The sequence below is a fragment of the Camelus bactrianus genome, chromosome 5 (genome assembly GCF_048773025.1).
Source record: "Camelus bactrianus isolate YW-2024 breed Bactrian camel chromosome 5, ASM4877302v1, whole genome shotgun sequence".
NCBI lineage: Eukaryota > Metazoa > Chordata > Mammalia > Artiodactyla > Camelidae > Camelus > Camelus bactrianus.
Genome location: NC_133543.1, coordinates 12,980,733 through 13,124,911, shown reverse-complemented (window position 1 = coordinate 13,124,911; position 144,179 = coordinate 12,980,733). Strand labels below are relative to the sequence as shown.

Sequence of the window (144,179 nt, the reverse complement as noted above, 5' to 3'; positions counted from 1 at the left end):
AGACCAATAGTTAAAACCTTCCCACAGAGAGCCCACCGGAGCTAAACCAAGTATCCAAGAGATACACAACCCTAATTTTATTCAGACTCTTCCAGAGAAAAGGCAGGAGGCTCCCTTTATGAGGCTGGTGTCAACTGGACACCAGAATCCAAGCACAACTTATAAAGCTGAGAACGTGATATTCAACTAGCACAACCACAAGACCGAGAGCCCCAGTGATGCACTGCTTTGAGTCCCCCGTGTACACTCCCTGTTTCTCTGTGCTTCTGTCCCACAATTGGCTCCAAGCCTTTCTTCACATCAGGTCCCTTCCTCAGACTCCCCATCACTACGTACTCCTTCTTCATAGTACAGGGTAGTGGTGTCCCCTCCCCAGTGTGACATCAGCCTGCTCCAAACTCCTCCCGGGACACTGGGGAGCTTAGCCCCTGGCACTCACCACCTCCCTCAGTCTTTGCCATATCCACGCAGGTGGGGACTGGGGCACCAGCAGGCTGGGGGCACTCAGAGTGGGACCAACCAGAGCTTATGGGGCCTTCCTGGAATAAAACCTCCACCCCATGTCCTCTGCCTGCCTCTTGTCCATAGGAGAACTTTAGTCTCCTAGGCCCACCCAAGTTCCAAAAAGTATCTTTAATCAGAAAAGTGAGAAAATGCAGAAAAAATGGAAAACGGTTGAGCAAGACAAGATAATAATAGTTTGGCCACTAAACAAAGTCAAGGACTTTTAGTTCCTCCTCAAGGGATATAGATAATATTCTGAGCCTTGTCCTTTGAGCTGTCCTGAAACCCCCACCAGGTAGAAGAAGTTAACAGTATTCTGTGCACAAGCACATAGACCCCAGACCAGCTGGAACCAGAAGGTTGATGACGTTGACTCCCAGCAAACTCACCACCATCCAGTCAGAAGAACGTCCACGAGCTGATCACACACTCCCCACATCTCCCCACCCTCACCCTGCCTTTAAAAACCTTCCCCTGAAAGCCTTTTAAGCACCAGCTGCCTGGACTCCTTGCTTGGCCCCTGCAATAGATGCTTCACTTTCCTTCACCAAAACCTGGTGTCAGTAGATTGGCTTTACTGGGCACAGTCAATTGGACCCAAGTCTGGTCTGGTAACAAGAGGTCTAGGTGAGGGGCTGCAGTTCCTGACATGTGACCAAGAAATGTCGTCTCTTCCCACTCGATGTTGACATAGGCCTCAGCCAGCCGGGCTTAAATGAAAACCTGGGCTTTGCTCCAGCAAAGGTGAGTAAGACCTCACCTCAGACTGGTCAATCAAAGCACTCATCACGGCCAAATATGGTTCCACCAAGTCCTGTGTACTTGGAAGCCCTGCCATCACCTTCCCAAAGTGCCACGGGGCAGGGACCAATACTCTGTTTGCTCCAAAGTAGCACCAAGTTAGCAAATGAGGCAAAGCAAGCAAAAAGCAGTCGATTACAGTGGTCACGGCTGCTGGTTATAGAACCCAACCCCAGCTCTCTGCATTATCCTCCAAGACATGGCAATAGAAGAAAACACGCTAACAAAACCCACGGCAATAATTATCATAAAGGGGCCCGAGCAAGCTTTGACTTAATGTGCTAAGGGGCACTAGGCTCTCAATAAGCATTGTATCTTTAATTCTCCCAGCAGTAGAAGGAGGTACATATAATTAGCCTCACTGGAGAAGTGAAAGTCCAGAGACTCTGGAAGTAAATAACAAAATAAAACAAACACAAAGTCTTCCCAAGGTGGCAGAGCTCTAAGTGCAAACCCTGGCATTAGGAAAGATTGTTTTCAGCAGTTAATTCACATTCAAGGAAATGGCAGGACTGATCCTCCCTAAGGAGTCCCGTGTGTCTGCGGCAGTGTATCAGTCAGATTGGCTACTGTAACAAAAACCCAGAGACCAGGAACGTAGATAGATGGCATTTATTCATCTATCTATAAGTCATCTGGAGACTGGGATGTCTGAGAGCAGGGTGCCAGCAGGGTCAGTGAATGGTGGGGACCAGCTTCTTGGATGGGAGACGTTGCCTTCCTGCTGTATCCTCTTACTGTGTGGGCAGAGAGGGAGCCAGAGAGGAAGCCAGAGAGGGTGAGAGAGGACCAGAGTGTCTCACAAGGGCGTTCATCCCATCATGAGGGTCTTCCTCTCATGACCTTGAAGGAGTGTTGGGGACATGTCACCCCAAAAGATGCCACTTTGGAAAACACTTGAAAAATAGCAAATGCGGGGAGAGGCTTTCAGAAACACAGCTGTCATAGACACCCTCCCCGGGAGTTTCATCAACCAGAAGAACTGACTCCTCGCAGGAGAGGAGGCCAGACAGACTTTATCACACACCTCCCATCCATCCTCTTAAAGCCCCGTTCTTCTTTCCTGAAACCCATCTATTCCCCGCTAAGTGGCTTCCTCTACTTCCCCTTGCCCTATTAAAATGGCATATAAGCTCTTAAATCTCACCGCTATTTTGAGTATTCACTTTTTTTTCTTGCAATACTCCCAGCACACAGGATTAATTAACAATGTATACATTTGTTGTTGCAACATGGGTGGACCATACTAAGTGAAGTACATCAGACAGAGAAAGACAATATCATATGTTATCACTTGTATGTGAAAACTAAAAAATAATACAAATGAATCTATATATGAGACAGAAACACAGACATAGAAGACAAACTTATGGTTACCAAAGGGGAGTGGGAGGGGAGATAGATAAATTAGAAGTAAGGGATTAGTGCATATAAATTACTATACATAAAACTGATAAGCAACAGGGACCTACTGTACAGCACAGGGAACTATATTCAATATCTTGTAATAACCTATAATGGAAAATAATCTGAAAATACATATATATACTGAATCACTTTGCTGTACACCTGAAACTAACACAATATTGTAAATCAACTATATTTCAATTTTTTAAAAAACCCCAAAATAAAAAATCAACCTTAAAAAAGAAATACATGTGTATACCTTTTCTCTTATTAATCTGTCCATTGTAAGTTGATTTCATATGCAACTATCAAGCCTAGGAGGACAGAGGGAAAATTGTTCTTCCCCTAAAACTCACCTATTACCCTAATGACCTCCCCTTGGCCCCTTTTCCAAATACTATTTCATAGAGCATCACAGGGTCAACCAATGCATTTTGGGAGGACAGAACATTCAGATCATGAGAGGCAGGGCCCCTCTATTTCTCACCTTCAGGGATAGCTCAGACCCCTCTCCCCGCCCAGATGCCCTCCCTTCAAGGACATGCCCCGCCCACCTCCTCTGTGATTTACATGGGACCCTCCACCATAGGAGACAAGTACCAAAAATATCTGGATTTCTGGATTCTCTTGAAGTGTTAGAACAACCAGCGACACTGGGCGTTGGTCCCTCCTGATGGGCCAGAAGCAAGCAGTGGCTACCCAGTGAAGGTGGCACGTTCTCGTCTGACCCCAGCCTCTCTCCTCCCATCACTTCCCTACCTGACACCTCGTGTCACCTGCCACTTATCCCTGACTCTGCACTGTTTCTTGTGGAAGGTAAAAAGCCAGGCCAGGAGGTCCCCGCATGTCCCCCCCACCCCCGCACAGTAGCAGTTGGCTTTACATATACCTCAAGGGCATTGCAGAAAGGAAAGTGAAGCCCAGGCAGGTGTGTGGTGCAGGAAAGGGCCCTCCAGCTCCTCAGCCACAGTGGCAGTACTGGGGTTGGAATCCGGGCAGCGGAGGCGACAGTGGGAACAGGGTGGTGGTGAGGTGGTGGTCTCGGGGTGGGGATGGATGCTGCTGCTGATGATGACAGGGTGGTGACTTGCCAGGCTTGGAGTTGGGACGGGGTATTGATGATGGGGTAGCCGTGGTGGTGGTGGCAGTCTTGGGGCTGGGATGGGTACTGAGAGTGGTGATGGTGGTGTTTGGTGGCACAGAAGAGGCAGTGGGGACCGGGATGGGAGCAATAAAGGTGATGAGCATCACACTTGGACTGTATGCATCTAACCTGAGGTCTTTGAGCTGACAGAGCACCTGGGTGGTTCTCCCCCACAGATTTCTACCTACATCACTACCCAGTTGGGATGACCCTAGAGGTACCCCTAATTCCAAGGCCCTTGGTGAGCCCTTCAACCTCTTAGGACATTTGAAATGACTCAGGATGTATTGGTCAAGGAACACACAGAATTTAGGTTTGAAAAACCCATCACTTTCTGGAGGTGCTGGCAAGTCTGCAGCATCACAGATCCAGGCACCAACCCCCCTCCCTCTGGCCTCACAGATCCGTCAGCCCCACCTCCCCTCAAGCTTCCTTCCACCACGCCGAGTGGAGAGTCAGCCAAGGGTCGAAACTGCTTACTGTGCGTTGTTCCAAGGCAGCTGACCGACAGTATAAATAGCTCGGCTAGCGCTGGTGACAGCCGGCCGGAAGGAGCAAGCAGGGGCTGTTGGCAATCTGGTGGTGGGATCTCAAGCCTGAGAATGTCACCCCAAGTGCCCTGCGAGCAGAAAACGCCCAGATAAATAATGGGGCCACAGGCTGAGCTGCAGATGGGGACAAACATGGTCAGCTGAGGGGCTTTAAGGGGCCTGTTGGAGCTGGTTAGACTCAGTAAGTATGAAGCAGATCAAATCAAATCAAATTAAGTCAACCACCTTAAAAAGCGGGAAGAGGCTTGGGAAAGTGAGTGACCAGGTTTTGGCTATTTTTGATATACAATCATTTACTGAATTTATTCATTTGTTCTTCTTGAATTTATTCTTATATTTATTCATTTGTTCTTCCTGCCTACCTTTCATTCCTATGGACTTTTTTTTTTCTTATTTTATTTGCTCAGTAAGTGTAACACTTGGTTAGATGTTCTAGGAAACGAATACAGGACCAAGTAAGAGGCGACTCACCTGACTTCAAACTGTGATGTAGCAATGTCCACCCAGGGGTACAGTTTGTGAAAGTGGCAGGAAGGGGGTCAGGGGACTGGGATGAAGTCACCAGGGAGGCTCCCTCGGGGTGAGAGCATCAGACTTCCCAGCTGAAGGAAGGCTAAGAGTGTTGGAATCAGCGAGGTGGACACAAGTGCGCAGAGTGTGTCAGGGGCGAACAGCAGAGGCTCAGCAAGGACCTGGAGAGCAGCAGGGGGCGCTCTGCGCAGAGACAAGGGGATGCAGGGGGAGTCCAACACCCCGAGTCCTGAGCCCACACTCTGCCCACCCAGCCCAGACCCCTGGCTGCTGACATGCAGAATGGAGGAGGTAGGATCTGAGGATCTTGTGCACCTAAATCACTCAGAGACAATTTCACAATCGTCATGCAGACTCCAGAATCAGAATCCCTGAAGTGGGCTTTGGCGGGTCAGCTTTGGGGCAGACATCTCCACGGGTGATTATGAAGACATCCGTGATTAAGAAGCACGGCCCTGAAGGAACATGGAAAAGCCAGAAAGGAAGGAGATTAGATGGACGGAGAAAGTCGCAGGATGTCATCTTGGTGCTCATCACCGTTGACTTAGCCAGTCACCTGGGCGCACACCTGACTGTGCAGTATTTCAGCCTCAGCAGGGACCGCCATCATGCCTTCCAAATGCGCTGTCTGAGCCTGGTTTCTTGCAGAGCTGTAACTTCCAACCGAGAGCTGCTATGGGAAGCCTGTGGGCTGGCCATCGGCGCCCTCTCCCCACCTCTGAAGGCCCCCGTTTCTGCGCCCCCAGGGCCCGCACCCACCACCAACATGGCCACAGCTGCCTCCCTCTCTCTTCCCCGCAGTCCAGTCTGCAGGGCTGCCGTATCTCCCAGTCATCATATCTCTGCCGCCTGGGTCAGACTTGGATCTCCTCCCTTCCCACCCTGCCCCTACCCCACCCAAAAATCCTCTTCGGTGACTTGAGCTAAGGGGAAGCCCACTCCAGGCTTAGTTATGCCTCCCGAGGGAGCCCCGCCCATGACAGAGCCTCCAGGGATCTTGGGGTGAGTGGTATTCAAGTTCTAGTCCTGTCTCCCCTGTGACCTTCTGAGACAGGGGTGAAGGGGGCAGGGCACAGCCACTCAAGGAATGACAGCAACCAAAATGGTAGGAGATTCATCTCCTAGTTGGCCTTGAGGATTAAGAGGTTTGACTTCTAGTAGAGCTTGAGCTTCATTATATGCTCATTGTAACAATGCGATCAAATAACATGCCCGCAGGTGTCATGACAGCCTCAAGGCTAACCTCAAAAGGCAAAGAATGGGCGGTGGCCCAGTTCCTGGGAATCGCAGCCCCTTCCCCAGGGAAGTTGGATTGATCCCACCTGTAGGCGTGTGAAGCTACTGAGACTATAAAAAGTGACAACACCATGCCTAATGGCCCTTTGCGCTTTTCGCTCCCTCCCCTTTGGAGACGGCCCACACTCTGTCTATGGAGTGTGCACCTACTTTTACTTTAATCTGAGCACCCAATTCTCACACCTCTTTCCTTGCCTTTCTCTTGCCTTACACTCTATGCAGTGTGTGTCTCTAAATAAATCTACCTTTATTCAACGGTGGCTTGCAGTTGAATTCTTTCCTGCACAAAGCCAAGGACCCATGCTTGGCAGGGCACATCCCAGGGGCTCAATCGAAGGGACACAGCCCTTCTCATACCCAAATCTGTTCTCCTGCATCACTTCAATGTCTTCATCAGTTAAATGGGCTGGTTGCACACTGAGAACTCCCGGGTCCCCCACTCCAAGATCCCATGAGCAATGCGGAAAAAAAAAAAAATACAGTCTTGGAGCTGCCAATATCTTCTCAGTTGGCTTTTGGCCACTGGGCCTGTCCAAGCAGAGGCAGACTCTCCAGGGGACCTTTTAGCTATGCACATGAAGCCTAAATCCTCTTCTAAAAAAAGAAATTGAGGGGGTGGGAGTAAAGCTCAGTGGTAGAGTGTGGTGGAGTGTGTGCTTAGCACTTGTTGAGTTCTGGGTTCAATCCCCAGTTTAAAAAAGGGGGTGGGTGAGAGAATTAAAAAAAAAAGAAAGAATTAGGGAGAAAAAAAAGACTAAAAGACTGAGCCAACAAGAGATACACTGCCCAGTGGTGCAAGACGCAGTTTGTCCAGGGGTCAGGGACATCTCTGGGGACAACCAGGAGATAGATGTCTGAGAGGAGCCAGGGCTAGAGGTCAGGACAGGGTGGCTTGGCTTTTTCTTCCTGCCGGCCTGACAATGTACTGGGGCCCTGGAGGCTCAGGGAGGGAGGGATCTCAGGGCGGAGGGGACAATCTATGGCAGAAAAACAGGTGACAGAGGAGAAGACCCCGGGAAAGGGCCTCTGGATTATAGAAATAGTAGTGCCTGTTTATTGGTTGTTTGAATGATTGATTTGGAAAAACAAAAAAAGGAATATATGCACATAGCTAAAATTTTTAAGTGCAAAAATTCAAAAAGTTTAAAGTAAAATGCAAGCCTCCCTTTCACACTGGTCCCACAGAAGGCCACGTGGTGCCCGTGATCCTCCTCCTTAGATGATCTGCGCGTGCGTGCCCCTGAGACTCAGCGTGCCCCTCCCAGCTTCTGCCGGGAACCTCGCAGGCCACGCCCAAGCCTCAGAGAAGCCTTGAAAAGAGTCCCATCATGAGTTTACAAACTGCTGTGTACAGACTAGATAAAACAACAAGGTCCTACTGTATAGCACAGGGAACTGTAGTCAACGGCTTGTAATAATGAAAAAGAACACATAATATATCAATGAATCACTACGCTGTACACCAGAAATTAACACAACTTTGTAAAGCAACTAAACTTCAATTAAAAATATATTTTTTAATGCCCCATAGTGGCATATGCCATGTTTAGGGAGGAGAGGGGAGGGGAGCGGCAGGGCGGTGGTCAAAGTGACCAGTGGACAACACAGATGACCAGCAGACAAGGCTGAAGCTCCAGAACAGGACGAGAGGTGACCAGGGCAGACCTGCGGAGCACGGGCGCCCTCGGGGGATTCTCAGCACCACTGGGCAGAGCAACTGCCAGTCTAACACCTGCCTGTCCTCAAGGCTCCATAAGGAGGGGGCTCCGTGGGTGCTGGGCCGGCTGCTAAAGACTGCCCCACCACCACCACCACCACCACAAATGCTCACAGAAAGCTCCAACAATAGTGAAAAAATCCGGAGCGAGGATACATGTGCTGCCCGGGCTGATCTCCTGGACCGGTCCAGGGAGAGCCAGAGGAAGAGCAGCTCCGCCCTGAGAAATTCAGAACCACGTGGAGAGACTAGGGGTGGGGGCTGGAGAGAGAAAGGCGAAGGGCTTTCGGTGGACAGGTGGTGACAGGAAACCGTTAGTCCTTATTGGCAGGTCTGGTGTAGGGGTGAGGTGCGCACCATCGGGATTGGGGACAGAACTCCACTTTTCCAAAGCTGGGAGCCCTTAGTTCTTCCTGCAGGCTCCGCGCTGCCACTTGAGAACTTCACCTGGCGGCTGATTAAGCCCGTGATTCACTCGAGGTCCCGGGAAACTACCCCCAGTGCCCTCTTTCTTCCTCCCGGGGAATCGGCAGCCTTCTTTGTCTCAGAGGACCGGACACTCAGGGGTCGAGCATCTCCTGGAGAGCCGCCAAGTCCGGCTCTGACGCAGGACGCTGACTTCTCGGCATCCCTATTTTTATAAAAGTATGCTCTCTTCTTGTTGCCAGAATTCCCTTATGAATCCCAAGGGGGAGATGCAGAAATGAAGCCTGCAGGGTTGCAGGTGTGGAGATGGGGCTGGGGGCCTGTCTGGTGACCCCACCCCACCTTGTGGTCCATGGGCACAGCCCACTGACTCCAGAAGCAAAGAATGGTACCCCCTTCACACACGTGCACACACACCCTCCCAGACTACCTGCAGAGCCCTGCAGCCTGCAAAGGCTGTGGTCTTCCTTCAGCTGCAGGGAAGGGTGGCTGAGGGAAAGATGGGAAAATCCTGGGTCTCAGAGGATGTCTGGAGCCAGCACACAAACTCTGTGACCACTTTCGGTCGTGGTTCTGCTACGACGTATTGTACAAGGCCTTCTCCTTAAAGCCCTTTTCAGCTGGGGCTTCTTTGCTCTCAGCCCAAAGCCTCCTGATGGTTTTGTTAATGTGTGCCTTCAGATCCACCCTCCTGGCCTCTGTTCCCGAATCCCCTGCTGGAGGGACCCCCAGGGGGATGGCCTTCTCCTCTGCTCCTCCAGGGAGGGAGGAGGAGGGCAGGCCTGGACAATGGCTCCAGTTGACCAGTCTCCCAGCCCTTTTAGAAATTTGAGGCATTTCTGACCAGGTGTTAACACATCAAGCCCTTCACACTTTAGTAAAAGTGAGCATTGCCTTTTCTCTCTTTTGATGTCCAAGGGCAGAAACTGCAGTCAAGCTCCTAGTTGCTCAGAGGAAGCCTGGGTTGGGCGAGGCTAGGCAGCTTGCATGGGCCATTAGGGTCCACAGGGAACCCCCTCCAAGTCTTTCCATCCTCTGGGCTCAGGTCTGCAGCAGTGCCAGGTCAGGTTTCCTACTTTGTACCCTGAGGGCAAAAAGGATGCCACTGAGTGTGAGGTGTCACAACGCCAAAGGGCTCTGATGGAGAAAGATGCAGCCAAGGCATGTACTTGCTTAACAAAGTGCTGACTGAAGAGCCCCAAGCAAACTTTTTTCGGCTTTATTGCATATGCCACATACTCAAGTGAATTCAGTAAACTCTCTTTTAAAAAGTAAGGCACATGAGCAGTCTTCTGTGGAAGTTCCATATTACTTAAAATTCCTGTTGGCTAATAAAGTGAAACTCCATCCTCACCCATGAGGCCTCCAGCAGCCACGGTGCACAGGCGAGGGTGGTTCAGACTGACGATGGGCTGGATGTGATCCAGAGGGAAGGGCCAGGTATGGGGTCTCTGGTCAGCACCCATCAGCAGACTGCACTGCGGTTTTCCAAGGAGCTGTTCAGAGAAAGATGAGTGGCATCTCCGGGCTCAGTGGGAACGATGTTGATAGTGATGGGGGCTCCTTGCCCGCCAGCCTTGGGCTAAATCTCTGATAACTGCTTACAACAGTCTCGCCAAGCGGTACTGTCCCCATCTTACAGGTGAAAATTGGAAAAGATGGAGCTTAAGCAGCTCAGCCAGAGCCAGGCAGCTGCTCAGGGAGAGCCAGGACTCGAATCTCATTGCAGGGCTGTGAGGCCACATCTGAGTCTGAGCTCCACCACTACCTAGCCTGAGCAGACTCTGGTCTCCACTGGGAATTCAGACCCTGAGAAGAATGGGTAGGAATCCCACCTGGAGGACCTGGGCATTCTCCACTATCGATGCACCATGAGGAGGTTCCCATGGGCTAACGTTCCTAAACAGTGAGTGGCAGATGTTAAATGGGTCATTTGTCTGAATTGCCTGGGTACATAAAAACCAGCACCCAAGTGATGGGAAGACAGGCCACCACACTGCAGCTGGTCCCAGTAAACATCTGAGAACCAATCATATGAGTCTGTGTGCCTCTCTCCCACTTCATAAAAAAGTTGGAAGTAAAAACAGGGATTTAGCGAGGAGATCTTTGGGGAGAGCACGGTGAGCCTGGGGAGACAGGGAGAATGCTGAGTGTTCATTTTGTGGTGTCATAGATCGGACCAGATATTTTTAATTACTGATGACAGACTTTGTGACTTAAGCGACCAGAGGATTTTCTGTTGCCTGCAAGTGGTCAGAAAGGGAATGAGCTCCAGGGGAATGCTGACCATATCTCAGCAGGATTAAGGAGCAACTGGAGACAGTACTAGAGGGGCTTTCAAGTTCTCCTGGGATCGGATTTTTGGTGTAAATACTGTGTAGAGACAACCCAAGTGCCCTGGTTCCAGCTCCGGCCAGCAGGGATGTGGCGCTCCCTCTAGGTCCCAGCTGGACTCCCCACAATGTTCATTTCCCCTCCTCCTCCCTCCAGGGAGGGGCCGTGGGGTCAGGGTGTGCTGGGTAACGTCCATCACCCAGCCCAGCCCAGCAGCCATGACGAGGGGCCTCTGGGAGCAGTGGGTGTTGTGTGGATACTGAGATGGTAACATTAAGCTATAATATTAAACAGTATTGAAATATCTGACTTTGAAGGAAGAAATTATGTCTCGAGTCTGGGAAAGTCCCCAGGAATGGAGAAAAATGTCAAATCAGTCAACTTGGGACAAACCGTGGCAGCATCAAATGAACAGGCACCAACATATGGGGAGGTAAACCACAGATCTTTTCAAGTTCCTGGAGAGCTTCCCAGCAGGAGATTCACTCGGCCTTTCAAGTTGAGAGAGATGGACAGCCACCTGGGAGTTTATCACCAGTCCCCAGCAATGTGGGTCATGAAAGCTTGCAAGAGGGACCTTTTTTTTTTATTTAATGAAACTTTTTATTTTAAGATAATTATAGATTTACATGTAGCTTTATAAATAATAGGGAGAGATCTATGTACACTTTACCCAATTTGTTATAAGGTAACATTTTAGAAAACCACAGTACGGTATCTTAATTGGGACATCAACACTGATATAACCCATGGGTCTTACTTAGATTTCCCCAGTTCTACTTGTACTTGTGTGTGTGTGCGAGTGTGTGCGCAAGTGTGTGTACATGGGCATTTAGCTCTATACAATGTATAAAAGAAAAAAGGAGAAATGAAGACATTCCCAGATAAACAACAACAAAATAGTAGTTAAATACCAGGAGACCCTCCCTGCAAGAAATGCTAGAAGGGGTTCTTCAGGTTGAAGCAAAAGGACACTAGACTGAAAACTCTACAAATGAGAATCTCTCAGTGCAATCCCAACTCCAGGCTGCCCTGGTTCCCCAGGAAGGGCCAGGTCACCAGACAGTCTGCTGAGAAAGGCCACAGTCAGTCATCCTTTTAGGGGGTCAAGGATACCCCTCACCTTCCCATCCCCAATGCCCGGGAGCAGCACGTCACCATGGCGGTAACTCAGAAGGACGATCCCCGGTCACAAGGACGTGTGCGATTCTGCTGGGGACGCTACAAGGCAGGGTGGTGTGGGGATATTTCCATCAATAGAAGTAAAAGAGAAAGAAAAGATGTTTTGAATCATAAAGAAATATGGTTTTAATTATTTGGCTTCTACTTGGCCATATTGGACCTTATAGAAGGTACAAGGTTTTGTTGATGACTGGTGAATCAACCCAATTTCCTCACTGCTTAAAGTGGAATTGTGGCAAGACCCTCAGTCATCCAGTGGTCTTGGTAAAAGCTTTTTACCAGCTCCAAAATCAGCCTAGTGGGCATGTGCAGGCCACATGAACTATTGGAAGGAACATGGAAGGGTTTTGGAGCCAGAACGGTCTGGTGTTGAATCCTGTCACTGCCACGACAGGCTGTGGGTCCCAGAAAATGTCATACAACTGCCCCAGGGCTGCTTCCTCGTGATGAGATCAGGGTTAACAATGCTCAACACCATCAGGTTGTTGAAAGGGGTTAAATGAAGTTGTGTAGACAGTGAGCCTGGCAGAGCACCTAGCACATGGCGCATGTGTGATGAATGATCGCTGTTGGGAATGTAAATGCTCCTTGCAGGTGGTGCCCCAGGAGGGGAGAAGGGCTTCAAGCCCAGATGCCAGGCTAGCAAGTGCCCCAAAACCCAAGCACCTGAGCTGTGAAGGCTCTGAAGTTCCTATTTTACACCAAGTCCGAGGACACTTCTATTTCTTCCATCCACAGTTCACAACTGTTGTGTAGAAGGCATGGTGATGGTGGAGGTGGTGATTGTGGGAGAGATCTGCCACTCATAGATTTTCATACAGCAGTAGGCAACTTTAGCTGAAGGTCCCAAGTTGACTGAGTTTACATTTTTCTCCATGCCTGGGGATTTTCCCAGACTCAAGACATAACTTCTTCTTTCAAAGTCAAGTACTTTAATACAGTTCAGTATTATAGCTTAATGCTGCCATCTGAGGTTGAGCGACAACTCGTCCACCACATTCACACTTTAAATCTGGAGAGAGGGAGGAGAAATATTATTTTGTTATATTATCTCAATTTCTCACCCAGGGGAAAATTAAATAATGAGCAGCATCCAGTTTTAGGAATAAATCTCTTTTATGAAAGACAAGCACAGGACATCCAGCTTTTCCAGTAACTGGTTCCCCCCGCCTGGCTTCCACTGCGGTAGAGGAAGACCACTCATCTGGGAGTCAGGAGGCCGGCAATTTAACTTGCAGTGAGCCCCTGGGAAGCTGCTTCCCCTTTCCTGACCTTGCTTTTCTCATCTCTACTCTGTGGAAGTTAAATTAGATCCTTTAAAAACTCCCTTGCAGTTCTAAAACCCTCTGATTCTTCTCATCTGCTGTTATAAATCCTAACTCTGTTACTCACTACATTAGTAATTTAACCCCTGTGTGTCCCAGACAACAGTGTGTGCATTTCTACAAAATGATATTAAATGAATGAATGAATGAATGAATGAACGAATGAATGAATTTTGATAGGGACTTCATTGAACCTATAGACCATTTCGAAGAGAATTTACATCATATTATTGAGTCTTCTGACCCATGCCCAACATTTTTCTCTCCATTTATTTAAATCTTCTTTAATTTCCCTTAGCAATGTTTCACAGTTTCCAGGTACACAGGTCTAACTTTTTTTTAGTCAAATTTATCTCAAAGTATTAAATTTTTGTTATTCAAAGATATTCTAATTTCTGATTGTTCATTGGTAATATAAAGAAATGCAATTGATTTTTGTATATTGATTTTATATACTGCAAACTTGTTTAACTGACTTATTAGTTCTAGTACTCATTTGAATTTTCTTTAGAATTTTTTAGATAGATATGTTTCTTCAAATAAAGTCATTTTATTTCTTCCTTTCCAATCTCAATGCCATTTATTTCATTTTCTTGCTTTATTGCATTAGATAGAACTGAATAGATCTGAGAAGTTTCTTTCTCCTCTGGCAAGAATTCCCTTCCCAAGTGGAGCCCTGGGGATATCTCCCCTAACAGGAGTTAAACGGAGTCCTTCAAGTTTATGAGAATTTTATTAAGAGCTTCCTGCATAAGTGAAATGGTGACTCATGGTTACAGGGAAAATAAAGCAAGACCACCCAGGCCAACTCAAGTCTTGTAAAGACCCTAACTCGGGGCATGGAGATTCATTCAAAGAGCCAGGAGGGTCCAAGTTGACCCAGTCTGTAAAAATGCCAGAATGGGTTCTTTAATTCAGAATTCTATTAAGACAACAATGAACTGACTGTGAATAATTAAACCCACACATTAAGAGAGAAAAAAACACAGAATTTACTCTATGCAATTCATTCCTAGTGCTTTTCCAAGCTGGGGTTCAGCTACATGGCTTTCCACAGAACAAATAAACTCTGCATGCCCAGATTAGGAGGCAGCCCAGACCCACATGGCTGTCCCTTCTGCGCCTATGGCCTCAAGAGCCCCTCTTTTGATATCTCTTTGATACACAACCCACAGCTGATCCCTCACCTCTGCAAGTCAAAGCCTGGCGACATAACCCATCCCTGGAGCAGGATGTAGCAGCAATACCTGGAGACCTAGGACTTCTCCAAGCTTCCTGGAATGCAGACTGACTCAGAATTTTGCAGCTGCCGGTAGATCCTGGGGTCCTGGGGTGCATATCCACTCCAACCCCAGTGGGGTTCCTCAGGCTATGAGGGGACATTCCCCCATTCAGGGCATCACCCAGCCCCTCCTTCCAAACCCAAAATGGCCTGGGGTTCCAATGTAACAGATGTATGGCCCCAGAGCCGTTTTACAGGTCGCATGCTTTCCCCTGTCATGGCTGGATCCTCCCCAACCTCTGTGCTCCAGCCCTGCTAACCACTGCTTTGTGCATTGGGACAGATGGGAGCGGATAACAGGGTGGTAGGGGAGGGTGTGCTTCCAGGTAATAATACAATGTTGGCTTTTCCATTTAGCCTTGATTCTTCTGTGGATAGTTCCCTTGGCAGGAACCAGAAGATGAGTAAGTAGAGAGAAACAATAGCACACTTAATTCCCCAACAAAAGATTCACTCCCTTTCCAGCAGAGAATCCTCTGCTCTGATAAAAACTCAGCTGATTCAATTAGACTATCTCACACACACACACACACACACACACACACACACACACACACACAAAATGAGGAGCTTCAGTGGATTGTAAAATCAGACTTTGCCAAAGACCTGACAAGGACACGCACGGTTGCTGGTGAAGAGTGCTGGTTCATACAAGAGTGTGTTGGTTCATACAGGAGTGTGTTGGCCCCCAGTGTGCCCTGAGTGGTCATCTCTTGAGCATCTACTTTGTACTTTACTACCCTCATCACAAGTCACAGAGCTTCCCTACCTTTTGCCTAAGCCCTTGCTCCAAAGGCCACTCTTATGGATCAGTGGATTTCATGGAGGCCGCTCTCCCCCAGCAGGCACCTCACCTGCTGCACCTCTGCTCTTTCTGACGCTGGTCCTGTGAGGCCGCAGCTCCCTGTCTCTCCAAACCGAGGGTTCACTCTTTGGCAGCCCATTGGCACCATCCACTTTCTCTACTTCCATCAGAATAGGAAGGAGATTTTAAATCCCGAATGGTCACTAGAGTCACTTCCTAGTTATATGAAACGCAGATCTCTTTAGGCTTCCTAAAGGGGAGCTCTCCTGGCTGAACGTGGTAGAGAATCACTCTCAAAGTCTTTCATGCTTACTATATATTCATCTCCGTTGAAACTGCCAAAGCCCATTGGATGAAAACATTTATATCCACTGTCTTTGTTCCTCCTCCATTGGAAATGCACAGCAGTTATCTCCTTGTCTAATTCATTAAAAGGTAAGAACTTACGGGGAAAAGGCTCAGTGGTAGAGCATATGCTTAGCATGCACAAGGCCCTGGGTTCAATCCCCAGTGCCTCCATTAAGAAAACAAATAAATAAACCTAATTACCTCCCCCCACAAAAAAATAAATAAATAAAAGGTAGGAACTTAAACAAGTTGCCTAGCATCAGTCTCAGTGTCTCCATCTTTAAAATGGGGATAATACCACCAAACTGAGGAGGCTGATGTGGGTTAATCACGCAAGGAGAGTGGCCATCACAGTGGCCAGCAGGCAGTGAGTGCTCAGAATCCTAGCATTGTTGTTACTGTTTTGGCTGCCTCACAACCCAAGAGACCCAAGAGGAAGTGCAGAGGCATAGGCAGAAACTCTGACTCAGTACCATTTCCTCCGGGCCACACTGACATCCAACTTCCTCCATCAGTGGTTCCACACATGGGGGTTACTGACCCATAAGAGTGTTCTGGAACTTTGTAGGGTACCTGGGGCGATTAACATGATAGGTGGTCCTTCTGCAGTACAGAGAAGGGTCCCAACCCACTTTTGAACACGCTACAGGACATTCGTAAAGGTGGTAGACCTGTTTCTTACTTGAACTTGACATCATTTTACATATAAACACAAAGTATATTTTCCCAGTTTTACATACACTGAATTGTCAAATGCAACAATCATGTGAATCAAGGGGAGAACTGCTTCTTTACCAAGAATGGTTCTTCTTTCGGGAAGGAAAGGGCAATATCCTTCAAGGAGTCTGAGTCGTCTCAGAACGCCTGGGTACATTGCACTTGTGGCTGTCACAGTGGCCCCAGAAATAAGTGCACCCCATGGATATGTCTTCTTCTGTAGCCTTCAAAATGTCCAATGTAAAGAAAATTCTTCCACAAAGTCATTTCTTTTCCCTTCATCAACATGTATTCATTTTAAGTAGGTGCAAACATCTGATAACTTCATTATATTTTCTAATAGAATCAGTCCTGATCACTTACATATTACAATACATAGCTTTTTGTTATAGAGTGCCTTCCCTTTATTTCTCCCTTTCACTATAGTTATTATGGTCAGGGCTTTATTGACTCTTTTTTTAAAAAAAAAAAAATCATGTGCACAGGTAATTCACCCTGTCTCTGAGTTCCATTTCAGTAAGGTAAAGGGAGTGTCACATGCTTTTTGGTGAAGAGGGATTGGATCTGACAGTGGTGAGAAGCACTGCTGTGTATTTATTACTAATCCATTCAAGTATTCTGCTCGGTTAGAAAGCGCCTTTAATAAAAGCAGGTTGGAATTAGATTGTGATGGGGGATAAACTAACTGGAGGCTGAGGGGATAAAATGAACTAGACACACATAAAATATTCAGCTGGATGACAACAACCGAGTCAGCGTAAGCCAGGGTCTCAGCACAGGTGACTGATGAGATCACATTTCCATCAGCCAGATGTCAGGGTGTCAGCTCTCAAGCAAAGAGGGATGGTTTAGCCAGATTTCTGGTTTCTCATTATGGCTGAAAATCGAACCATCTTCAGGAGGGGTTAACTATCATTTTAGTCTCACAAGGAAAGAAGAATATTCATCCAAATTAGCATTACTCATAGAGCAGTTGTCTCAATGAACACAATTCTTCATTCTTGGTATTATAATTGATGCCCAAGAAGGAATGAAATAGTGAATGGCCAAATGAATGAATGTGTGATCAGGCAGATACTGCAGATGGCCAGGGCAAGAGTGAATGGTCACTGAAGGTCAGTAAGCACCTCTCTCAGGGGACTCACAGCCACCGCAGCTGGGCAGAGTTGGAGTGCACCTGCCTGGACACTGGCTCTGAGCCCATCCCCTCTCACCTGTAGCTCCATTCCCAACAGGTCACAAATCCCTACACAGGTGAGACAGGTGAGTTGTTTCAAAGGGAGACGGCATCCAGGTGAAGGGCTTTCCCATGCCAGGGCCCTTCTGCCATCACTGGCTGCCAGTAACAGCCCCAGGGGCATCTGGACAGCCTTCCGGCTGGCAGGGACAAACTAGCCCTCTGTCTCTCAAGACGTCCTCTCCTGGGTCTCATTGCCCTAGTTAATTTATGGAATAGGTATGCCTGAATGTCTACTCTTCAGCCAGGTGCTAGAAGTAGGTGATGAGCAAAGCAGACTTGGTGCCCACACCAGGGAGAGGACAGACATTGGAGGAAGAAGTAAGCACATGAATAGTGTGCAGTTATAATAGGACATGAATGCTATCAAGGGCAAGATGGGGGTCATCAAGAAAGATTTCCATGGAGACCAATGCCCAAGCTGAGAGTTGAAGGTCAGGAAGGAATTACCTGGGGGAAAAGGAAGGGGGGCAGATGGTAGAGGCACATCTGGGGAGCAGAGCAGCATACGCAAAGGGCCTGTGGCAGGACAGCACCAGAATCACCTGTCCCATAAGACAGCATGGAGAAATGAGAAACACTGGAGGAGCAAGGTGGAGCTGGGGCAAAATGGATGCAGACCATATGAACCTTGTAGTCGGGGCAGGAGACTTTGTTTTAAGCATGATAAAAAGCCACTCAAAGAAGTTGTACTGGGGGGAAGGGTAGGAGTGGGGGCAGGGGACATTGACAGCTTCACATTTTGAAGCAATCATGCTGGCCACAGACTGGAGAAGATGGATAAAGGGCCAAACAGAAAGCTGGGGGGATCAACTACATAGCCATGGCCACAGCAGGCCAGCACCCAGAGCCTGAGATTGCAGCAGTGCAGAGAAGTGGATGGGCTCCAGATATTTAGGTGGGAAAACAAGCAGGAATTCCAGCTTGAAAAGCAAGTCCTCACGAAAATACAAAGAACTAAAGCATCTTGCACACTTCCTCTCAAACCCAGTGGCTCTTAGAGTCCAACCTAAAGTTAATACTGCTCCTTGTACACCCCTCACACCTGAACAGCCAGCCCCCAGCCAAGTAATTCTGGTGGGGAAGGGGCAGTCACTGCTTATGGAAAGTTCTGAATGCAGGAAACATCTTCCTCACTGTGAGCAGGACTCTCTCCCCATCTCTTGGGCCTCCTACTTTTTTCAGACGCTGAGGGTAACTGATATTTACATTCTCCCCTCTCGCCCCCACTTACCGACCCCAGGGAGCCTTTGGGGTCCCCTTACTGATGGATGATGGCCTCCGGCAGACCACTTCACGTGCCCCAGCCCCAGCCTCCTCCTACGAGGACCTGGAGAAGCAATTGGCACCCAGCAGGTTGGGAGATCGCAGGAGCTGGCACGTGACGCTCTCAGGGAACGGAAACCACCGCCCTTCCCCTGAGCATCACTCACCTGGCTGGATTGCCGGACCTGGGGTGTATGTCACCCCTACCCTTAACGATCATCTTCAAAGTCTTCAAGAAAAGGGGTAAATTCCCCAGAGGTTCTGGAATGCTCCTCCCCTGGCCCCAGGACAACGCTTAGAAACAGCAGCGGGTACACGGAAGCCAGGAGACCCCAGGAAAGTCAAAGCAGGGGCTGAGGAAGGGCAGCCTGGGCGGAGACCTGGCGCGGGGGGTGGGGGGGGAAGGGGGCGTGGCCGGCGGGGGCGGAGGCCTGGAGGCTGCCGGCCTGCACCAGCCGCTCTAGTCGGTGGGAGAGCCTGGGAGAAAGATGCCCAGCAGGGAAGTGACCACCTCACTCCCAGGTCAGACTGTCAGGTGGGGAGGGGCTGTGGTGGGCGATGTGTGCGAGGAAGGGGAGGGGCGAGCTCGGCTGTGGGCGGGGCTGTGGGTGGGGCTTGGGAGGGCTGTGGGACGAGGTGGAGAGGGAGGATATGCCATGGGTCCGGGCTGCACTGGTGCCCTGCACACCCACCAGCTCCCTGATCTCAGGGCTCCTCCCCGAGTCTCCTGGGGGCGGAGCCCGCAAGATAGAGCCCACATCCTTTCCTGATGAGCCCAACTGCAGGTGGGGGTTCTATTCAACTCTGCTTAAGCTGTTTGTCCAGACTTAGAAGTCAAAGAACCAATGCCCCTCAGATGAGCCAGCAAACTCGGTGTCCCCTTCCCCACAGGCGGCTCACCTGCCCTTCAGAAGAAACCACGCTTGCTCCAAGGGCCCTGGGGAAGGGGCAGCTTCGGGCTGGGCTGAAAGCCTCCAGCTTGTCTGTCTCCAATCTGCCTCCTCCCTAGCAGGGGCGAGGCCTTATGAGATGGGCAACAGGGAAAGCCGAGGCTTAGCACACATGCTGGGCCCCCGGACGGGTGTCCTGGCACAATGCAGCACACACAGTGCTCCAGCAAAGCCGAGCTCCTTCTCAGCCCTCAGACAATCTCAGGGTTCTGGACCCGGGACCCAGCCACCCAGCCACCCAGCCACTTAGAATTCCCCGTTAACACATCTGTCTCCCTTCCTGAGCCAAGCTCCCCTGGGCCAGGGGATGGTTTCTGTTGGCTAAATCCATTCTAATTCTTGCTCCTTTGCCAGGGGGGAGGCGGATAATTAGGTTTATTTGTTTATTTGATGGAGGTTCTGGGGATTGAACCCAGGACTTCATGCATGCTAAGCATGCGCTCTACCACTGAGCTATACCCTTCCCCCCATTCTAATTCTGAGTTCATTTTGTATTTCTGTAGCATTCCCAGTAGCACCTCCCCCAGCAACACCTTGCAAATGCTCTTTGGCGTGGACAGAGTCAAGTTCCTGTTTAGCCGAGCGTTTGCATCTGTGTCAACTCTGAGCAACTGTGGCAACTATGGGAGGCTCCTACCTATCTGACCTCACACACTTTTCTTGGCTCTGGGGTCCCAAAATGTCCTGTGATTACCCTCGGGCAAAGCCAAACTGCTTAATTTCCACATCTCAATATTATGCTTTCTTGACACATTCAAGGGACAGCAGTGGGCCCTGTAAAGGGCTCTTCTTTTCATACTAGGGCGACCGAGCTTATTCCTGACAAACGTAATAAACCTGCCTATGCCTGCCACCTTGCCCCTGAGCTAACTATTAGGCTAAAAATAAATAGGTAACAGATAGCAGTTTTTATAGAATGTTAAGATCTGAGATGTCACTCATTCATTCACTCACTCACTCACTCATTAAACAAATGTAAGCCATCTATTAGTAATGCTTATATGAGTAATACGAAGACCAGTCAATCTTGCATCCTGGGGTCCAATAGCTTGTAGTCCGTCTGGCAAGAGAAAGCATGTAAACAAAATAAATACAATAGAGAGTGAGACAGAGGTGAAGGGTGTAAGATGAAACTCAGGTGTTTGAGAAAAGACTGGTCCTGAGACAGGAAGGTAGGGGGCAGGGCACAGCCATTCAAGGAACGACACAGCAGTTAGCACCAAGATGGCAGAAGAGTCAACTCCCAGTAGACCTTGAGGCTCAAGATAGCGGGATATTTGACTGCCAGTGACCTTGAGCTTCATTATACGCTCAGTGTAATATATTACCATGGTAAATGACACTCCCACAGGCACCATGACAGTTTCAATGCTGACCATAAAAGGTCAAAAAGTAGGCGGTGGAATAATTCTCCTATTTGTTAGTATAGGAAGTTATTGAGCCCATAAAATTTAAAACCCACACCTCGTGGCCACTCTCTGCTCTGAGTGAGACGGCCTGCACTCTGCCTATGGAGTGTGTTCTTTCTGAATAAATCTACCTTCACTTAACTGTGGCTCACTCTTGAGTTCTTTTCTGCACAAAGCAAAGGACCCTCACTTGGTGGTATGTGTCCCAGGGACTCAACTGAGACCTGGGACCAGGTCATCCTTTCGTCCCACATTTCCCTGTATCATCTCTACTTGAAACGATCAGTTTGCTGAAGAACTTTGGAAAGAGAGCCAGCTGCCTGACTGACAGTCCGATGTGAAAGGGAAGAGAAAGAGACGTTGATTTTAATGGATGAGGAATTGGAGAAAGAAACTTAAGACATCCGAAGAGGCACCTTGCCCACTGCCCTCCCCTAAGAGCGAAGGCAGTGGCTCTCCTTTGGGGCATTACTCTCACCCCCACAGCTCAGTCCATCTTCTAGAGGATGTGGACAAGGGCAGGACCAGGATGGAGATGGAAGGTGTAGTCTGAACACAGACCCCCACCCCCTCAATATTTTAAAAGCCCAGAAAAAAATCCTCTGCCTTTTTATTTAACTCTGAAATAAGAATATCAAATTGACCCCACCAAAGCCTCAAGATAATGGATTCCTGCAACCCTGACATAACTATTAAATCTTGAAACAACTTCTGTATAAGATAGATGCATTTCATGAGTTTAATTTTTGGGCAAATACCTAAATAAAACCACATGTGTTTTTTGTGAAATGACATTCAATATATAACCTTAAAAGTAATGACAGATCACTAAATCTCTAAAAACAAAGAAACAAATAAATATGTGTGCCACATGACCAGTCCCCAATGAGAACAGACAGATAAATAAATCAGTAGACTAACAAAAGTCGTAGAAAACGCATGCACTGAATTTTTTTTTTCTTCTAGTTAGATATGGCTGGTTAAAAATCATTTGCATTGTTAATATTCTTGTTTCTGCACTAAGTTTATGCCTCTCACCACTGTGGGGTCTCTTTGCTCACCTGCATACTGGGAGGAAGGTGAGTACCTCAACTTTTTGTTTACTTGCCTTGTCTTGCTGAATAACTCACTGCTTGATGTAGGAATTTCCAGGGCTGCAGTGCAGAGCTGGGAGCTGGGGGAAGTGGTGAAGCCCAGAAGTGCCAACTTTTTACCTTTAATTATAGTTCCTGCCCAGCGCTGATCTGGCATCCTACAAGAATACAAACAGCCTTGCAAGCCTCAGAGCTGGCTTCCCCCTTCCCCCCAACTCTTCACACGCCTGCCAGCCTCACGTAGTATGACATGCCTTATAAATCAGAACAATTTACGGGGAATCATGTTGACAGACAGGAAAGGCTGTCAAAAGCAACAACAACAGCAAAATCGAGCAGGGTATGCAGAACGAAAAGGGTTTGAAGTGAAATTTGGGAAAGCGCCTTTTACGTCTCTGTTAAATGCACGAGCAGGCACACAAATGTCCGCATCTCTCACCTCGACAGGTCAGTAAGAGAGCGGTCAGATGTCTCTTTCAGACCCTTGGGCACCAGAGTTTAAAATCAAACTTCCACTGGATAAGCATTCACGGTGAACTGGCTAAGATAAGCTGTCCTGAGGATGAGAAAGTGAGTCACACGCAGCCCTCTCCTCCAGACCTTCACAGCCCATTGGGAAAGAGACAGGTAAACAGGCAAGCACCAAACACCTGGAAGTGTAGGGACAGAGGAATGTAGGGGAGGTCGAGGTCAGAGGGGAGTCACGGAGAGTGGTGAGCAGAGGGGATGGCAGCCTGGCTGGGAGAGAGGGGAGGGCACATCCACTGCAGTGTTGCCGGAGCCCAGAGTTCAAGGCAGGAAGAGAAGAGAAGAGAGCTGAGGCTGAAAAGCCAGAGTGGAGACCGGATCATGGACACAGCCTTTGATACCAAACCAGTGACCGCAGTGGACACTGGAGCCAAAGCAGTGATCAGAAGAGTCTGAATCACAGAGACTTATGATCCTGGTGTCCCCAGAAAAGAAGAAGCTGGGTAGCCAGCCAGATTCTGACCTGATCTGTGTAAGCATAAGAACTCTAGGTCTCATGATCAAAGTCTGACTTGAATGACCCAAACAGAACTTCCCCCTAATCAACCAATTCACAGACAAGCCAGGTAACAAATCCAGAATCCCTTGAATGATGGGGAGACTGGGTGCCCTTGAGGAAGGATTCCTTCATGCTGCCCTAAATTTACACTGTTCTTGATACAGGAAAAATGGGGTGTGAGAAGATGGTCATGTCCCTGGTCTCGGTGAATCCCTGGGATGCACCCCACCAAGTGTGGGTCCTTGGCTTTGCAGGAAAGAATTCAAGAGTGAGTCACAGTTGAGTGAAAGTAAATTTATTCAGAAGGTGCACACTCCATAGAGTGTGGGCCATCTCTGAAAGCGAGAGAGAGAGAGAGAGAGAGAGAGAGAGAGAGAGAGAGAACGCGCCTCAGGGTGCAGGGTGGTTAGTTTTTATGGGCTTGGTAACTTCATATGCTAACAAGTGGGAGGGTTATTCCAACTACTTTGGGGAAGGGGCTGGGAGTCCCAGGAACTGGGCCCCCACTCACTTTTTGACCTTTTATGGGCAGGCTTGAAACTGTCCTGGCACCTGTGGGAGCGCCACTGAGCAGCGAATTTATTACAGTGAGCATATATTGAGGCTCAAGGCCTCCTGGAAATCAAATCTCCCACTATCTTGAACCTCAAGGTCAACCAGGAGTTGAATCTTCCGCCATCTTGGTGCTAATGGCTGTGTCATCCTTTTAATGGCTATGCCCTGCCCCCTTCCCTCCTGGCATAGTCTCTCTCCCAGCCTCCCCCACAGGAACCTATGGCTATTTACCAGGGTGACTGTGAACTGGGGAAAGTAAAATAATCACATTTAGGGGGTTGACTGAACATTGGTTCTTACCTAACACTAGCTCCGGGAGACCCAAAATGTCACTGTGGTTCACCAGTCAAGGTGGCCACTAGTGGAGGTCAAGTGAGCAATGGGGTTTTAGCTCAGGTCCATCTCACAGCGAATTCCTACCCAGCAAATGACCATTGCTCATGGTCACCCGTGCAGATGCTGGGACCAGAGGGCCCCTTTAATGACAGATTAATACAGTGAAATTGAAATGCTTGTGCTTCTGGGAGTTTGCCCTATTCTACATGGCACTCCCTGCATGGTTGATTTAATGCTGGGGCTGGAAGGCCTTCGGCATGATGTATTAATTTATTGGCATTTAGATTTATGGGCTTTGAGACACGCTAAGCGAATATAATTAAAATTAGCCAACCTGACCCTTTCTGTCCTCAAGCCTGTGAGACAGTTGAGAGAATTTATATTTCTCTACTATCACGGGAGGGCTTTGGAATCAACCCAGTTTCGGGGCGATGGCTTTGCTTCATTCGGTCAGGCGGGAAGAAGGGAAGAGCATATATTAGCCACATTTTAAAGCCCTTACTCAAGTTCAGAGGCACTTTGCTGGCTCACTCCACAGCTCTGATAATGTAGTTGTCTTTTAAAAATTGCCAGAGAGGCAGTGACAAAAAAAAAAAGAAAGAAAGAAAGAAAGAAAGAAAGAAAGAAAGAAAGAAAGAAAGAAAGAAAGAAAGAAAGAAAGAAAGAAAAAGAAAAAAGAAGGATTAATCAAAATACAGCCAAAGCTTCCAGTTGAATTGGCTGATAGAAACTGTATCACAGAACTGCCCTGCCCAGGAGCTAACAACATAAGCAAAGACTAACGAAGGTATAAATTAAAGGTACTACTCCCCACAAAAAAATTTCTCTGGAGGACAGGGGTATAGCTCAATGGTAGAGTGCATGCCTAGCATGCATGAGGTCCTGGGTTCAATCCCTGGTACCTCCACGAAAAATAATAAATAATTTTTAAAGGAAAAAAAGTTAAAAAAAGAAAGTTTCTCCAACAGCAACCAAAGGAGGAGTGGGGAGAAACCTAGTGCACTGCATGCCTGATCAAGAAGACGAGGTAAGAGACAGAGGGGCTGGGGTGCGCACTGCACCCACCTTGTCCCACCCTGAGCACCCATCAGGAGGCTGCAGACCCCGAGGACTCTCCCCAGTGCCCTCAAACCCAGAACAAAGCAAAGTGACATAACACGATTGGGAGGTCTATTTTCTTACTGAAGAGAAGTAGCCGCTGTCTCCTGGGGAGGTATGGTGAACGTAGAGGTGGATTCTCCCCGTGGAAAATGAAAACACCTTCAGGGAGGAAAGATGTGAAGTCACTCACGTCACAGGACTGAGGGATTCACTCCAGCATCCTCAGCAGTGGAACGTGAGCGTGGACCCAGATCTCGGAGAGACTGCACTCCAGTCCCCCTCACCCATCTGTCATGCCCTCCGGCTACAGCAACACAATAAAACTCTGAATATATGGGGGCTCGGAGGGGAATGTAAACGGGCCCTGCAGAACAGAGAACAGGCAGTACAGTGTTGAGCAGAGTAGGTGGAAAGTCTGACATCACTGTCTGAGCTGAAGCCAAGTGGAAAAGATTCAATTACATGAGCAAATGTTCTGTACATGCACACCAGTGATAAAAATGAGGGAAAAGGGCATATATCTGGAGGGAACTCTGATGCAAAAAGATACATGCACCCCAATGTTCATAGCAGCACTATTTACAATAGCCAAGACATGCAAGCAACCTAAATGTCCATCAGCAGATGACTGGATAAAGAAGTTGTGGTATATTTATAAAGTGGAATACTACTCTGCTGTAAAAAAGAATAAAATAATATCAATTGCAGCAACATGGATGGACCTAGAGATCATCATTCTAAGTGAAGTAAGCCAGAAAGAGAAAGAAAAATACCATGTGATATCACTCATATGTGGAATCTTAAAAAAAAAAAAGGACACTATGAACTCATCTACAAAACAGAAACAGACTCTGACTCTCAGACTTAAACAATCATGGTTACCAGGGAAAGGGGTTGAGAGGGGATAAATTTGGGAGTTTGATATTTACAAATGTTAGCCACTGTATATAAAAATATATTTTTTAAAGTTTCTTTTGTATAGCAGAGGGAACCATGCTCAGTATCTTGTAATAACTTTTAATGGAAAAATATTTGAAAATGAATATATGTATGTATATGCAAGACTGAGACATGTGCTGCACACCAGAAATTGATATGTTGTAATTGACTATACTTCAATTTAAAAAAGTAATAATAAGGGAAGAGGCACAGAGGGCAAGAAGAAAGAACCCACCTAGAAGAAAACACAACTCAGCCAAGTTACAATAAGTGCTCCACAACTGCTTCAAACCAAAGGACAACGTAAAAGATGCTAAGGCGCTTAACAGCAGGACCCAGACAGGGTGATCACACAGGATGAAATTAAAAGGATAAACGAGGAGTTTGTGATCTGCAGATATACACTACTATATATAAAACAGATGAACAACAAGGACCCACTGTACAGCACAGGGAACTGTATCCAATAGCTTGTAATAACCTAAGATGGAAAAGAATATGAAAAGAAATATAAATATGTATAACTGAACCACTTTGCTGTACACCAAAAACTAACACAACATTGTAAATCAACTAGACTTCAATTTAAAAAAAAAGGAGTGTGCAGACATACGGAAGCAAGTTAATAATATAACATCATCATAAAACTAATAATACATTAGAAACAGCAAGAAACAGAAATGACTGAAAGTAATTGTTCATCTGCAGGAAAAGCTGGAGAAGATATTTATTCAACAATACATACAGCACTGCTATGTGCCAGAACTGTTCTAAGCACTTTACTAATACCAACTGTTAATCCTCATAGTAATCTGATGGGGTTATTATTATCTCTGTTTTACAAAGGAGGAAAATAAGGCACAGAGAAGTTGATATCTTGTCCAAGGTAACACAGCTAATACATGGCTGTCTGGCTCCAGAATGAACAACTTCACTGTGACAAGTAATCATAACAAAAAACAAAAATTTATAAAAATAATCACCACTGCCATCTGCATATGGCTTGCTCTGGGCTGAGCATTGTTTTAAGAGCTCTACCTACCTATATGAAGATTTTTAATTCTGGTAACTTCCCTGTGAGATAGGCATGTCACCCTGACTTTATAATAAGGAAGCTGGGCCTCTGTGAGGTGAAGTGACTGGATAATGAAAGCAGAAGAAGAGAAAGAAAACAGAGAAATAATCATGAGGGAAAACAGACAAAAACCATCAAAACATGGACTGGATAACAACTCCCCAAAGTCTTTGAAACTGAGGAGGAAAATACTCTGTAGACCAAAAAAGAGGGGGGAGGGGGAGGTTAGCTAAGTGAACCATGACCTCCAAGGGCCACAGAGACCCCATGGGCATCTGGGATGCAGCTCCGAACACGTGGAAGGTATCTTTGGCCAGGGTGTTGAGGGGGTGTAGGTGAGATCAAATTTGGTCACAAATTTGAGTGTGCAAAAAAGCATATGTTTTCTAATCTTTTCTATAATTGAATACAATTTCTATCTCAAGCCTCCATTCTGTGGATTCCAGAAAAATTAATCAGATGCGTTTTAAGCCTATGAGGCTTTTTCCCCCCAGTCCGTTCAAGGTGTTCCTCCTCCGTGTCTCACCAGGGCCGCGGCAGAGCTCTGAAGGGCTATGAATCCCATCCAGACAGATCAGCTGCCGCCCTCTGCCCATCTCTGCTCTCCGCTCTGCATCGAGAGGGTGCTTTCCCAGCCCAGCTCCAGGACTGTCCCCTCTTCCCCAGAGAGTTCCCTCTCTCAGGCCCCTCCTGCCCCCATCTGGAACATTCCAGGTTTTCCCAGGCCTTCTCAGCCTAGGCCCATCTCACAGCCAGGTCTACCGCATGTATCAGGCTGGTGGGGGGCGGCTTGGAGGGACATTACTTCCCAAGCCTCGAGCCCCAGCCCAGCCGCAGGAAGAGAACTAAAGCCTTCCCAACCCTGCGATGCCACATTCACCAGAAGTGAGCCCCAAGGAGCGCAGCCAAGTTCCTTTCCATCCACCTACTGCAGCTTCCTGTCCTCCAGGGGGTGAGTGGGTCCCACATGCTTCAGCTTCAGGGTCTAGGGTGGGATGAGAGTAGTGTTCTAAATTTCACTGCAGCGGGGTTAAAAAATGGTGAACGAAAACCACACCAGTTAGTGTGTCAAGATATCGCCAGCCCTTTCGGAACATCGCTGCCTGCAGACAGCCATAGGCAGGCACACACAGGCAGAGACGCATCTCCGTGCTCAGAGGGACAGGCTGCGGTTTCTGGAAACTCTCCCCACACCGCTGCCCAGATGCTCCGCTCTGCAGGACCTGTGACGTCTCACCATCCTGGCTGACGTGGGCCCTCCATGCAGGTCTGGAGTCCCTGCTGCAGAGGCTTCAGAGAGAGGCTAGGCGCTGCTACCCAGCCCTGCACCAGGCATCGGGGATCCTGCCCCCCTGCCTGACATCTGCGTGGATACCCAAGGAGCCCTGGGCAGCCAGGCGGTGAGCAGCCCCCGGAGGCAGGACCTGAGAACCAGAAGCTTCCACACAGATGGAGCCAGCTGGAGACTGAAATCAACCAGCCGTGTGCGCCATGTGACATTAAGAGATGGCAGGGCCCGGGCATTCCACGGCAGTCCTGCCATGTTGGTTGCGTGGGAATCGCCCACCTTTCCTGGCATCATCTCTGCAAGGAGAAGGAGTGTTCTATGGAAAATTCAATGAAAACATTTCCCTGCACAGCAGTTGTTACACCGGTCTGACTCTCCCTCTCTCTGCTGGATCTCAGTAAGTAGTGTCTTTCCCTTCTAAATGAGGGTGGAAGCCGTCCTGTGGTAGCAGGGGCTCCTGCCTGGAAGTGAAGCCCCCGCCCCAGGAGCCAGCAGCCTCAGAGATGCATGGGGAGGAGGGGAAGCTGGTCCTGGAGACCCCAGGGCCTTTCGCCCAGGGCAGCAGCACAGAGTAGCATTCAGGGACAAAGCAGACTCAAACACGGGCTCAGATCTGGTCCAGCTAAGAATTTGCTCTGTCTTCTCCGGGAGCTATGCTTGGTGAAGCCTTGGCCACCCTCTGACCACATCCTCCTCGCTGGGCCAGCAGCAATCAAGCAGAGAATCAGGACAGTCCAGCTCAGGAGCTACAAAGGAGGCAACTGGGGCCTCCCTGGCCGTCCCTCTCTTCCGTGGCCCTTCTGTTCCAAGAAGGAGGAGGACATAAAGGGCCTGGTCAGTCTTTTCTTAACACTCATCAGAGCTTGGCACGTGGAGTCCTGAGACACGCCCACACTGACTCTCTGATGTCTGGCTCTGCACCCTCCATGCCCTCCGGGGGCCAGGAGAGCCTGGCTCATCCCCATCCTCTGCATCCTAATTCTACCAAACCTCTAAGGCTGGGGAATTTGAAAAGCATGAATACTTCCAGAACAATCCTTATTCTAGGCTGAGAACTCAGATATTTCCCAAAAATGAATGAAACAAATTTCCTTGGAAAAATTCCTCAACGGCCATTTCAGAGCCATCGGCCTGTCACAAGCAGGCATCTGTCAGGAGTGGCCTCTCCGGGGTGGGGGAGGCTCATGGTTCAACAGCCCCACATGGCACGTCTCCTCCCCTACAGTCAAGAGGAGACACGTTCCCAGGGCCGGGTGCCAGGAGGCTGCATGACCCATTTTACATTGAATCCCAGCACAGATATCCTGAGATGTTAGCCCCATTTTGCAGGTGGAGAACTAAGTTCAAAGAGTAAACAGATTGGCCCAAGGTCCCCAGGCGAGGAAGGAGGGAGGAAGGACCAGGAGGCTGGTCAACCGGTCCCCCAAGCCCGTGAGCTCTGTAGGTGCCCCCACCCAGCCTGTGGCCTCTCCCCATCTAAGACACACCCTTTGGGGGTCAGGTCAGGGACGAATGTCCCGTGGGCGTTACCCTGCTCTGCCCTCACAGCATCCACCTGTGGTGCGAAGGGCGACTGAGCTATGTCTCAGTTAAGTGACAAGTCTAGAGACACTCAGGCGCCCCTCCCCCACCTCTGGGGTTGTGAGGAGGAACAGGACGAAACAGAACCACACTCTTAGCAGTTGCCCTGACACAGGTCACCATGAAGTCCCCTCCCCCTAGCTGTGGCCCTGCTGTGAGCAACTTTCCAAACCTGCCCAGGAGAACCTGTGCCTGCTCACAGGCCCCAGGGCACGCTGTGCTCCGTGTGTGTGAGGAGGGGCTCCCCTCTTCCCCATCACAGGCGCATCTCCCTCCCGCACGTCTGAGGTGCCCTCCATCAAACAGCAGTCAGCCCTCGTGGGCCCTCCCCACCCATGCTCCTCTCCTGTTCATCTCCCAGAACCCTGCCATCTGCCCCTCACTCCTCCACCCCTGCCCTCGCCAGGTGTTCCCCAAACTCCTAAAGCCCACATCCTACACAGCCACAGATTCTGGACGCCCTCACTGTCCTGAATCAGGCCCTCAGCTGCCAGTAAAACCACTAGACTAACAGGCTTCAACATGACAGGATAAGCCCTCTGTCACATAAATGACATCCCAGCGGAAGGCTGTCCAAAGCTGTGTGGAGGACAGTCTCCTACCTTTCTGCACGGCTCTCCTTTGCATATGGTCTTGGAGCCAAATGGCCCAAGATAGTTGCCGGAGCTCCAGACACCATATCCGAGTTCCAGGTGGCAGCAAGAAAGCAAAGGGAGGAGGCCAAAGGCTTTCTCGGAAGCCCATCTAGTAACTTCTGTTTACATCTTCTTGGCCACTCCTACAAAGTGGTGGAAGCTGGGGAAAATGGCTTTTCATTTGAGACTGTTGGGTGGTTAACTGTTGGGTACCCTCCTTCTCTCCCCTGGTTCTACCAGTACGTTTTCCTCTGGCTCTGCCAATTTTGCCTCCTCTCTCAATGCTGGGGTTCGTTCACAGACCTACTTCTCTCTGCTCAGCCTTTCCTGAGGCCATCCCGTGCACACTAATTTCCAGCTCTCTTCTCTCTCGTGTTCCTCCTCGAGCTTCTGATGACAGCCCAGGCCCCTTGGTCTCTGCATGCCTCTGACCACTGGCCATTAGGGGTCGCCATTCCATGGCTTGTTCTTCTCCGTGTCTTCATGAACTCCTCTAAATCTGGTTCCCTTTGTGGTACCTACCTTGGGGGCCGCTGAATCCTGGCAAACAGAGCCCTCTGATTGATTTTCTAGCAGGGCATACCTGTGACAAATCTGTCACTTTCTGCTACTTCCTATCCTCGTTTTTTGTCCATTATACATCAGGGTCAAGGGGGCTGGAGGGCTGGTAGTGGTAGAGTGGGGACCAGCGCCCCCAAGTTAGTGTGCCCTCCACAGTCATACTCACTGGCTTGGGGTGGAGACCACCTGAGGTCAGGGATGGTGAGTTCACCTGTGCCTCTTCCAGAGTGCTGGGCTGTGCAGGAGCAGGAAGGGAGAAAGCAGAGAGATGGTAGGGTTCACCCAGGAATGGGGCTTTTACCAGACTTGCTGGAGGAAGACAGAGATGAGGGAGCTCAAGGTATAGGGAAGCAGGCACTGGAAGGATGGACTGAGGGCTCTAAGCTGGATTGGGAGGCAGAAAGGGGCACTGCCCCTGGGGAGGATGCGGAGAGGGACTGGATGGAGATTGCCAAGCTGCTGAGGGACCGGGATGGGGGTGGGGAAGGAGCCTTGGGCAGAGCGGAGGGAGGAAGAGGAGGGTATCTCAATGATTTCAGGATCCAGAGATGCAGGGCACAGGGGCTGATCTGGACCCCCAGGGATGGTCCCCAGAGAAAGTCAAGGAAGCTGGGGCCAGCACGAATCAGTGTATCAGGCAGGTCATAAATGTGAAGTGGACGCCGATAAGCACGTGGAAAGCAGATCCTGAGACAGGTTCATGACTCAGGTGTCAACGAACAGAGGTGACTACAGTGACAGGAGGGCAGTGGTTGGTGAACCAAGGACATCAGAGAAGCAGAGCTCTGACCAGAGTGGGAGTCCCCAACCCCTGCATCCATCCTGTCTCCGTGGGAGGTGAGGAAATCAGAAGGCCCATGGCAGGAGGGGAGGGGCTTTTCCATGCTGGGGAACCAAGGTGGACAGGCTGCGCCTGCGTGGTGGTTGCTGGCAGCCAGGAGACACGGGGCGGGGCTCCAGCAGGGAGGTGGAGGAGCCACCCCACAGGGCCAGGTGGATGCCACCAGGTTGGGCTGCAGGGTCTCACAAAAAAGATGAGGCTCAGAGAAGAGCAGGATTGGGTTCAACTGTCGGTGAGCTGAGCCTAGCGGCCACCTGGATTCAACAGCACCCGCGCGAGGCACACACTCCAGGGCCACCTGGCCCAGCTCCATCCCGACCCCAAGCCTGGTTTCCAGGAAACAAGTCCAAGGGCTGTGCCGCTTTTAATCCCCAAGTCGGATCCCCTGCAGTTTCACTTGACTCTGGACAAAGCCACCGGGAGCAGAAAGGGCAGCACCTCCAGACCCCGGTCACAGCCGGGTAGCCGGGCAAAAGGCCAGGCACAGCGCCTCCCCAGCCCTGCCGCCCAGCTTTGCCCAGCCCCCGGCCTGCACGTGCCGCCGACCCTCCCCCGCCCGGGCAGCTGCCCCCCCCCCCCGCCGCCCTCCCCGCCGCACCCCGCGCGGCTCAGGGTTTCCCAGGAGGGGCGGGCCCGCGCCCACTCAAGACAGCGGTCACCGCTCCGGGTACTGTTCCCCGGAATCCGGCCCCGGCCCTGACCTGGCGCCGAATCTCCACCTGCGCCCCAGCCGAGTTCTGGCCGCAAGGCTGGGAGGGTTCGGCCCATCGGCGCTTTCCCGCCGTGCTGCCTCGGACACATCTCCCGACCTCTCTGGTTCTCGGGCGCCCCCACTGTTCGCGAAGCCGGGAGAGCGCTGTATCCTGGAGAGGAAGCGCAGCGGCTCTGCGCCCCGGGGCCAGGCGGAGTGGGAGGTGAGGGCCGGGGAATGCGGGAGAGCCCTGAAGGCCGCACCACCTGGGTCTGCCTCCCGCGCCGCCCGCTCCGCGGTCTCCGAGCCGCTGAGGTTTCCCTCATCCCTTGCCCTTTCCAGAGGGTTCCCCCGGGGTTCGGTGCCACATGGCTCGGCAACGCTCCTGGCCGCGCCCGCTCTGGGGGCCCCCACCCCAAGGCCACCCCGCCCTGCGCAGAAGCCCTGACCTCTCCTTCCCCCTCTCCGGCTCATCCCTTCACTCGCTAGGTAACCCTGGGCCAGCCAAGACCGTTCTCCGGGCCTCTGTGTCCCCATTAGTGCATCGAGGAGAAGAACCCGGATGCATAGGAGCCCTTGGGCCCGGAAAGCTCCAGGTTTTTTCTTTCCAGCGCGGCATAGCTGGGACACGGCCGCGGAGAATCGCGTGCTATGCGCGCCCTCTAGTGCCCGCCTGCCCCAGCGGCGCGGTCCTGGTCGCAAGGCCCCGGGGCCCCTTCGTGAACAGATGAAAGAAAGTCAATAGGGAAAAGAATAAATAAACCTCAGAAGGCGTAGGTAATGGGTGAGCGATAATAGCGCGTGAGGGAGTGAATGAATGCAGAGCAAAATGAATGCACGCACGGAGTAAGCGAGCGGTGGAGACGAGTCAATTAGTGGCCAGTTTGTGGCTATTTTCAAACATTTCACTTGGAATAAAAAGTCAGACTGTTTATCCTGCCCACAGGCCTGGCGAACGACTTGGAACCCGCACACCTTCACGGTGTCTTTCGTGCCTCAAACACACCAAGTGTTTCCCCTGCTCAGCACTTCTACACTCGCCTTTCCCTCTGCAGGAGCCTGTTCCCTAGCTCTCCTGTGGCTGCCACTCCTCCTCTTTGGGGTTTGGCCCTCCCCCAGCCCTGGAAGTCCTGCTGCTTCATTCTCTTCCTGCGTGCTCCCTAGGAGCAACGCAGGAAAGAAAGAGACCTCCAGGGTCTCTTTCTCCCTATGATGCCAGGATGCAGCTGATGGGTAAGTCCCCAGGGTCTGAGCTCAGGACAAATGAGGGCGGTTTGCTGGTGACCCGACTTGGCACAGAAGCTCCCAGAGATGAGGTCCCCTTCATGGCCCCACCTACCTGCCCTGGAGCCCACACCAGCCCTCTGGTCCCCGGACAAGGAGGAGGGATGGGGAAAACCAGGGGCAGGGGATTCAAGCCTGGGGAGTCCAACCTGGGGTCCCTCCCGGCTTGCAGCCTTGCCCGCTTCAATCCTGGTGGGGCAGGGCTGGGAGCTAGGGGAGGCGTGGGTTATTAAATGCCAGCCCCTTCCTCCTGCTAGCCTTGCCCCCCCACCCCCAGGCTGGACCTCACCTGGGACAGAGGTTCAAGGAGATGTGTTAATTAGCTCTGATGAGCATCACTGGGCAGCAGCACAGGACTACTTCATTCAGCCTCCAGTGATAACAGCTCAGCCTCCTCCCTCCCCAAGTCCCCACAGTCTACTCCCCGCTCTCTTGATTCCAGGGAGCCTGGCAGATTTCAGTGCCGCCCAATTAAAGGGGCCCCAACAGATATAAATAGTGTTTGATTCCAGGAGGGCTCCTTGCCTATGACCTCCGTAGCATTTCCGCTGATCAAAGCAGGGTGAGGAGGACCCAAGCTCGTTTTCTCTTCCCCGTCTGTGCAGTCAGATCTGTTTTTATCTCTGCTGTCCTGCAAGCACCACCAGTCACCTTAATTTTCCGGTTAGTTTGCCCTTTCTGAATTTGTGCACCGGAGGGTGGATGTGAGGAAACTCTCCCCGCTTCATTTAACCAGGAGTGGCAGTGCCTTGGGTGGGCAGCCCCGGGCGGGTGAAGCAGGCAAGCTGGCTGGGAGGTGGGAGACCGGGGTCCCCTCCCATGGTCAGTCTCTCGGGATCTGATCTCACCAATCCCAGGGAGGCCCAAGAGTAGATTCTCACCATCCAGGAGTCGGAGGCAGCATGGGACCATCACTGCTTCTACAAAACTGCTGCTGCCCCTCCATCCAGTCCTTCATTTCTCCCTGAACATCGTGCCGAGAAGGAATTTTTTAAGGATGAGATGTCTACAACTGGACTGGAACTCACCTGATCTCAAAGACTTTCCAGAATGTTCGTCTGTGTTTCCTCTGCCACTGTGCTGCCTAGAACAGTCCCCATAACATGTCACTGGATCACTCCTTCTTAGCAAATGTTTTATTTATTTCATTTATTTCCTACTGAAGTATAGCTGATTTACAATGTTGTGTTAGTTTCAGGTGTACAGTAAAGTGATCCAGTTACATATGCATATTCTCTTTCAGATTCTTTTTAATTATAGGTTATTATGAGATATTAAATACAGTTCCCTGTGCTCTACAGTAGGTCTGATTGTTTATTTTATATATAGTAATGTGTATATGTTAATCCCAAACTCCTAATTTATCCCTCCCCTCCCCACCTCTTTCCCCTTTGGTAACCACAGTTTGTTTTCTATGTCTGTAAATCTGCTTCTGTTTTGTAACTAAGTTTATTTGTGTCCTTTTTTTTAGATTCCTTGTATAAGTGATATTATATGGCATTTGTCTTTCTCTGTCTGACTTACGTCACGTGGTATGATAATCTCTAGGTCAACCCATGTGGCTACAAATGGCATTATTTTATTCTTTTTTATGGCTGAGTAGTAGTCCATTGTATAAATATACCAAAGCTTCTTTATCCAGTCATCTGTTGATGGCCATTTAGGTTGCTTCATGACTTGGCTATTGTAAATAGTGCTGCTGTGAACACTGGGGTGCATGTAGTTTTTTGAATTAAAGCAAATGCTTCTTCATGTCTTCTTACAACATCAACTTAGAGAACCCATTGAGCCCCAAGACCCCACGGCGGGTCTGCTCCCGTCACATACAGTGACCCTGAAGGTGAGATAGTCTCCCCTCCCTGCTGCTATGCAAGCTCAGCATCCCTAAGTCCCCTTCTGGCTCCTTGCTTCAAAGTCTCCTCCTCCTTGGCATCCACGGTCTCCCATAATACTGATATTTTTTTCAAGCAGGCAGTCGGCATGGCAGCCTCACACTGAGAGCCGTCTCCCTTGTGGTTCAGTTCTTTTAGCCTCAGCTGGACTCCTTGCGTGGAGATCTGGGCAGTTTTCCCACAGAATTTGTCCCCCACCACCAGGCTTTCTCCCCTCTGAGATTTCTCCCTGCACTTCCCTGCAGCTGTGGTTGTCCCATGTCTGTCCCCTTGTGCTGCAGCCAGTGAGACTCAGGATGTGCTGTCTCTGCTTTCACATCCCCTGATGGTGGTCACTCCTCTGACAAGCTCCAGCTGGCCTCCTCCCACCACAGAGCCCACCCACCTTTGCTCACTCTCCAGCAGAGGGAAGGGGATCAGTGCATTTGCAAACACAAGAGCAACTTTGCAACAATTTGTTACCCTATAAATGAGTTTATGGAAACTAGCTCTGCCCCTCGGACTCTTGAACTTTTGCTATAAAACCCCCTGCCTTCTCTCCCCAGCAGGCTCTCAGTCTTAGAGACATTAGCCCACTGTGACCTCTTTGCCTGGCAAATAAATGAAGCTGCCTTTTCTGCTTTATCCAAAACTCAGTCCTCAAATCTTAATTTGGTAATCTGGGCACGGAGGCTGAGTCTGTAACAAGAACGTTTCCTGTCTTCTCCATCCTGAATTCCCCTCAGGGCGCACTCATGGGGTTGCGGGGAAGCGGGGGCTACAGTGACTGGTGGCCTGATCCCTACAGAACTAGATTCTTTGTTTCCTGGAATGTCAGGTAACAGTCCCTGTCCACAGCCTGCACACATCAACTGGTCAGCACATGTTGGTTACAGCAACTCCCCAGGTAACTGGTTCTCAGGAATAATGACAGGTGACATACTTCCTTCTTCCCACATGCCACCCCCATGTCTAAAATAAAAACCAAGCACTTTCCCTATTGTTTTATTTTAAAGGTAATGAACAGAAACTCTATGGTAGCACCTACACCACCCCCAAAACATCTCAATCTGGGAGATCCGCAGTGACTTCAGTCTGCACAAACCTTTCCCCCGGTCCCCAATCTGTAGGAGCTTTGGGATACCCCATCCAACCCCACTGTCCACACCCTGTGGCAGGCCCTGTGTCTGGGAGGCAGCCAAGACGTCTTCCCCAGCCACAGCCCATGAATTCTGGTCACCTCCTGGGCAGAAACCCCACAGTGGAGTGAAGACCCTGAGTCCCATCCCCTGCCTCTGGGCAGCCCAAGGCTGCAGGATGGCTGTGACCCTGCCCAGCCTTCCCTGCACACCAGGCAGACCCGTCTTTGGAACCCTCTGGGACCTGGGACTGGGGGTAAGGGATCAGAGGTACTTCCCTTCTTTTTGGCCAACAAAACTCACTTCTTTTCATAGCAGACACAGAGATGCACCACTCAGACCCTCTTCCAGAAAAGACTTAGCACCAGAAGGGTCCACTCGCAGCCCCAACACTAATTAATGCCTTCAGGTCTGCTCAGCCTTCAAGGCAAAGTCATTCTCTAATCTTGGCTGTCCCCCTCCCCACCCTCCACTGCCTGCAGAGGTATGAAAGCCCGGCATTTCCCCAACACAGGATTCAGGAAAGGCAGAGCCCTGAAGAGACAGACCAGACCCGGGCTCTAGAACCCTCCTCCAGCCCCTCCCATGGGTGGGCGGAGACAAGGTCAGACCCCACTGTAGTCTGGAGGCTCCACCACCCAGTCTTCGCTGGTCTTTTCTTTCCACCAGTGCTACTCCTGGAGAACTCTACTGTGCTCCCTGCTCCATCCGTCTGGCACATCCATCCTGAGACTTCTGTACGCAGCGGCGCACTGTGCCCCTCCCCGCCCTTCTCAAGCCCGCTGCCTCCCGGCCTTGCACAAGCCGCCAGCTGGTCCTCTGCACCTGGGTCCCAGCAGATGGATGCCCAGCCCTCCCTGGCCTCAGCGCTTCGTAACACCTGGGCATTGAAAGGGCCTCATTGTCACCACCTCCGTCAAGCTAAATTGGTGCCTCTGTCTCCAGGCCCTGGAACCCAGCCAGACACAACATTAGGCTCTCCACAAACGCTTGCTGAATAAATGAATGAACAAGTCCTGCAGAGGAAGGGGAGAGAGAACCCGCGGAAGGCACACACCCCGACACCCTCACAGAGCCCTCTCAGGAGGGACTTGGCCTTAAATCGCGATGAGACAGGGCAGAGGACGCGGCAGAAGTGACAGGTTTTAATTTGTAAGTGTTTCCATCCTCATTTCCCGCTTCTGCTCCGCTGACAGGCTCTCCGCATTTAAATCAGCTTTGTCCTTTCTGCCCAAGGAGAACCACAGAAATCCAAGGGCAAGCTGGTGATCGACATGGAAGGCCTGGATGGGGAAAGGTGGATGTGGGTGATTAGAGAGGAGCAACCGGCCACACTGGGGACCGGAGCAGCCCAGACACATGCCTTTCTCAGCGGCAGTAAGGGCCACGAGTTAGGGAGCAGGACCTCACACACAGGGCTTCCGTAAGGACACTCATTTTGTCCATTTTGGGGACTGAAAACTGAGACACGAGGAAGTTGAATCACTTGCATGAGGCCGTACAGCTAATGTGGGCTGGAGGCTGGATTCACACCAGACTGAGCAGCCTCGGCGCTCGAGGTCCGCGAGGACAGGGAGGGAGTGATGGGAGGTTTGCTAAGGCCAGGATCCCCAAAAGCCCCTCACCTGCTGAGAGCCATCTCCAAACCCAGCATCAGCTCAGCTAGACAACTTGCAGGAGCCCCTGCTGCGCCAGGCGGTGGTTTGCGGAGGAGCCGGGGGGCAGCGGCTACCTCTGCCCAAGTCCCCACCCCGGCGGAGGACGATGGCTGGGCGGTCCAGGGCAGGCACCATGCAGGCTTGTTCTGCAGAAACCGCGATAGGGAGTGCTCTGGGGAGGCGTGGAGAGGAGGCTGGCCTTCCTGCAGGGATGGTCTGGAAGAGCTGGTTTTGAAGGATGTGGAGTGTCTGTCCATGTACCATGAGGGTGGGGGCCTCCTCAGCAGAGGGAAGGTGTGTGCAGTTCCACAGGTCCACAGAAGTGGGGGGTTAGGCATTGGAGCTGCCAGTGAGTGGGGAGGAAGGGGCTAGTGGACTATAGGAGGCTCCAAGGTTGAGCTCTGGGCAAGTGGTGTGTCACATGGCGGGGAGCATGACTTCCAGATGAGGCTGTGGTGCTCACCATTCCCCCTCCACCCCGGGGCGATGACACGCCAATGGAAGGTCCTTGCAGCCGCCCTCCCCCCACTCACTCCCTTTCCTCCTGGCCCCAGGAGTCCAGTGTGGCTGAGGGGTTCCGAGCTGGAGAATCTGAAATCCCGCCGTGGGTAGCAGCCTCCCACCACCTACAGCCAACCACATCTAGAAACTAAGAGCAGATTGCAAACAGCGTGTTAAATGGCATCTATCTTGTGCACGGCCCTTTTGCTAGCACCTAGCACATAGCAGGGACTCAGCTAATGATGGATGGATGGGTGGATGGATAGATGGATAGACGGATGGATAAAAAAAAGCGTCAGCCCTGTTCTACTCTAAGGGCAGCACTAACCCACACAGCTCATCAGCTGACACCCCAACACACATGCTCACCGGCACACACTCACTTGACACACTCACACGCCCCTCTACTCACAGATTCATGCACACATAAAGGAATGCATACACACACACACACACACACACACACACACACTGCCACACCAGCCTGGAGAGGAGGATCCAGCCATAGATGCCAATCCACAGGCAGCGGACAGGGTGGGGACAGTTCTGCAAGTTAGTGCAGGTCACCTCTACTGGCCCTGAAATTGATTTAGTGGGTCGTGACCAGTTCTTTGAGAAGGAAAAAAAGAAGAAGAAGAAACAATAGGAACTATCTAGAAATATGAGAGTAAGTGCTGGCTGGTGAAACTTTGTTTTAAAACGTTTACGCGCACACCTGTCCTGGCTGGCTGAGGGACACGGTGATGTTGTCTGGTATTTAAGCTAGGTTTCAGTGAGAGCCCTCTGACCGTGGTCTCTTGGCTCGGATGCGGCCCCTCAGGAGTGGAGACGGCCACGTGCCCATCCCTGTGCATGGACTGTACATCTCTTCAGCTGCAGGGGGTCATCACCTCTGTCTTCAGATGCTCCCAGTCTAGTGTAAAAATGCCAAAAGAGGTGAGGGACGGGGCTGCAATACAGAGTGTTTAGAGCTACTGTAAACACACACACGAGGCTTCTGGGCTGTGCTGAGGATATTCTAGGGTTCGAGGGCAGTTTCAGTATGGATTTAAAATATTAAAATATTGGATTTGACTGGAAAAAAAGGAGATGTGGGACACCTGGGAGGGGCAGGGGGGAGAGGGGGGAGGCACTCCAGGCAGAGGGAGTGGTGTGGTCCAGGTGGGGAAGTTTAAGAGACTCTGCTTTCTGGGAGCAGAGGGGTGAGTTTGTGTTCCCTGAGCATAAAGCCCATCGAGTGTGGCATCGAGACAGCGGTTGGAAATATCAGTGGGTCAGGGCTTGGTGCACACACACTGCAGGCCCCGGCTTAGCCACATCTGTCCAGTGCCAAGTGATGCTGGGGGGTCGGGGGGCAAAGGGAGAGATGTGCAGTGGTCCACAGCTCTCAGGATGGTCTCCAGCCCACACACCCCCTCCCCTCCACTCCCTACATCCTGCTTTGGAGCTCTCTCCCTTGTTTTACCACATCTGCGTGATCTAAGGAAACACTGAACATTCCAGAGCCCTGGCAAGTCCTGCAACCCCCACCCCAGACATCACTTCCAGCTGTCAACCTTGGGGAAGCAAGGGGAGAATGACTCCCACCATCTGGGCCCCACTCATAGCTCAGAGCTCGATCTCTCAGGACGCCAATGCCAGCCACTCATCGTGACGTCCTGGACCAGTGCAAGCCAGCGATTTCCAGGTTCCCGCGGAAGGAGTTCTTTGCACTTCAGAGAAACAATCCTGCTGCGTTCACCTCCACTCTGTGCTACTGCATCTCTGTTTCTGCAAGAGAAACTGTAGGGAAGAACTCATACATTGGCTCCCACAGAGCAAGAATAATGCAGCCAGGTCTCAGGGGGCACTGGCCAGTTGAAGGCTGTCCTCTGGGGTGCTGCTTTGACACCTCCTGCCTCCTGACACTCATGACAGGGAGGCAGCCCCTTCATGGCCTTGGACCTGCCCACGACCGGGTCCTTCATCTGCTGCCCAAGTGGTTTTCCTTAAAAAGACAGTTTCCTTCCTGTACTAGTCAGGGTTTTTCTGGGAGAGCAGGGCTGTAGGTAGGTAGGTAGGTAGATACATAGATACATGGATACATGGACGGATGGGTGGATAGATAGATAGATAGATAGATAGATAGATAGATAGATAGATAGATAGATAGACAGACAGACAGACAGACAGACAGACAGACAGACAGACGGACAGATAGACAGATAGACAGATAGATAGATAGATAGATAGATAGATAGATAGATAGATAGATAGAGAATTTGTTATAAAGAGTCTGCTCATGTGCTTCTGGAGGCTGAGAGATCCCAAGATCTGTAGTCCAAAGGGTTAAGAAAAAGGATGCTATACATTCCAGTCTGAGTTCAAGTGCAGCGGCAAAGGAAGACCAAGTCCCGGCTGGAAGGCAGGCTGAGGAGGGGGCGCCCTCCTGCTCAGCCTCTGTTTATTCAGGCCTTCAATGGACTGAGTGAGACCTACTCATGTTGGGCAGGACCATCCACTTTACCGTCTACAGATTCCAATCTCATCCAGAAGCACCTTCACAGACACACTCAGAAATTCACCAAATACCTGGGCCCCTGGGGCTCGGACAGGTTTGCACGTAAACTTCACTCCCTAGCACGTGCTTCCCACTGCAGCTCAGGGGGACATGAGAGGCCTCTTTCTTCTGAAACAGACATCGTGGCCTCTGTCCTCCTATAATCCTCATAACCCGTGAGCAAGGCAGGCTGGTCACATTTTACAGAAGGGGAAACTGAGGCCCGGAGAGCTCCTGGCACTTTTCACAGCACAGGTCGGGAGCTGTGAATCCAGGGCCCACCCACAGGGCTCACGCCAGACCCAGAGGCGGTGGGAGGGCCCAGATACACACAAGGTTGCCAATGGTCCTGCTTTCTGCCAAAATCCCTTCTACAGGCTGATAATCTCAGAAGAATGGACAGACCCTCCGGAGATCCTCCAATGATGCCAGGAAGATTCATCGATGTTAAGAGGAACGTAGCAGCCTGTAAAATGCCCTGAGTGTCATCACCTTTTCTGCTCCATCCAGTTTTTCTATAAAACCTCAAGACCCCAGTCCCAAGACAGATTCACAGTCTCTAAGGCATGAGCCTGCCAGGCAAGGCAAGAAAGCTGTTCTTTTTGGATTCTCCCAAAACCCTGCCTCCAAGTCTCAATCCGTTTTTCAGGTACAGGGACTGGCTCCGCAGTAGCACTGGAACAGGCGGATGAGCTAGCTCCTGGAGATTTTGTTGAACAAAGGAGATATCTAGAAGGCCCTGGGAAGAAACAGGCTTACAAGACATTCTCCACCAAAACAAGCCCTGTTGTGTCAAACCTATCAGGATGACATGGAGTTCTGGCAGGCCCACCGGGACCCTCGCACCAGCCCCACCACACAGCCCCATCTGCTCCCGGAGGGAAGCACGACCCCGCTCTGCTCCCACACGTCTGGGAACACAGAGACCTTCTGGTGTCACACTGTCATCACCGAAACCCCAGTGCCCCTCACATGGCTGCAGGGGCCAGGACCAAGGGAGGCTGGAACACACACCTCTCTCAAGGAAAGGAGAAAATAAATGCCATAGCAAAAGGAGGAGAGCAGTGCTCTCATTTGTCTGTGAAGTCTCATGTACAGAGAATTTTACCAGCCATGAAATTAGCCCTTCACGCTGTCTGATGCCAGCAGCCTGGTGAGGGCTGGGAGCACTGCCTCAGTGCCTCCTGTGAGCCACAGGGGACCCCAGTCCCCAGCCCAGACTCCCCTAATGCCCATGGGTGATTTAAAATGCACCCTGATTCACAGCAGCCAGTACCCTGGGCCTGGCCCCACACAGCCTTCAGGGTACATGGCAGAGCAAGGATCCCCCAGCCCTGTCCCTGAGGTCTACTGACCCCACTCAGCGGACAGAATGGAAACCAACTTCTGCAGTTTGAGCACCTGAACGAAGACCCTCTCTCCTTGCAAGGACTCAGCATTGTACAGTCAGACCTTTGGGCATTTGACTTTGGGGACTTGGGGATGACAGCATGAGGCAGGAAGAAGCGCATGGGCTTTGCAGAAAAATCTGGGTTGAAGCCTTGGCCACCCTACCCAAAAAATGTGCCCCTGGATAAACTCTTTTACCTGAGTTCTGCACCTCTTCTGTAGGAGTCTCAAAACCTGCCCTGCAGGTGGAGGAGAGGTTCAGGGGCTGTCCCACCTGGGCACTAGGCACATGCTGGGCTTGTCCCAGGGGTCACCTAAGCCTTGGGAGGGCAGGGGATGTGACTGACCCAGGGCTGCCCTGTTACTGAAAGGACTCGTGTGCACACACGCACTTTAGCACCCCGACCCGTGGACACACATTTCCCAGAGGCTCTGCACGGCTGGACTATTTCTTTCCATCTGCCTCCCTCTGAGATGAATTCCGGCAGCATCCACAGAGTCTGACCCAGGTATTTCAGGATGAATGAGCCTCAGAAATGTTTTCCTCCACTCCTGCCCTCACCTAGCCCATGTGTTATTCAGGTGATTGCCCCTTTAAGGAGGAAAGAAACAGATTCACTCCCATTCCCTTGGTCTGTCTCTCTCTCCTCTTCCCTCCCTTCTTTCTTCCTTGTTTTGGTGGCCCTCAGCCGGGGTAGGAATGGGGTGATCAGAGACTCCTCACATGCAGGGACCTCTCTGCTGTAGCCAGTGAGACTCCAGTGCAGGAGATGGCCCATTCCACATGTGGGGGCTGGGCTCCAGCCCCCTAGGTGCCCCAGGATCCTTGAACCACTGCATTCCCGTCTCACAGGACATGCATCCCACCCAGCCCAGCTGGCCCTGAGCCCTACCTGGCTTAAGGCTGCAGAGTCAAAACTTATCTCCATTAAGTGGTAATGGCAGAAAATAAGACTTAACCACAGGCACCGCAGGTCCGTTGGGACTTCTGATCCGACAGGGCATCTCAGCCTGGTCGGCAGGGCCCCTGGGCTCTCAGCACTGCCTCTCAGGAACCAGGGAACATTCCTTTGGCCCTCTGTTTCCGCTCAACCCAGGGACCTCACCCCTGCTGGTGGCCTCTGAGATGATCCCAGCTCACCACAACCTTTCACCCACCCAGGAGTCCCCCAGCCTAATCCCTGTCTCGTGGGTGGGGTCTGTGACATTGCCACTGGGAGCAGGGGACTGAGCACAAGTCAGTGAGGCTGCCGTCCACAACCTCCCTGGAGGGCTGCAGCCTGGTCAGCAGATGCTCTGAGGGTAACCAGAGGCCCGTGGCGGTGGAAACACTGCACACACACCCTGCTCTGGGTCACCCCAGACACATCTGGGTTTCCAACCACCTTGCTCTTCTCGGTGTCCACCTCTGCAAGGCGGTGACCCCAGCGGCCACACGGCCCCATTCGTCAGTGGTGCTCGTGCTCTGAGAAATCCCCACAGTGCTAATTACCAGGCAGAGCACTGATATTCCATAATTAAATTAATTCAATATGGTCCATAAAATAAAACTAGCATGACCGCTCACCGAGCTCCCCACACAAGGTCGCAATCAGCTCATGTCAGGAGTATTTATTCCCTCCAAATCCCTGGCACTTTCCAGCAACTGGGACCGTTAGTTCCTATAATTTAGGTCTTTTTTCTTTCCTTCCTAGAAAAATAAATTACCTAAACAAATTGAATAGAATAAACAGCTTGAATTGCAAATTATAAAGTTGCCGAGTCCAGCAGTATAGGAGGCTGTTATTCACAATCTGTCACTTCAAGATAAGTTAATAAAGAAATACAGAAGAGAATCCATTTTTGGTCATCATTAGCATATACAGTACAAAAAGCTACAGGGTATTCAATTAATTCTAAACCATAATTATGGAGCAGAAGTCTTGTATATAAATCAAATTCCTTTCTTTCTTTTTCTTGCCTTCTATATAATAAGAACCAGGAGGGTGAGTGGCCGCTGCCCAGCCACAGGGCTCAGGGGCCCCAAGAACTTATGTGGGAGCTTCAACCCTGGAGGTGTTTCATAAACTTCTCCCATCCAGAAAATCGTAATTACTATCTATGCAATCATTTCCCTTTTTTTTTTTTTTCAGGTGCCATCTGTCAGGAGGCACTGGCCACCTCAGCCTCGTGTAACTTGTGCAGTCACTAATTAATCCCAGAGGACAGCTACACGGAAATACATTCTTTTAAAACGATGGAAGGAAACCAGCCACTGTGAGATACTACATAAGGAAGGCAATTCCCTGAGTCACTGTTGAAAAGCGAAATGAGGGAGGAAATGATTTGCAAAATGCAAACTCAAACTTGGTCCTTCACATTAAGAGCTGGAAACCGCAGTCCTGGAGCAGAAAGTTTTAAAATGTGGTCTTGGGATTGCTGGGCTCTGGGGACGTTTCTCAGGGTTGCATGGGGTATTTTTACAGAGCTCACTTCTGGACATTTTTAGAAAATCTCAATTTTCTGTCCCTCAAGTCGGTCTCTTTTTCCTTCTGCTCCCAAGTCCTACGTTCCTCTTCTCTCTGAGTGTACCACCAGATAGCAAGGACACCTCCACTCCATCAAGCTGCTCTGTTTGCCTTTAAATATATGATTTCCAGGTCGTGAGTGCATGGAAGAGTCTCCAAGTCACTTGTTCCCTTTTCTGAGGACATGACTGTTTGGGACGTTCCTGTCTCAAAGCAGGGGGGGCGGGCACCTTGTTCTGACTGCCTGACAGCAGCCTCTGGGCACAGCTCTCTTCCCCAGCTGCCTTTCCCACCAGCTCAGCAGACATGTGATTGAGGCTGACCAATCAGCGTAATTGCCATGGGGGGGGGCGGAGCTGACAGGTAGCCAATCAGAATCTCATGGGCAGGTCTCCATGGGTGATGGATGGAAGAGTCACAGGTACCCAGAGCCCATTAGGGCTGGGGCTGTGGGGACCATCTGTGCCACCTGCTTGAGAAAATTATACCCAGAGGAAGGCCAAGCCACCAAGTGTGGCGAGCCCCCTGGTGACACCCTCTGAGCCTCTGGACTTGGCCGCTCCTGAGCTCTCTTGCCCTGGACTTCCAGTTGTAGGATCCAATACATTCCTTTTTTCTTTAAATTGATATGAAACTGACATATAACATTCTGTTAGTTTCAGATATACATCATGATTCAACATTTGTATATGTTGTGAAACAATCACCACAATAAGTTTAGTGAACATCTATCACCACACATAGTGACAAATTCTTTCCTTGTGATGAGAACTTTTAAAGTCCACTCTCTTAGCCACCTTCAAATATACAGGACAGTATTACTAACTCTAGTCACCAGGCTGTAATTTACATCCCCACAGCTTACTAATTTCATAACTGGAAGTTCAATACTTCCTTTTTATTGGTAAGACCATTTGAGGGGATTTCGGTCCATTGCAAATTAAGCTGTCCTCCCTGGACAGAGCACTTGGCCTGGACCCCTCACTGCCTCTCCTCTGCACTGCTGGCTTCCTGCTGCCTCTCCCTGCCCAGGTACCACCCAGAGCCTGGCAGGAAAATGCACCTTTAATGAAAATTCTGGCTCCTCCCCCACACGGAGCCCTCATCTAATTCAGGAGCAGGGCCATGGGCTAAGGGAGAGTGGGGGTTCGTCTCTACACTCCCCACTGCAGTCCACAGAAGGGTCTTCCACGGCTCCCCAGGGTCCAGGAGACACCCAGTCCCCCCATTTATTAATACAGCAGATGGTGCTGAAATGCTGGGCACACAGGTCACGTCAGAAAACAGAACAAGCGGTTCCCTGCCCTATGCTGGAGCCCCCTCTTTGCCGGTTCCTCCTCCTCTCACCCCAAGACCCCCCTTTCACCCTTAGTTGTGCACACACATACGTACACGTGTGCACACACTCACCTCCATCCGTGTACACACGTGTCCATACAGATGCACCCGCACCCAGCAGCTCAACGTTCAGTCACGCCTCCGTTCCTCCACCAAGTCCCTCTTCTCCACTTCCTCCTCCACCATCCCCTCACGCATTCTGAAATCTTTGTGACTCAGCTCAGCTGTCCCCTCCCCACACGCCTTGTTCTGTTGGCGGAGCCCGTCCCTCGGATCCCACCACCTTGTGGTCCCCACTTCACCCTCTGGCCCATGGAGAAAAGCCTCCCTTCACTGGGAGGCCGTGGACACTCTGTTCGCAGCACGGTACAAGCCCCAGCCATGCACTGGTGAGCCTGGCAAACCTCCCTGAATAAGTCCTTGAATCTCCACAGGTGTCAGCTGAGCCCCTCAAGTTCTTTGTTGTGCATCATAAACCTAAGAAACTCATTGTTTCAAGAAGTTTCCCAGATTGGAAGAAGCAGGCAGAGCCTCAGGAACGTTCTAGAAGCTCCCATCCTTGGCCAGTTCCCGGTGAGTATCAGGTATCTGGCAGCAGGTCTACAGCTTCTGAGACCAGTGCCCTTCCACCAGCCTGCAGGGGCCAGGACCTCTGCTGGGCCCTCATCAGGAGGCAATGGAGCCAAGACCACGTCCTTCGGGGTGTCCAGAGGAGGCACTCCTGCATCCCTCTGCCTTCTGCCCTTCAGGGTCCTCGTCAGAGCCTGGAGCCCCTGTCTGGAGGCCATGGGACATGGCCTGGGGACAGCAACCCTGAAATAACAAAGCGACAGCTCTTCAGATGCTCCGGGGCTGTGCCATCACCCCCCATGCACAGATGTAGTCGGCCTGGTGTCCAGGGTGTCGGTGACAACCGGCTCAAGGCCGACATCCCCTGATTCCGAGAACAGGGTCTTTAATGCCTGCTCACACCCCTTGGCCCTAAGGCATTTACTGAGTACCTGCACTGTACTCGGAACTGTCCATGTCATCCTTCCACAACCGTATCATCAAAGTGGGGAAAATGAGGGTCAGAGGACCTCCATGACCTGCTGGATGAGGGGCATTCAGAACCATGAGCCTTGTCTGCCTGATATAGGGGTTTCCTAAGAGCGGGGGCTTGTGGGAGCCAAACCACGGGGCTGGGCAAGGGAGGGGGCTTCTATGACCCCCCCCCCAAGAGCTCTCCATCCAGCCTGAGAGTGGTGGCCACCATGTCCATCACATATCGGAAACCCAGAAAAGAGCACTTCACATCACATCAAAATAGGGCTCAGGCAACTTCTTCATCGAGAGATCCTGGGTTAGTTATCCCAATGTGTGAGTCACTGGTGTGGCAGTCACTGGTGTGGGAGCCATTTGTGTGGGAGTCACTGGTGTGGGAGTCACCCGGTATGTACCACTGTGGTGTGAGTTCATCCCATGGGATAGATGGGTTTCACACACCAGTCAGCAGAGTGGGCCCATAAACCACAGGCCAAATCACAACGTTGCTCTAAGGAGCATCATTAAAGGCTCCACCCTTTCCTACAGCCTTGAGTCCTGCCCCTCTACCTGTCACATCATGGCTGGGAAGCTGTCTTTTGGTGGATGGTTGCTGGGGCCTTTGGGGGAATCTGGCCCTCAGGGAAGGAAAAGTGTTGGACCTGCGAGCCAGGCTTGGCCCAGACAGTGGTCCTCTGTCCATCAGGACCCCTGGACTGCCTCCTATGGACAAAGCAAGCCAGCACCCACCAACCACACCTTCCACTCAGACCCAACTCCTCCAGTCTCTTCCCTCTGAGACCTTGTCCCTCTCTCTACCTCCTCTGTGGAGTTCTTCCTGCACCGTCTCATTCATCTTTGTGTTCCCAGGGCCTTGGAACAGGCTTCAAGAAACCCAATCATTAATTCACTTAGCCCTTCATTCATTTATTCAAGGGTCATGTGTAGACCATGTGCGGCGAGTGACAACCCAGAGGTCCCTCCAGGTCTGGGCCTCAGACACAAAGTGCTGGCTCCTGCAGGGCCATCAGTGCATCGAGTCCAGACACGGTTCCTGCAGATCCAAGACCCATGAACCCAAAATGAAAGCAGCCCTCCCTCCCCCGCTGCACAGACACACAATAGAGGAGCGGGGATTGAAGCAACCAAAACACACGCTCCCATCAGGAAAGGGGGAGAGGGGAGACGCACTGGTCCGTTGGGGTTCTAGACTAAGGGGAACCCCCACCCGGGAAGGATGCTGTTCCTTAGTTAGGTCCTAACTCTGATCTGCAGGTGGGGGTGCTGGGGACCCAGGGCTCTGCCCTTTGGGGAGACCCTCCTTTTCTGCTGTTCTCATTGGCTGCATCCAAAGAGGCCACTAGACTTGTGTCCCTTTTCCAGGGCTAAGCATTGCATTCTACCTCCTTTCTGTAGAAGGTTTGGGGTCCAAAGGTCATTTTCAGTTTCAGTTTCAAGCCATTTGGGTCCACACTTTGGTTTCTTTGGCAGCACATCTGTCTCAAACCCAACAACATAGTCATCTTCTTACTGATTTAATTCTAATCAACTCTACATGCCGTTGTCTCACCAGAGTTCTTGAGAAATGCCTTTCCCCCACCTCTCTTTAATTTCATGTATCTAGATGCTTGGTTTCTTTTCCGTGTGCTATTTTGGCCAACGAAAAGGTTTTACTGGTCATCATCTTAATCTATTGAGATGTTTTAAACAACGAATGGGAAGAGCAAACCCTTATTTTGGTCCTTCCTGTGAGTTTACGTTTTAACTGCCTTTTTTGGCTCGAGCATTTCTCAGTGTTGATTTTTTGCTGTTTGGAACTGGGAAGTGGTTGTCTTATCAGCTGTACATCCTCAGATTTCTTGCCTCTGTTTCTCTTTTATTTTCAGCCAACAGCAGCCAACACGCCCTGTTAACATTCTGCTTCACAAACCATTCCCTTTAAGCTAGGAATGTGTCATGCCTTGGGTAATCATCTGTTTTTGAGATACCACAGGTGGTGCTGGCACCACCTATTTCACCAGCACAGGGTACGGACCACCCTCCTTCCAGGCTCCCATACAGGCTGCGGTGAAAACTCATGGAGGACTAGATTGAATGAGTGGAGAGGACAAACCAAGAGTCCTGGTTCAGCCAAAATCACCTTGAGATGCCTGATAAATAGACACTATGCATTTGGAATTCGGGGAAAGGGTTAATGATAAAGATATTAGCCAGGGAGCTTCTTTATGTCCTGAGAAGCATGAATAAACAAGGTGAATGATTCATTTGTTCTGAAGGAATTTTTTTTTTTTTAAATTTCGAATCTCCTAAATGGGGCAGTTTTCAAATTAAACACAACACTGGAGGCTTTGTACTCTTAGCAACCCCTTCCCCATAGCTCCCCACCCACCACCCCTCAGCCACAGGAACCACTGCCTTCACCATCACCGCTACAAAGAGGAACTGCAGCATCTCTCAGGAGCCCTTGGAGAAGATAAAAGCGCGTGAGCCACCAGCTGCCCAAGATGATCTAAGTCCTTTTCAGGTCTAACAATCTCTGACCACATAACTAAAACTTAAATGCACCATGTTTCTTTTGTTATAGATCCTCTGAAATATTCAAGAAGGTTAATAATTAAGGCTAATCTCGAACCAGTTCAAAGCTCCAGCTCTAATGATCAGAGCTCCTTGACTGCTTCTGAGATTTCCCCATCATGCAGAGATTCCTCATCGTCAGTCCTCCTGTCACCCCTGAGCAGGTGGACTCTGAAAAGATGTTCTGAGCTGCCTCCTTTTATGACATCTACAGAGACAGTTGTGCAAGCTCATGGAAGTTTTGCTCAACTGTCTTCACTCTTTTAGGCTCAGGTAAACAATCAGTTTGAAGTGCTTGGGGTCTTTTTTTTTCTTCATGGACATAAATAAGTATGTCATCCATGTGCACCTTAGCAACATGGCATTTAAATACTTCACTGCCCGGGTAAAGACATTTGATGCCTGTGTCCCGGCTTGAATTAAGTATTTATTATGCATCTTTTCCCAAGGCCCGTTTGAAATCTTGGCATTTATCACCATGTTCAAAGAACGACATCCAATCCCTAGAAATGACTGGAGTCTTAGTTCTAGGCCTCGGCTGATCAAGGGTGACCTACAAGCATCATAAAATTGAAAAGAAAAATGAGGCTGCCACTTGGGTTATCTGTATGCCAACAGAGGACTACTTCATGGGACACTAAGTGTCAGGAGGGACGCTAGGTCCCATTGCCCAGGATAAGCTTCTCAACTAAAAATGCAGTCCCTGGTGAAAGGGTGGCTATTAGGAAAAGTCACAAAAATATTGTGGGGAAAATAGACATTCATCTTGACAGGTGCATCGCTGGTGGCACACGGCTGATGTATGTTCTGAGATGGAAGTTTTGACTTTTGTCCAGTGAGAAACTGGATTATTTGGTCTTCAAGCAGATAGTTCTGGTGCCCAGGAGGAGGCATGAGGCTCGGAGAATGTCCGGGGGAGAAATATGCTCTTTGCATAAGTAATAGCCCAGGTGGAATCCAAGCATCTTTTAGTCCTTTGTTTAATTTGAATTTTCTTGAAATTCTCTTGAGCCCCACTGCCTCCACCTTTTCTTTCCGGGTGCAGGGTGAGGCGTGGTATTCCTCCCACCTCTTCAACCTGGCTTTCTCAATTGCCTTCCCTCACCTCCTTGTCCACCCCTTCCCCTCCCCCACACCACCCTACCCTACCCTGACCCCTGTCCTGACATGTCTCTCTCCACGCTTTCCCTGGGCCATTGTATCCCCACGCACAACTTCACTGCCACATCAAACAGTTCTTACCTTTGCAAGGAACTTCCAAAATTTGATGAAAGCTGTGTCTTCTGTCCAAAAACAAAAAACAAACAAAAAAAAAAAACACACTTGCACACATTTATGAAGTTTTGCATTCAATTCAGAGGAGGCACTGACTCTGGAAGAACACCCCCAGCCCCACCCACCTGTAGGCCAGTGACTGTCAGCTCCCTGACCCGCACCCAGTTCCCTGTCCCGTGAATTCTTACTTTAAGCCACTTGTAAGGACATTGAGGGCTACTGTTCTCCATGGAACCACTGTAAGAACCCAGTGAACATCTGTTAAATGGTGAAAGGGCAATTTTAACTTGTAAAAATGCATGTAATGGTTTTCAAATACAGAGAAAATTCGCAAAAGTGCATATAAAGTATGACCACAGTATCGGAAGAATATGCTTGGGAAAAAAATTGGAAGGAAACACATCATAATGTTACCAAGTAGGTTTTTTCCTGGGGGACGGGGTGGAATCATGGGAGATTTTTATTTTCTTCTTCAACCTTTGCTTTATTTTACAAATATTTTTGGAAAGTCCCAGTAGCCATGTACTGTAATCTGATTTTCTCTCATATTTTGCCATGCACCACTGTGTCTCCCCGACCTCCTCACACGCAACATATGTTAATACTCTAAACTCCAAAACTTGAGTTTCCAAGCACCATGAAGTCAACCTCTACCCTGCCTTATTGGGGAATCCAGGCACATTGAACCAGGTGGTTAAGCTGAGGTGGGGGCAGAGAGAGGTGGGAGGGACGGAGGCAGTGATGGAAAAGGAGGGTTAGGGTTAGCTTCTCCCAGGAGTTTTGGGCTTCCCCAAGGGCAGAGACCCACCCTCCATTTGGCTGCAGTATTCCCAGAGAGTCAGGATCCTAAGAAATGCAGCTTTTCAAACAGTGGTGGACAAGGCATTGCCCAAACACTCACACTGGGCAACCCTAAGCCCTGGACTATGGAATGGAAGAGTGTCACAAACTACAGAGTCAGCAGAGGAAAGCCAGATTCTCTGGCCCCAGCAAGGTAGGGATGCTCATAGGAGCTCCCAGCCAGGAGCAGGGACCTCCAGCAATGACTGAGAGCACATGTTTCCAACAGCCTGATTTAGTCCAATTTAGAAAAATAAAGCAAAATGATGGTTTCCATATCCAACAGGCTAGAGCAGATTCCTCCCTGCCACAATCATGGAACTGATACAGGAAACAAATGTGGGGCGAGAGAATGGCCGTGCCCCAGGGCCCAGGTGAGTCCCTGGGATGCCCCGCCACGTGAGGGTCCTTGGCTTTCCTCAGGGAAGATTTCAAGAGCAAGCCACAGTTGAGTAAAAGTAGATTTATTCTGAGAGATACATACGCCATAGACAGAGTGCAGGCTGTTTCAGAAGGCCAGAGAAAGGCCACAAGGCATGGAGGTGGGTGCTCAGTTTAAAGTAAAAGTAGACACACTCTCCATAGACAGAGTGTGGTCGGTCCCACGCAGAAGGGAGAGCAACTGCGAGCTGTGGGTTTGTCAGTTTTTATGGGCTCAGTAGCTTCATATGCTAACAAGCGGGAGGATTATTCCAACTACTTTGGGGAAGGGGCTGGGATTCCCAGGAATCGGGCCAGCACCCATTCTGACCTTTCGTGGTCAGCCTTGAAACGGCCCTGGCACCTGTGGGAGCACCATTTACCATGTTAATACATTACAATGAGAGTATAATGAAGCTCAAGGTCACTGGCAGTCAAATCTCCTGCCATCTTGGGCCTCAAGGTCTACTGGGAGTTGAATCTTCCACCATCTTGGTGTTAATTGCTGTGTCATTCCTTGAATGGCCATGGCCTGCCCGCTGCCCTCCTGTCTCAGAACTGGACACAATTTGATGTTTGAGTTGGTGGCTGTTTTCTGCTACTGCATCTGATGGAATCAGCCTTTGGAATCTTAGCTGCAAGAGAGACATAGACAGTACCTGGGGCCAGAAGGTGGCAGTCCTCTGGCTTTTTTCAGAGCTTTCCTCTGTGGAATCTGAGAGGGGCAGAAAGTCAGGTCCCATCCATGCTCTGGGCTCCCTCAGTTTGACAGGCAAGATTCCACTTTTGTGTTTCATTTAATACAGTTCCCTGTGAGTCCATTCACCACAAAACTGTATGGCTTTAAAATGTAGGGAGAACGCCAGTCCTGGCCTCCCAACTCATTGGAGTCCAGAGGGAAAAGTTATTCCCTGCCCTGAGAAATACAGCAGAGCCCAGACTAGAGTCCAGGACTCCTGGCTCAATCCAGGGCTCTCTCCACCTTTGTTATTTCTCTCATGAGGAACACAAGGTATAAGAGTGCCCATCCTGGTGATGGGACCGCCTTGGCTGTTTCTGAAATCCTGTGGTTCTAAACACGCACATCTCTCCAGGCTCAGGAACAAGCACGGAAAGTCTGGCAAAGAAGTGTATTCTGGCAGATTTCCACAAACCCAACAACATCAGAGAAAGGGAAAGCTCAGTATTTGTGACAGCATGATTAGAAAAGACACATTCGCCCCTTCACAAATACCCAAGCCTAGCCCACAGGTTTCACGCAGGCTAGCAAAGCCAGCCCCTTCCAGTGATGCATGATGGGGCCGGTGGTGGATCCATTGACTGGCCCTTCAGCCTCCATTTCTGCCCCTCCAATTCACCAAGGTGGAGACTAAAATGACCCTCCTTGGGAACCCCAGGAGCTAGGGCTCCACCAACCAGACGCACTACGTAGGACTTCGGTTTAAAGCTGGAGACGACGAGCAGAGAGGCAGAGCATGAGGCCTCCATTCAGCTGGGACACTGGAGCCAGCAGCTGTAGTGACCACTTCTTAATTCACCACATGGTTTCCTGATTGGGTAACTTTCTACAGCAACAGTGGTGGGTTCCCGTGTTACCTCTGCAGAAGTAGCCACAGCCTTCTCCATCGTGGCAGAGTGGTTCTGGGGGCTTGGGGATGTTTCCTGGGAAGCTGACCTAGATTCTCCTTCTACAAGATCTCTGAAGTGTTTTGTAAGCATCTCTGTCCCTGCATAAAAACCATTTCTGCTTCAGCCAGTGAGGTGGATTCTGTCATCTGCAACTTAACCATTATTGAACTTTGGCATCTTTGCCAACCTAAGTGAAAAATAATAATAATACTGCTCATTACTTTTAATTTAATTTTCTCTTACATGAAATTGAAAGCCTTCTTCTGTGTTTGAGAGGTATTTGCATTTTCTTCTCAGCAAATGATCCATTTTTTTAAAGAGGTATGACCCTCTTCATCACACTTACACTCTTTATTTCTTCCATTAGCTTTATAGTTTTACTTTTTACATTTAGATCTTTAGTGCAACTGGATTCTCTATTCCCATATGAGTTAAGATGTAAGTAGCCAGTTTCCCCAATATTTTCTATTTGTTGATTTATATGCATCTTTCATTGAATATCATGTCTGCATGAGTTTGTCCCTGAGCCATCTCTACTCTGTCCCATTGGCCTATTGGCCAGTTTTTACACTAGGATCACACTGTTTTATTGTAACATTGCAATCGTCTTCATAAATGTAGGATAAATCCCCCTCCTTGCTCTTACCTAAAGCTCTCTTAGTTATTTATGAATATGTATTCTTCTCTATAAATTTAAGAATAATTGTGTTGAAGCCCTCAGCCTATCAAGGTAGAGTTTTTATTGTGGTTATGTGAATTGACAGATTAATAGAGAGAATAGTAACACCTTTATGAACTTAATTTATTCAATCATGAGTATTTATTCAAATATTTTATGTCCTTTAATTACGTTTTATATTACCTTCTATTGATGTTTTGTGTAGTTTCTGTCAGTTTCTAGACAATTCATAGTCTTTATAACTATTGTGAATATCTTATTTTATATTGTATTTTAGGTGGTTATTGATGTTGAAGGTAAATGCTATTGATTTTTACAAATTGACCTTGTATTTAGCAACCCTGATGACTGTTCATATTAGATCCAATTATTTTCTGTTGATTTTGTTGTGTTTCCTACGTAGAAAATCATCTTTAACTAGAGTTTTATCCCATCCTTCTAATTCTTATAACTTGTTCCTTTTCTTATCTGATAGCATTTTTCCAGAACCTTCAATACCATGTAAAATCTGGCAGCAAGAGAGGTTACTGTTCATTTCTTCTTGATTCTAAAGGAAATATATCTAAAAGTTCCTGCATTAAGTATGACATCTGACATAGGTTTTTAGTTTTTAAGTTCTATCAAGTTAAGGAAGTCTCTTTCCTTGTGCTATAACTTGTTGAAATGTTTTTCATTGTTAAATGGTTGTCAACATACCAGAACAGCTAAATTAAAACAGATGAGGACATCAAGTGTTGCCCTTGTCAGGGGGAAAGTTAGTGACTGGAAAGGGGTGGAGGGGTGACATTTAGGGTTGTGGGTGCTGGTTGCATGTATGTGTTCAGTTTATGAAACTAATTGATCTATACGGTTATGATCTGTATACATTTCTGTACGTGTATTATTCATTAACACATTTTTTAAATTAGAAAATAATGTGTTGAGTTTTATCAATTTTTTCCTGCCTATATTGATATACTTACATCAAGAGATTTTTTTTTTAATGTGGGACCATCCTTACACTCTTGAGATAAACCTTCCTTGAGCATGTTGAATGACCTTGTTAATGCATGTTGAATTTGATCAAATTAATATTTCTGTTTATTCTAAAAGGTGAAATGAGCCTACAATTAATGCAGTTTGGGAGTTGCGGTTAAACTGCAAGCTGGGTGACTTGCCTTTTCTACTTTCTGGAATAACCAGAACAAGATAAGAAACATCTCCTCATTGATAGCTCAGTAGAACTTACAAAATAGATAGATTTGGGTCTTTTGTGGGGAAGGGAGCAGTATTTAATTATCCTATTTATTTAGTGTCTATTGGAATGCTAAAGTTTTCTATATCTTCAGTCCTCAATTATAGCATTTTATAAATTTCTTTAAATGTGTCCATTTTGTCAGAGTGTTCAAGTTTAGCAGAGTTTCTTCTTGTAATTTCATGGCTTTCTTTTTTTCTGTTTAAAACTCTTACCCATCTGGAATTCATTTTGTGGTGAAGTGATCTTATGGTTCCAGCTTTCCTTTTTTCCCACATGGCTACCGAGTCATCCCCACATTATTTATTCAATAATACATCATTTCCTCAGGGAAGCTGATTGATGTCAGAGGGAGAGTGGTGAGTGGCAGCTCCATTGTTCACTGGTAACGTCAATGGAGTAAGAGGCTCTGGGATAGACAGTGACGACGTGAGCCCCTTTGCCATGTCCCCCACAGAGAAGACAGAACAAAAGGAGAAACAGACAACTATCCATCCGGATTAGCATGCCCAGACAGACCCCTGCTGGCCCGACTCCGATGGAGGGGACCCACTGGGGAGCTAGTCAGGTAGAATCAATCACACAGCCGGAAGCTCAAGTGAGGCATGTATTGTAGTACTTAGGAAACAGGCTGTTAGAACAACAAAGACAGTATTCCTCTGTTTTCTCCCTCTGCATTTCATTCTGCAATATCATAACAAATGAGCAGGAGATTTCCCCAAAGTCAGAAAGTGCCTGTGACTTATTTTGCAAGGAACCTGGCTTTCAGCTCTGTTGGAGAAAATCCCCAAGGTTCCAGATAGATGTGAGCTCGCATTTGACAGCAGCGGGGAAACAAGAGGCCCCATCTCGGGGGGGGGGGGGGGGGGGGCGCTCCCTGCAGGAGTCTCAGTTATGCCTCTCCCCACCAACCCTGGGCTCTGGCAGAGTAGGACGTACAGTGATAGGAATCCCAAACATGAATGACCTCCATTGTCTTTAGAATATTCACAGTGAGGTGTGGGAGAACAGAAAAGATTATTCACTCTTCAAAGAACTGCTCCCACCCCACCCCATGTATATATTGCTGTAAGGAAGCACTTAGCTAGAAAATGTACTCCATCCACGGTTCATTGGGAGGAAAGGAGAGAGAAGACAGACCCTCAGAATGGGATGAATATTCTTCCTTTCATTCTGATTGGGCCATTTGGTCTACCTGACCACTCCTGGTGCACCTGTAGCAGTCCTCAAGGAATCCCATGCTTTGATTCACTTAAACCTGGCTTCCTAAGCCAATCAGGGGCAAGGAGGATGGGACTGCTCATATCCTGGTCTTGTCCTGGGTGCTGGTTGCATGCATAGACCAAGGAAGATTAGGTTCCAGAGCCTAACTGGGCATGTACTGGGAAGAAGAAACGATGGAGTACATGCTGGAAAGCAACTGACCAGGTTCATGACAGATTTTTTCTTTACTTTTTAATTGTTTAAATCATGGGAAACTATATATAACCTAAAACTTGTCATTTTAACCATTTTCAAGTGCACAGTTCAGTAACATTAATTACATTCACAATGTTGTGCAATCATCACTATATATTTCCAAAACATTTTCGTCATCCCAAACAGAAACTCTGTAACCATGAAGAAATAACTTCCCATTCTCCCTTACCTCCAGCCCTCAGTGACCTCTAATCTACTTATTGGCACTGTGAGTTTGTCTATTCAAGATATTTTATATCAGTGGAATTATACAATTGTCCTTTTTTGTCTGGCTTATTTCGCTTAGCATAATGTTTTCAAGATTCATTCCTTTTATGGCTGAAAAATATTCCATTGTATGTGTATACCACATTTAGCTTATCCATTCATCTGCTAATAAACACTTGGGTTGTTCCCACATGCTATCATGAATAATTCTGCAATGAACATTGATATACAAAAATTTGTACAAGTTCTGTTTTCAGTTCTTTGGGGGTATGTACCTAAGAGCAGACTTGTTGAGTCATAGAGTAATTCTATGTTTAGCTTTTTGAAGAACTGCCAAACTGTTTTCCACAGTGGCTGCACCATCTTACTTTCCCACAGCAATTTATATAAAAGTTCCGGTTTTTCCATATCTTCACCAACACTTGTTGTTTACCTTTAAAAACAGTTATAGCCATCCAAGTGGGTATGAAGTGGTAACTTACTGTGGTTTTGATTTGCATTTCCCCAATTACTAATGATGTTGAGCAGCTTTCCATGTGCTTGTGGACCACTTATATATCTTCTTTCAAGACATGTCCATGAAAATCATTCACTCATTTTCTCTCAATTGTTTTTACAAACAACTAGGGTTATTCTTTTGTTGGTGAGCAAATTCTACATAGTAAACTCTTGTCAGATGTATTATTCTTAAATATTTTCTCCCATTCTGTAAGTGTCATTTCACTTTCTTGGTAATATCCTTTGATGAACAAAACGTTATTTCTTCTAATATTCTCTCTGTTCCTTTCTCTCTGTCTTTTCCTTCTGGGACTACCATAACATGTATATTGATCTTCCTGATGGTGACCTACATATCCTTAAGCTCTGTACACATGTCTTCATTTATTTTTTTCTTTTTGCTCCCCTTAGCTGATGATTTCAATCTTCCTGTCTTCAAATTCACTGATACTTCCTTCTGCCTGCTGAAATCTGCTGTTGAACCATTTTAGTTTGTTTTTATTTTCAGTAATTGTACTTTTCATCTCCAGAATTTCTGTTCGTTTTTTTAATAATTTGTATCTCTTTATTGATGTTCTCATTTTTTCTTCATTTCCTGATTTCCTTTAGTTCTTTGTCTATGCTTTACTTTTACTCTTCGAGCAAATTTAAGACAGTTGTTTTAAAGTCTTTATATAGTAAGTTCAATGTCTAGTCTTCCTCAGGGATGGTTTCTTTCTACTTATTCCTTCGATGGATCATTTGTTCCTGTTTCTTTGTATGCCTTATGGTTTTTTTTTTGTTAAACACTAGACATTTGAGTATTATAATATGATAACTCTGAAAATGAAATCCTCTCTTTACCACAGAGTTTGCTGGGCTTCCTTGATTGCTGAAAGCTGTAGTAGTCTGTTTAGTGAATTTTCCAAACAATTTTTTCATAGACTGTATTATCTGTCTTGTGTGGTCTGTGAAGTCTCTGTTTCTTAGCTTGTAGTCAGCTAGTGTTTTGACAGATGTTTTCTTGAACGCCAGGAGAATTTTTAAGTTGCCTTTTTCTTGATTCAGCATTTACTTACTTGTGAGCATTTAATCATTTTTTCTAGAATTCCAGCAAAATTGGTTCTGTGAGTTTTTACTTATTTTTTAATGTTGAAATAGGGGAACAAGAACTTGGAGCTGCCTATTCCACCATTTTTCTGATGTCCAATTCAGCAGAATTCTTTTGAAGATCAACTCTAGAGTGACTTTTGAATAAAGTCATGGTATATCTAAGAGCAAGCAAGTACTGAAGAACCAGTTTAATTGCACTCAAATTGAGGGCAGTAGGAGCACTGGGAATTGTTCGATTTGCTTTGTGCAAGACACCCTCCCAACTGACGGACTCAATCTTTGCTTCCAAAAGTTTGGAGGGAAGTGAGGATGTGCAGAAGGCCCTGGGAGTTCCTGGCAATGTAGGCAATATCCAGAATGTTAGTCTTTAACGTGTTTCATCATCACCATTCATTGTCATGTAGTTATCACATCACTCCTGAAGCTGTCACTGACCCAACAATCCCATTCCTCTGATGCAAGAATCAGAGCAGGTAACACAAAGGCAGGGTAGTTGGGACCCAAGTTTAGAAGCAGATAGCGCTGTGGTCAAATACTGCCTTTTCACTTACTAGCTCTGTGATCCTGATTAGAGCACCAAGCTCTCCGTTTTCAGTTTTCACATTAAAAAAGTGGAAGTAATTATTCACAGTAACTCACTGGGCTGTTGTGAAGACAAATGAGCAGCAGTCAGTGTCTAACATGTCATAAACCTGCCACAGAAGTTAGTGTGATGGCATTGCCCCTCTGCAGGGCCCTGGGCTCAATCTCCAAACCTGATAACAAGCTGTCTTCTCACTCTTGTGGGTGCAGATGGCACTGTTCTCTGCTCTACATATCCCTGGCCTCTCCAAGCAGATCCCAGTATTACCCAGTCCAGACCCAGGACTTCATTCCTGGTGGATGTTTCTGGGTCCAGGACTCTTGCAGCCCCTCAATAGATCTGTACTCCAATAGACCAGCCCTCTATCTCCCAGGGGGCCCTTCCCCAGCATCCCCACCCTGTTTCTCCTCTTCTAGGCTGTGGCGTGTTCAACCAATCATTGCTTACCAATTCTTGGCTCTTTTTCCTCTATTACCCAAGAGGGCACAGTCAGGGATAGAGTGGGAGCAGGATGGAATTTTAAAACAATAATCAATTTTTCCCTCCAGTATGTTTCCTTGTCCTCCTAAACCCTCCGATTTCCCTCCTGGAGAACTCAGCCCATTTCTGGATTTTGAGTTTCCAAAATCTATAGTCCCAGAAAAGAAAGCGCTTAGGGCATATACAATAGATTTGGGAGCATCCAAGAGGACTTGGATCAGGGTTTACCATTCCTTACCCCTCAAACCAGCAAAGTGTCTCCAGGAGGAAGGCTTGGGAGCTGATATGTTTGAAGTCCCTGAGGAAGAAAGCCTGCTCCCTCCTGGGACAATCTGTCCCCTTTCTTAGGCATAACCCCAGGGTAAGGTCAAGGTCCCAGGGAAGAAGGGCGTGTGGTATGTTTAAGGTAGCAGAGGAGACTTCAAATGATCCTGGAAACCACAAGGAATTGACTCAGCCCTGAGTCACTAGTCAGTGACTGGTCAGAGTGGACTGACCACTGAGGACCAGGTGGGACCAGAGGCATCTCAATAAGACCTGTTTCAGGCAGATAACACTGAGAACTTTTAACTCCCAAGCTTATAACCCCAAAACGTAGGTCTAAACCCAGGGGAAAATGAAGGAAGACCAATTTGACTGAAATCGTGTATGTACATTCTCAGCAAAATGGAAACATAAAATAAAAATTAAGTTATAGGAAGAATGTGGCATTTCTTTCTTTCCTGAACGGCTATATCATCCTCTACAGAAAGGCTTGAGCCTGTGGCTTATTTTTTCCACATTAGAAACAGCTACATGGCCGGCTGGCAAGGAGTGGGAGTAGCTTCTAGTATCAAAAGAACTATTTGAAGGGTCAACCCGACAGGAGTGTCCCTACTCTCACTCTGATTCTGCCTGCAGATCTCCTGCAGAGCCCTTACTGGCCAAATCCAACTGGCAGCAGAGGGTAGGAGGGACTGGAGGAGGCGGTGCATACAGGTCAGCTTCCTGGGACTGAAAGCATGGTGAGGAAAGGTAGAGAATGCATCTGGAGAGCCAAGAGGAGATGTCCAGAATCCCATGTGGCACTGCCCTCATTGGTATGAACTACCAGAGAGAGTGCTCTCTTGCTGGCCTCACCGTGGGGCTGGAGGAGGAGCCAAGCATAGGAGGAGTGGCGAAGCTGGAGCCACTGTGGTCAATAAAGTCGACACCACAAGATCATTTGAGAATCCCTTCTTCAAGGAGGAGAAATAAAGGACGGAGCTGGGAATGGACGAAAACCTTGGACACTGCATGGTGGATCACACCAGAGAAGTGAGGTTGGCTACAGCAGCAGGTGAGAAACTGAAGCAAGGAGAGAGGTGGGAATAACAAGAAGATAACTCCAAAAAGTTTGGGCTTCCCATCGGGTTAACCTGCTCCGTGTGGATAGGTTTGAACAGGTGCTAGACATAATGCAGATCTTTCTCTTCACCACGGCAGCTCCACCCATAGCAAGGAACTGGAGAACTGCATTGTGGGAATATCTTCAGGGACTTCACAGGATCCAGCCATATGTGCAGATTGGATCAGAGTCAGAGAGCTGCTTTGCTTAGAGGAATGAGTTGAGTTGAGTTGCAATTGACTGGTCGACGTGTTATTATGCCATTTAATTAAATGTTGTTTATCTCTAATTGGCAACTTTATTTTCAGAGCTAATACTTTTCTTCACATCTCAAACATTTTCTTAGGCCATTGTAAAGCTCAGATAGGGATAGTGAAGGGAAGCCCCTGGGGGACAGCTGTGTAGGTGGCCAGCAGCCACCCATCCAGATGGATGCTTGAGGCTGGGGAGCTCCAAGAGAAAAGTTGCCAAGAACTAACAGAGCACCTAACTGCCAGACCAGATTGAGAGAGATTTGCAGATAGCTCACAGATATGGGAAGAATTTGTCACAAATACATAGAAAATTAATAAAATTTTAAGTCAATAATTGACTCTTAGAAAAGTTAAGCATTGCACAAGCAATGAAATGTAAGTTACAGAACATCAGTCGCGTCAGCTATGAACAACATTTTCATAATCATTGTAGTGTAAACACTGAATTCTGATTTAACCAACAAATATGATGTAACTTTATTGAGATGGTGGGAGAGGGGAAATGGGTGTTTGAGTCCTCAAAGCTTCCCTTACAGTGGGAAATAGGTAGATCCCAGGTAAGTCAAATAAAGACCTGCGGGGTTAAGTGCATTATTGAGAGCCACGGAGATAAACATCAGAAGAACCTCGAGAGCTGAGTCTGCCAGGCACAGGCTGACATCCAGCTTGTGAATAACAAGAGGTGGAGAGGGGTATCCCTGTGGCGGTCCCCAAGCCTGGCTGTTTGGGGGAAGCCACAGGACAGCGATCCCTGGACACCAGCAGGTTTTTTCCAGCAGCCCCCTCCTTGGCTTGTTTCCTAGAATATTCACTGGAGTTGCTTATCTTTATGACAGACTCATCCTTTTCCTGGATTTTGACGAAGTTAACGGGAAGATCTTGGTGGGAACCAGAGTGTTATGCACCTTCCCTCACACCCCCATCCCCTGCCCCCACCTCCCGTGAGAGCTAAGGAGACACGGTGCTCAGAGACCCTGACCCACACAGTGCTGCCATCTCCAGTTCAGTCCTCCACTGTCACCACAGTGGGTGCTGAGGTCCCCCACACCCCTCAGGGCCTGTGTGCAGAGGGGTGTCTTCTCTGAAGGGAGGTTCACAGCCAGGATGCTCTTAGGGTATGGCCAAGAGTTCCACCTCCCTGAGGTGCTCCCCTCCCTGGAGCAAGCCCACATTGCACCCAGTGACTTGGGGTACAGAGGCTCCCTTTCCTCAATTCGGGGTGTTTCTGAAGGGCCAGCCTAGCTTTGGAGCAGCCAGGGGTCTGCTGAGGCCTCTGTTGGGACTGAACGCAGCCGAACTCCCCTCTCTGTCAAGCCACACTCTCCTCCACCCATGCTGGTCCTGAGCACACCGGCCTCGCACAGAGCCATCTCCGTCTGCTTCCAGGGAGCCTGACCAAAGGAGGTGCCTTCAGGTCACCTGCATTCCACTTGCCAGAAAGGAGAAAGGGCGCGGAGAAGCAGCGGGGAGGTCTGGGCTGCTGAGTTCTGGAAGTCACACCCTGGATTCCATTGCTTAGGACCCAATTGCTCGGCCACACCTCACATCTACAGAGCTGGGCAAATAGAGTCTAGCCATGTCTCCTGGAAACTGGTGAGAGTGGTTAGTTCTCTGCCACACTTCCCTCCCTCTCCTCGCACTCGTGTGCGTGCATACACACATACAGAGATCCTGGGGGAAACACATCTGCAGCACCTGAAGGACTAAAGTTTGAGGCAACTCAGCCCACTTCTAGGTGGTAGAAGAGACGCTCTGTCAGTGCCGACACCCCTGGACTCTCCTAATAAGAACCTCTCCGATTAAAAACCCTTGTCATCAGTCCATTCAATTAAATCGCTGATGCTTCCTCTGCCTTCAGAAGAAATTTGTTTTTCAGAAAGAGCCAAGTGAACTCTGAAAGCTCTAGAAAAGGATTAATAGAGAGTGTCCTCTCAGCCATAAATTCCAGTGTTTCAAAGAGTCAAAGGGAACCACGTGACCTGGTCATTTCTGCCAAAAGCCTGTAGAGTCCCTCGCCGAACAGGAAAAGGAAGGAGGGCTTTACCAATAGCCACCTGATGTCTCAGGGTGCAGGGTCAGCCCCGGCTGCAGACCTGCTGCGAAACAGGGGACCAAGGGCACTTTGACAACAGCAAGTCAATCTTCATGGAATTGGGGGCCCAGCAAGTTTTATCTTACAGTAATAAAATTGTTTCATTTTCTAACTAAAAGCATTTCTCAAAATATAAGAGAGCTGGAAATCTTCCATGGAGATGCTCCAAGCCCTGGGAGTGGTCTACAGTAGGAAGAGAAGGTGGGTAAATCTGGGTGCCCTGGGCATCCCCTCTGCTGTCCAGGGACAGTCCACAACCTGTCAGCCAAGAGAACTCAGTTCCATTGAATGAGAAGTGTCCACTCCACCCGCTAGTGCTGGGAGGCGAGCGTGGCTGCTGAGCCTCTGGGCAGTAGGTCCCAGTGAGCATGCTCCCCATCCCGTTTCAGGATCCAGTGCATGCAGGTGGCAAAGTGGTTTCAGAAGACTGGAGCCGGGGCCCCGCCCACCACTCCTCTGGGACCCATGTCCCAGCACCACTCTGGGTGGCAGAGCCAAGGAGAGCGTCTTTCCCCCAGTCTCACTTTGCTCCTGGCCCACAACCTCGTTCATCTGCCCTGGCCCCACAGCGCTGGGGGCACGGGGCTCCTGTGCTGGCATGTCCTGCCCAGCTCTCTCTCCCATTCTTGCCGCCTCTCTCTGCCCAGCTCTTCCTGGACACTGACCAGCCACATAGGCCTCCTGGTGGTGCACCATGACCCCTGATAGGAGGGAGAAAGCTCATCCTTTCAACAGCCTGACATTGAGGGTAGCTTTTCCTCTTCCTGCTGATTTCATTTGACATTTTTTCCTATTTTCTTACATTTCTTCTCCTCTCTTTCCTCTCGCGGACTCTCCACTTTTTGCCCTTCCCTTCTTGTCACATAGACACATGACTGCGTGCATGTTTCTATTTTTTCCTCCCTTTCGCCCACACTTAAAGAAGGGAAGTGAGGATAAATCCTCTTCTGGGAGTCAAAAGATTCAACAAAGAAGCGGCCCCTCCCCACCCCCACCTGCAGATGAGAAAAGATGCTGGAGAAGCTACCCACAGGAGCCAAGAGTCCACCGCAGTCCTGGGTCTCTAACACCATCATTTCAACTGTTCAAACGTGAATAATAATTATATTATATAATATATAATAAAAATATTAATAATAATAAAATCTCAACATTTCACATGGGGCTCTTGTTTTAAATGAGATAATGAGCCAATGCACTTTGGAGCGTCTAAAGCTCTACGTTGATGGCTTGTTATCTTTTTCAGGTTACAGATTCTTTTGAGATTCTGAAACATTTATGAAATATTCATTCCAGAAAAAGAGAACAAATATGCACACTTTCCAATGTAGTTTCAGAAGTCCAGCCCACGGACCCTGAGGTAGACCCTGCCTGCTCCACGGGCTTTCTCTCCCACAGAGTTACTGCTTTCTGGGTGCCTCCTCTGTCCCAGGGCCTGGCAGGCTCCAGTGGGTGGACTGACTTTATCAATGCAATCTCGTTTGATCCTGGTGACAACCCTATCAGAGTGGTATTACCTTGCCCATTGTAGAGATAAAGAAGCCAAGGCTCAGAGAGGTTAAGGGACTTGAGCACGATGACACGGCTAGTGAGTTGTGGAGCCAAGACTAGAACCAGGTCTCCTGATTCCAAGACCAGTGTGTTTTTCACGTCACTCACCTGGATTTCCCTTTCTCTTCACTGCCTCTTTGCAAATCCTATGCATCCACTGAGGTACAGCTCCGGGCTCCCTCTTCTAAGAAGCCTTAGTTATACGTCATCTTACGTGAATTGTCTTCACATGGCCGTGTCCTGTTTCACCAGAATGATGGAAAGACCCTCCACTCACAGGTCTATCAGATCATCGGTGCCTCAGCATCGGGTGCTGGGTGAGCTTCTGCCTGTCCGGGAAGGGTCAACCAGAGACTCTCCTCCTTATGGCTTTACCATCACCAGCTGGGGCACAAGGTCCACAGTTCCCAGAAATCAGTGGAAGCAGCAGCCACACCACCAGACCCTCGAAGCTGGAGAGCAGAGCCCCCAATACGATCTAGGGTCTAACCTTGGCATCAGGTGCAGAACTTCCCTGCTTCCCCAGTGTATCCCAGGGCCTTGAGCTGCATGCTTATACACACTGTGCATCCGTATTGTCACAGTTGAAACAGAGTAGGACCCTGTGGGGTCCTCCCAGGTACAAATCCTTTCCGTGTCCCCCATTTCTTGTTGGTAGGAAACAAGCTTCATTCAGCCTCCTTGACCTTCCCTGAGCTCCAAAGGGCAGATTCAAACAGTTGCTAATCAGGGAAGGGAGGGAATGCAGAGACTAGGGAGGAAGAGTCTAGAAATAATAGTGCAGCTTTGGGGCAGGTCCTGGTCCCTGCTGAAGCGCAATACATAACAACATCTTTGAGTTCTTCTGCAGGAACTAAGGCCCTCACCCAGGTGGAGGATGGCAACTTTAGGCTGAGCACAGGACTCCCGGAGCCCTGCCTGCTTGCCTCCCCACCAGCCAATCAGCATCCCCCACCCTAAATTTTTGCCTATAAACAATTTTTTCCAAAAACCATGAGGAAGTTCAGGTTTTTCAAGCTAAGCCACCTATTCTCCTTGCTCAGCCCTGCAATAAACCTTTCTCTGCTCCAAACGCCCATGTTTTGGTTTGTTTGGCCTCACTATGAACTGAGCACATGAACTTTTGTTTGGTAATACAGTGACCGTGGCTATCCCACCCAAGACGCCTCACCTGAAGGGAACCAACAGTGACACACAGTCACCCTCGGGTGTGTTCAGCAAACGTCTACAAATGTCAACCACCGTTACAGAGCACCTGCTCAGGGCCGGGCTCATGCATGCTCTCACAGTGCTGTCAGAACAAACGGAGAGAGATGAGTTTCCATCTGACAGTTTAGCCCTGGAGAGCTGCCAAGTGTCATGGTCAGGCCCCAGAGCCCGTGCCGACCCTGACCTCCCTGCCCTGTTCACTGATCCGGTGAGTATCCAGGCGCTCTCTTTAACCCGTGATGGCTGCCTCTGTGAGTCTCCTCCAGCATCATCACTGTTTGCTCTAGGCAGAGACCAGGGACCGCGTGTGCACAGCAGGGGCCCAGAGGGGCTTCCCCAGCTGGCCAGGCGCAAGCGCACACCACAACGGAGCAAGGAGACTTTCTCCTGGTGATGCTGATTATAACAGTGATGCAGCCTCCCTCTCCAACCTCCTACCACACAACCCAGCCCTCTGGCAGGATGGTCTTGTCCTCTGTCAGCCACCCAGAGACAGCCTGGCAGGCAGTCTTGCAAACTTCCCTTGCAAACTCCTTGCAGACCAGGACTGCGTCCTCCCTACCTCTTACCCCACAGCACCTGTCTCCAGCCATATAAACACTTCAAAGTTCTTACTGCGAGGATCAGAGGAGAAAGGAACTGCAAATCTGCAGCACAATGCTTGTCCCTGTGCGGAGCACCTCCTCTGCTGGGCTGCCTTCACTCCACGGGGAGGCTGAGCAGCCCTCACTGAGCAGGCAAGCTCAGGTGGGCCGACTTCCCTCACACCTTCTCCGGATGCTGCAGGTCGGGGTGCAGCAGCTCTTCCCAGTGATGCCCTGCAGCCCTTTCTAACCTTCCCCAGGGACCTGAGGCTGATGAGCTCTGAGGGAGGGTGACAGGGACCTGCTTAATTATCCCAGGCAGGGCAAGCCCAGCAGGTCCCAGCTCCCCACCAGAGTTGGGGGAGGCCAGCCTGGGTTTGTTAATAAGGACAAAATCTCAGGCCCAGTGGGAGCCATGCTGGCAGAGTTCACACCACTAGAGCATAGTGTCCAAAATACACTCTTCCCTGGAAACTGAATTAGCGTCTTAACTCTTTTTTACTACTCTCATAGGTCTCTATCTTCCCTCCTCCACTCTCCTTCTCCACCTAAACCACTCAGGCACACCTCCTGAGTGACAGCTGGCTTCCAGGTGTTATCCTAAAAAGACTTGTTTTCTTTAAGTTCCTAAATATGTTGATCAAAAAAGACACCAAGCCAATGTGAGGGGGCTCCCAACAGCCAAAGACAGGGTGATCAGAGCATCAAAAAGAGGAAAACTCTGGAATGGATTAAAATACATTAACCACATAAAATCAAAGAGTTTAAAAACATCCATAACTGAATGTAAGGTAGATGAGAATTTTCTGTACTGTCTTTGCAACTCTTCTGTAACTCTAAAACTATTCTGGAGTCATTTATTAAAAAGAGAGAAAGCAGGCATGGAAGGCCACATATGGTGATGATTCTGTTTGCATGAAATGGACAGAAAGCAGAGCTGCGGTTGCCTGGGGCCAGCAGGAGAGGGGAGAAAGGAATAACATCTTAATGAGAGTGGGGTTTCCATGTAAGATGCGAAAGAATCTCTGGAACTAAACAGTGATGATGCCTTCATAACATGGGGAATGTATTAAATGTCACTGAATGTTAGACTATAAAATGAGAAATTCTATGTTATGCATATTTACCATAATGAAAAAAGAAAAAAGTTTGAATGCATGAATACATAGCAAAATGTAAAAATATGTATGAGAATGGTAGCATTTCATTTCAAGATGGTAGATATTGGATTGTGAAGGAAAACAGAAAACAGGATGATGCCATGGTACCTAAGCTATACATATGCATTCATTCATTTACTCATTCATTCATTCATTTACTCATTCATACATGCAAGTAATGTTTACTGAATGTCTGTTCTGTGCCAGTTGCTATTCTAGGGGACGGGATATGTGTGTGAAAAACAGACAGAACTAACCTTCTGTTGTACCTATAAATCTATTTTGTGTGCCCCTGAACCAACATGACTGTATATTAATCACCAAGTGTGTATCTTCAAGGCTGGTACCTGTGTAGTTTCATGCGTCTATTGAAGGCACTGTGGTAAGTAATCTTACAAGATTGTCCTACTTAATCATCGTCAACTTTGCAAAGTAGATTTTAATTCTGCTCCACAGATAAGTCATGAAGTCTTTCAGGGGTTGTACCACTTGTGCAAAGTCACAGAGCTGACAGGCACTGGAGCTTGATTCGGACCCAGAGAATCTGACGTAACTTCCATGTGAAATGGGAATGATGTATCAATAGCATCTCCTGAACTTGCCACTCTCCTCAGGAACAGGAGAGGCACTTTTGACTTTGTGTAAACTTCCCCGCGTGCACTTTGACAGGAATTCCTAGCACAGCTATGAGGAAGTCCTGATATAAGAAGGTTTTCAGCAGGATATGTTTGGGATGTCTAGGTTGCTTACTATTAATAAACCTGGGGTTATGGATTTATGGGATACACTGGCCGAAGAATGGGATATAGTTGTATCAGCTCTCAACCTAAGTGAATAATGAAGTAGAACCATCAAACATCCAAAATCTAAGTGGCTTTCTTTACACTAACTTGTACTTCACACATCATTAGATCTCATCTGTTACTCTGAACCATGTCCCAGTTCAGAAAAAGGGATGTGTTTTTTGAAACTGCATTTGATGGCTCCGATCCCTGGAAGAGACCAGTGCTGTTATGCTGAGTCTGTGCCCACTGCTTCCTTGTAGTTTCTCCCTAATAATTAGTGAGTTTGGGTTAAGATTTTTTTAATTAAGATTTTCTTTAATCTGAGTTCAAAAGGCAGCAAGAGAAAAACAAAGAGTTATTTATAAGAGAACCCCCATAAGGCTATCAGCTGATTTCTCTACAGAAATGTTGCAGGAAAGAAGGGAGTGGCAAGATATATTCAAAGTCCTGCAGGGAAAAAACCTGCAACCTAGGATACCTGCCCAGCAAGATTATCACTTAGAATAGAAGGAGAAACTAAGAATTTCTCAAACAAACAAAAACTGAAAGAATACAGAAATACCAAACTCATCCTAAAAGAAACATTGAAAGTTCTCTAAATAGAAAAGAAGAAGGAATCTATAGCAAAGAGAAAATCACATTTAAAAATGTAATAACTACGATGAACAGCAAAAGAATAAACATGATATAAAGGAGGACATCAGAATCATAAAATGTGGGAGACGTGAGCAAGAAAATGTAGATTTTTTTCTTTCACTTTAGAATGTGTTTGAGCCTATACGATTACCAGTCCAAAGCAAGTAAATATAGTAATGGGTTAACATACTTGAAAAACAGGGTAACCACAAATCAAAAACATACAATAGAGTTACAGAAACCAAAAAGAAAAGAACTCAAACATAATATAAAAGAAAATCATCAAACCACAAAAGGAAAAACAAAAAGAAAAATAGAGGAATAAAGAAGAAATACAAAATCAACTAGAAAACAAAGTTTAAAATTGCAATAAACACACACCTATCAATAATTACCATAAATGTCAATGGGCTAAATGCTCCAATCAAAAGACAAAGAGGCAGAGACTGGATCATAAAACAAGAGCCTACAATATGCTGCCTACAAGAGACCCACTTTAGGGTGAAGAACACACACAGATTGAGAGTGAGGGGATGGAAAAAGATATTTCATGCAAATGGAAATGACAAGAAAGTGGGGGTAGCAATATTCTCATATCAGATAAAATCTGAGTTTATCGTGATATTTACAAAAGCAAGCAAATAAACCTCATTGATCCCTGTAGGAGGCAGCTAGGAAATCAACTCATTTTTCTAAAAATTGGTAAAGGGCAACAACTGAGCTTTTTTTCTGCCCTTCCTGTACAAACTGCATCTCAGAGTAGCTAATATTTCATAAGGGAAATCTCTCTTTATTGAAGAACTCCAGCTAGTAAATGCAAAAGGATTGGGACAATTTTGCAATTCCTAATGAAATAATGGGTCTAGGTAATGACTCTGAATGGGTGCTGACTTCATTAAGTAAAGATGTGATAAGGAACAGCCAGGCTGATAACACAAATCCACCATCAGAAGAGACAGGACAGTCGGACACCATATGCCACCAGATCAGTCCAATAGGAAGTCCCCAGGACCCATCCCACCCTGCAAAGAGAGCAAACCTGAGCCCAGGGGAGCCCCTGGGTCTGACTGTGTGTTTACAATAAAACTGGGAGACAGAATAGCATCTCAGAGAACACCAGGCTGGAGGAATGAGCTAAATCATGACTATGGAAGTCCTACAGGACAAACAATCACATTTCTTACACAAAAGGAAAAGGAGCAGGGGAGATTAAAAGAGACAGAAGAGTTACATCAACCAAATGCAGCAGGTGGCCCTTGTTTGGATTCTGACTCAAATTAATCAGCAATAAAAAGACACTTTTGAGCCAATCTGGGAAATCTGAACACATTCTGATATTAAAGAATAATTATTGTAACTGATTGTACTTCAATAAAAAAAGAATAATTATTTATCTTGAGCGTTTCATTTTGGTATTGTGGCTATGCTTAAAATATCAGGTAAAAAAACCTGTGGAGACAGTTATTGCTGAAATAATATGATGCAGAATTTGCATGAAAATACTCCAAGAGAGAATGGGTGAAATGAGATTTATCGTGTGTAGTGGATACATGAGGCTCACCATTCTCTTTATTCTCGGTGTGCCTGACATTTTCCATAATAAAAGATTAAAGTCACTTTTAAATGCAGAAATAGTGATCAAAGAAATAGCAAAATAAGATAAACAACCAGGTCCTACTGCAGAGCACAGGGAATTATATTCAATATCTTGTAGTAACCTATAATGATAAAGAATATGAAAAAGAATGTATATATGTATACCTGAGCCACTATGCTGTACCCTAGAAACTAACACAACATTTGTAAATCAACTATATTTCAAAAAATAAAATTAAAATACTATTGTTGATAAATTGGGTTAAATAAGATAGATAGATAGATAGATAGATAGATAGATAGATAGATAGATAGATAGATAGATATATCTTTAAGGAAATAAAATATGCTGGTCATTGTCCTTTGCATCTGAGAACACCTCAGCAGCTCTCACCCCCTCTGACAGCCCCATGATTAGCTCCAGCCTCTACAGCACGAGGAGGGTCAGGTGGGCTGGTCACCTCTGGGGGCCCCTCACCTGATGGAACAGAGTGGACTCCTCTTATATTCCCTGTGGTGACCACTACCTTGCAGGTCCTCAGTAGGGGCATTTGAAGTGATGATCTGGATCCACTGACCAGTATGTGAAGTCGGATAGCTTTTGTTTATAAGCTGACATGGTGTGGGACAGATGAGATTAAAGTCTGAGGTGGATGGTGTGGAGTGGCTAGGACGGGGTGTGTTGGACTGGGCTGGCTGGGAAAACATGGGTGGAATAGGATGATCTGGATGGCATGGGTTGGAAAGGAATGAAATGAGAATTTAGGTTTTGCTTATCAAAGTGGGAAAAAGATGAAGTGGCAATAAAGTAATAGAAATCTTAGGAGACGTGACTATTCATAGGAACGATTAACTCAAAAGAGATTATTAAGAAGTGATTGGACATATAATACTGGATATAATACTGTAAGTCACCTATACTTCAAGTACAACTTCTCAATAACCATAACAAGAAATAAGCTATTTGTCTGTGCTCCCCAACCCCCATTAAGGGCAAACAGATTTCTGAGCTGTGGGTTCACATGAGAGAGCAGCTTTGATTATCTTACCCCTTGAACTCTCAGTACGGAAACTTCCCTCTCCCCGGTGCAAGAAGAAGCTGGCTGGTGTCTTGAGCTGGGGTGGGGGACACAGGGGAAGCAAGCCCCCGAGAGGGCATGTGAGTGCCTAATGTGTTTTTTAGCGCTGAGGCAGATTGAAAATGGCTACAAATTCTTTGACACGTCTTCTGCCCTGAGATGGGGTGTTTGTTTGTCCCCTGGAGTTGGTGCATCCTGTGTCTGCTGTCAACAACAGAATGTGTCCAGGTGATGCTGGGCCAGTTTTCAAGCCCGGATTTTGAGACTGGCAACTGCAGCTTCTCATCTCCTGGACCTTTTGGAGCCCTGAGTAGCTGTGTAGGAAGTCCTGCTACCTGGACAGGGGGACCACCTGGATGGCCTATGTAACTCCACAGCAAGGAGGATGGACCCAGCTAAGCCCAGCCAGTCCCCCATCCTATACCCCATGCCCTACACCCTAGTAGGCACCAGGCATGGAAGTGAAGACTTCCTGCGACCTTCAGCTGCCAGCTGAATACCTCCAATCATTGCCTCATGGAGCAGAAGGATTGCCCTGCTGAGCCCTGTCCAAACTCCTGACCCCCAGATCATGAGCATAATGAAATGAGTGTGGCTTTAAGCCCCTAAGTTGTGGCAGTTTCTAGTGCACACTAGATCATTGGAACAAGTGGTGTTCTTTAAGCACGTGACACAGAGGTGGTACTTCCCCACTCCCATCCTTGGGTGGCAGGGCTGTGTGCACAGAGCCTGACTTGTTTCCCGCTTGGCTCCAGCTTGTGACCAGTTGGCCTGGGGAGGGGGAGGCAGGGGCAGGGAGCAGGGCCAGGACAACAGCCCTCCTGGGCCCACCTGGCTACTGAACCATGGTCCTGAGCCCTGATGTGAGAAGCCACAGATGTCAGACAGTTGCTTGTTTGCCAGGAGACTGCGAGAAAAAGGAAAACCTCAAAGAAAGGAAAATTGCCAGAGGAAAGGACTCTGGGCCTGGAGACTGAGCCCCTCAGGGGGGCCCCAATGCCTTGGATCTCTGGGCAGGGTCCCTCCTTCCAGATAGCAACAGTGGTTGCCAACAAGGAGCTCCCACTGCCAGGCAACACTGCACAAGCACCAATGGGAGACCTACCCTCTCAGCCCCCAAAGACAGGGGTTCTTATGTCCACTTTATAAGGTTGAAGGGGCCATGGGCCTTCTTCTTTTGTGCAGCACAGCAAGGGAGTGAAACACACAGGCACTGATATGAAAGCCCTCTCTACCGCTTACTGCACTGCCCCAAACCTCATTGCTAAGACAGGGACAAAAACACTAAGCTTTAGGCCCAATGTGAGGATGACACGTTGTGATTTAGGAAAAGTTCCAGACAGCGTGGCTCTGGGTAAATGCTGGTCCTCTCAGACAAAATCCCTCAGCACTTCCAGGTAGGATTTCACAGTTTAGAGAGAAGCAAACTGTTCCATGCATTGTTTTGATTTTGTTTCGAATCCAATAACACCTCAAGGGATTAGGATTTGTAAAACTCGGGTGGCTTTAAAGCCATCCTGACCCCCTGGCCCGTGAACCTGGCAGAGACCACTGCAGAACTCAGGCTGCCAGGGCTTGCAGAAGGGGAGAGTCAGCAGGATTCCAGACTCAGAGGGAGCTGGTGTTGCACTCCTGGCCCTATCAGTTATTAACTCCGAGACTAGGGCAACTCCCTGCACCTCTCTGGGCCTCAGTTTCCCTACCTGTCAAGTGATGCTAAGATAAGCAGGTGGGAATCATCCTTATCACGGTCATCATCCCTCTTCTGCAAAAAGGACCCACCAGGCTTCGGAGATGCAGGGAGCGATGTCCAGGGCCCCAACAGAAGCAAAGTCATTGGCAGCTGCTGTCTCTCTTAGCTCCAGAAACGGCCACCCTGCAGGCCTGATTCAGCAGGGAGCCAATGAGGGGATAGAGGTACATACTTCCATGCGTGCTAGAGATGCCTTTCTCGGGAGCACAGGATTTCCAGAGGGTACTGCAAGCCGCTCTCGTGTGTGTCAACTGAAAGGGCCAGGGGGTAGTCACAGCAGTGAGACTGGGCAGCCAGGGGGAGTGTCTGCTGGAGGCGATGCTGGGACTGCAGCCCCTTTAACACAGGTCACACTCAGGACCGCTGCCTACTCTCCCTGAGGACAAAACTCTTCCAGGTGGAAAGAGGCCAGGTGGTCCTAGGAACCAGCTGGTTCACTGAGGCCTAGGGGGCTGGCAGGAACTGGGAGAGAAAGACCGAAACAGGGCAGGGCTGGATTGGATCCTTGTCCTCTAAGAGAGAGGCCCCTGTTCAACTCCCAGCCATCTGGGAGCAAGCAAAAAGGGACATGTCATTTATAAAACAAGCTGCATTCTGTAGGGACGGTGATGAGTTGAGGATGGAGGAAGCCAAGGAGCTGGTGGTTCTGTGTGATGGAGTTAGTGGAGGGGGCTGGGGAAGGTGGACGCTGATGGGAAGAGGGAGAGCAGGAGATGGCCAGATTCTGCAAGGCAATGTGACAATGGGAGAAGCTCCTGTGATTTGAGATGGACTGGGACCACCAAAGGTGGTGAGGAACAGAAGTGACCAGTAAGGACCTTTAGGTAATTCACTGAGTCTGACTCTTCATGTCAACCTTCCATGAGGTCTACTTCACTCCAAAACGTATTGGGGCAGTGGGTCCTCTGGGCACTCAGAGAGGGGCAGCTTTTCTTATCCAATGGTGTCATGCAGAGGAGGTCTATAATGCAGGAGACCCCATCAGAGGGAACCAAGGTAGAGTAAGACCCAGGGAAATCACGGAAGTCCTGGGGAGTCACCCTAGTTCATGGAGTTGAGAGGTTGAGGCAATTCTATGTGATCACAAGGTGGAGAGACCCCAGCTGACACCTGGGGGCTGGACACGCCATTGCATCATTCACTGTAGGGGGACATGGGTGATAGAGAAAGTGGATATTACCCTCAAACGGACATGTACTCACATTTTGAGATGGTCTTTTATGGGAATGAGAGAAGTTGAGGCCACACTAGGACATGATGGCCAAACCCCTGGCTAAAGGGCTTCTTATCAGTGATGATGTCATCTCTTCCCTGGAGGACACTGACACTGCCAGGAGGCCCCCACACCCAGGGAGAAGGAGCCCTGGGACTTTGGGGTGAAGTGGGTGGACATTGTCTCTCATCCTCATGACATCATATGGGGACATTGTATCTCCAATTTATAGATGCAGAAACAGGTTCAGAGACACTAAGGAATTCACCAGAGCTAGTATTGGCGCACAGGTCTATCAGATCCCAGAGCTCCTAGTCTTGCTCTGCTTACGGAGACCCTCCAGTGTCATAACCACCACCCCCACTTGTGCAATAATGATCCCCAACAGCACCACCACCAGCACTTCTACCAGCATTAGAACCAACCACCTCCACCACCGTGACCGTTACCACCAGCGCTACCACGATCACCGCTAGTGACGCCATCATCACTATCACCTCCACCACCACCAGCAACACAAACCAACGCACACCTCACCAGCACTAAAGCCGCCACCACCTGCCCCGACTCCAACACCGCTGCCCCTCCACCACGACAACCACCACCACCACCACCACCACCAATAACACAAACAGCAGGAGCATTTCTAGCATCCAAAAGACCAAGACAAGCCTCAAACAGCCACACCACTGTGAAGGGTGGTGGCAAGGCTGAGGGAGCCTTAGAGAAACTGAAAGGTGAGAGAAGACGAGGCACTCAAGACAAAGAGATGAGAGTAAATTCTAGCCTCAGACTGACACCTCAGTGTCGGGAGTGTCCAAAGCCCATCCAAGTCCAACCAGAAGTCAGGCTGAGGGATGCAATTCCCTGTGACCCAGGTGGGGGTAGCCCTAGAGTTGCCTGTGGGACATCCTGGGCTTACTCGCTCCTCCAATCACTCCTACCAGCACTTTTAGCTCTCCTAGCCCCTCGCCCACCTCCCTCCCAGGCCTGAACCCACCCACCCCAGGCCCTGTGGAGCCCAGCTGGTTTTCAACCAAGTTGGTTGGGCCCCACACCTGCCTCATGTCACACCAAGACCCAGGCAGGGATTCCAGAGACCCAGGATCTTACCTGCATAGTTCTGCTCTGCACTGTGGGGGACAGTAATCACAAGGCAGGGAAGTGAGTGCAGCCCCACACACAGAGCCAGGAGATGCCTGAGGACAGGCTAGAAAGTAAGTTCCAGCGGGGAGAGTGAGCATGTCTCTAACCATCTAAAGACACCGAGGGGGAAGGTATAGCTCAGTGATAGAGGGCGGGCTTAGCATGCGAGAGGTCCTGGGTTCAACCCCTAGTACCTCCACTAAAAAAAAAAAAAAAAAAAAAAAAAAAAAACCCTCATTGAGCTACTGATGCTGCAGGAGAAGGAGGCTGTCCAAGAGACTTCCTCGGAGAGGAAACAGGTTCCTCTTTTTCCTTGACTGCTCCCTCAGGTATTAGCTCTGCAGGCTGAGGTGAGCCGCTGACACCCAAGGAGCCTCATTCAGCTTCTCCACCTGCAAAGCTGAGGGGACGCCCACCTGTGTGTGTGAACCGCACAGGAGGTCCAGCACCAGCGAGAGCTGCGGGATGAACGAATGAGGGAAAACACGCACAAGCCTGTCCTTGGGACAGGCTGTCCCTGCTCGAGTGGCCCGGGGCACTGTCCCAGACCCTGGCCCTCTCTGCTCCCCCGCCCGCCTGCGGAGTCCACTGGACAGTCTGGAAGCCAGATTTATGTCTCCACCATCCCCCCTCCACCCCAGAGGATTCTCCTGAATGTGGGAGTTTCTGCTCACTTCCGCCAGACATGGCCTTAAATTTATGCCGCCAGACTTCATTAGGGCCCAGGTTTGCCAGAACCATTAAGGATCTGGGGAGAAGGCGAGGGTGCTTTGGAAATGGAGTGTGAAATAAGGTAAAGAAAAGTTTAATGGGGCCAGAATCAAGTCAGCAAAGCACCTGATTAATAGTTCTCTTATTCCTTGTCACATTGCGGGCTAAACGCCTCCTGGCTCCAATGTCTCCACGTTGCTGCCTGCAGCCCAGTGACTCCTCTCCCACAGTGGGGACCCTGTTCGCAGATGGATGCTAGTTCTGGGGTGCTCTCGTGGGTGCTTCTCCTTTGATCTGGCGCCTCACTGGGAAGGTGAGGGCGATGAGCTCCCACCTTGGTCTTCACCACAATGGGTCCAGGGTCCCACTGACCAGGCAGGACCTTGCCTGGTGGGATCTGGGGAGAAATGGAAAGAGCACGCCTCATCCCTCACCTGCCAACCTGGAGGGGAGGTTAAGGAAGGATGAGATCAGCTGTCAATCAGAAGGTGTCAGCTGAGGCGCCAGGATCCCGACGGAACCTGAGAAATAGGCAGTATGAAGAGATGCCTGGGTTTTCCTCCGGGAGACAGGTGTAGGGGGCCCAGCACACAATACATGTCTTCCGTCCCAAGGTGAGCGGGATAGTGGCCAGGTGTACTGCTGGAAGGACCACACCGCTGGCCCACCCAAGCAGCAGATGCTTTTTGAACCCTGATGTTTTTGGCCCGGCTGGGTTCAGATCCTCCCCAGCCCGGGGTTATCACAGCCATCCATCTCTACCTCCCAGCCCACCTCCTGCTGACGATGCTGGTGTGAGGGCTCTGTCCCCGAGTGTGAGAGTGGCAACCAGCTGAGGTCTGCAAACTGGGGAGGCTGGTGAGGGTGGGGGCCATCTCCCTGAGCATGGCCACCTGCTGTTCTCAGTAAATAGAGGCTCAAACCTGCAGGGTGAGGATCAGACACGGCACCGCTCACGCTGGGTTCTGTCCACAGAGACAGCCAGCAGGGGTGACAAGTTGTCCTGCTGGCTCTAGGCTGCACAAATAAATAAGATATCACAAGAAGACTGAGTTTCCAAAAAGCAGACATGGAGCTGAGTCCTGGTTTATCACTTATCAGCCTGTGGATTCAGCCATTTAACTGAAGACTTTCATGACCTTCCAATGCCACACTGTACAGGTAAAGGAAGAGGTGGTGGGCCCTGTCATGGAATGATGGGCTGAGGGTCTCCTTAAAGACCCGGGTCCAAGAATGCTGCTCTTCTAACAACCCTTCACCATAGCAATAATCATAATATCGAACAGCTACCTATTGCTTCCAGTATCACGTGTGTTTTGAGTACCTTACCCTGTGAAATCAGTTCTGTTTTTGAGCCCACATTACAGATGTGGAAACTGAGGCACCGCTATGACCTGGGAGAGCTGGGCTTTGAACCCAGGCAGAATGGCCCAGAGCCCACGCTGGTACTTTAACTGACAACTGGCTGCCTGTAAGCATTGCAAGACTGGCTACTGAGCAGCATTGAGATGGGGCAGGTGTGGTGGGAGTGGGGATACCCAGGACAAATGTCTCTGAGGGCCCTGTCTGCCCAGTGGCTTTGGTCTGGTGCCTTTTAGCTCAAAGACTTTATGCAATACCCCTCTGCTGGAGGCAAGGGGCCTGTTGGTACCCGACAGCATCCCTGCCTCCTCAGCCCACAGCCCTGACAGTGACCCCTCACGTGCTAAAAGCTCTCCAGGAAGCACACGTCCATGTAAATATAGGAGAGACTTTAAGTTGCCACCAGCAGATCCACGTTCTTATCCTGGTCGGACTCCCTTGTTGGCTGTGTTGTCCTGGATGGGACGCCTCCAGGGTGGGAGCAGGGAGGGCTGAATCAGGGCCCTTTCGCACATCCTTCCTCCGTCTCACCTTCACTGCAGCCTTGTGACTCAGCTTCACACTCCTGCTCTCAGGTGAGGTCCAGGAAACGTAAGTGACACGCCTGTACTCACTTCCCCAGGGCAGGAGAAGCTAGGTTTGGAATTGGAAACTGGGACTCTGAAGCCCGGGCCCCCTTGGCCCCACAAAGCTGCGTTGGTATTGTGTTACCATTACTACCACATTGTGCTTATTAATTTTAACTTCCAGAATATTCTCACATTCACATCCCACTTGGCTCTGCCACTCACGCTGGGTCCCTTGCCCTCTCTGAGCCCCTGTTCTCTCGAGAGCAAGTCAATGAGGTCCGACCTCAACATCACTTCCTCTGTCACTGTAGGGTCAGTCACAGGCCAAGAGGGAGGCAGGCCAGCAATCACGATCTCGGTCTAAGGAAGGAAGAAGACCGAGTGTGGAGAGCTCACTTGACGGATGGAGCAACATGCTGTGGAGACCTACGAGGAACAGACAATAGCAGTAAAAATTAGGCAGCAACAATACAAATAGCAGCTGGAACCATAAGCATAAGGCCAAGCACTGTTCCAAGCACCTCACATGTTCTCTCATTTAATCCTCTCAGCATCTCTGTTTACAGGTACGGAAACCAAGGTCAGGACTCAAACCAGATCCCTAATCACGATGTGATGGTGTCTAGTTCATCATTGATTCATTCACCTCATCCCAGCTTTGAGGGCCTTGTACTCCAGGCACAGCACTGAGCCCTGTATCTTCCCCAAAGCAGATACAGACCGAGGTCTCGTGCAATAGGCGTGGTCCTTAAAATCCTGGCAACCCCTCCATCCAGGGCTAGCCTAAGAATGGGTGGAGATCCATGTTCTCCACCCCTTAGCTTTTACCAAGTCTCCAGCAGGACGTGTTAGTTAGCAAGGCTCAGTAAAGGACCCGCGTGACCTCATAACAAGATCTTGACTGACTGTGTCATTCTTTTTTTTAAACTCACAACCAGCCTTATTCTAATCTATACCCAAGACAGAGGGGAAATGGCACACTCTTAACGAAGAAGATGGGGACGAAGTAGCTTACTAAATTTTCAGGCTGGCATTTAAACTTACTCATGTGATTCAAGCTCATTTACTTCTCTCGCAGTTGGGTGACAAGAACATATATTTCCCTGGAAGAGTAGCACACCAAAGCCACCGTAAATAAGGGCCGAAAAAATCGCTCTTTTATCTACGTGATGATTTATGAGATTCCCCGTTTTCTCCAGCTGACTGAATCCAAGAGTCTGGACAGGGCTAGCCACGTGGACACTCCAGACTCTAACTGTATGATGTGAATTCCAAAATTCGTGCCTCTGAAATCCAGCCCTGTGAACCCATCTATCCTCTGGGCTTCTTCAAGTGGCTGGGTCCCAGCACCACATTCAACATGATGACAATGGAGGCATCATTTCTCTCTGCTTAAGCCTCTTGCTCCAGCTGGATCTGCATTCTTAGACAATGGTCCCCTGAGGCCCCACACAGAGGAGTCACCTGAGACATCCTCTTCTGCATGCTTGTCCTCATCCTGTCAGTCATGGGACCCTTAAATTACACTTGCCCCGACTCCCTCTAATGCATCCTTCTTCCAGCCCAGGACCAGAGTCTCTCCAACATCCTCCTCGCTGATCTTGCTTCCAGACTGGCCCCCTATGATTGTTTCTATTGTGTCCACGTTGATTTTTTTTAAATCGCAATCTGATTATAAAGGTCAAGTTTCTCTAACCTCTTCTTCAGCCTCAAATGTCCCCATGTTCTCCACTGGCATTTGTCCATGGCCCCCTAAACTCCTCCCTCTTTCTTCTGTGCTGTGCAGGGACTGCTCCCTCTTTGTTGAACAAACTTTCTCCACTTTCTTTGCCTAATGATACCTTGCTATGAACCGTGCGTTTCTGTCCCCTCAAAAGTCATATGTTGAAATACTAATCTCCTAGGAGGTGGGGCATCTGGGAGGCAGTTTGGTTTAGATGAGGTCCTGAGGGTGAAGCCCCGTGATGGGATTGGTGCCCTTATAAGAAGAGAAAGAGACAAGAGCTTGCTGTCTCTGACCTGTGAAGACACAACAAGAAGACTGCAAACCAAGAAGAGAACCTGACCAGACACAGAATCTGCTGGCACCCTGATCTCAGATTTCCAAGTGTTTAGAACTGGGAGAAATAAATTTCTGTTGTTTAAGCCACCCAGCCTATCATATCTTGTTACAGCAGCCCAAATTGACTAAGACATACCCATTTAACCTTCAAGACTTAGTACAGGCATCGCCTCTTGCTGGAAGACTTTCAAGACTCCCACGCAGGGTTGGTTAGGCACGTCTGCAATGCCTGTACCATAGCACACATCACATGGTAATGTTAATGTCTGTCTGCTTGATTCTCTGCCACCTGAGCTGTGGATTTCCTTAGGGAAGATGTCACTTCTTTCCCTTTTTTTGTAGCCTTAAATGTTCACACTATGATTGATCAATGGTAGAACTCAATACCTGCTTACCAAATGAATCCATCGATGGATGGATGAGGGAGTGCCCACCCCCCCACACACACTCCTCCTTCTGTTCCAGAGATCAACTCTAGGTGACAATATGAATAGACTGAAGTCCCCTGTCATCTTGGTTTGCTCCTGATTATCCCATGACATGGAAAGCGGTATAGTTCTACAACATGGTACAGTGGTTTTCAGACTTTCATTCATCAACCTAGGAAATACATTTTAAATCACAGTTCAAAACACACATGCATACATGCACAACAAAGTAAACAAAAGGATGTCCAAGAAGCTTAATGAACCCTGAGGATGAAGACAAAAGAATACCTACATATATCAGAGGCAAACTATGAAAACCAGGAATTAGGAGAGAATCTTAAAAAGCCACAAAGGAAAATAAAAGCCACATTACAAACAGGTGAATAGTGACATGAGTGACAACTGCCTCCTTTCCGGAAACAATGGAAACATAAAAAATGGAATGACATTTGAATAAAGCTGAAAAAAACTTTCAGCCAGTGTTTTATGTTCTTTAAAATTATCCTTCAAAATTAAGATAATTTTTTTTTCATTTCAGATAAACAAAAGTTGGGAGACTACATTGTTATCACAGAAATAATGTAATTCTTTAGTATTTAGTTTTTAGAAATACTAATACTCTTCAGGCTGAAGGGAAAACAGAAGGAAACTTGCATCTATAGGAAGGAATAAAGCACACCAGAAACAATGAATATGTAGGTAACTCTAAAAGACTTCAGTTTTGTTTTTTCTCTTCTTTCTTTAAAATATTTATGACTATTTAAATAAAAACAAATATTTTGTTGTGAAGTTTATAACCTGTAGAAATAAAATACATGACAAAACTAGCACAAAACATAGGGTAAGTAGAAATATATCATGGTGAATTTCCCACATTTTGGAAATAATGCTGTGGTAAGTTAAGTAGACTGTGATAAATTAAAGATGCATGTTATAATCTCTAGGTTAACCACCAAAAAAAAAAAAAAAAAAAAAAAACAGGGATATAGCAGAAATTCCAAAAGAGGAAACAAAGTGGAATAATAAAATTATCTCCAGTTAATCTTTAAAATGTCAGGAAAAAGGGAATCGGGTGTGAGGAAGAAAAAAACGAAAAACAAATAGAAAAATGACAGACTAAAACTTAACCACACCAAAGACTGCATTAATCTTAAATGGCTAAACACTCCAATGAGATGGCAGAGATTGGACTGTAATAATAATATCAATACTCAGCCACATCCTGTCTACGGAAGGTGTAGTTTATCTTAAAGAAACAGGTTAAAGTAAGTGATGGAAAAATAGACTGTAAAAACAGGAAGCATAAAGAAAACCGGTAAAGCTATATTAGAATCATGGAAACTAGACCTCAAGACAAGTATCACTGCCAAGATAAATAGTGACTTTTCATAAGGTCATTAAGGAGTTAATTAGGCAGTTCCTTAGGGAGACATGAAAATTTTTAATGTTGTAAGTTTCTAATAATAGAGCTTCAAAATACATAAAGCAATATCTGACAGAACAAATGGAGAAATAAATAAATCTACAATCATAGTTGTAGGTTGTAATGTTGCTTTTCAGTAATTGGTTTCAAAAAACAGAAAAAAAAATAATAAGGATACAAAAAATGTAAACAGCACTGTCTACCAAGTTGATCTAACTGATGTGTAAAGAAGACCCCCCCCCCATCGTTACAGAATCCATGTTATTTTTCAGGGCACAAGGAACATTTACCTAGATGGACCACATCTCAGGCAGTAAGATATACCTTAATAAGTTTCAAAATATCCAAACCTTATAAAATGTATCTTCTGTCTACAACATGATTAATTTGGAAATCAACAGCAATGAAATATCTATAAATTCCAAAGATTTGGAAAATAAACAATACACTTCTAAATAGCCCATGTGTAAAAAAATCAAATGAAATTTAATTAAACAGTAATAACACAACATATCAACATTTGTGGGACACAGTAATGCTTAGAGAGAAATTTATAGTTTTAATTGTTTATATTAGAAAAGAATCATTTCAGTAATCTAAGTTTTCATTGCTAGTTTTTAAAAAGATTAACAAAATTGATCAAAGTATACAACACTATCAGAAAAAGAGAAAACATAAGTTTTTAAAAGTCAAAATGAAAGAAGGGCTATCAGGACAGAGCCTGCAAACATTAAAAAGAAAACAACAAAATATTATGAACAAGTTTTGCCAAATTTGACAACTTTGATGAGATAGGTAAATTCCTTGAAAAACATGAGTTATCAACACTGACACAGGAAAAAATGAAAGGTCTGACTAGCTCTATTGTATTATTTATCTATTTCTGCATAATAAAATTACCCCAAAGGCTTGATCTCCAGAGTATATAAGCAGCTCATACGACTTAATAAGAAAAAAATAAACAACCCAATCCAAAAATGGGCAGAAGACCTAAACAAGCAGTTCTCCAAGGAAGACATACAAATGATCAATAGGCACATGAAAAAATGCTCAGTATCACTAATTATCAGAGAAATGCAAATCAAAAACTACAATGAGGTATCATCTCACACCAGTCAGAATGGCCATCATTCAAAAATCCACAAATGATAAAAGCTGGAGAGGCTGTGGAGAAAAGGGAACCCTCATTCACTGCTGGTGGGAATGCACTTTGGTGCAGCCACTGTGGAAAACAGTGTGGAGATTCCTCAAAAGACTAGGAATAGACTTACCATATGACCCAGGAATCCTGCTCCTGGGCATATATCCAGAAGGAACCCTACTTCAGGATGACACCTGCACCCCAATGTTCATAGCAGCATTATTTAAAATAACCAAGACATGGAAACAGCCTAAATGTCCATCAACAGATGACTGGATAAAGAAGAGGTGGTATATTTATACAATGGAATACTACTCAGCCATAAAAACCAACAACATAACGCCATTTGCAGCAACATGGATGCTCCTGAAGAATGTCATTCTAAGTGAAGTAAGCCAGAAAGAGAAAGAAAAATACCATATGAGACTGCTCATATGTGGAATCTAAAATACGAAAACAAAAAAACAAAGCATAAATACAAAACAGAAGTAGACTCATAGACATAGAATACAAACTTGTGGTTGCCAAGGGGGCGGAGGGTGGGAAGGGATAGATGGGATTTTAAAATTGTAGAACAGATAAACAAGATTATACTGTATAGCACAGGGAAATATACACAAGATCTTATGGTAGCTCACAGAGAAAAAAATGTGACAATGAATATATATATATGTTCATGTATAACTGAAAAATTGTGCTCTACACTGGAATTTGACACAAAATTGTAAAATGATTATAAATCAATAAAAAAGTGTTAAAAAAAAGTTACCCCAAAATTTAGGAGATTAGGCTGTAGAATCTGCTTCTCCACTCTCTCTCATAGTTACTGGCAGTCCTGTTTCTCACCGGTGGTTGGCAGGAAGCCTCTATTCCTTGGCACATGGGCCTCACAACATCTGTTTGAGTGTTCTCACACACATTCAGGGCAAATAATAGACAGAAGATACAGTCCTTTATAATCTCTTCATAAGTGACATACCATCAAGCCTGCTATATGCTATTGGTCACACAGACCCACCCTAGTAAAATGCTGGAGGGGGCTACACAAATTTGTGAATATCAGGAGGTGAGGGTCATTGATGGCCATCTTGGAAGCTGGTTACCACATCTATATTTACTAAAGAAATTTAATTCATAATTTTAAAACTTTCCAAAAATATCACTGCCAATTCACATAATTTTATGATGATTTCCAAATATTTTTCCAATACTAAGAAAAATATTTCACTTCCACATGCCAAACTAACCCTGACACCATAACCTGATAAAAATATTATAAGAAAAGAAAATTAAAGTGTTATGTCCCTCATGAACATATACACAATATCCTTAACAAAGTATTAGCGATTCCTAAAATTAAATTAACCAAGTGTAGTTTATCCCAGGAATGTCAGGTTAGTTCAGCATTTAAAAATCAATTAACAAAACTCAATACATTGACAGAATAAATGAGAAGCCCTATCTGATTATATCACCATCATTACAGAAAAAACATTTGAAAAAAATTTAACACATATTCAAGGAAAAAAAAAACACTCAGCAAACTAAGTAGTGAAGGAAAACTCCTCAAACTTGCAAAGACATTAACTAAATTCTTACAGCTCAAATAGTACTTAATGATAAAATATTGAATGCTTTCTCTATAAGTATATCTGCTGTCATCTTTTCTATTTATCATTGTTTTAGACATCCTAGCCAATACACTAAGATGAGAAATTAATTAAATCACATAAAAAATTGGAAGAAAGGAGCAAAACTCTCTATTTTCAGATGACATGGTTGTTAGAAGGAAATCTTCAGCAATCTACAAAACATTAAATAAGTAAAATTATCAATGTCACAGGGTACATTGTCAGTATCAAAATCAATTGCATTTCTATATATTGGTAGCAGAAAATTAAAAAATAAAGTTTGAGAAGCATATTATTTACAAAAAAATCAAAAAATTAAAATACTTAGAAATAAATATAAAATGGACACCCAAGACCTTCAAAATTAAAACTGTTAAACATTGCTGGGAGAAATTGAAGACTAAATAAATGGCAAAATATCATGATTATATGATAATAATTCCCCTAAATTGATCAATAGATTCAATGCAATTTAAATAAAAAATTTCAATAGGCTTTTTTATAGAAATTGACATGTTTATTCTAAATTTTATTTGGAAATGCAAGGGACCTGGAGTAACTAAATCAGACTTGAAATAAAAGAGCAAAGTTGGATGACTCACACCATCTGATTTCAAGACTTACTATAAAATCTACAGGAGTTAAGATGGTATAATATTTACATAAAGACAGCTCAGTGGAATAGAATGGAGACTATAGATATATAGTTACATGTATATAGTCAATCAATTTTTGACAAAGATGCCAAGAAAGTTTAATGGAAAATTATTTTCAAAAATTAGTGCTGGAACTGGATAAATGTATGGGAAAAAATTAACCTCAGCCTCTACTTAACACCACACACACACACACACAACACACACACACACATATTAACTCAAGACAGATCACAGACTTTAAAAAATAGTTTAAATTACAAAATTTTTAGAAAAGATAAGAAAATAGCTCCTTAGCTTTGGGATAGGCAAAAATTTCTTTAAAAAGACACAAAAATTACTAAACAAAAAGGAAGAAAAATGGTAAGTTGGAACTTCATCAAAATTTTAAAATTTTTATTCATCGAGAGACATTATTCAGAAAATGAAAAAGCAAGCCATAGACTGGGGAAAAATATTCACAAGAAAGTTATCTCATAAAGGGCTTGTATCCAGAATACATTTTTTAAAGCTCTACAAATCAGTAATAAAAATGTAACTTAAAAATAGTCAAAATGCTTCAGCAGATAGTTCACAAAAGAAGATATACAAATGGAAATAAACATGAAATTGTTCAAGATTATTAGTATTCAAGGAAGTGAAAATTAAAACCATAATGAGATACCACTTTATATTCATTACAGTGATTAAAATTATAAGACTAACAACATTATAGGTTGGTGAGGATGTGGGCAACTGGAATTATAACATATTGCAAGTGGGACTGTACAGTGGTATAACCACTTTGTAAATCACTCTGGAAGTTTCTCCACACCAACATCTACTCTTTGATGCTACAGTTCTCCTTGTAGGTATTTGCCAAAGGGAAAAATACATATGCCTACGAAAAGGTCTGTAAAAGATTGTTTACTGATTTAATCAAAATATACAAAACTTGAAATAAACTCATAGGTTTGCCAGCTAAAGGGAGATTTTTTTTTAAGTGCGGTATAGTCATATATGTAACAATATGGACGAATCTCAAAAACATTTCATTTAATGAAAGAAGCTAGGCACAAAAAAACAACGCATACTGTAAGCCTCCATTTACATGAAGTTCAAGAACAAGCAAAACTAGTCTATGGTGGTAGAGGTCGGAAGAGTGATTGTCTGTGGCGGGTGAAGATTGATGAGAAAGCTGTAGGAGGGCAATTTCTGGGATGATAGAATTTTTTATCTCTTGAAGCATTTGTCACAACTCAGTGAATTACACAATTATGATCTATGTGGTTCATGAGATAAAAATTTTATCTCAATTTAAAAAGTACAATGAGACTGTATTGTATTTATGCTCCACAAGAAGTCATTTTATCTTGAGCATAATATTTAAGAGGGCAAAACAATAGCCCCTGGATCCAACCATGCCTAAAACTAATGCCACCTCTAGACATCAACCAATAAATTGCCTTCTTTACTTAAGCTACTTTGTGTTGAAGTTCCATCACCTACAATCAAAAGGATTCTAACACAGAAACTGAAAGTGAGGTGCTACAAGAGAAAAATTCTAAAAAGGTGGGATTGTGCAAGTCTAAATAAGGTGAGGAACAGCAGGAATTCTTCCTTGACCACATAGGAAGTTGGTAATTTTTCTTATGTGGTCACAAAGCAGCTGATTAAACTGTTACTGAATGTGTCTTAGGACTTAAATCACTTGTCTACCCTTGGATGGAACTTTAGGGGACCTAGTTTAAAAATATCAGAATGTTGGAGTCTATGGACCACTACTTACTGCCTTCAGTGCTGTCTCCCCCGTCCTCCTCCCACACATACACAAATGAAGACAAGCTAAGCTTTGGTCCAGCTGGCCCATCTGAAGGCAGAAAGGAAATGTCAGACAGCTTACTGAGAAGCCCTTTACGCTCACAGCCAATGATCCCAGATGGCTGAGAATCAGGTAATCATGTTCCTGGCAGGTTTGCAAAAGCCAAATCCTCCACCCCTAAGTATGTTAGAAGCACCAAAGGCAGGATATAGAAAAGGTCTGGGGATGAGGCTGGCTGACACCCAAGGAGAAGCCAGAAAACTGGGATAAGGCTGACTTCCATGTCCTCTACACCCACTTGGGCCCCCTCCCACCTCCCATCTCACCGTCCCCATTTCCAGTGACACCATTGCAGAGAGCCAGCCAGAGGAGCAAGCCTAGGATCCAGGAGCAGGTCCATCCAGCACGGCATTTTGGAGGAAGAAGGCAAGGTAGAGCAGTGATTTGGGGATGGAGGGACTGGGCATAGTACCACTGTGTTCCCCTAAGAGACAAAACCACTAAGGCTGAACCCAGTTTCAGGTACCATGGCGACAAGTGTCTCCGTGTTGATTACCAGGCCACTGAGTTTGCAGAACTGTAACAGGCTGGCAGCCAATGAATGTCATACAGGGGACTCATATTGCCAAGGAAACTCCAGCTCCCACAAAGTAGGAGCCTGTGATTGCTCAAGCCTTAGAGCAAACCAGAGGTTGCAGGAGACAGGCTGGTGAGAATCGGGGGCCTAAGGCAGTGTAGCACTCAACAGGGAAGTCATCCCCAAGTCCCCTGCCAATGGGCTGAATGGTGGTCGCCCAAAAGATATGCCTGTGTTCTAATTCCCAGAAGAAGTGAGTGTTACCTTATTTGGAGAAAAGATCTCGGCAGATGTAGTTGAGTTACATATTTTGAGATACAGAAATCATCCTGAATTATTTGTGTAGGCCCCAAATTCAGTGTCCTGTCACCAAATGGACATGGAAGATTCTCCTAAAGAGCAAGGTGAAGAAGCTGACGGGTCAGTCAAGGCCCTCAGTCCGAGACCAAGGGCAGGAGGTCATGCTGGGGCTGTCCTGCCGTGCTCACAGTGTTTCCCTGCTGGGCTTAGGATGCCCAGGAATGCCACCCCAGCTCAGCCTCTCCTCTCCCTCCAAGGGACCAGCACCCCTCAGCAAGTCCAGCCCTAGCCCTCACCATCGCCTCACTGAGCTTGCACAGAGCTCTTAGATCAAAGCCAGGTACACTGAGGCCTGTGATTAAGCACAGATTCTTGAGTAAATCATTTATGAACATAATTTTTTAAAGTGCAGAGAATATTCCAGAAACATGTGTGTTACCGCATTCAAACTCATCTTGCTCACCACATGACAGGCCAATAAATTGGGAGATGAGGTGTTGAGGCGAGGAATAACGACTTTATTTGGAAAGCCAGCAGACCAACAAGATGGCAGACTAACGTCTTGGAGAACCATCTTCCCCAACTCAGAACACAGGCTCCTTTTATACTAAAAAGGGGAGGGGGTGTGGTTGGTTGTCGCAGACTTTTTAGTGTCAGAATCCTTTGTTCTTGCAGCTGTCCACATAGGTCAGGTCACGATGTTTCTGTAAACCTTCAGCAAAACAAATGTTGATCTCTGTTCTGCAGTTTTTATCTGTATATGAATGGGAAAGTGTTATACCCTTAAAGATTAGAACATTGAGAATAGGTTCTCCTGCCTATTTCAGACTAAAGGCAACATTCTTTTACAAAAGGTGCAGAACCAGCATGACTCAGCACAGGAGACAGAACACAGGTTAGACCCAAAGGAACAGATCTCATACAGAGTCATATTTGTTCTTTCCTGTTACATATGCACCTGATCTTTGCAGACCCTGCCTTGATTTTGTTGTGAGTACACTTACTATGGCATCTGAGTTAAGTTCTTCAGCCATAGAAAAAGCCCTGGAAAGAACGCCAGGAGACCTGGGGCCCAGTGCCTCTCTGCTAGGTCTCACTGTGCAGCTGCTGGCCATGCCCTTGCCCTCTCTGTGCCTCAGTCTCATCAAGTACCAAAAGTGCTGGTTCAGCCGCATCCTGCAGAGGTGTGTCTGGATGATCTCATGTCTATGAGCTCCATCTCTGCGTCTTCAGAAAGGTGGGAATGAAAACACAAGCTCCCAAGAAATGGGGGAAGAACCTAGTGAAAAATACAAATAAAAGAGCTTGGGCAACCAGGGGGAGCTCTGATCATAAGCCACAATTGCTTCTACGGAAAGGAGAAAGGAGGGAACAGTTTGAGGATCTTGCTCCCCTCTCAAGTTGAAGCGGAGGGAGGGAGAGGACAGGTAAGAAACCACCTTTGCTTTTGCTAGTTCATGTACAAGCACTGGGGACTGCAGCTGGCCTGTGGGCCGGTTACACTTAATGAGGAAGCTGTGTGGTGGGGTAACAGCTTGGAGCCTGCATCAGAGTCACTTGAAAGGCTTTTAAAAACACTTATTGCTGGGTCCCACCCCTAGAGTTTCTGATCCACTAAGTCTGGGTGTAATAGGGAAGTACAAATCTGACTCCACATTAGATCTGTTCCTTTAGCTCTAACCCTGTGGTCTGTCTCCTGGGCTTAGTCACGCTGGTTCTGCACCTTTTGTAAAAGAATGTTGTTTATAGCCTGAAATATACAGGATAGTCCGCTCTCAAGGCTCTAACCTTTAAGGGTATAACGTTTTCCAATTCATATTGAGATAAAAAGTTGCAGGACAGAGAATAACATGTGTCTTGCTGGAGGTTTACAGGAACACCATGACCTGAGCCACGTGACAGCTGCAAGAATGAAGGATTCCAACACCAAGAAGTACAACAACCAGCTATAGGCCACCCACTTTTAGCATAAAAGGAGCCTGAATTCTAACTCAGGGAAGATGATTCTTTGGGACACTAGTCCCCCATCTTCTTGGTCTGCGAGCTTTCTAATAAAGTCGTTATTCCTTGACCCAACAACTCATCTCTTAATTTATTGGCCTGTCATGCATTGAGTACTATGAACTTGGACTCAATAACAATGCAAGTCACCCTGCTATTCTCACTGCCGCTCCACCAGCTCCCATGTCAGACATTTCTCTCCCCGACCCTGCTGCAACTTCCACATCTCCTCTGCCTACTTCTAGCATGGTTTTCACATGAACTAAGCCTACCATTGTCTGTGAGTCCATAGTTCAGTCATCTTCTCCCTGCTCTCATGACTCTGCATCACCAGAGCCAGAGTTTCTAACTGGGGAGGGAAACTCCTCCCCACAGCACAGGGAAGGGAGCGCCTGGTAGCTGAGGGTTGAAGACCAGATTCTAAATTGTCCCGACAGATAGGAAAGAGCAGTGAGGCTGGAAATACATGAAGATAATCAATTTTGTCCCCAGCACAGATGGAGCTGTGGCCATGCAGCCTGATTTCAAGGGCTCCAGACCTAAGACAACGAGGAAGCAGACCTGGAAAGGCCTTGAAAGCCGAGAAGGATTGGGTTGCAGAGAGAGGGAGAAGTGGAGGTAAACGCAGAACACAACCATACCCAGTACTGATGGAGCAGGATGGCCTATTATCCACCAGTGACAGGCAGCCTCCAGGGAAGAGCTATGCTTTTTCTAGTGATGGGTGTTTTGCTGAGGCAGCAGAAATTATAGCTGGCTTCCTAGGCAGCTGCTGCTGGGGTCTCCCTGAGTGCAGAGCTGGCAGTCCTGCCGGGAGGGGCACAGGCAGCCCCAGTTCCTTCTGGGAGAATCAGTAGAGGACACAGGGCCATCCTGAGGCCTCATGTGCTGGATCTGCTCACTGGACCGGAGTGAGTGGGGTTATTCAGGGAGACCACTGGGCTTGGACATCTGGATCCTTCAGAGTCCCTTCTGCAATGTGAGCCACTGAGGAAGAGCATCCCCAGGCAGACTCTCCGGCATTTGTCCTGGACACTGATGAGGACATCACCTCTTCCCCAAGACAGTGCTCCACACAACAGGCTCCAAGCTGAAACCTCAGCCCTCTGCTCAAGGACAAACACTGTTGTTCCCATTTACAAGTCATCGATGTTTTTGCTAAACAAGTACCATGACTCATTTCGAAGTATGTTACAGCATCTCTTTCTAAATACTTCCTTGAAGCTTGTGAATCACAAGCCCGTAATTTGTACGTGTTCAGAATGGGGCCAGTGGTGGTCCCTGAGGCTAGGTGGTAGGCATCCTCTCCTCTCTCCTACAATGCAGTTCTCATAATAGCATCAGTCTTGATTTTATATTGGGGTCTTTTTCCACATAATTCCCCACCTGGCTCTCAGACCCTTTCTGGTCACCATGTCCATCATGAATCTGAACGTAGCTGGAACTATACATCTAGAGCTCAGGTGAGAGGTGGGGGCTCGGGACTGAAGAGACGAATCTGAGGACCATCAGCACAAAGATGACATTTAGAGCTCTGAGACCAGGCTTCACCTTGGAGGAGACTGTAAATTGAGAAATGGCCAAGGATGAGCCTTGGGATGTGCCAACATTTTAGAGGTCATGCAGAAGTAGTACAGATTTTTACCCCAGCTTTATAGAAATGGATGCAGAGACTCATGAAGGGACGGTGGTTTTCAGAAGTCAGCAGCAGCCTCCTGTTCTGAGCCCTCTCCCTGGACTATGAGATGGTGAGGGGTTGGCATGGGATACAGGCTACGGCATTGAGACTCAGCGGAGTCAACCACTCCCTCTGGGCTGAACCTGCTATGTCTGAGCCTAACTGCCCCACATTCTAGATTCTGAAATGACCCAGCTGGTGCACAGCCGTGGGAACGGTGGCCCCACTGCCCAGGCACTGCTCAGTCCCCTCCTTATGGACATCATGCTCACACAGAGTTGTAATTGGCTCTTGGAGGTTTGTTACTCCTACCAGTTTTGAGCTACTTGAGGGAGGACATGTATCTTTTTTTTAATTGAAGTTGACTTACAGTGTTGTGTTTCTGGTGTACATCACAGCGATTCAGTTATACATATATATATATATTCTTTTTTGTATTCTTTTCCATTGTAGGTTATTGCAAGATATTGAACATAGTTCCCTGCGCTATATCATAGGACCTTGTTTTTAATCTATTTTATATACAGTAGGACATTGTGTCTTAATCACAAGTTGCATTTCTTCATGCCAGGCACATAGCAGGAGCTCAGTAAATATGTGTTGAAGTGTCCTGAATCCAACAGGTATTTTATAATAACTCCAAATGGAGTATAATCTATAAAAATATTGAATCCCTCTGTTGCATAAATACATAATAAACAAATGTAGGGATTCCCGGGACCATATCGGGGCGGTCTGCAGCACAGGCAGGAACAGGCGCTGGTGATGCTGACCCCACAGAGTCTTTCCTCCCCGGGTGATATACAAGTGAGCCAAAGATGCTTCTGTACCTGGGCCCCTTACTTCTTCACAGCACACTGAGACCCTAACATTAACTCAAAAGCCCACCAGAGCCAAACTCATATTTTTATACAGCCAACTGTTTTAAACATAGTCCGAGTAAGCAGATTTGGAGCCATTTCAAGGCTGCCTGCTTTGCACAGTCTGCGAAGCTGCACTCACCCTCGGCTAACCATGAGTAAGATAAACCCCAAAGCTGTAATGACCCCAAGACCTGCTGCCCTTGGCAGCTCTCTGATCTGCCAGACCATGGAGCGACACCACCTAGACACATAAACTCCCTCCCCGCCTCCCTCCCAGGAATTCCCTTGCCCTCTTCCTCTTCCAGGTGGTGACCGCGCGCCACAGCCTCTGGGTTGGCAGGGAAGGCCTCATGCTGAGAGGGACGTCCTCAGATGCAAATGTGTTTCAAGCCTAGCTTGCGTCTGCTACTGCCACCTTGCGGCCGTACCTTTTCCCTGTTCAGCCCTGAAGTCCCTCGCTGCCCTACACCAAGGCTGCCAATTGCCCCGCCTCCCTCCCCTTACTGAGGCTGTCCACCAGGAGCTCTGCTGGGACCAGAAACCAATCCTGCGGCAGGGAGAGAGAAACTCCCATTTGCAGGAAGGTGTCTGTTTTCCAGGCACTTCCCATGACTCTCCAGCACCCTAGGGATTTTCTTACTCGCACTACAGAGGAACATTGTATGATCTGTGCAGTGAACACGTTTTGAGGACCTACTATGTGCCCAGCTCTGACTTAAGGCCTTGAGGAGCCCCAGCCCAGCAGGGAAACAGACATTTAAACATGTTGGATGCTTGGATCCCAATGGGTGAAATAGGGAATAGGGTGTCTGGATGGAGTTTAGGAGTAGAAATAAGAATGTGACAAGCAGTCGTGAGGAGGAAGGACATCCCAACGTGTGTCCGGGTAGAGACTGGCAGTCTGGGAAGCGCTGAATGGTTTGGATTGGCTGGAGTCAGACACCGCATGGGAGCACCCGCGTCACAGAGAGCATCACTGGCCAGGCCAGGGGCGTGAGCTTCTGAAGGTTTCCAGCCAGAGGAATGACGGTCTGACGTGCTAAAGTCTGGGGGATGGTGTGGTGGCCACATCCTCAGGAGGCTAACTGTGGGACCCCATTCATGTGGTGGTGTCATGTCCACTGTCTCTCCAAGGCCTGGCCCTCAGTGGCCTGCCCAGGCCTGGGGAGAGGACCAGGCCAGATTCTGCAGCTCTAGGATGCTCTGCAGTGCCTTCCCCCTGATTTCTGCTCAGCACACAACCAGCTGATGAGGTGGCTAAAAATAGTCCAGGCTTGGACACTCACTGCTGCTGGAGGGAGCTGAGGGGCAGGACAGAGTAGATGAGCTTGGGGACCCCCAGGTCCCTGTTGTGCCAGCATGACCCAATTTTCAAGGCAGGTAATTTCCTCGGAAGGTGGCTTCCTGGCCACCAGGGACCAACGCTTGACCTACTTCTCCCCCAACCCCTCCCACGAAACGGGGATGTTTCAGTAGGGAGAGCTCCTCTCCTCCCATGATTTTATTCAAACAATTAGTTGCACATTTGCCACTGATCTGTCTTCTCAGGTCCCTGGCCTTTGGGCCAATCTTGTGCCCTTTCCTGGCTGAATACCGAGGCCAGGTCACTCAACCAGTCATGGGTCACTTTTGTGAGCTGGCCCTTCTGCAGCTAACAGCCACGTCCCCCCAACTCTGTGTAAGGAGGTAACTGGAAAAAAGGGAGGAAGGAAGTAGGGTACCAGTGTAGTAATCAAGATAAACAGAGGTCATGGAGAAGCACTGTGCCCACAGCCACTGACCACCCGCCCCCAGCAAAGCTGAGGAGTAGGGGGGGTCCCAAGAGAACCCCTCTCAGATCAGACCCCCCACCTAGAGAGAGCCCAGGACCCTGCTGCCTGGCTGGGAGCAGGGTGAGACAGAAGCTTCAGGGCCCCTCAAGAGCAACAGGGTCCTAGCAAACAGTTCCGGGGGCTTGATGAAAACCCCAGAGTTTCAGATTGAATGTGGACATGGAAACCAGTGCGGACTTCTCACTTGAAGATTTCTGATGGGAAAATACTTACTGAAGCTTATAACGATTTTGAGACCAAAGGGATCTGAAAAGGACACGTTGAGAGTTCACATCCCACCCCCCACCCCAGGTCTCTGTGCTCCTTGGGCGGCAGAAAAGAGGACCCCAGCAGCTCCCAGACCTCATGTAGGGGGATCTCAGAGGCAAGAGGAGGCTGTGGGAAATCCCAGGTGGCTCCTGGCCCAGGCAGGTGAGACCCCACCCAGGAAGGCTTGGGATGTGGAGCTGCGGGACTGAAGGGAGGCACGGCCGTCCTCTCGCAGGAAGTCCCTGAGGTGGAGAGGACCAGGGCCAAGCAGACTACCTTCTTAGGAAACCCCACTCACTGCAGGCACAAAGCCCCCCGCAGCTGTGGCATCCACAAGTAGAAGGTGAAACCAGACCCGGCCAGGGCCAGGCAGCCCGTGCTGTGACGGTGGGAGACCCCGGCGGGCCCCTGTTTCAGCCTGTCTAGAAAGCGAGGTGCTGCCCAGCTCTTTGTTCTAGGCCGTCTTTTCAAGAATACCTAGCCTTGAACAGCCTCGAAAGATAAAGACAGCAGTCCTCCAAAGCAAAGGCAGGCATTCATACCGTCCAGTAAGATAGAGCACATCTCACTCTGGAGCAGATGGCAGGCATGCGTCCTGCCCATGACAAGAGCTTCAGGCGCCCTAAGATCAGGGTCCCTCTCCTGTGATGTACCCCACTGTATCCACAGGTGTGAGCTGGCACTCTTCATATTGTCCTGTGAGAACCGGGACTAAGGGAACAGGCACCAGAGTGCTGCTACTCTCACTACTGCCATTGTTGTGAGTAACAACCTGTCCCTTATCTCTGACCCAGGAGTCTTGTGTCTTTTACAGGTATCCATCCCTCTCAAAGGGAGAGTGGGCAGATTCAGGTGAGTAGCTGCACCGAGTTTTTTGGCAAGCTGGTTATGCTCTCCCTGTGAGAGCATCCTACCCCTTAATAAATCCTCACTTTGCTTTCTTGACCACCAATTCTCATCTTCGAATTCTTTCTGCCACAGTACATAATATCCTGTAACAGTGTCTGCATCCCTTTGCCTGTGGGCTTTCTCTAACGGCCAGAGCCTGGGGTGCTGGGGAATTAATACCCCCTGGAGGGCAGCTTTCCACCAACCAACAGCAGGACTTGGTGTCTATATACCCCAGCTCCCTTGCCCCTGGGGTGGGGTGATTCTAAGGAGTTCATTCTGCACCAGCTCCCAAAGCTCTCCAGTGGGAACAAATCCAACCACCCACAGCACTAACTTGCTTGGATAACCGAGGCTCCCTCCCCTTCCTGGTCTCACTTCCCTACTTCTTACCTGTGAGGCTTGGGCTCACCTCCCGAAGAACCAAAGCTTTATCTTAGGGTCTGTGTTTGTGGAACCCCAGCAAAGGCAATCTGTCCCTCCTGCTCAAGCCCAAACAGAAGATCAGAGATCTCATTCACCCTCGAGATCCCTCTACTTCCTTCTTCCTCCAGCTCTATGGAGAGGTCCCACTAGCAGCCCACACTCACTTTCTCTCTTGTCCCACAGGCTCTACTGGATGGACGAGGGAACTAAGACATAGAAAGATTTAATAACCACTGTCAACAACAAAAAAATGCACAACCTAAAAGCTAAGAATTATGTTTTATTCACCGGACTTTCTGAGGACTTCAAGCCCAGGAGACAGCCCCTCAGATCTCTCTAAGAGACTGCTCCAAAGAGGTAAGGGAGGAGCTGGGATATATAGGAGTTTTTGCAACAAAGACAAGTAGTCAGAACATCAAAAGATTATTGTTATTAAAGAAACCCAGGCATCTCTATGTTTTTCTACGTATGGGACGATGCAAGAGCCAGGACTTACTGAAATCACTCCTTTGATGTGAATCTCAGCTGTCTAGGGCCAGTGTCCTGTGTTCCCCATCCTGAGTTCTCTCAGGGCTCACCGTCAGGGGGTGGCTGCAATATGATGGCCTGATGGCCACAACATCCTCTGTTTACTGATTAATGGTAGGCAATACTTTTCATTCACACCAGGTAAGGTCAGAAGCAGGCTCTGTGTGTCAACCAGAGCTATCTCTACTGCACCAGGATCTGCCCCTCTCCCCTGACCACATGGGCAGAAATGTTAGTTGGAACTTCTGAAATCTGAATATATTTTTCTTTCCTTAGACAATCACCTCTCCACCAGCATCCTTTAGCTCTTGACTATTTTGACTGCAAAAAAAAAAAAAAATGCATGACCTAAAAGTTGAGAATTATGTTTTATTTGGTGGACAAAACTGAAGACGTAAGCCTGGAGGGGCAGCCTCTCAGATAGCTCTGAAGGACTGCGCTGAAGAGGTAAGGGAGAAACCAAGAAATATAGGAGTTTTTGCAACAAAGACCAGGTAGTTTGAACATCAAAAGATTAAAGAAATTAATTAAAGAAAACCAGATATCTCAAATTAAGGAATTTAGCACTTTTCCATGTATGGGAAGATGTAAGAGTCTGGGCTCATTGAAATCATTTCTTTGATCTGCACCTTAACTACCTAGGGTCAGTATCCCCTCTTTCTCTAACCTGAATCCCCTCAGGGTGCACAGTTTGGGGCAGCGGCAGTGGCTGCTGGCTTGATTCTGCAACACCCTTAGTTTACTGATAAGACAGGTGACATTTTTTCATCCACAGGTATCATATGAAATCTTTCTCCCTCTGCTGACCCTGTGTGTTTCATCCCCCCACGCCCAAGAGGGTATATGGAGAGCCTCCAGGGACCCATCTCTGAAAAAGCACCTTGCCATGGAACATGCCCAGGGCTACCATGACACCTGTCCTTCCTGCCCATAATGTCAGTCCTGGCTGGCATTTGTGAGCCTAAATCAAGGCTTGGGTAAGATTCCCACCCTTTTCTATTACCCCTGGCACCTTATAAATCTCTCATCTAATTTGTTTTTAGGCTTGAGTTTCACTTTATTGTTTTCAGCCCGTTTTCATAACCTCTGAGACTCCACCGAACTCTTTCCTTTATTCTCTCTGGTGTTTATGCTCCTTCCCAACTTAATATTCTCTCTGAATTTTATTAGCATGCTGTTGATTCAAATCATTAGAAGGGCTGACAGCAAGAGCTCACAGTGAAGGCTGAGTGCTCCCGCCTCTCCCCACTCCCCGCCACCCACACACACACACACCAGATACAGATGCATTAAGTGCATTGCACGCATCTCACTGCAGACTGCTCTGGGCAGCATGGGCCCACAGGACAGCTACAGCCCAGGTCAGCAGTCTCTGCATCGTGTTCCTTCTCCACCTCTGCACACATGGTTTAACCTTCTCAACCTCAGGCTTTTCAATGGTAACCACTTCTCAGCTCTGCGTGTGTGTGTGTGGAGGAAGTGGCAGGGATGGGATGAGAGAGCAAGTAGCCTGGAGTCTGGTACAGAGCAGTAACTCAACAGAAGTCCCCTCTCCCACTTCACTCCCCTCAAGCAAGAACAGGTGTGCGCTGTGGGCTTGGGCGGGTGTTTCCACTTCTGCTATGGCAGAGGCAGTGGTGAAAGAGATTACTGGGACGACATGATTTTGTGGGGTTTTGTGCTGGGGAAGTGGGTGTGGAGGCGGTGGGGCAGTACCACCTCCCTCAACCTCCTTGTGGGGGTGGCAGAGCATAGGGCTTCAGTGGCAGTAAGAGGCATGACTGCACGCTCTGGGCTCAGTCCTGTGCTTGGGGCTAAGGGTACAGGGGATACGGAAAAAGTCACCTTGTCCTCAAGGAGTGGTCATTCTAATGGAGAAGCAGATGATGCATCTACAGTGATAGTTCACTGCGTTGAGTCTCACAACAGGCGTAAGAGCACAGGAGGGGAAAGCCCAGGGAACGGTACTTACCTCATCAGGTGTGGGGAGAGGAGGAGAACACCGGGAGGGCTTCCTGGAGGAGGTGACACTGGAACAGAAGCCAAGCACAAGGGTTATCCAGACAGGGGGTGGAGTGAGGGAGAAGAAGTAAAGCCAATTCAGGGAGAGGGACCAGCAGGAATAAGGGCACGGAGGTAGCATGGGGCAGGTTGTGCAGGGAAGCATTTCCAGAGCATCCAGCATCTGACATGAGCATCCAGAGATGAGGCTGGAGAGGCTTTCAGGAGCTGGGCCACCACAGGGGGACTTCACTCTATAATCAAGCCAAGAGTTTGAGGTCAACAGTGGCCAGATCAGGATTGCCCTTTGGAAAGGAGGTGAGAGGGTGAGACCTGGCCAGGAGGCCAGTGCTGCAGGGAAAGTGAGAGACATGAGCCCCTCAGCTGGACAAGTGGGCACTGAGAAGACACAGGGATGGGCCAGAGTGTGGTTCAGAGGAAACCCAAGTCCAGTGGGCTGTGGGAAGAAGCACAGGAGCGAGATGTGAAGTCGTATCTCCACAGGGATCCACGATTCTGGGCCAACTAGTAAATAACAGGTAAGCGCTCTGGTGTGGCAGAAGCTGGTTCTCTACCTGCTCCGCCATGCAGTCCTCTTCCCAGGACAGGTGGATTGGCCTGAGCTTACAGGCCGGAGCCCCAGCACCAGCTGCCCCACTATAGCAAAAAGCAGAGCAAAGTGGGGCAGGGCCAAGCCTCCCATAGCAGGCTTGTCTGCACTGTCATTGGTGTATTTCACTGGCATTTTCATTTGCTCTACATAGCAAGACACCTTCAGCTTCTTCAACTGGTCAGGAGTGATTTGATCATATTAAACACATAGGCTTGTGTCAGCAAGACTCTGGAGCCCACCCAAGGCAGGAACCCCGCACGAGGGAGCTACAAAGCCCTGGCTCCACTGTGGTTTTTCCACTGGGGCCACAATGTAGAAAGGGGGCCCTTCATCCCCCTTGCCCTGTCCTGGAGATAGGTGGCATGCCTGGCAGTCCTTTCCCCCAGAATTTGATGCCAAAAGAAGGTGATTCCCCTGCTAAGGGCATCCAGACTGGACCAGTGCTGTGAAAGTGCAGAAATAGGACCCTCTGGCCCATGGATGTTGCTCTATCTACTCCGCAGAAGAGTGAGACCCATATTTCAGACTCTACTTTCCTGGAACAGAAGGGAGCCATCCATGATTCTGTTAGAGCAGGCAGAGAGCTGGATGTGAGCACAGAAGAAGGCCATGGGCTCTGTGGCAGGAAACTATACATCTTGTAAACAAAAGGGGTCCTTGGGGCAAAACAAAGAAAAGTAGGAACATCCAGGCTGACAGGAAACTGTACACCTTGTGGCAACAGGAATCTTACAGGCAGACAAAGAAAAATGGGAAAAGGCAGGAGTCTCCAGTGCCCAAATGTAACCTTTTGCTCATTACGCCCTCATTACAATAAAATTAGCCTTGCAGATTAGAAGTACCCATCATGCACTGATGCCATGACACTTCCAATCCAAACCAAATAAGGACAAAAATCCCTCCTCCCCATGGGAAGGTAGAGCTGGGATGGAGATCAGGGACTATGACCCAAAACCCCTCCCTCCTTAATGAATATTCTGCCCAATCATTTCACACTCCATGTAACCAGCTTGGCAAAGGAATTCAGGGCAGCTGCTCACCTGAGTCAGCCCACTCTCCATCCTGAGAGTTTACTGTTGCTTAATAAATCCTCACTTTGCTTCCTTGGCCTCTGTGTCTCATCTTCAAATTTTTTCTGGGACTAGACAAGAACCTACTCTCTGATAACCATTCCAGAGATTGTAGCTCTGCTTTCTGGTACAGCCTGCAGATCCTGGGCTACAGACCCCCTAGTGACACAGAGGTCAGGGATGCAGAGCCAGGCACACTCCAGTGGTCACTTTGATCTCCAGCCAACAAAACAGCCTAAGAGCTCCAGGTTCAGAGAGCATGAGCCTCATGGTTGCCATGAGATGGTGTTGGGCTGTCCAGGTTGGGCACCATCCTTTGACAGGTGTCTTGAGGCAGCTGTCAAACCCCAACCACGCACCTCCCCAGCTTCATCTTTCCTGCCTTCCACAGGGCTCTGCACACGTGTGTTTTGATTCTATGAAGACTGGAGGTGAGTGGGCCTGGGGGGTGAAGAAGAAGATATGGATGAAGACACAGATGTGGATGGGGTGGAGCTGGGAGGAACATGAAGGTGGGAAGGGGTGGAAGCTGTGAAATAAAATTCACATTTTCTGGCAAGACAAGAAACATTTAAACATAAAAAATCCTTCTCTGCCCTTTGGCCTCCTCTCTCCCTACTCTGTGAACTGTGTACCTGCGTCATGAGTCGACCAACCGCCCCCCCATCAGCAGAAACACCTCCCCAGCCACAAAGAACAACATTCTAGTATCAACATGACAGCTCCTTAAAGATAACTTTCCTCCTTGACCTTGTAAGGGGTCATATGACCCACCAGGATGCTACTTAGATCTGGATTGTGTAAACTGTCAACAGTACATCATTAAACTTAATGTACGGCCCTCTGTCTCAAAAAACATATAAAACTGTGCCTTGATTTCTAACAGGCAGAACAGTTCTTGGAGGTTTCTGAGATGCTTTTTCCAGGTTATAATCCTCAAAGTCAGCTCAAGTAAAATTTTCTATTTCTTTCTTAGATCGACTGATTAACTTTTCGTTGACAGAGCGAGACGGTGAAGGAAGATCTGCCAGAATCATTTGCCAGATCTAGAGCCAGGACCGGGTGAAGGCTTTGGGAGCAAAATCTAGGGCTGCCAAAAAAAACTCAACAGTCAAGATAAATAATATTTTAATACAATATTTTTAATCTAAATTAATGCAAAAACCCCAGTATGAACAAAATATCAGAGTTTCAAACACAGACAGGATCCATGTTCCCAATTTTTCCTTTTGCCTCAGACTCCAGTGTGACCACTCCAACACAGCAGGGCAGAGTGGCCCAGACCCAAAGGGAAACGCGGAGGCAAGTGGGGGCATCCAGGGTGCCATCCGTTGTCCACTGAGACAGTCGAAAAGAAACAAAGGAGGTGGACGTGGCAACATTCGAGTGAGGAACGCAGGCAGCCCCAGGAGGGATGAGGCCAGAATGTCCCCAGTTCTGCTCCTAAGAGGGAGACTGCTTTGATTCCCCAGGCGATACACTAGGACCTCTCTGCACAGATCAGTGTGTTTAAGTCTCATAACAACCCCAGGCGTTTGGTAATTTCAATGTGCCTATTTTACAGGTAAGAAAACTAAGGCCATGAACGTTAGGTAAAATTCCCAGAGCCACACGGCCAGCACGGGATAGATGAGGACAGAAGCCTGCCTCCTGCTCTCGGCCTCCACACCACACTGCTCTCCTGCACTCCACGGGGCTCCTCTGGGGTCAGCCTTCACAGTAGTGCACTGCCTGACACCACCTGTGTCTCGGCCACTGGCTGTTGGGCTCCTCACCTCCCAGATCCAGGCCTGATGGAGGATCAGCTTTGATTAGGATAGGGTGCATCCATTGAAGGGGTCTGAAAAGCCAGTGCCTTCCCCTTGGACAGAGGAGCTGATGCTGGGGTGAGAGCAACTGTGTCTGAGTAGGTACAGGGACACTGAGGATGAGGGGTCCCCAGACACTTGAGCTGGGTGCAGCTGTCTTCTGTGCTGGACAGCTCCTGGCCATCACTGGCACTCAGCGAACGCTCGTGGCCCTTCCGTGAGTTAGCGCAGGGGTTCCCAATGGTGGCACTGTTGACAGTCTGGGCCAGATGCTTCACTGTTGCAGAGACTGTCCCGTGCATCGTAAGATGTTTAGCCACATCCCTGGCCTTTTCCCATTAGATGCTATAGCACCTTCTGGTTTTGACAGTCAAAGCTGTCTCCAGACATCACCAAATGTCCCCTGGAGGGCAAAATCGCCCAGTGGGGAACCGCTGTGCTAGTGAATCAGAGAATGAGAGGATGACTGAACAGCTCTTGGCTGTCTTAAAAGAGAAATGGGCCCAGGGTGACGCTGAGCAGGCCCAGATGAGTCACCTAGCAGCCAGGCGGCCCTGGGAACATCTTTGTTAGGGAGCCAAGATGGAGGCACCGTGACTGCTTTTCCCCACTCTTCCAATGGCTTCTCCGTAGCATATTTGCAAAGTGTGACAATTTCAGTAGCAACGAATGATCGATCAGGGATCCCGCCCAGGGCTGCGTGTCCTGTCACTGTTCCAAGTGGCTGCCTGACTTACATCCAGGCCACAAACAATTCACTACTTCTCTTTAAAAGAGCAATTTCCCTCCAGTGTGATGGATGGCCTGCCACTCACCAGCCACAAACCAACCCCCCTCACCCGTCATGCAGCTGCACCACTCCAGGGCTTTACAGTAAATTAAACAACAGTCAAGAGCAGATTGTGAAGGATGTGGGGTGAGGAGAACAAATATCCAGATTCAAAGAGACAAGGCCAATCAGATTATGGCCCCAGCCTCTGCCTCCACTCCCGTGACCCAGTGCTAGCTACTGTCTGTTTAAGAAACTTAAGGACAGAGAGGTATGGCCAAGACCCTGAGCTCACCTCCTCCCACAGGCTCATCAAAATTACAGCTATTTACAGAGCAACCATCTATAAGAAAAATCAGAAGACTAGAAAAATTTTCCACAACTAATGATATAAAGAAGGAGCCACAATGAGATGGGTAGGCAGGGTGGATAAGGGGCACAGTCAAGGCCCATTCCTCCAGGATGGTAATTACATCTGCAGGGGTTCTCGCCAAGGAGTGAGGGTCTGAGCCCCACATTGGGTTCCCCAGCCCAGGGTCCTGCACTGGGAAGGCAAGTTTGCAGAACGTCTACTTTGAAGGCCAGTGGGGCTTGCATATGGGAGTAAGAAACAGAGACTCCACTCTTGAATGGCATGTGCAAAATCTCACACACTCTGCAGAGGCAATCGTTTGAAAGGAGCCTGGGTCAAATCCACTTGCTGATTTTGGAGAGTCTCCCAAGAGGCAGGAGGCCACGGGGCTGCCCCTGTAGCCTGGATGCTGGTGGCAGCCATTCTGGGGGCTCTCACGAGGACACTGGTGCCAGCAGGTACCATTTTCTAGCCCTCCCTCTAAACTATCCGTGCTGTGGGCCCACCAGCCTCAGGACACCCAGGAGGTGCAGCCAACCATACAGGGACTTGGCCCTTCCCACCAGTGAGCCAGCAGCAGACTTGGGCCCTCATGGCTGCCAAGGCCAGCTGCCCCAAGACCAGCCCTGCCCAACAACAAACCAGCGGCCACTGCATGAGGCAGGGCATGGCAGCAAACCAGACCAGGACCAGCCCTGCCTACCAGCACACCCACAGTAGTCAGCTCCACCATGACAGAAGGACCCACACAGCCCATACAGGGGCAGCCCTAGAGCGGAGGGGAGTGCACTGCTGGGCCCCACAGGACATCTCCTACATAAGACCACTTCTCCAAGATGGGCAAACATAACCAACCTACCAAATACATACAAATAAATACAGAGAATTAGACAAAATGAGGAGACAGAGGAATATATTCCAAGCGAAGGATTAAGCCGTAACCTCAAAGGAGGGTGGGTGTAGCTCTAGTGGTAGAGCACATGCTTAGCATGCACAGGGTCCTGGGTTCAATCTGCAGCACCTCTTTTAAAAATAAATAAATCATTAAACCTAATTAACTCCCCCCCAAAAAACCATTTTTTTAACCTAGAAAAAATTTCAATTAATTTTTAAAAATGACATAACCTTAAAAAAAAAAAAAAGAACAAAGTGGGGATAAGCAATCTACCCAATAAAGGCTTCAAAGAAATGATCAGAAAGCTGCTTAATGAACTCAAGAGAAGAATGGATGAACACAGTGAGAATTTCAACAGAGTCAAAAATATGAAGAAGAACCAAACAGAGATGAAGAACACAATAACTGAAATAAGAAATACACTAGACCGAATCAACAGTAGATTGAATGACACAGAGGACTGGATCAGTGAACTAGAAGATACAGTGGAATATCAAATGGTCCAACATGGGGGCCCCAGGAAGAAAGAAGAAAGAGAGATGGGGCAGAAGAAATACTGAGAAAATGGCCAGTTTTTTCTAAAAATAGATGAAAACCTAAACCAGAGATCCAAGAAGGCCAAACAGTAGAAATACAAAGATGGCCTCTCCTGGACACACCACAGGTGCCGTGCCAAAGATAAAGACTAAAGAGAAAATCTTAAAAGATCCCCAGAGACAAAGGAAACTTTGCATTCAAGAGAACAACCACATTTCAAGCAGAAAAAAAAAATGGAAATGAGAAAACAAGGGTATAATCTCTAAAGTACCAAAAGGAATAAAAAAAGTAAACTTAAAATTTTGTATCAATGAGAAACACTTTAAAAACTCAAATTAGCTTCTATTTTTATTTTTTACCAAAAACACATTTTTCAGACAGAAAAATAAAACGAGAAAATTCTTCACTAGCAGACTTAAACTACAAAAAATGCTAATGGAAGTCCACCAGGAAAAAAGATGCCAGGTGAAAACCCAGATCAGCAGAAATAAAAAGCACCAGAAATGGTAAATGTAAGTGTAAATATAAAATAATTTTGTCCTTAGTTAATTTTTTAAATTACTGTCTGTAATTTTAGTAGTTTATAGTAAAAATATTAGAAATGCATAATAAATATGTGGGATTCATAATATATGCAGGGTAAAATACAAGGCAGTAATAGCCAAAAAGGCTGGAGGAAAGGAAAATTAATGTATACATTAAGAAGTATAATAATAAATTATGGTAGATCACGATAGATCCAAAAATTAATAATAACACAAATAAGTATAGCTAAATAACCAAAAGGAAATAAAATGGAAAAAATTTTATATGCTTGATTATTCCAAAAGAAGGCAGGAAAATGGAAACAAAAGAACAAAAGGAAATGGAACAAATATAAAATCAATAGCAAGACAATAGACTCAAATCTAACAATTTCAATAATTTCATTAAATATAAATGACTAAGCACCTAACTTAAGGCAGGAAGGTATAGCTCAGTGGTAGAGTGCATGCTTAGCATGCATGAGGTCCTGGGTTCAATCCCCAGTACCTCCTCCAAATATAAATAAGTGAATAAACCTAATCACCTCCCTCTCATAAAACAAGCAAAAGAAAAAAGCACCCAACTTAAAAGGCACAAATTATCAAACTGGATTAATGAAAAACAATTCACCATTTATAAAAGACAAAGTTTAAGTCTAATCATCACTACAACTTGAAAGCAGGAGGTTAGAGAAATGTATGCTTTGCAGACACTGATAATAAGAAAGCTGGTGTTCAATGTCTTGTAGGAGCTCACAGTGAAAAAGAATATGGAAATGAATAGATGTATATTCATTTATGACCGAAGAATTGTGCTGTACACCAGAAATTGACACAGCATTGTAGACTTACTATAACTCAATTAAAAAAAAAGGAAAATAAAAAAAAAAGAAGAAGAAAGCTGGTGTTACTACAATGATAACAGTAGTCTTGAAGATATTGCCAGAGATGGGGAGGAACAATACACAAAAGTAAAAGGATTAATTCCCGGCGGACCTAACAATCCCAGTGTGCATTTATCTAATAACATAGCTTCAAAATACATGAAGCAAAAATTAACAGATGAAATGGAGGCAGACAAATTCACACTTGGAGCTGGAGATCAAACACTCTTCTCTCAGTGATTTATAGAAAGGGCTGATTTTGAAAATCGGTACAGTATAAATGAACAGAACAGCACAATTAACCAACTTAGTGAAACGGGCGTCTATAGAACACTGGACCCAGGAAGTTCAGGCTGCACATTTCTTTTCAGTGCACCCTGCACATTCACCAAAATAGATCGTATGCTGGAACATAAAATACATCCCAAAGGATTGAAATTTTAGAGTATGTCCTTTCATATTCTGGAATTAAATTAGAAATAAATAAACACATAAGCAATAGTTTCAAAAATTAACTAGAATGTCTCCCCAAATCTCTTGAAACTAATAGACTTCTATATAATCCATGGTTCAAGGAAAAATTAAACAGGGAATTGTAACATATTTTTACCTAAATGACAGTGAAAATACAACATTTCAAAATGTGTGAAAAGCAGCTAAAACAGGGCTTAGAGGGAAATTTATCATTTTAGCTCTGTATATTAGAAAACAAAAAAGTTTTAAATCAGCCACCATCTCAGAAGTTTGCAAAGAAAAGTTTAAGTGCATAGCAAATAGAAAAATAAAGGAATAATAAAGACAAGAGGATAAACAAAAAAAAGAACAAGTGGAGTCGAAAACAGACTAGCTATGAAGAAAATCTGCAAAGCAAAAAAAAATTAATTCTTTGAAAATATTAATAAAATAACAAGAATGATTAAGAATACAAAATAATTAAGCACAAATTATTAATATCAGGAAGGAAATGAAATCAGATATGTCCTAAAGATGTTAAAAGGATAAGAATAGAATACTATGAACAGATTTTATGTCAACAAATTCAATAACTTAGATGGTGGAAAAGTTCCTTGCCAATGTTGTAGCACATGATTTAGCATTCTCTGTTTCCTGATGTTCTTCTTACAGAACCTGGTTTCTTCTCAGACTAATTGAAATGTAATGTTAAAGATTTCTGTTTTTTTCTCTGCCTTCATCCAAGGGTTGGGAGGTACCTGGGGAGACTGGAATAAAGTGAAGCTATTAAGAAAGAAAGAAAGAGAGAAAGAGAGAACGAAAGGAAGAAGGAAGGAAGGAAAGAAAGAAGGAAAGGAAGGAAGGAAAGAAAGAAGGAAAGAAAGGAAGGAAGAAAGAAAGGAAGAGAAAGAAGAAGGAAGGAAGGGAAAAAAGAAAAGGAAAAAATCTATGAAATCTGCCTCAATTTAAAGATAAATAATAAAAAATATTTTAAAGAGAGAATGACGGAAGAAACACTAGATGCAAGGTATACAGAGACGTCTTCAGAGTTTTGCTACAGGTGAGAGCAGAGAAGTGGGACTATGACTGATGAGGTGAGTGCAGGGAAGATAACTTGTTTGCTTGCTTGTTTTTTTAAGATGCATGCTTAAAGTTGTGATCCAGGGATGGGGCAAGCATCACCAGCGGCTTTCTTTGAGTAGACAAAGGAGGTGAGAGCTAGACAAAGTAGTGGGACTGCCTTTATTTATTGAAGGATAGCCGATTTACAACACTGTGTTAGTTTCTGGTATACAGCACAGTTATACATTTATTTTTCTTTTCATATTATGTTTTCATTATAGGCTATTACAAGATATTGAGTATAGTTCCCTGTGCTATAGTTCCCAGTAGGTCCTGGTTGTTTATCTGTTATATATATTTTAGTTAGTATCTGCTAATCTCAAACTCCTTAATGCCATTTGCAGCAACATGGATAGACCTCGAGATGATCATACTAAGTGAAGTAAGTCAGAAAGAGAAAGACAAATATCAACTGATTTCACTTATATGTGGAACTTAAAATAATCATCATCATCATCATCATCATCATCATCATCATCATCATCATCATCATCATCGTATTTACAAAATAGAAAGAGACTCACAGACATAGAAAACAAATTTATGGCTACCAAAGGGAACTGACTTTAAATAAGAGCCCAGATAGGCCACATATGGTCGGGGCAGGGAGGCAGAGAATGTGGGGCCAGGTGAGGACAGGTAGGGGTCTGTGGATGTCCTGATGGTTGCTCTTTTCTCAGTGAAGCCGGAAGCAAGGTTCTCCCCTGAGAGTGACGATTAAGGAGGCAGTGGTGGAGGTTTTCAGGGAAAGGGTGTGAAAGACAAATGTCACATGGTATTCCTTATATGTGGAATCCAACAGTCACACAGGGTAAGGCGGACAGTGGCAGTCAGCAAACCCCGCCCACCACCTGTGCTTCTGCAGCCCCGGGACTCGGAACAGTTTTCACGTTGTTCCATGGTCGGTGGGGAAAAAATCAAAAGGAAAACAATATTTTGTACTATACGAAAATAATACAAAATTCACATCTCCTCTTCCACAAATAAAGTTTTCCTGGAACACAACCACGCTTTTTCATTCAGGCATGCCTATGGCGGAGTTAAGTGGTTGCAGCAGAGACAGAACTGCCCACAAAACCTAAACTATTTACTATCTGGCTCCTCACAGCAAAAAAAAAATACGATTGCTAGGTAGAATTAAGCCTCCCCCTGAGGACCTTGGTCCTAAACGTAAAGCGAGACGTGTCAGTGTAACATGTTTTTCCTTATCTGTCATACGGCAATTATCAGGTCCCTGACTAGGTTACATTTTGGCTGTTGGTTGAATTAAATGAGATCATATGCACATGTCCAGCACCGAGTACTTATTCAACGTGGAAACCCCAGCCACCTCCGACCACCGCCTCCTCCTGAGGCTAACGTGCGTGGACGATGCAAAGTGCAGGGATTACAGTGAGCTTCCTGCTCCACGTCCCCCAGGAGCAGTCTTCTGTGGCCACTTGGGTAACTGGTCAGCTATTCGCCTACACCAACCCCAATTCAAATCCATTCTGAACAATCGTTCAGGACCCCACCAGGTAGGAGTGTTCTGAAGGCACTCCCTCTACCTGGCTCCTCCCCTAACCCCACCGCGGATTTTCCTTTGCCAATGCAGCTTCGTTAAAACAAACGTGAGAAAGAGCTTAGGGGGGTTGTTGGGCAACTGTAATTTCCTGTGAATGAGGATTGCCACTGCCTTTTTGGGACATTTTAGAAATTTTAATGCAGTGGCCAAAAGAAAAAATTCATAATTTTCTTAAATCTAATTAATTTACTAAATGCCTTGTGGTTCATTGGGTTCAATCCAGTATCTGTGATCTTTCTGGGTCCATTACACTCACGGGATTCAACTTCATCTCTTCGAACGCATCAAAATCTCATCAAAATGGAAATCAAATTCAATTTTGAACTTTCTAATGAAGGTGCCTGTCTTGGCTCCCCAGCGCTCTAAAATTAATGGCCTCTCTCCCCCACCCTCTTTATTGAAGACTCTTCAGTTCTGTGGGGATGGACGGGAGGGGAGAGGAAGATGTTGGACCTGAAGCATCACCCAGGAGGGACCCGGAGAGAGAGGGATACTGTCCACAAGGCCACTGCCAGCTCCATCTGGCTCCCCAGCAAGGCTTTTCTTTTAATGAAAGGAAGGGAAAGCACTGTCCTAGTTAAGGAAGAGTGTGAAACTGATCTTGAGTTGGCTCCTGCACATCCCCAGGGCTGCCCTACACCAGTGCCTGCTTGTGTTCCTCCCATACACTATGTGCCTTCCCTGGACCCACCCACGCCTACCCACATGGGCCTCGGAAGTCTACAACAACTCTGGAACATAGGTATAATGATCTACATTTTTCAAATGAGAAAACTGAGGACTGAAAGAGGCAGGTAGCAACTGTCCACACTCACACAGCTGGCGAAAGACAGGGCAGGGCTGGCTGTAGCTGAACATGTGGGATGAAGAGAAGCTAAGTTTGAAAGAGACTCACGGACACAGAAAACAAACTGTGGTTCCCAGAGGAGAAGTGGGGAAGGATAGATTAGGAGATTGGGATTAACAGATACCCACTACTATATATAAAATAGATAAACAACAGTACCTACTGTATAGCACAGGGGACTATATTCAATATCTTGTAATAAGCTATAATGGAAAAGAATCTGAAAATATGTATGTGTATGTATGTATATGAGTAACTGAATCGTTTAACTCTACACCTGAAACTAACATTGTAAATCAACTACATTTCAATGAAAAATAAGAATTACAAAAATAAAAATTTTTTAAAGAAAAAAGAGATGCTAAGGTCATAGCAAACATTCATTCTGGCCTGGCTTGATGCTAAGGGCTGGCCAGACATGAACTCATTCTGTCTTTAAAGCTACTGGGACAGTCAACAGCCCCAGTTTACAGGTGGGCAAATAGCTTAGAGAGGTGATGGATCTTCCCAAGGCCACAGAGCTAAACAGTGGTTAACCCGTTCAGCCCAGGGACTGTGGACTCCCAGCCCACCGTGCCCCACACCTGCCCTGTGAAGACATCCTCAGTACTAAAGTGCAAAATGGGCTCACTCCTCTTAGAATACGCAAAAAAAAGATGGGTATTTTTCAAACAGACACTTTTTTTTTAATCCGACTGCCTCGTAGCGTATCCAAACTTCCAGCCAAGGAAGAAACACTGACACCAAGTCCAAGACTAGTGGAATGTTCAGTCTTTCCAGATGGTGATTCCCAGCCTCATCCTAGGACTATGGGTCCTGCCCCAGTTCCCAGATGTTGAGAGAGGAAATTAGGTCCCTGTAGAGGAAATCAGGTCCCCCTAACTGGTTCCACTGACTCATGTCCCCAGGGGTGGGCCATCCACCAGGATCCCAACCGGGTTCCCTGGTCACTGCTTCTGAAAAGACTGCTGCCCACACCCATCTGAATTAGGTGAGGTTACGTCACTTGTTCTGAACCATCAACAGGGAGATAAAATCACAGGTGTCACCTCTGGGTGAGAGTGTTAAGAAGAAGCACACAACTGACCACATCTCTTTCCATTGGCCTCAGTGACAAAGGAACTCATGCCAAGATGGGGCTTCCATTAGCCCGGGGCCGTGAGGGACAATGAAGAGGAGACCCCTGCCCACCATCACGTGAGGAGTATTAAATTCCTGTTGTGGGAGTAAGGAGGTTGTTTACTGGTGCAGCATAACCTAGCCACGTACTACAACACACAGCCCTGCAAACCCCACACACACTCCTGTAACCCACAGACACACACACTCCTACAACCCTCCCACATTTTGTTGCTGAAACATGGCCTCCATACCCCAACTACCAAATTGAGACTCAAGGACAGAGTTTTGGATGAAGTAGAAAAAGAGCTTTATTTCTTTGCCAAGCAAAGGACATCACAGTGGGCAAATGAGCTTGCTGGGAAGAGAAGGCAGGAGGTTTTATAGTAAAAGTTCAAGAGTTCAAGGGGTGGAGCTAGTTTCCATAGAGATTGTAACAAACTGTTGCAAAGTTGTCCTTTTTTTGCAAATGCAGTGGCCCCCTTCCCTCTGCTGGGTATGAAGCTCACCTCCAGCTTTGGGACTCTCTTAATATTCTTATACCTAGAACAAAGGATGTCTAGGAAGGGGGTCCATGGAAAAGAGCTCTAGAGAAGAACTTGTGCAGCTTAAAGTCAGGTTGATAAATGTTTTTAGCCTTTTAAGAAGGCTGAGGGCTGGGACCTCCTGCTATGGGCTGAGGCCTGCAGCTGGAACAACAGGATACAAGGAAACCACAAGGGGTCAAAAACAACAGCAGATATGCTCAGTTTGGGTGAGTTATCAAGATGCACAGAATACCCAACTTTCTAATGGGTCGGGGTCAAGAGCAGGGCACCAGAGGCAAAAGAAGGGCACTGAGCATGATCCTCAGATGCAGCACCATGAGGGGGATGGGTGGACCACCAAAGCCTCCCTCCTCTCCAGCCTAAACTTGGTCAGCAAGAGCATGCCCCTCCCACAGACCAGCCAGGGGTGGTCTTTACCTGGCAGACCATGCACAGCTCTTGGATCCCCTGCTTGGCTGGGCCTGGACCTCAGGGTGCAGGAGGCCCCTTCTAGCCCCATCACAGCAGAGACTGGCTCTGCCTGAGCCTCTCCCTTGAGCTGCATCTGGGGACCCTCTCATGGAGAGTAGATGGTGCCTGAGCTCCAATGTCTTACCCTGGCTGGCTTCCCCTCTCTCACCTCCCCACTGCCCTCCTCACCCTCAAGAACCCCCAGCCCCCTGCTGATCCCTGCAGGCAGCCCCCCTTCCTACTTTTCACCTCCTCCCTCCCCACAGCCTCCTTCCTCCACCCCCCCACCCTTCCTTGCCTAAATCCTCCATGGCTCAGGGTCCTTGGTCATGGTTGGAAGACACCAAGACTGTATATCTTCCTGACTCACAATATTTGGCTGTTGGCTTCTACTTTTGGCCTCTACTTTAAGTTCTCAGTAGTCTCAAGTTCTGTAGGAGGGGCCCCCTCAGGCTGAACCCCCAGTGGCCAGGCACCGTGCCCCAGACCTGAGCACCCAGGCATGTGTCCCTGTCCCAGGGCCCCCTCCAGCCCTTCGCACCAGGGAGGTCCACCTCCCGAGACTCACACCAAAGCACGTTTTCGTCCTGAGTAGCTCACAGTCCCACTGAGTGTTATCTTCAAGGTCCATTTCCCGTGCACGAGGAGCAGGGGACCCAGCCATACCCCACGTGGTGACCTTATAATGGAGAGAGCCAGACCTGTACTAGACGGGGAGGCGTTGCATGTGTGGTGCATTGTGTGGTGTGCGCGTGTGTGTGCGCATGTGTGGTATGTGTGCTATGTGTGTGTGTATGTGTGCACGTGCTCTCTGGGACTATCGGGGTGGGCTGCCTTAGATGAGGAGATAACTTCTTCCTATCACTGCCCCCTGAAAATGACAGAATTGAAAGTGGGGAGGAGGGCTGAAGGGGAGAAAGAAAGGCATCCGCAGACACATCCATGAAAGGCGGGAGGAGCTTTTGTTCTTGGATCCACCATTTCTTAGCTGTGTTGCTTTGGGCAAGTTACCTAGCTTCTCGGAGCCTCTGTTTTCTCATCTGTAATATGTGATAAGCACACAGACCTCGCAGAGCCATGCTAAGGACTAAATAAGATGCTGGGGGAAGCATCAGGGACAGTGCCGGACCCAGGAGGGATCAGTCCCCACGGAGACCAGCCCTGACCCCCCACCCACCAGGAAGGGGGTAGTTAAATAAACACCCAGTCAGCTTCCCACCCAGGGAGGGAGAACACGAACTGTGGCTTGAGAACAAGGATCCACCCAGAGATGGAGAGAGCCCTGCCCAGCTCTGCTTTGTGCCAGAAATTGTAAATGCAGGGTTACTATGTAAAGCACATAAGTGATTTTCAGTATAATTAAGATGGATGGCTCTAATAATCCTGCAGGGCCCAAGTCCTAGCCGCATTTCCAGGCGTTTACAGGGAGTTTTTGTGCACTTCACTTCAGTGAGCCCCAGGGCCCATCAAAGGAGTGCATGGAGCACGGGTTCCCAGGTCCACTGCATTCAGAAGCCAGCGGTTGGGTAGGGGCGGGGGGCCACGCAAAGCCCCAGCAGAAGGTGGTCCTGGAAGTCGGTCCCTGGAAGTCAGTGCAAGAAGTCTCCCCAGTCATTGGTCCAGTAAGTCGGTACAGGAAGTCGGTCCCTGAAAATCTCCCCAGAAGTGGGTCCTGGAAGTTGGTGAAGGAAGTCAGTCCCCGGAGTCAATCCCGGAAGTCGGTCCAGGAAGTCATCCCCAGAAGTTGTCCCTGAAAGTCTCCCTGGAAGTTGGTCCGGAAGTAAGTCTGGGAAGTCATCCCTGGAAGTCATCCTGACCCTTTGTCTTTGCAGAAGCCGTGTTTCATTCCCCCTCTCAGACTTGCTGCTCTGTCATTGACGTGACCTTTTGTTGGACTGAACTATCATCCTATCCCCCTGATAAGAGTGGAGAGCTTACAAAAGAAGAAACCAAGGTCCCAGGAGGTCGTGTATCCTGTCCAAGGCCACCCAGCTCATTGAAAACAGGATCAGAGTCAGATAAAGGGGCCGAAACGTGATGAGCGTTAATCTTCCTCCACTGCTGAAGTCTCTCCTACAGCACCAGCCAGACTCCCAGCCAGTCATGGCTGGAGCTCACTGCAATAATATGAGTGATGGCAGAAGCTGGCATTGTCATTGTTGTTCTTGTTGTTCTTATATGCAGGGCTCACTATGTGCCAAGCACTGTGCTTACCTCTTGATTAGCTATTTTAAATAATTCCCACGACAACGCTGTGAGACAGGGATGACTGCTATCCCTAGAGGGTGCATGACTGGCCAAGGCCACGTGGCTGGTTAGGGGCTGCGCTGAGGTCTTGCCTGACTTCCTCTGACCCTGGAGCCCATCCGGAGCAGGAGACTCCGGGGGTCAGAAAGTTGTTCCTCAAAGAGCTGAGTGATGTGAAGTCAACCTATCAGAGAACCAGGTTTCCTCAAGGCCAAGGCTCCCCACTCCTCACTACAGCAGTTCTCCCCACTCTGTCCCCTTTGCGGATCCCCATACCCCCGTGCAAGGTCAAACCCCACTTCCTCCAAAAGGCAGGCTCACAGGTCTTGAAAAATCCCAGGTTCTTCCTTGGGCCTGTCTGTCCTCATGGCTGCCCAGCAAGAGGGCCACCCAGGATATAGGCAGGATACTGTCTGCACTCCATGCAGCCCCCTTACCTGCAGGCCTCTGGCTTCTCTTAGCAGTAGGGGTGCAGGCAGCAATTATCTTGAGGTCCGAGACCTCATCAACGCCTTGCCCTGCCCGTTACTAACAGGCAACTTTGGACAAGCCACTCTAACCTCTCAAAGCCTCCGTTTCTTCATCTTTAAAATGGACACAGAAGTGCCTACCAGGAAGACCAAGGGCCATGCTGGCTAAATCTTGATCATCACCCATTGCCACTCACCCTGCTGGGGTGTACGAGGGGCTGAGGCAGGGGAGTGCATGGGGAAGGGGTCTTGCTCCAAGGAGTTTGACTCTTTGACCCTACAAAGCTCTCCTGGGGCTAGAAACTTAGAGGAAAGGCCAGGAGGGGGAGAAAACAGGAAGGATGGAAAATTTAAGCTGCCGAGGTTTCATCCCTTGGAGCCTGACTGGACTGATTGGATCTGCTGGGTAAAGTCAGATGTCCCCAGCAGAAAGGACACACACCCATGCATACTGAGATACACATGAGGGGGACCAACATTTCCCAAAAAGCCTCTGTGGCCGGGAGGGTGGTGAGAACACACAGGCACAGGTGTGCAGCCAGGGTAGGATGGAAAGAGGCAGACAGCACCTGCATCATCCCTGTGCCCACCATGGGACCCCCAGAGCACGGTGGCTCCATTCACCGCTTTGCAGAAGTTCACATCAGAAAACAAATCCTATAGCTCTGCAGAATCCCAGATGCAGCTGCAGAGAGGAAGAATGAGGAGTGGGGAGGGAGAGTTGCCCTGGAAGCATGAAGTGAGAACAGGGTCTTGTAGGTGTCTGAACGCATGACCCAGCACGCAACAAGGGCAGGCCCCTGGTGTGCCCACCTCCTGGCTACCCAGCCAAGGATCAGATCCAGACCTCACAAACACACCCTGTCCTGCTCATCCACTGGGGGCCAGATCCTGTGCTCCACATCCCACATCCACTACTGTTCACTCCTCCCTCCCAGCAATACAAACAGTCCCCAGGATCGATCAGCCCCTCCCAGGCAAAAAGGAAGGCTCTCGATGCTACCATCTCTGTGGAGCGTCTAGCATGGCCCTCGGCAACCCGCGTGCGTGCACAATAAATGAGGTTTTGCAGACACGTGGAACGGTGGCACGCTGTGCATGACACAGGAGGAGGCTGGGAAAGCGCACCCCGCAGCTGGGAGCTCCCATTGTGAGGCCTCTCCTCGGTCACTAGCGACGTCTGCACCAGCGCCCCGCCCACAGGAGCCCCGCCCACAACAACTTGGCCACTCACAGCCTCCAGTGTTGAACGGGTGGCCATTTGCTCTGACCCCGGAGGAGCTGGTTTCCAGCATTCTGAGGGCATCAGTACTTGAATGATTGGTTCTCAGATGCAAATACCAACAGCAATCAGCTATTGAGCTGTGCTGTCTAGCCCTTAGGTAAGACGTGCTCGTACACCCAGCATGTGCACACATACAGATGTAGGTGTGTGTGTTTGTGCCACGTGGCTATGCAGCTCCCAACTGAAGGAAATCCCAAAGCACTGCTGTCTGGTACTTCGTATTCTCTGATGCTGTTAAGAGGCTCCTTTCAGAAGCCATCCCACGGTACCCTGGCACACGAGTCTTGAGCAGGAAGATTCTGATTAATCATGTGTATCCAAAGGGATCTATGTTCTGAGCACCCTGCATGGTACACAGTACACACTTCACAATACTTAGCTGTCTTTATTTGGAAACTGGGTCCCGCTGCATCCGGGTCTTTTCGAAGACAAGGGAAAGAACCTAAGAGAAATCCAGGAACTTTATGTCCAGCACTTGACACACGTATTCACAAAACCCCCAGGAGGCGGCCCTCCAATTATCCCCATTTTAAAGATGAGGAAACAGAGGCCCAGAGACAAGAGGAAACTGGTCCGAGATCATCCAATAAGGAAACGTCAGAGCAAGATTTCAAACCCAGACCTGGCTCAGCAGAGATGGCTCGCACACTTCTGTCTCCTCACCTCCACATCCCCACAAGGAGGGTGGGTCACAGTGAATCCAGTTGGCCTGTCCTCCCCATCTCCTCTGCTTCTTGGATGTCAGTGGTCAATGACAGTGGCTGCAGCATCTTTCACCTGGGGACCTACTCCTGTGACACTCTGTGTGGCTGACAGGGCTTGTGTAATCAGAGTCCACTTGGAGACCCAAAACTTCATGCACAAATCCCCAGGACCGGGACCTCGCGGACAGGAGCAGGCCACCACCACTTTGGTTTCCTGCCCTGACGGAGGCCTCTAATCCCGCTTTGCAGAGCCCCCAGCTGTGTGCACCATTGGGCCGTAGGGCTGAGCCCTTCTCCTGCGGGTAAACAAGTCTGTGCATTGTGCTGTTCGCACAGAGCCTGTGTTCGCATAAACAGGCACAGCCCAGGGGTGGCTCCCCTCTGCTCCAGGAGCCTTAACTGGGAAGACTTGAGTGGCCAGGGTCCAGAGTCATCCAGGGACTTCTTTACTCACATGTTGGTATCTGGGCTGGGACAACTCAAAAAGTGGACTCAGCTGGGACTTCCCACTAGAGTGCCCACAAGTGGCTTCTTCATATTGCATGGGCTTCTCCCAGGGTGGTGTCTGGGTTCAAGAAGGACCATCCCAAGAGTGAGCATGAGCTTTCCAGCAAACAGCACCACCAGAAGCTGCACAGCCATATGTGAGACTGCCCCAGGGAGTCCCAGGGTCACTACTACTGCGAGCCACTCATGACAAGCAGGTCACTCTGTCCAGTCCAGATCAAAGGGAGAAGTAGCCAGTGGCCTTGGTGGGGGAATGGCCAGTTCCCAGTGCCCAGGAGTCTGTGGGTAGGAGATAAAGCCCCACCTTCTTTGGAAGAATACCCTGGAAAAGAAGAAGCATGATTAGTAAGATTCAGGGACTGAACACATTCTGGCAGAGAAGGTTATCAGCCAGTCTGGACAGGGAGCTCCCTTAGTCCTTCCAAGATGTCCAATGTTCTCAGCAGTGACACGTGCTCCTGACTTCAGGTGTCCACCGTGACAGCCCCAAAAGCCAGCTCATTAGAGAAAAGATGCTCTAGTCCCCTGCCTAGCCAAGGACCCTAGTCTGTCCTGAGCAAACGCCAAAACCTGAGGGACATCCCAAGTGAAGGTGGAGACATCTCATGCATGAGGGTCCTTGAGCTCTTCTCCCACTTCTCCAGGGAAAACAAATATCCCATCTAGGAACTGGAGCTTTGTTTCATCAAGACCACCTTTGACCAGCAAATGCAGCCATTGTCCATCTGTTCCTTCTACCCCAGAGTTCAGGCCTGTCTTCAAGGCTTCTGGGAGGGCCCCATCCATCTTGCCAAGAGCATCACGAGAAGGGATTTACTGTAAGGAGCCAAGAGGGGAGAGGAAGAAGCTTGCTTCCAGGGTGACTGCACATCTTCATCAGAAGGAAGCCAGTGGTATCAGACTCACCCCAGAGCCTTAGAACACAAACATTCTGCTTTGGACTTCTGGCTGAAGGAGAGGAGCCTTTCTCTCTTCTTCTGCAGGGCCATGGATGGGGGCCAAGCTCTCCTAAATGCAATTAGGAGAGTCCTGAGCTCTCAACAGGGAGCCAGGTCCCCCTACATCCAAGACAGAAAAGAAGAAGCTGAGAACGTGGTGTGTGGGGAGTGGCAGTTTGGGGGGGGGGGGCTCACCTCCACAGAGAGGAGCAGGTATCCCCCGTCAGCTGCAGGAGCTGTGCTCACAGCCACCTGGGGGACGTAATCCATGGGCTCTGGCTCTGACCGCAGGACAGCCAGAGAGCCGAGACCTTGCCAAAGGAGATGACCTGAAGCAATGTTATTAGGATCGTGACCCTGTATTTCAAAGCAAGCTATTAAGGTCCAGGAGAAACACAAGTTACCCTGGATGTTAATGATATTTAAAGTCAACAACAGAAAATATGTCACAATTTGGCATGCAGCTAGTTACCTAATGGAGTACAAATGTGCCCGTCATAGGGATTGGAGGATGTGGGAATCACTGCTGGATGGAGAAGCCTGATTATGGCTTCATGGATGCAGGAGCTGAGCTCGGTGACCATCAGATGAAAAACCCGAGAGACCGGGATGTGAGGTGTGGGGTCATGGGCTCTGGTTTGGAAGGCACAGGTCTGAACTTGAACCTTCATCACGTCCCACTCTGAGTCTCAGCTCACTCCTCCTGGGAGGAGCAAAGAATTCGCACTGAGTCCTGTTCAAGGCCATGTCCACATCTAGCCCTGGGTGGCCCTCTAGGGATGTCAAGGAGATGGCCAGGCGTTCTTTGTCTTGCAGACCTTCTGACCACGGCCCCTGACCATGGAGAGAATGTCTCTGTCCCGCATGGATGGGGACGTGTCCTAGAGATTGCCGACCTCACCTCCTTGAATACCAAAGGAGCATGGCTTCAGCCTTTCCCTGAAGAAGCATTTCACTTTAAATTCCTCCCAATTCCAGTCAAACTCCTTTTGATGATCATTAAAATTACATGAGGGGCTTCATGCAATTTTAATGTTCTCTACCAACAAATTCTGCAAGAGAAATCCCCCCAGGCGTCGCCACTGATCATTCTAAGATACAACAAAGCATTTCAAGACATGAGTTTTAACCAGAAAGAAAATGAAATGAATATTTCATTTATGATAGGTCATCTAGTGAGGAACTTTTTCTAATTTTTTTCATTAAGAAAATCAAACAACTAAATCTAACCTCTTGTAAAGGCATTGACCAAGCTGATACCAACCTCCTGGATTTATCACACATTCTTTAAGTTGAGGTTCCTTGTAACAACTGGACAGGATTTACTGGTCAATAACCTCTGAGACAGTTTTGCCAACCAAGTGAGTTAATTCGGTCATGTACTTTGCGAAGATAGATGCCCTTGTAATGTTCTACTTGTCCCTAGAGCTTTCACTGCTGCTATCTTAATATCCCCACAACTCAGCACCTCGGAATCAAAAGCTTGTGTCTGGCATTTGAGAAATTTTCAGAAGATTCCAAGAAACCCCAGAAGCATAACACAAAGCCCAGCCCCTGGTATATTCCAGCCAAAATGTTAATATGCAATAAAGACTTTATGTGTTATCACTGGACAGTAAAGAATCTGGCTGGCCTTTGTCCCTGGTTCCTGGGAGGTAACCTCTAAATCCTTGGGATTTCTGAGTGATAGGAGTGTCTGTGCTCCTTAGGGTGGACCTCCTGCTGGCTTTATGCTGAAGAGACGACTCAGAATGGGGGCTGGCCAACCAGAAAGAGCAGCCATGTGATTAGAGGATTAAGACTTTGAGCCAAGAGATATCAGCCCAACCTCCAGGGAGGGGATGGGGATGGAAATTGAGTTCAGTCCCGTGGCCGACAACTCAATCGTGCCCACGTGATGAAACCCCAGTAAAAATCCTAGACACTGAAGCTCAGGTGATACCAGGAGGGTGACTCATCCTGAGAACATGAAAGCTTTGAGTTGGGGACCCTCCCAGATGTTTCTCAATGTGTCTCTCCACTTGGTTGCTCCTGATTTGTATCCTTTATGGTAAAACTGTAATCCTGAGTGTAGTATTCCAGTGAGTTATCAAAGCTGAGGAGATAGTGGAAACCTCCATATTTGTGGCTGGTTGATCAGAAGTGAAGCTGGCATGACAATTGCCCCCATCCGAAAGGAGGTTAGCCCTTGAAGGATGGCCCCCTAACCTACGGAGTGTGCACTGACTCTGGGTAGTTAGAATCAGGACTGCATTGCATCTGTGCCTCCAACTAACTTATACTAAGGGGGTCTGGGGAGACACAGTTTCCTACCCCAAACTGGTGACTAACTGTGTGGAGAGGTCAGGGGTGGTGACACCATTTCAGATCCAAAGGGTAGATAATTGGGGCTTAGAGGTGTGGCAGGAATAATTCTGAGATGATTTCCAAGATTCCTGTCTCCTGGTCCACACCAGACACAATCGTCTCCCCTTGAGCAGAATTCAATCTCCACGCCCTTTCCTCCCTGGAGGTTGGGCTGATATCTCTTGACTCAAAGTCCCAGCACTGTGAAAACGAAGGAGTTCACTCCTGTGATTGGGTTATGATACATAACATCATGACATTAGCCTTGTGAGACCCTGAGTAGTGAACCCAGCTCAGCCAAGCCCAAACTTCCACCACAAGATGATAGATGAGTGCTGATCTAGGCTACTCAGTTTAGGGTCCTTTGTTATGCGGCAATACAAAACTAACACGTCAGGGAAGTCTGCACCAGTAGGGGAAGCAGGAGGACACAAACACAAACCCTGCCAAGGTCAAAGGCAACCCAGGTGCTCATTCTTTCCTGCCAAGGGAGTCAGGGATGGTTCAAAAGAAGAGCAATCAGAATGGTGGGAGATATGAAACCAGATTCTAAGATGGGCTAAGGGAGCTCTTGGACTGGAGAGATGGTGTTTGACCCCAAAAGAAGATGCTTAATTTCCGTCTTCAAACACTGGGTGAGCTGTCCCACATCAGAGATACTGGACACGCCCAAACAACCAGAAGCACAGCAAGATGGATATGATCTCAACATAAGATGCCCTCAAGATGCCCAGGAATGGAAGGTTTATTATTTAGACTCCTAATTCATTCCAAGTACCCAACACACAACTGCATTAAATGAGAAACTAGAAGAGAAATCAAGGCAAGCAAGCAGAGACTAAAACTATAGTCATGCGTTGGATTGAAAGCTCCCCCAGCCCACAGACTCCATGATTCTACGTTTAAATGCTCCTTCAAAGGATTAGAAGGTGGGAAAGAATCGAGACGGTATTGGGCCAGGGACAAAGTGACACCTGAATCCTGCCCACCTCAAAAGTTTCCCAAAGGAAGAACATAAACCAAGGAAAAGGAAGCCCGTAGCACATGGTAAGGTGTTAGCCCAAACCTCTGTTGAGAAGAGATGCGTGCATGCGGACAAGCAGACAAACTCCTGCTTCATATAAATTATACCCAGAAGCATTGCCTGAGTGCGGAAAAAGCAGGCATAATTCCCTAATGCCAAAATGTCCAAAGCCAGTGAAAAAGCCACAATTCTGCAGGCCTCGGAATCACCCTCCTCTCAGAGCCCATCTGACCCCCGCAGGCTGAATTTACCAACTGGCTGCTGCTGTTTCTTGCAAACCTTGATTCCTGTCCTCCATACGCCTCTCCCTATAAGATAGCGGTCCTCTCTGTATGTACATCTCATCCAGCTTCTACTACAAACAACATAATGTTCTCCCCTCCATTTCCTCTGTCCTTTCTTTCTGAAACTTATATTAGCTAGATGTTGGACCTGGATTTCGTGGATTGTCTAATTTTATCTTTTCTTTTCCACTTCTTATCTCTATTTTTTTTTTGTACTTCCGTCTGGGAAGCCTCTGAAAGTTTCTCTCCCAACACATATATGTAATTTTTAAATGCCTGCTGTCGTATTTTTTAATCTCTGATAACTCTTATTTTCAGATGTTTTACATAGCAGCAGCTTCTGCAATATTTTGTCTGCTTAATTAGAGCAGGGTTCCAAGTTTTCTTCTGCTCCCCACCATGTCTTTGTATCCTTCCTTTTTCCTGTGGTTTTGTTTGCTTTTGTTTTGAATTCTCGACATGATTTTGCCTCTCGTTCACATTAGAAGCGTTCCTCGAATGCCCAGTGGCTTTCAGCTGCCCATAATTCAGTCTGAGGAACTCAGGGAAGGGCAAAGCTTACCAGCTGTGGGGTGACAAGCATCCGACTGGCTTTTTCTTCATTGAGCAGTAAGGATTTTTCTTTTTTTCAGCAAACATTGATGGCTTCTCTCTGGACTTCCACGCACCAGCCAGAACCCTGTCTACACTGTCTGCCTACATGGTGGTGGGAGTAGCTACGAAGCCTCTCTGGACTGACCAAGTACAAGACAGCTGCCGGTTTATATGCACCATGAAAAAGACCTATGTTCCACCCGCTTCCCAGGGCTGACGCCTCCGTGCAGAAAGGTGACTCAGGAGCTTTACATGGCTCGCCCTCTCTCTGTGGTGCTCTCTCCTGGCCTTCCAAACTTCAGCTTATTGAGCTATTCCACACTCGGTAAATGCTCTCAGGAGAGCCGGCATCAGCCACAAGGCAGCACGGCCACCTCTTTTTTTTTTTTTTTTTTTTTTTTTTAAGCACGGCCACCTCTTGAATCCTCACGAGACCCGTCCCCAGTGAGCATCAGGGAGCCCATCTGCGGAGGAGGATGTCCAGGTCCCCATTCGAAGTCTTGCGCCATGGCTGGCCCTCACCCCACCCAGCGGAATTTACTTTTGTTCCGCAAAGAGAATGTGGTTACCACGGAGACCGGGCACCAGCATTCAGTGTGGACCTGCCAGGCAGGGTGGTAAGGCCTGGAGGGAGGACCCCAAAAAGATGCTGCTTCTCCTGCTCGGCTGTGTCCTGCCCGCCGCCAGCGGAGAGAGCTGCCTCCACTGCTGGCCAGAGCTGCCTGCGCTGATCGACTACGACCTGCAGGTTCTCTGGGGCAGCCCGGGGCCACCCACAGAGCTCTCCCAAAGCCTCCACTCCCTGTTTCTGGACACCCGTGCCTTCGCTGAAGCCTCCTATCTCGGTGAGGCATGGCCAGGAGACCAGGGATCACGGCTGACCCCTCACCCAGCCTGGGGCCATAGTCCCCTGACTTCCCTTTGTCCTGCATCCCATGCTCAGGTCAGGACCACTTGGAGGAAGAAACGGGCAAATTGTTCACTCACATAGATCAAGCCATTAAGAAGTATCGAGATGGTGAGGAAGCTTAGAGTCTTAGGGCCCCAGGGCTCTAGTGGACAGAGCCTGACCCTCCAAGGCATTCCCAGAGGACCACCGGCCTGGGCTGGGAGGTGAAGGGTGAGATCAGACCCGGCTCCATCCATGTGCTCTGTGGAGTTCCTCTTTGAAAAAACTGGTTTGAATTCCCCACCTTGAAAGAGTTACATTATTGATTCTTAAATCTACCCAGATAAACCATCACTCCTGGAAGAGGTTCGGGTCCAGAAGCAGCTGTTTTCTGAGCGGCTGAAGGAGAGAGGCATGGAGCTGAAGGAGAAGGGTGAGAGGTGGGGCTGGCTCCTGCCCATCCTCCAGCCCTTCCCTCGCAGAGATCCCAGGAGACAGAGTCCAATCTGCAACCCCCAGGTCCCTGCCGGGAAGCCCCCATCCCCGCCTTCTCGCGGGGCCCTCGACTATACCTCCCGGCTTCATGTCCTGCTCACACCCCGACCCCTCCCGGCTCTGTCTGCCTCCCCAGCACCTCAGTCTCTCTGCCATGTCACTCCCTGGGCAGCCTGCAACGAGTCCTGTGGTGAGTGTCTCTGGGGATGAGGCCTGGGTGGGGGGCAGGGGAGGGGGCCCCCAGCCCTCGTTAAGGCTCCCGCCATCCTCGCTCCCAGACATCCGCTCCACACTGGAGATCATCAACTGTGACAACTGCAGGACGCACTTCCTCACTTGCCAAGACCCCATCCTCTGCCCAGGTAAGTGGCCAATGATCGTCTGACTCCAGCCTCCCCCACCCCATTGCCCACCTCGAGGCCCACTATTGTCTCTGTCTGGACTGTCCTCCTACTCTGTCCCACCCTGAGCCCTTCTATCCTCCATCCTGTCAGGTTTCTGGATTCCACACATCCAGCTTCAGGGATGTGGAGCCGGCTGCCTCTAAGACATCTCCCCTAGAGGTCCGTCAGGTCCTCAAGGCCGGCTTGCCTGGGGCAGTATCCACAACCATCCCCAGCCCACAAATCTGCTCTTCCCTCAGGGCCCCTCTCAGCAAATGCCCAACCCAGGCCCTTGACCTCCTGAACCAGGGGTCCCCCTCCCCCATCAGTACAGGTAATCACCTGGTCTTGCTAAAGAACTCTTCAGTGTGTTGCCATATGTTCATTCTGACGTCCACACTCCTCGGGTAGCCTCATCGCTCGCCTGGATTACAGCAACATCTCCTACCTGGCCTCCCTGGCCCTCCCGGCCACCTCTTACTTAGCAATCAAAGAACTGCTTCTCAAGTAGCCTATCTACCTACAACCTGCCCTGTTATAACTTTCAGTGGCTCCCAGTTGCCCTCGGATAAAGTCCCCCCACCTCGAGAGGCCCTGCTCACCACCCTCAACCCTGGCCTCCCCAGCCACACTGAGCGGCTGACACACTGACACTTGACTCCGTCCTTCTGTCCTTGACCATCCTGTGTCTTCTGCCTGTAACAGTCTGGCCCCTTGACCATCTGAACTGAACTCCTACTTGTTTTTCCAAGTCCAGCTCAGAAGTCCCGTCTCCCAGGCTTTCTCTGACCAGCTCCCGTGCCCCTTCACTCCTCCTCCACCTGGCCCACCCTGCTTCCCTGGGGGGATCACAGCATAACCGTTCGCTTGTCTCCCTCCTTGAGGGCAGGGACCCTGTCTCCTGCATCTCTGGATGTGTGCGGGCACACAGTAGGTGCCCATGCGAACGCGTGACTGAGCTGGGGGAAGAAAAGAAAGAAAGATCGTGGGCTCCTCTTGGAACCGAGATGGCCCTGACTGCCCCCAAGCACTGACCCCCCTTCCTACCCCCAGCAGGGACCCAGAGGACCTTCGCGTGGGCCCTAGGCCTCGGCATCGCTCTGCCCCTGGCCTTCTTGGCTGGAGGTGGGTGAGTGACTTCTCCAAGCCCCTGCGTCCCCCAGGAAGACACACCTGCTTCTTGACTGACCCATCTCCACCCTGTTTCCTGGTCCAGATGTTACCTTTTCTGGCTCAAGAAGAAGAAGAAGCAACAGCAGCAGAAGGCAGAAAAGGTCCTGGGGCATCCAGGACCCCCAAGGAGGGAAAGCAGGGTCTGCCCAGGGGTAGAGAGGCTGGGGTCCCCAAGTCCGGCTCCCGGGGTCCTGCTTTCAGGGCCCATTTGGATCGAGGGCCTCCAAAGGGCTGCTGACAGCCCCCAGTGTGAGCAGACACACCCGGGGCCAGGCACCCAGGACACGGTGGCCGCCAAGCCCCCGGTCCCCACCTGACCCGCCAAGTGCCCTCCACCCACAGCTGTCGTTGTCCCTCCGCAGAGCCCCCCTCCCCCCTGCCACCCTGCTCCCTGACTGCAGCAACCACCACAAGCCTCCTTGCCCTCTGCCCCTGGTCGGGTCCGGCCAGCAGCAGTTCAGAGGCAGAAGCAGGCCTGCTTCTCCTCTCTCGGCAGGGACCCAGCAAGCCGCGGGTCACCTTCAACTGAACAAAGGTCCCAGTTGCCGTCAGGAAGCTCTCTTACCTCTGGGTTCTGGTAACTTTCCCTCCCCTGACCCCTCCAACCCGGGGTGGTAACAGGTCTGAAGTTCCGAGACCTAGGAGACCGCACTCTGCCTTGGGGTTTCCCTATGCCCATGCCTTGTAAATATCCTTCATTAAAACCCTGTCTTAGTGTTCTGATGGTCCGAGCCATCCGCTTCCTGCGGGGTCCTGGGCACTGCAGCAGCTCTGCAGTCCTCCCCGCCGTGGGCTGGTGGGGACTGTCCCATCGCTCCACCTGCCTCCTGCCAAAGCTATCTTCCTCCTGATCCCCCCTGAGGCTCACACCAGCCTCACATTGCCTGCTGAGGCCCATCGCTCAGCTCCCAGAACAGGCTTCCAGTCTCCTCTGGCCCCGCTGGTCCTCCTCCTCCGAGCTGGCGGCCCGGCTGCAAGTTGGCTGACTTCAGCAGCACCATCTGGCAGTAAGGGCGGGAGTGGGGGTACTGCAAGAGATCAAGGCGAGACAGAAACAGGACATAAACGGCAGCCAGGATGGGGAGCACTACAGCCAAGGGCAGCTGTGGGAACCCAGCTGCAGGCATCTCCAGATCACCCCTCCCGGAAGCCAGGAAGGCCTCCCTGAGGTGGCATCTTCAACAGTGAGGGGCCGGGGAAGGCAGAAGGGAGTGAGGAGTGTTTTCACTGAGGGTTCAGCACAGCAGAGGAGGGAGGTATGAGAGACCTTGATGGGAAACTCCAAGAAAGTGATATGGCTGGAAGGAGGGGCCCAGATGAGAGACAGGTAAGAGGGAGGCGCATGGAGGCTCCCAAGTGCGTGTGGGTCCAAAGCAAACCTGAGAAAAGAACCCAACGAGAGACTCCAGGACAGCAGGTGGGCAGAGCGGGCCAGCAGAGACGCAGGGGAGGGTTTTGCCAGAGGCAGTCCCAAGCCGCAGGGCAATGCCAGAGGCCTGGATGGAGCCGGGGAGGGTGGTTGTGCCTGGACAGACGGTGCCCCTTCCACCCTCTCCACAAATCTTCTCTGCTTACAGAGAGGGGAGGGGTCCAGAGATGTAAGGAGTTTGGGAAGAGGGGATGCTGGAGACAGACTCATAACCATTCTGAATGGCCGGCCGGAGCCCCTGCACAGCGCTCAGGAACCTCTGGGAGACCATGGTTCTCTGCACGTCTGTGAAATCCGGTTGCCATCCAGGACGTGGGAAAAGCCAAATTCCCTGGCGGTGATAAGGTTTTCCCATTTGTATTTAAATTGAGACTTAGACCACTACCTTGGAAGTATCCAGAGCAACTGTTTCTTGACGCTTGCAGTGAAAATCGGAAACCCTGGGTGTAATTTATATGAAGCAGGAGTTTGTCTGTTTGTCTGTATGCATGTATCTCTTATCAACAGATTTTTTTTATTATTATTCATGGCCATATTGGCATGAAAACTAAATCCTGACTTCTGCTAGAGTAGAAAGAGTAAGGATTTTTGAGTCAGGCAAACTTTGATCACGATATAGGCTCTGAAGGGCCCCTGTTTCCAGATATGACAGAATGGCTTGGAGCAGGCCAACATTCCTACCAAGGGCAACTAAAAATAAAATACACCAAAAAGAGCAGAACAAAACAGAAAGTCTGCAAATGAAGTAAGTCAGAAAGAGAAAAACAAATACCATATGATATCACTTATTTGTGGAATCTAAAAAAAAATGAGGGGGGAGGTATAGCCCAGTGGTAGAGTGCATGCTGAGCATGCACAAGGTCCTGGGTTCAATCCCCAGGACCTCCATCAAATAAGAAAATAAACCTAATTACCCCCCAAAAAAGCCAAACCAATTTTTTTAAATGATACAAATGAACTTATTTACAAAATAGAAACAGACTCACAGACATAGAAAACAAACTTATGATTATCGGGAGGGAAAGGGGTGGGGAGAATAAATTCGGAGTTCCGAATTGGCAGATACACACCACTGTATATAAAATAGATAAACAACAAGGTCCTACTGTACAGCACAGGGAACTATATGCAATACTTTGTAATAAACTATAATGGAAAAGAATATGAAAAAAATGTAAATATATATTTGTGCAACCGATTCAGTTTGCTGTACACCAGAAACTAACACAACATTGTAACCACTGTAAGATCTCACATGACCAAAAATACATTGTCCACTGACTTATCACAGCTACCCCTTTTGCCTGAAATTCGTCTTATTAGTGGCAGACCTCTGGTTAGGGCCTCACAGGCAAGTGGCACTGTCCCTGGCATGCCTGGTTACCGTGCAGCAGAGGGGTAGCAACGGCAGAGGGGGAAGATGGGTGGGGAGCCCCTTCATCACACACTGGGCAGCTAGTGCTGTCTACTTCTTGGGCAGGTAGTGGCCTCATTTGGGGACCAGCGACTCTCACACCAGGCCTGCCTCCCCTGAAATCAACAAGGTGCTCCTGCACACGTGGCAACCGCCCTGCACCTTCTGCAAAGCTGCAACTTCATGCCTTTTTTTTTTAACATTTTTTATTGATTTATAATCATTTTACAATGTTGTGTCAAATTCCAGTGTTCAGCACAATTTTTCAGTTATTCATGGACATATACACATTCATTGTCACATTTTTTTCTCTGTGAGTTATCATAACATTTTGTGTATATTTCCCTGTGCTATACAGTGTAGTCTATTCTACAATTTTGAAATCCCAGTCTATCCCTTCCCACCCTCCACCCCCTGGTAACCACAAGTCTGTATTCTCTGTCTGTGAGTCTATTTCTGTCCTTTATTTACGCTTTGTTTTTGTTTGTTTGTTTGGTTTGGTTTGGTTTTTTTAGATTCCACATATGAGCAATCTCATATGGTATTTTTCTTTCTCTTTCTGGCTTACTTCACTTAGAATGACATTCTCCAGGAGCATCATGCCTTATTAGACCCCTGCCCCAGGGGGTGGTGGGGGAAACCCAAGGACCCCTTTGGTCTCCCTATTTCTAAAAATGAATGTAAATGTTTAGGATAAAGTTAAGCAAGAAACACTCTCTGGTCAGGAACTTTGTAGCTGAAACTCTAAAAAGGAAAGTAAGCCCCTCCCAGCCAGGGCCCAGCTGTTGAGAAACATCTGTTCGAACAGTCCCATGTGATCGCCAGACAGAATCCCAGCAGCCCTTCCGCCTGCACCCAGTCACCTCCTGCTGTTGGCAGATGCTGCGGGAGACTGCTCACAGCTTCCCTGCTCTAACCCAGCAGGGACCCAGGGCCCTGCAGACGCAGAGAGCACAGCGCAGCCTGGGGTTACCAGGTCTGAGGGCCCCCACACACACACCCAGGGCACTGGAGCTTGACCAACTAAAACATCTCTTCCCTCCTCCAAGACCCCCCTCCCCGGACCTCTGCCACACTCACCTCCTGTGGTCTGAAGGGTGTTCTGCCCTGACAACATACTTGGGCTGGTTCCCCAGCTGTCCCTGTGCATGGCCTCCTGGACAACTGCATGCGAGGGGGAGGCAGTGTGCTGCCCAGTGCAGATGCGCAGGAGGGCACCACCACCAGCACGACAGTGAAGCTGGTGATGACAACACTTCCCCTGAGCACGCCCTTTACCTGCACCATCTCAGCCCGCCCCCGCCATGCTGGGAGGCTGAAGTCACTGTTCCCTTTCAGTAGATGAGGAAGCTGAGACCCAGAGAGATCTGGGACCTTGCCTAAGGTCGCACAACTAGTCAGGACAGGAGCCAGGGCTGTGTGACTCGAACCCACACTCTCAGCCCCCACCGTGCTCCTAAGATGTGGTGTCCCTGGCTTGGGGGTGGGTAGAACTCGTGCTGAGCCGATGTCCTGGTGTACCTGGGTCCTGGCAGATGGGCAGTGGACTGCAGACTGAGGCTGTCTGGCCGCACAGCGAGTGACTGTAGAAGTCAAAGGAAAGAAACACGTTCGGAATCCTCTGGCCCTGAGAACGAGCTGAGGAGGACGAACCTTGCACTGAGCTTCCAGAGCTGGGACTGTGGCCATCCATGCATTCTCCCCCCAGGCCGCCCGTTTCCTGCTGCTGGGGACACAGTGGCACTGGATGTCTTACTAACTAAAGACCAGATATCACCGAGAGGCCACCGCTCTTGGACAGCGGGGCGGCTTTGGCCTTACTCCAATCCCAAGGTGAGCGTGGAGCAGAAGACAGCCCTCTCCGGGCTGAGCCCCGCCCAGAGCTGGGCGCCCCACCCAGCAGAGGGATGGGGGCCATTCTCCCCACCTCATCTCCCGTACTCCTCACAGCGACCTTTCTGTTCCTTTATGGATCACCTCCCTTGTGGAAGCTGATTGGTGGGGAGAGCAGTTCTCACCAACAACTGTCCCTCATAGTCTAAGGGAACCGGTCCCCAAAGGGTAGGCCCTTCCCTGGGGTCTCTTCCTGGGTACAGTCCCCAGCTTCTTTTTACAATGCAAATCATCAATCATTTACCTATGCTTAAGGGCCTGCTACCCCATCCACAGAGCCCCACTCCCACCGCCAGCAGTCTGCTGCCCCAATCCAAGATGCACACTGGGGACTCTGGTAGGAGGGGCCAGGGTGGACCTCCAGCCCTGCCCACTGAAGCTTGTGACATACCCTCTACTTCCCTGTATTCTTCTGGGTGTGAGCAAACTATCTCCCTCCCTCTCTCTCTCTTTCACACACACACACACGCACACACCCCTCCCAACCACAAGGATGAACCCTCAGAGGTGGTGCAGTCTATGCAGGAAACGCCGACAGACCTGACGTCCAGTCCACCGGCAGACAGGTTTTGTGCACCACAGACCGTTGTTTTTTTTGTGTGTGTTTTTTTTAATTGATTGTCAACTTCTAAAATTCAGGAGATTTTTCACACTAAAATCTGATTTTTCCTTTTATTTTTCTCCCAAAACAGAATACAAGACCTTTCCAAGCCCACATCTGCAGGCGCCCCAGCAGGAGCCCTGACCCACCCCCTCACTGGAGCCCTGGCAGCCCTCCCCGGGCTGACCCACCCCCTCGTGCATACCTCCTGCCCGGCCCCTGGTGGCCCCTGAGTTTCCGCTCCTAACCAAAAGCAACAGGAAGTCAAAAACCATTTCCTAAATTCCCCCAAACGTGCAAGGCTGCTCCATGTCGCCCGCTTTCACTCTGTGTCCGTCCAGGCCTCCAGAACCAGCCACCGCGAACTGCAGAGGCTCTTCGTGTGCCCTCGGGGCTTCGCGATCCCGGGGACGGGCTTTGAGAGCCTGACCAGAAGGACCGGCTCAACCCTGAGGCTCGGGACCTTCTTCCTCCCCAGTTGGCGGCAGGGAAGGGGGATAGCGATGTGTCAATCATCACCTCCGGAGGAGGAGGTGGCTGGGTCTCCCTGAGAAGTCGGCAGTGGTACCCTGCCCAGTGGAGTTAAGCTAGTTCAAGGTTTGAGGACTGCTTGCTTGCCCCACCCTACCCAGCCCCACCCAGCCCCGTCCCACCCCCGTCCCACCCCATCCCGCCCCATCCCGGCGCTCGGCTTACCCTCAAGGATGCACCTGAGATGAGGATGCGGTGGGTGGCCCAGCTGGCTCCCAGTGCCCCCTTGGCCCTTACAGACCTGGAAGTTAACAGAGGACATTCCCCTCGCTGGTGGGCTTAGCACCTTGCGGTGCACCCAGCCTCATGCGCACGCAATCCTCACCTGCAAGCCATACCCCAGGCCCTGCGGCTCTTGCCCCGCCAGCGCTTGGACCTCCCTTTGTCTGGGCTCTCTCAGAGTTAGGGATGCTCTGTGCACCCTACTCAGGGCCGCCCCAGCTTCCAGGAACTTACCGGTTATAGGCCGCTGAGCTGTAGGGCGAACAGCGGGCTTATCCAACCCCAAAGCACATGCTCACCCAGCTTCCCCAGGCAACTAGCAGAGGACGCAGGAATATGATCCTCCCCCAGCCAGGTGGGGGCGCTGAGTAGTAACCCCAGCAGGGAAAACGATCCAGGTTCATAAACTGGGGCCCTGCTTGCATTTCCACGGCCAGGGCTTACCACCAGCCTGTCTTACACCACAGTGTGATCTACATAAAAAGTCCCACTTCTAAAACTATGTTTATCTGAGCAAACTCATTCCTCTAAGGACCTGGTCAAGAAATCACAGGCAAAGAGGAACAGACAGAACGAGGCGCGGGGGGGGGGGGGGGGGGGATGAAGAATCTGTATTTTTCTTTTTTCCTTGTTTGTTTGTTTGAGGGAAGAGTAATTAAGTCTATTTATTTATTTATTAGTACTTGGGGTTGAAACCAGGACCTCCTGCGTGCTAAGTACACACTCTACACTGAACTACACCCTTCTCCCCCCAAGAATTTGTATTTTTCAAGGCGATTGGTAACTCCATTTTAAAGATCAGCTTTCATTGGATTAATTATCTAAGGAAAGAGAAGCCAGTAAGCCCACTTAACTTGAATTTTGTTGAAATGCATGATCTGGAATAAGATTTAATGAGGCCATTTTCTGAAGAGTATTTAAGACTATAATTTTTGTTCGAAGAACATTTGTTGAGGTCCAATAAATCTGTTGCACATGTATGCAGTTTTTAAAAAAGTAAATCTAATCTCCCCTCAGTTGCTCAAAGCTAACACTGGCAATAACTGTCTGATTGCAGCTTTTATGGTACTGTAATGGGGACAGTACCCGGAATTCATGTTAGGCATTTCATCGTTAACAACACTGCCTGTAGTTAGGAAAACTGATCAAGAGAAGAGAATGTTTATTATTTCTGTAATTGAAAAGAATAAGTCCCATTCCATCTTCATTTAAGGAAAATGATCCTGTTAGGATATTTATGTGAACCCATGGCCCCATTATCATTCTCCTTTTTTACTGGCTCTGTCTTCTAAATGTGTTGGTGAGATGTTCTGGCTGGGACAGTCCTGTTCTGGAAGGCCTGGCCACTCACCCTGAGAGTCCAGGTGTCCCCCTACCATTGGCCCGAAGGATAGACAGGGTCCTGGCCTCATTGATCCAGAAGGAAAGCAGATTTTTGGAGCTCGGAATTCTTCTGGAGACCCCTCACATCTGACATGGGAGCAGCTGTCCTGATAGGCCCACCCCACCTCCACACACCCCACCTCCTCCTAGCCCGCATCCGACTCCCTGGGACGCAGCTCACAGCGGGTGCCACTACCACCCATTACAGTGAGGAGTCCTCTAACAAGAGGAACAGACTTCTTTTTTAGCTTCAGTGTGAGGGAGAAAGAAAATCATTCATGTCCAAAGTTTTTAATGAAGCAGAGCATACATTTTACATCCAGTCCCAGCCACCCTCAGTAATACACTGATGAATGTTTATGCAAATCAATATTGTCCTTCCTGCATCATCTTGAATACAGGACTGATAGGCCTAGGTTTGGAGGCATCAGGCCACGGACCTGAGTAGGCAAGGATTTATGGGTTCCCAGCCGTGTGTTTCCGGCCTTCGTCCACGACCTCACTGGATCCCCACAACAGCCCTGCAGAGATTATTCACCTTCTTAGATGAGTTACCAAGCTCACAGAGGCCTAGAGGTTTACCCAATGTGTTGCCAGTGGGATTCCAACACACATCTGTCTGGTCTTCACATCCCTGCTTTTACACCATATGTCCCTGCTGTAGAGAAACACATACCCCTGCTTTGTTCTGATGGCCAATTTCATGAGAACTACTCAGGTTTGCCCAGAACTGGGAGGGTTCCCAAGACAGAGAACTTTCAGTGCTAAAACCAAGAAGGTACCAGGCAGATTGCGAGAGGTCAGTCCCCCACCAGCATCTGTTCCCTCTTCACCCTCCCCAGTGGTACCCGGAGTTCTCTGTGATTTTTTGGAATAGTTTGAGATGCTGGTGTTAACTTTTCTCTAGATGTTTGATAGAATTCGCCTGGGAAGACATCTGGTCCTGGACTTTTGTTTGTTGGGACTTCTTAAATTCCTAATTCAGTTTCATTACTGCTGATTGGTTTGTTCATACTTTCTAATTCTTCCTGACTCAGTCTTGAGAGATTGTACCTTCCTAAGAATTTGTCCATTTCTTCTAGGTTGTCCATTTTATTGGTGTACAGTTGTGCACAGTAATCTGTAATGATCCTTCGTATTTCTATGGTGTCAGTTGTAACGTCTCCTTTGTCATTTCTGATTTCATTGACTTGGGCCCACTCCCCTTTTTTCTGGATGAGTCTGGCTAAAGGTTTATCAGTTTTGTTTACCTTTGCAAAGAATCAGCTTTTAGTTTCATTGATCTTTTTTGAGTCTCTGTTTCATTTTTTTCTGCTCTGATCTTTATGACTTCTTTCCTTCTACTAGTTTTGGGTGTTGTTCTTTCTCTAGTTCCTTTAGATGTAAGATTAGGTTGTTTATTTGGGATTTTTCTCGTTTCCTGAGGTAGCTTGTATTGCTGTAAACTTCTCTCTTAGAACTACCTTTGCTGCATCCCATAGGTTTTGGATAATTGTGTTTTCATTTTCACTTGTCTCTAGGTATTTTTCAACTTCCTCTTTGGTTTCTTCAGTGATCCATTTGTTGTTTAGTAGCATACTGTTCAGCTTCCACATGTTCCTGTTTTTTGCAGTTTTTTTCTTGTGTTGATTTCTAGTCTCACAGTGCTGTGGTTGGAAAAGATGCTTGATATGATTTCATTTTTTTAATATAACAAGGCTTGTCTTGTGGTCTAGCATGTGATCTATCCTGGAGAATGTTCCATGTGCACTAGAAAAGAATGATGTGTATTCTGCTGCTTTAGAATGGAGTGTTCTGTATTATAATTAAGTCCATCTGATCTAATGTGATATTTAAAGCCAATGTTTCCTTATGGACATCCTATCTGGATGGTCAGTTCATTGAGGTAAGTAGGGTGTTAAAGTCTGCTACTATTATTGTGTTACTGTCAGTTTCTCCCTTTATGTCCATTAATATTTGCCTTATGTATTGAGATGCTCCTGTGTTGGATGCTGTATATTTTAAATTGTTATATCGTCTTCTTGAATTGATCCCATGGTCCTTATAGTGTGTCCTTCTTTGTCTCTTATGACAGTCTATTTTAAAGTCTGTTTTGTCTGATGTAAGTATTATAGGCTATTCCAGATTTCTTTTGAATTCCTTTTGCATGGCATACCTTTTTCCATCCCTCACTTTCAGACTGTGTGTGTTTTAAGCTCTGAAGTGAGTCTTCTATGGGCAGCATATATACAGGTCTTGTTTTTGTATCCATTCAACCCATCTGTGTCTTTATGTTGGAGCATTTAGTCCGTTTACATTTAAGGTAATTATCGATATGTGTGCCCTTATTGCCATTTCGTTAAATTGTTTTGGGGTTGTTTTTGTAGGTCTCTTTTTTCCCTTTCTTCTTTTGTTCTCTTCTCTTGTGACTTGATGACTAGTTTAGTGTTATATTTGGATTCCTTTATCTTTTATGTGTGTATATCTATTATAAGTTTTATGCTTGTGGTTACTCTGAGGTATTTATATAACAATCTTCAAATATACATAATTGTTTTAGGATGGTGCTCTCTTAATTGCAAATGCATTTTTAAAACCCTGCCCTTGTACTCTGCTCCTCTCCTGATTATTGGTGTTGGTATCATATTTGACATCTAATTGTTTTGTTTACCCCTTGTCTGCTTATTGCAGAAACAGATGATTTTACTACTTTTGCCCCTGAACCTTCCTACTAGCTTTTGCATGGATCATTTCCTACCTCTACCGTATGTTTGCCTTTACCACTGAGTTTTTTTCATTTTGTAATGTTCTTGTTTCTGATTGGGGCCTTTCCTTCTTAGCCTAAAGAAGTTTCTTTAACATTTGTTGTAAAACTTGTTTGGTGGTGCTGAATTCTTTTAGCTTTTGCTTATCTGTAAAATTTGTAACCTCTCCGTCAAACCTGAAAGAGAGCCTTGCTGGGTAGAGTATTCTCAACTGCAGATTTTTCCCTTTCATCACTTTAAATATATCATGCCACTCCCTTCGGGCCTGCAGAGTTTCTGCTAAAAAATCAGCTGATAGCCTTATGGGAGTTCCCTTGTGTGTTACTTGTTGCTTTTCCCTCTCTGCTTTTAATATTCCTAAAACATACCTAAACCAGTAATACAACTATAAAAAAAAAAAAAAAGTTAGGATGTAAAGCGCTTACATATTGCTTCCTCATCACTGACCAGTCGACATGATTACTAATGAATAATTGCCTTTTGTCAGGAATAAGACCTCTCAGCATTAGCAAAACCAAAGACACACATTTGGCTTTTTGACACTTGGAGATCTTCAGACATCTACAATACATGCCAGTAATGAATTAATAGTATTTGGAATGTAATTCAAGACTTCTTTTCCACATGGTTTTGTTTTAATCAGTGTATAATTTACATACAAGGGAGAGTATAAACATTAAGATTTTTGCGTAGTATATACCCATGAAAGCATCATTACAGCAAGATATAGAGCATTCCAACACCCCAGGAAGCTCCGTGTGCCCTTCCCAGTCAATTCCCCTACCCCCAGAAGGAACCTGCTACAGACCGAATTATGTCCCCTTAAAAGTGACATGTTGAAGCCCTAATCCCCCATGTGAGTGTATTTAGAAAGAGGACCTTTACCAAAGTAGTTTAGGGTTCGATGAGGTCGAGAGAGTGAGAACTTATCAGGGTTTAGTGCCCTTATAAGTGACACCAGTACTCACTCTCTCCCTCTCTCTCTTTGTCATGTAAGGACAGAGTAAGAAGGCCACCATCTACAACCCAGAAAAAAAAAAAGCCTTCATCAGAACCTGTCCCTGCTGGTACCCTAGTCTCAGAGTGCCAGACTCGAGAACTGTGAGAAATAAATTTTGTTGTTTAAACCATGTAATGATGGCCTCCCAAACTAAGACAGAACCTCTCTCCTGACATCAATTACCATAGGTGGGTCAGGACCTTCCCCAACCATGTGGAATTTGGCCTTAGCCAGTACGGTGGAGGAGCCAGCAGAGATGGGATATCTCATCAGACTGTCTCATCCCTGTTGGCTGGGACCTGTGACCCTTGAAGATAGAAGGCTGAAGCCCAGTGGAGAAACCAGATGGCCTTGGAAAGGACAGTTTGGGGATCTCTGTTCCCTCCTGCCTCCTTCAGAGTCTCCTCCTCTGCCATCCATCTGTTCCCACTCAAGTCCAACCAGAAGCCAACAACTTTCTTGCAGACAGGCTGGGAGATTTGCTTTATTTTTAGACAGTTTAACACTTTCTTTCTCCCATGGCCAGTCCTGTTGATATGAGAGAGTTGTGCAGAAGCAAGGCAGCTATCATACATCCTTAATTAGCTGTGAAATCAGTCCCAGAAATATGACAAGATGTATTTGGCCGGGAAATGGGATTCTAGGTCTCCACACTAGAGGTTTTTTATTTTTAATAATTCAGAGAGGAAACTGTTTCAAGGTAAGGACCCCAGTAAATTCAAATTCACTTTCTTCCTCAATTTCACAGCAGTAGAATCTTGCGAAATACAGGGAAAGCCACTTGAAAGGGAAAAAAAATAGACCATAAAAGTCTGATAAAGGACTTTTCCTGGGTATTTCAACTTCCTTGTGGGCCAGAAGTCAACAGCATAGCCCATCCTGCAGTGCACAGAGCCCTGAGCTTGGGCTCAGGAGGGAAGGTCCAGCCCAGGCTTTTCACCAGCTAGCTGCATGGGCTTTGTCTCCTCCCCAACAGCATGAGGAGATAGGGGTCATTTGCTTCACTCACTTAACGTCCATTGAGACCCAGCTGGTGTCCAGCACAGCGTTGGCATCTGGGGTCCTAAAGACTCCAAGATTACCTGATCATGCATCCTGCCCTTCACGGGTTCCCAGGAGGTGGGAGGCTGACAATGACCCACACAGTGTGCAGTGCTGTGCAGAGGGGAGCCAGCAGGGGCACATGGAAGTGGTACCAACCTCAGATTGGAGATCGTGAAGAACCCCTAGGAGTGTGGCCCCTGAGCTGAGTGTTTAGAGGCAAGCAGGTTGGGAGTGGATGGGAACTCAAGCGGAGAGAGTGCAACAGCAGGGAGAGGGTGGGCGTCGAAGGTGGGATGAGAGATACAGGTGAGGGTCAGATCATGGGGACTCTCACAAAATGCTAAGGTGCTTGGAATTTGTCCTACAGGCAATACAATTCTAGAATAGCTCAAGGCAGAGGTGTCTGGAAAAGTGCAGGAGAGATGATGGAGGAGGAGTAACCAACAACAACACCTTGGTTCTGGCTTAGAAGAGAAAGAAGAGAGAAGTGAGCTGAGGAGACGGAGAGGGCTGCAGTGGAGGAGATGAGTTTAGTTCAGGGCACGGTGACCTTGTGGCTTCTGTGGGACATCCGCACAAAGGTGTCCTAGACAGAATTAAATATATAATATAAAGCTCAGAAGAGAGAGCACTGGTTACAAATACAGCTCTGGCAACAATCAGCATGAAGTGTGAAAGTGTTTTTCCAAACCACTAACAGCCAGATCAGCACCATGTCCGGTTTTGTACCCTTGGGCCACCTTCTCCCCACTTCCTCAATCATCCAAGAACTCCAAAGGCTCATTCAGACCAAAAGGGAGATAGTCTGATACAGCAGGAGCCCTGGGGGCTGGTCTGCTGCAGAGAGGACTGCTCTCCCTGCGGTGTGCCTGCCAGACTCAGTTCTGGACTGTTGCGCTAGAACAGCAGCCCCATGACAACAAAGCTGGGTGTCCAGGTCAGCACAATCCTCTAAGGCTGAAAGTGCCCCTGGCCATCCCTTGCTTCCATGCCAAGCTCAGTCCCCACAGACCCTGACCTAGACCCCTCGCCTGCTCTCCCAGCCATTCTTCTCCAAATCTGCACTATGTCCAAGCTCACCCAGACATCCGCCGCCCATGCAATGCATGCCAGCATTCCTCCCAGCAGCTTCACGCAACTAAAAGCACTCATTTCCTGCCATTCTCAAAAGGGTGCAACTGCCTCCATGGTTTATTATGGATGGGTTAGATTTATTTCTTGAATAAGCTAAGAAGCCACATAGTACAAAGTCCACATAATTCAAACTCTGCCAGCACAAAGGGGAAGCTATGAAAAAAGTCTTCCTTCCCACCACTGTCCTCCAGTTTTCCTAGCTCCCCGCCCCACAGGCAGCCAGTTCTCAGTTTCTTGTTCACAGCTCCAGGTGCATTTTCTGGCTCCACAAGCATGTAGTTAAACATATTCTGACACAAATGGCAGTGGACTGCACACTCCAGTCTGCACCTTGATTTTTTTTTAATTTAACAATATGTATTGGAGATCATTTCAAATCAGAGCATTCTTATTTCCTTCAGAATTGTGTCGTAAACTTAAATTGATATAGTTTATGTAGACACATCTCTTTTGTTGCCCATTCAGCCTGTATCCCTTGCTTTGCTATTGCCAGCAACACTGCAGTAATAACCATGTTCAAATGTCACCTCACACTTGTGTGAAAAAATCAGTAAAATAACACCCTAGAAGTGAAAAGGCTGGCTTTGTGTTACCACCTCTCACAAACCACTCAAGAGACTTGCCAGCACTTTATCCTAAGAGCAGAAAAATAAGCAAAATATATGGTCAGCTTCATCAGAGAAGGGAAAGCAAATAACAGAAAGGCAAGATTGTATTTGTGTTCAGATTCCCTAGAATAAGCAGGACTGAGATACGTGAGTTGGGGAGGTCCAAGGAATGAGTGGACATGGCAGGTTGGGCTCCCCAGGAAGCCAACCCTGAGGTGGAGTCTGAGGAGCAAGATGGTCACAGGGTAGTGCCTTTGGAATCCACACCTGTGGGAGGGAGAGGATGAAAGCAGGGGTGGATGGGGGAGATGTCATGTGATCATGCAGGCTTACACTTTCGGGCACTCACAGGTGCTCTGCACAGGGCTGAAGTAGCTGAGCCTTAACACGCCTGCTTTGATCAGTCATTACTTGTAAGCTACCCCAGGCAAGGTCACCCTGTAGCTTAGGGACTCCCTGAAGACAGCTGAAAGCTTTATGCCGGGAGCACTCAGAATCTTGGGTAACAAATCCTTCCCTGAAGGCAGATCTGGGCAGTGCTTCTTCATGTCCATCTCAGCAGAGGACAGGACATCAGGAAAGAGCAACCATTAATAGAAAAGCAGAATAGAAAGAGACTAAGAAACATTCTTTTGTAGGTAGAAATGCAGGACATCAAGGGAGCTTGTCGCTCAGTGAAAGTGGAGGTGAGGTCCTCTGCTGAGACAGACAGAAGAGGTGATAAACCATTTTAAAAAATTAAATTAAAAAATTTTTTTCAACCAACTGAATCGTGCAGAGGGCATGGCTGAGTGATCAGGTGTGTGAACGCCAGGATCTGAACTGCCAGACTCTAATCCTGACCAAACCTGGTGTGATGTTCTACATGAATCTGTCCTGCCCACCGCCTTTGGGCAACTACTCTCACCCTACCTCTTGGCTGAAAGCTGCTGTCCATGGTGCTGCTTGAAAGTCCCCACCTTCCCTCAGGACCTAGAGTCCTGCAGGTGAGTGTGAGAGGCCGGAGGGGAAGTGCACAAGGTGGAGATGGACTACAGGTTAACCCAGGGTTTAATCTCTCTGAGCTTCAGTTTCCCCATCCATAAAGTCCAGGCAATAAAACCTACCTTGCAGGGTTGTATGAGACTGAAGAAGAAAAGATACAAAGTCCCCGGCACATAGCAAGAAAGAGTAGTCACCCTTGTGTTGATATCGTTGTGGTCATGGAGAGAGGTGATGTTAGAATTTGAAAATTCAAACTTTGAGCTAAAATGGCTACAGTCAGTCATGACCTCAACTTTCTCCTTTCCTTTCATCTCTCTCTGCCTTTCTCCTATTCCTTTCTCCCTCCTCATGCACCCCTTCTCCTTGGTTTCCACTTCTTACTGAATCCATGTCTTCCTTTTCCCCCTTTCTCCCTACACCTCCCCCTACCCTTCTTCCCCGCCCCATTCATCGCTCCACAGGACCTGAATCTTAGGAACTTCCAGCAAGTCAGCTAGAGCAGTCCTTAATACCATCATTCTTCCCCCTTAACAACTTTCTCCCCAGGCTGTCACTATTTCCCCAATACCTGGCCACATCAGAGGGTCTGCTACCTACTGGCTTTCAGCCAAACCAACGGCAGGTCAGTTATATTTCTGTAGGGACTCTAAATTGAAAATACTGGGAGACTCAGAGCAATGGAACCCCACTGAGGAGCTACAGGCCCAGAAAAATCTTCTGTTTGGGCCACTTTGCCCAGTGACCACACCTGAGTAGTCAAGTGCGCATGTGTGCAAATAACTGGACTTAACATTGCATCTCTGTGAGACTGAGAGCAGTTTGCAGAGACTTCAGGTTCTCAGCAAAGGTAGTCTGCTTCCCAGTAGTTCTCAAAATGTGTCCCCAGACCTACAACATCAGCATTACCTGGGAACTTGATATAAATATAAGTTCTTGGCCCCTGCCCCAGATCTTCTGAATCAGAAACTCTGGGATAGGACCCACAAATCTGAGTTTAACAGCCCTTCAGCTGATTCAAGCACACACTCAAGTATGAAGACCACTAACCTACACTGAGTCTTTGTTGGGGTGGGGGTATGTGGTGGGCTGCAGAGATAAAGCTGGTCCTATGGGGCCTGGCACTTAACTTCTTGGCCTCATTCCACCTACTGAGTCAACTAGTGTAACTTCTCATTGTCTCACTGGACCACTGCCACACTCTCATCAGTCTTGCTCAAATCCAGGGTCCTCAGCTGCTACATTATGCTTCTTAGGGCACAGCTGTAATCATTCACTCTACTGCTCAGACACCTTCAGTGGCTCCCCCTGTCCACAGAGCCAAGTCCAAATTCTTTAACAAGGCCATCAGATGGTCTCTCTGACCAAGAGGTATCTCCTGTTACTCCCAACTCAGACCCCATTGCTGGACACACTGTGCCCACTCATCAGAGCCCCTCTGACTGGAATGACCCATCAGAATGGTATTTCAAATGTGACCTCCTCCATGGAAGTGCATTCTCTCTTCTTCTGTGTCCACATCTCTGACCCTGCTTCTCATGTTCATCATACAGTC

At 48.1% G+C, this 144,179-nt stretch overlaps 1 protein-coding gene across 1 annotated transcript; it reads left to right on the top strand.

Annotated features, from left to right (window-relative positions):
- Window positions 1-125,346: 125,346 nt before the first annotated feature.
- On the top strand, window positions 125,347-127,957 carry TEX51 (testis expressed 51). Its single transcript, XM_074364772.1, has 7 exons — window positions 125,347-125,545; window positions 125,644-125,718; window positions 125,933-126,022; window positions 126,257-126,274; window positions 126,363-126,446; window positions 127,521-127,596; window positions 127,684-127,957. Exons 1-7 carry the CDS (start codon window positions 125,347-125,349, stop codon window positions 127,955-127,957), a joined length of 816 nt encoding a protein of 271 aa, XP_074220873.1.
- Window positions 127,958-144,179: the final 16,222 nt, after the last annotated feature.

Excerpts from the sequence above, each read along its gene's own strand:
- TEX51 (XM_074364772.1), top strand. The coding sequence starts at position 125,347 with ATGCTGCTTCTCCTGCTCGGCTGTGTCCTGCCCGCCGCCAGCGGAGAG. Across the intron at positions 125,546-125,643 it reads CGCTGAAGCCTCCTATCTCG|GTCAGGACCACTTGGAGGAA; the intron begins GTGAGGCATGGC and ends TCCCATGCTCAG. Across the intron at positions 125,719-125,932 it reads CATTAAGAAGTATCGAGATG|ATAAACCATCACTCCTGGAA; the intron begins GTGAGGAAGCTT and ends AAATCTACCCAG.